The sequence below is a fragment of the Elephas maximus genome, chromosome 7, assembly GCF_024166365.1.
Source record: "Elephas maximus indicus isolate mEleMax1 chromosome 7, mEleMax1 primary haplotype, whole genome shotgun sequence".
In the NCBI taxonomy this organism is placed as follows: Eukaryota; Metazoa; Chordata; class Mammalia; order Proboscidea; family Elephantidae; genus Elephas; species Elephas maximus.
The window spans coordinates 111,010,600-111,154,778 of NC_064825.1; the positions used below are offsets into that span (position 1 = coordinate 111,010,600).

The window sequence follows — 144,179 nt, forward strand, 5'->3', positions numbered from 1 at the left end:
TTGGCCTCTGAGCACTGTTTTTGCTGTGTCCCAGAGGTTTTGATAGGAAGCGTTTTCATTCTTGTTGCATTCTATGAATTTCTTTATTCCCTCCTTAGTGTCTTCTATAACCCAGTCTTTTTTGAGCAGCGTATTGTTCAGTTTCCAAGTATTTGATTTCTTTTCCCTAATTTTTCTGTTATTGATTTCCACTTTTATGGCCTTGTGGTCTGAGAAGATGCTTTGTAATATTTCGATGTTTTGGATTCTGCAAAGGTTTGTTTTATGACCTAATATGTGGTCTATTCTAGAGAATGTTCCATGTGTGCTACCAAGAAAAGTATAATTTGCAGCTGTTTGGTGGAGTGTTCTGTATAAGTCCATGAGGTCAAGTTGATTGATTGTAGCAATTAGATCTTCCGTGTCTGTATCGAGCTTCTTAGTGGAAGTCCTGTCCATCTGCGAAAGTGGTGTGTTGAAGTCTCCCACTACAATTGTGGAGGTGTCTATCTCACTTTTCAGTTCTGTTAAAGTTTGTTTTATGTATCGTGCAGCACTGTCATTGGGTGCATAAATATTTAATATGGTTATATCTTCCTGTCAATTGTCCCTTTAATCATTATGTAGTGTCCTTCTTTATCCTTTGTGGTGGATTTAACTTTAAAGTCTATTTTGTCAGAAATTAAAATTGCTACTCCTGCTCTTTTTTGCTTATTGTTTGCTTGATATATCTTTTTCCATCTTTTGAGTTTTAGTTTGTTTGTGTCTCTAAGTCTAAGGTGTGTCTCTTGTAGGCAGCATATAGACGGATCGTGTTTCTTTATCCAGTCTGAGACTCTCTGTCTCTTTATTGGTGCGTTTAGTCCATTTACTTTCAGCTTAATTATAGATAAGTATGTGTTTAGTGCTGTCATTTTGATGCCTTTTTATGTGTGTTGTTGACAATTTCATTTTTCCACTTACTTTTTTGTGCTGAGAAGTTTTTCTTTGAAAATTGTGTGTTCCTCATTTTCATAGTATTTGACATTTTGTTTGCTGAGTCATTATGTTTTTCTTGGTTTTTATTTTGAGTTATGGAGTTCTTATATCTCTTTGTGGTTACCTTAATATTTACCCCTATTTTTCTAAGTAAAAACCTAACTTGTGTTGTCCTATATCGCCTTGTATCCCTCTCCATATGGCAGTTCTATGCCACCTTTATTTAGTCCCTCTTTTTGATTATTGTGATCTTTTACATATTGACTTCAATGATTCCCTGTTTTGTGCGTTTTTTCTTTTTAAAATTAATCTTAATTTTTTTGTGTGTGATTTCCCTATTTGAGTTGATATCAGGATGTTCTGTTCTGTAAACTTATGTTGTGCTGATATCTGATATTATTGGTTTTCTGACCAAACAATTTCCTTTAGTATTTCTTGTAGCTTTGGTTTGGTTTTTGCAAATTCTCTAAGCTTGTGTTTTTCTGTAAATGTTTTAATTTCACCTTCATATTTGAGAGAGAGTTTTGTTGGATATATGGTCCTTGGCTGGCAGTTTTTCTCTTTCAGTGCTCTATATATGTCATCCCATTGCCTTCTTGCCTGCATGGTTTCTGCTGAATAGTCTGAACTTATTGATTCTCCTTTGTAGGAGACCTTTCTTTTATCCCTGGCTGCTTTTAAAATTTTTTCTTTGTCTTTGGTTTTGGCAAGTTTGATGATAATATGTCTTGGTGATTTTCTTTTTGGATCAATCTTATATGGGGTTCGATGAGTATCTTGGATAGATATCCTTTTATCTTTCATGATGTCAAGGAAGTTTTCTGCTAACAGATCTTCAACTATTCTCTCTGTATTTTCTGTTATCCCTCCCTGTTCTGGGACTCCAATCACATGCAAGTTATCCTTCTTGATAGAGTCCCACATGATTCTTAGGGTTTCTTCATTTTTTTTTAATTCTTTTATCTGATTTTTCTTCAACTGTATTGGTGTCAGTTGCTTTATCCTCCACCTCCCCCACTCTGCATTCCAATTCCTCAGTTATACTCCTCTGAATTCCTGTTGAGCTGTCAAATTCTGTATGGTTACTGTTAATCTTTTGGATTTCTGAATGCTGTCTCTCTATGGATTCTTGCGGCTTAGTAATTTTTCCACTATGTTCTTGAATAATCTTTTTGATTTCTTCAACTGCTTTATCAGTGTGTTCCTTGGCTTTTTCTGCAGATTGCCTTATTTCATTTTTGAGGTCATCCCTGATGTCTTGAAGCATTCTGTAAATTAGTTTTTTATATTCTGCATCTGGCATTTCCAGGATTGTATCTTCATTTGGGAAAGATTTTGATTCTTTAGTTTGGGGAGTTGTAGAAGCAATCATGGTCTGCTTCTTTATGTGGTTTGATATCGACTGCTGTCTCTGAGCCATCTCTAAGATACTGTAATGATTTATTCTGTATTTGCTCACTGAGTCTTATTTTGTTTTGTTTTCTTTCAATGTACGTAGATGGGCTACTAGATTGTGCTGTCTCGATTGTTGTAGCCCTTGAATCACTTATGTCCTATTACCAGCTGGTTTGAGCTGTTACCAGATATATAAGCCTAAGAGTCCCTTCACTATTCTTGAGTAGAATCTGATTTTGGTTCACCAAGTGTGTGGTGCAGACTGTCACCTAACCTTCTAGAGAAGTAGTGGTGATAGTTCTGTGCACCAGATTCTAGTAGCAGCAGGGTTTCACACTCCAGGGAGGGCAGGATGGTGACAGGCTTCCCTCAAGTGCCAGTGAGGTGGGTGTGTCTCTATTCCTAAAGCACTTTGGTGGGTGGGCTGTGCAGCTGTACCTTAGGCCCCCAAGGCAAGTACCTCTACAGATTGGTAGGTGTCACCCTCCTTAGACCCCTAAGGCAGGAGGCTAGGTGGTCTGGGGGGAGCTTCAGCCCTCAGTTTCCTGTTGTGGGTCAGTGAGGGCTCTGGTGAATACGCAGATATCAGACCTGGGAAACTTGTCTTTCCAGTGATCAGCTAAAACAATTACAGTCAGATCCCTATCAGAATTGCCTGTGCATTATAGTAGCCACCTTGTTCCCTGTAGGGATGAAATCCCAAGCCTGTGGATCACATATGTTTGGCTGGAGCTGGTTCTGTGTTTTTAGTCCAATTAGGGAAGGATTTTTGTCCCTGTGTTTTTTGTAGCTGCTTCTCTCAGGGCAGGAGAATGGGATAGGAAAAGATGAAAAAAAAAAAAAAACTGCAGCGCACTTCACTCTCTGGCTCAGGAAATTCCAATATTAATGAAGCCACCTGGGAAGGGGAGGGAGGGTTCAGATAAATAGGAGAGAGTAGTACCCCAGAATATAGACAAAGTTACTTATATTCCTTGGGATGACTGTTTTATCTGAGATTCCCGAGGCCCAAGGGGCGTGTTGATTGTGTGCCCCGGCTGGGTAGAGATTGCACCCAAGGGTCAGGCCTGCGTCCTGTGCTTGTGCTGTCTCAGAAGCCGTGGTCAGTTCCTCCACTCCCAGTCCAAAGCCGAGCGCCAATGTTCCCAGCGTGAGACGCCACACTCCAGGCTCCCAAACCAGTTGCTGCCTCCCGTTGACTGGTCCTCCTGTCAGCCCCGTTGCTGTGCTGCCTGCGTGCACTAGCTGGGCTTCCCCCGAGGTCACTTCTGGGGGCTAGGGCTGCATCCCGTGTTTGCGCCGTCTCAGGATGCCGTGCTCAGCTCCCCTGCACCCAGTCCAAAGCCCGGCACCAAGGCTTCCTGATTGGGACGCTGGCTCCAGGCTCCCCCATGGTTGTTCATTCTCAGCCTCTGTCACTCAGGTCAACTCTTTAGTTTTGTGTTTGATGGTCGGGGTTTGTAGATTGTCATGTATGTGATTGATTCACTTGTTTTTCCTAGTCTTTGTTGCAAGTGGGACCTGAGGTAGCTTCTACCTAGTCAGCCATCTTGGCCCCGCCTCCCCCATTTACTTTTAATATGATCACTTTATCTCAGTTTTTCATCTATTCGGAAATAGAAAGGAGCCCTGGTAGACAAGTGATTAAAGGCTTGGCTCTTAACCAAAATGTCAGCATTTCAAATCCATCAGGTGCTCCATGGGAGAAAGATGTGGCAGTCTCCTTTCATGAAGATATACAGCCTTGGAAACCCTGTTTAGTTTATTTTAAGAGGCTCCAGATAAACAAATCACTATTGAATAAAAAGAATAAAGTAGGGGGCCTCACACTGCCTCATCTCAGATCCTACTGTACAGGCACAGTAGCCAGAACAGCCTGGTTAGTAATGGCACAGTGACTGACAATGGAACAGAATTGAAAACCCAGACATAAATCCATCCTCCTATTGTCAGCTGATCTTTGACAAAGGACTGAAATCCATTAAATGGGGAAAAGACAGTCTTCTTAACAAATGGTACTGACAAAACTGGATGTCTATTTGTAAAAAAAAAAAAAAAAAGAAAGAAAAAGAATGTATACCTTACATGTACACAAAAACTAATTCAAACTGGATGAAAAAAAAAAAAAAACCTAAATATAAAATGATAAATGTCATGGGAGAAAAAACAGGGACAATGCTAGGAGCCCTATTACATGGCATAAATACTACACAAATCATAACTAACAATGCAAAAACACCAGAAGATAAACAAGACAACTGGGAAAACCTAAAAATTAAACACTTAGGCTCATCAAAAGAGTAAAAAGAGAATCTACAGATTGTGAAATAAAAAAAAAAATGGCTATGATGTATCCAACAAGGTTCTTATCTCTAAAATGTATACAATATTTTAACACCTTAACAACAAAAAAGATGAATAACCTAATTAAAAAATCGGCAAAGGACGTGAACAGACACTTCAGTAAAGAAGACATTCAGGCGACTAACAGACACGTGAGGAAATGCTCGAGATCATCAGCCATTAGAGAAATGCAAATCAAAACTGCAATGAAATATCATCTCACCCGAACAATACTGGCACTAATCAAGAAAACAAAAAATAACAATTAATGAATTTCTTACAAAAAATGCATAAAAACTAAACATTAAAAACTTAAGTAATGATCATAAGTTCAAAACCACATGGCTCTTCCAAACAATTTCTTGAGCCATACAAAATTATTCCACGAATCAATTTTTTCTCCCTCACTAAAACACCTGTTTCTCCCACTATATTGCTGTTTTATTTGGAATTTTATCTAGACTTGTTGAATAGAGAAAGGAGAAGAATGTGCAAGTTAGCCAAGAAAAATTATTAAAAAAAAGATATACCTAATAATTTGAATTTGCTGAATTATATATGTCTAAGACTGCTGCTCTTTCATTTTATTTTGAATAAGTTTATGTAGGCAATTACTAAGAAACATGTTTCCCAACTTCAAATACTGTTTTTGATTTTTTTTTTTTTTTTTTTAATGATGGGTGAGATTTCTGTTGAGAAGGATTCAGTAATTAGGTCTGTGATCTAAAAACACATATAAAAATGAATAAATGAAGTATATATAATATTTGTGATGGCTGGGTGGCCAAAATAATTGCATGAAAAACAGATTGGGAAGGCATCCATTGTCCCTATCTTTTGCATATGCTGGTTTTCTGAGATCCATTTCTATGCCTCTGGAGCAGACTATCACACTTATTCTGTCTCACAGGAGCTCCTTTGAAAACAACTTCAGGATATAGACTATATTTACTGAACTTTGCATACATGCCAAAGTAACCTGTACATAATATATCACATACACACACACACACAGATAGACACACACACATTATACAGCATTCACTTTATAATTGATTGGCTTAATATTACATTCTCATTTCCTTGAGTTTGTTCTAGTCTCTCCTGAATAAAATGCCCTCTTCACTGATTCTTCACTGAAATATGCCTTCTAAAATCCTTCCTATTTCCGGCCAACTTCAAATAATACCTCTTTAATGAAGAGGTATTTCTAATGTTCTTGAATGGATTCAAACTATTCCTTGCCCCAAACTTTCCATGATACTTACCATAGTCTGCCATAGGCAATTTCTTTATTGCCCAATATCACCATGAGATTATGCATTCTATGAGGGCAAGGCCTAGGTCTTATCTTTACTATAATTTGTAGACTTCCAAGAAAAAAATAAATAACAACAACAACAAAATGTGTTTATTGAGAAACTACTATACTCCAGGTATCCTATAAGTAAGAAGGATGGAATTAATATTTATTCAATTAAGCAAAGCGTCTCAGACGATATCTATATTACCTTTTGGCCTTCACTATTAGATTATGAGTTACCTCATGTTATCACAATTTCATAGATTTAAAACTAAAGATGAGATAGATTGCTGGCCTTTGTCCTTAAGAGACAAAACCAAGTTTAACATCTTTAAACCAAAAATTCACTTCCTCACCACTGTACAATATTAACTATTAATTTTATTGGTATCTTTAAAAACCATCTTTATGGACACTCCTTACTTACAAGTTAAGGAAATATCCTACTAAAATAACATGCAATGAGAAAAGATTTTAGTGTCCATTAACTTTCTGACTGTATTCTTGACATCCTTATTCCTCAGGCTGTAGATCAAGGGATTCAACATGGAGATCACCACTGTGTAAAACACAGAGGCTACTTTGATGGTGTGCCTGGAGTTTTTGGAGTTGGACACACAATAGAGTAACAGGATGGTGCCATGGAAGATTGTGATACAGACTGATGAGAGCCACAGGTAGAGAACGCCTTACGACGACCACTGACTGAATGCATTTTTTTTTTATAATTAATTTTTATTAAGCTTCAAGTGAATATTTACCATGCCAATCAGTCTGTCACATGTAGGTTTACATACATCATACTCCCTTCTCCCACTTGCTCTCCCCCTATTGAGTCAGCCCTTTCACTCTCTCCTTTCATGACAATTTTGCCATCTTCCCTCTCGCTCTATCTTCCCATCCCCCCTCCAGTCAAGAGTTGCCAACACACTCTCCAGTGTCCAACTGATTTAATTAGCTCACTCTTCATCAGCATCTCTCTCCCCCCGACTGACCAGTCCTTTTCATGCCTGATGATTTGTCTTAGGAGATGGTTCCTGTCCTGTGCCATCAGAAGTTCTGGAGAGCATTGTCTCTGGGATTCCTCTAGTCGCAGTCATACCATTAGGTATGGTCTTTTCATGAGAATTTGGGGTCTGTATCCCATTGGACTCCTGCTCCCTCAGGAGTTGTCTGTTGTGCTCCCTGACAGGGCAGACATCGATTGTGGCCGGGCACCAACTAGTTCTTCTGGTCTCAGGATAATGTAGGTCTCTGGTTCATGTGGCCCTTTCTGTCTCTTGGGTTCTTAGTTGTCATGTGACCTTGGTGTTCTTCCTTTGCCTTTGCTCCAGGTGGGTTGAGACCAATTCATGTATCTTAGATGGCCGCTTGTTGGCATTTAGGACCCCAGGTGCCACAATTCAAAGTGGGATGCCGAATATTTTCATAATAGACTTATTTTGCCCATTGACTTAGAAGTCCCCTCAAACCATGTTCCCCAGACCCCAGCCCCTGCTCCGCTGACCTTTGAAGCTTTCATTTTATCCCGGAAACCTCTTTGCTTTTAGTCCAGTCCAATTAGGCTGACCTTCCTTGTATTGAGTGTTGTCTTTCCCTTCACCCAAAGCAGTTCTTATCTACAGATTGATCAAAAAAAGCCCTCTCCCTCCCTCCCTCCCTCCCCCCTTTGTAACCACAAAAGTATGTGTTCTCTGTTTTTTCTATTTCTCAAGATCTTATAATAGTGGTCTTATACAATATTTGTCCTTTTGCAACTGACTCATTTCGCTCAGCATAATGCCTTTCAGATTCCTCTATGTTATGAAATGTTTCAGAGATTTGTCACTGTTCTTTATCGATGCGTAGTATTCCATTGTGTGAATATACCACAATTTATTTACCCATTCATCCATTGATGGACATCTTGGTTGCTTCCAGCTTTTTGCTATTGTAAACAGAGCTGCAATAAACATGAGTGTGCATATATCTGTTTGTGTGAAGGCTCTTGTATCTCTAGGGTATATTCCAAGGAGTGGGATTTCTGGGTTGTATGGTAGTACTATTTCTAACTGTTTAAGAAAATGCCAGATGGATTTCCAAAGTGGTTGTACCATTTTACAATCCCACCAGCAGTGTATGAGAGTTCCAATCTCTCCGCAGCCTCTCCAACATTTATTATTTTGTGTTTTTTGGATTAATGCCATTCTAGTTGGTGTGAGATGGAATCTCATCGTAGTTTTAATTTGCATTTCTCTAATGGCTAATGATCGGGAGCATTTTCTCATGTATCTGTTGGCTGCCTGAATATCTTCTTTAGTGAAATATGTGTTCATATCCTTTGCCCACTTCTTGATTGGGTTGTTTGTCTTTTTGTGGTTGAGTTTTGACAGAATCATGTAGATTTTAGAGATCAGGCGCTGGTCTGAGATGTCATAGCTGAATATTCTTTCCCAGTCTGTAGGTGGTCTTTTTACTCTTTTGGTGAAGTCTTTAGATGAGCATAGGTGTTTGATTTTTAGGAGCTCCCAGTTATCTGGTTTCTCTTTGTCATTTTTAGTAATGTTTTGTATTCTGTTTATGCCCTGTATTAGGGCTCCTAGGGTTGATCCTATTTTTTCTTCCATGATCTTTATCGTTTTAGCCTTTATGTTTAGGTCTTTGATCCACTTGGAGTTAGTTTTTGTGCATGGTGTGAGGTATGGGTCCTGATTCATTCTTTTGCAAATGTATATATCCAGTTATGCCAGCACCATTTGTTAAAAAGACTATCATTTCCCCAATTGACTGACACTGGTCCTTTGTCAAATATCAACTGCTCATACGTGGATGGATTTATATCTGGGTTCTCAATTCTGTTCCATTGGTCTATGTGCCTGTTGTTGTACCAGTACCAGGCTGTTTTGAATACTGTGGCTGTATAATAGATTCTGAAATCAGGTAGAGTGAGGCCTCCCACTTTCTTCTTCATTTTCAGTAATGCTTTGCTTATCCGGGGGTTCTTTCCTTTCCATATGAAATTAGTGATTTGTTTCTCTATCCCCTTAAAATATGACATTGGTATTTGGATTGGAAGTGCGTTATATGTATAGATGGCTTTTGGTAGAATAGACATTTTTACTATGTTAAGTCTTCCTATCCATGAGCAGGGTATGTTTTTCCACTTAAGTATGTCCTTTTGAATTTCTTGTAGAAGAGTTTTATAGTTTCCTTTGTATAGGTCTTTTACATCCTTGGTAAGACTTATTCCTAGGTATTTTATCTTCTTGGGGGCTACTGTGAATGGTATTGATTTGGTTATTTCCTCTTCGGTGTTCTTTTTGTTGATGTAGAGGAATCCAAGTGATTTTTGTATGTTTATTTTAAAACCTGAGACTCTTCCAAACTCTTCTATTAGTTTCAGTAGTTTTCTGGAGGATTCCTTAGGGTTTTCCATGTACACAATCATGTCATCTGAAAATAGTGATAGCTTTACTTCCTCCTTGCCAATCTGGGTACCCTTTATTTCTTTGTCTAGCCTAATTGCCCTGGCTAGGACTTCAAGTACGATGTTGAATAAGAGCGGTGATAAAGGGCATCCTTGTCTGGTTCCCGTTCTCAAGGGAAATGCTTTCAGGTTCTCTCTATTTAGAGTGATATTGGCTGTTGGCTTTGAATAGATGCCCTTTATTATGTTGAGGAATTTTCCTTCAATTCCTATTTTGGTAAGAGTTTTCATCATAAATAGGTGAGGAACTTTGTCAAATGCCTTTTCTGCATCAATTGATAAGATCGTGTGGTTTTTATCTTTTGTTTTATTTATGTGATGGATTACATTAATGGTTTTTCTGATATTAAACCAGCCTTGCATACCTGGTATAAATCCCACTTGATCAGGGTGAATTATTTTTTTGATGTGTTGTTGGATTCTATTGGCTAGAATTTTGTTGCGGATTTTTGCATCAATGTTCATGAGGGATATAGGTCTATAATTTTCTTTTTTTGTAATGTCTTTACCTGGTTTTGGTATCAGGGAGATGGTAGCTTCATAGAATGAGTTGGGTATTATTCCGTCTTTTTCTATGCTTTGAAATACCTTCAATAGTAATGGTGTTAAGTCTTCTCTGAAGGTTTGGTAGAACTCTGCAGTGAAGCCGTCTGGGCCAGGACTTTTTTTTGTTGGGAGTTTTTTGATTACCGTTTCAATCTCTTTTTTTGTTATGGGTCTATTTAGTTGTTCTACTTCTGAATGTGTTAGTTCAGGTAGGTAGTATTGTTCCAAGAATTTATCCATTTCTTCTAGGTTTTTAAATTTGTTAGAGTACAATTTTTCGTAGTAATCTGAAATGATTCTTTTAATTTCATTTCGCTCTGTTGTGATGTGGTCCTTCTCGTTTCTTATTCGGGTTATTTGTTTCCTTTCCTGTTTTTCTTTAGTCAGTCTAGCCAATGGTTTATCAATTTTGTTAATTTTTTCAAAGAACCAAGTTTTGGCTTTGTTAATTCTTTCAATTGTTTTTCTGTTCTCTAATTCTTTTAGTTCAGCTCTAATTTTTATTATTTGTTTTCTTCTGGTGCCTGATGGGTTCTTTTGTTGCTCACTTTCTATTTGTTCAAGTTGTAGGGACAGTTCTCTGATTTTGGCTCTTTCTTCTTTTTGTATGTGTGCATTTATCGATATAAATTGGCCTCTGAGCACTGCTTTTGCTGTGTCCCAGAGGGTTTGATAGGAAGTATTTTCATTCTCGTTGCTTTCTAAGAATTTCCTTATTCCCTCCTTGATGTCTTCTATAACCCAGTCTTTTTTCAGGAGGGTATTGTTCATTTTCCAAGTATTTGATTTCTTTTCCCTAGTTTTTCTGTTATTGATTTCTAGCTTCATTGCCTTGTGGTCTGAGAAGATGCTTTGTAATATTTTGATGTTTTGGATTCTGCAAAGATTTGTTTTATGACCTAATATGTGGTCTATTCTAGAGAATGTTCCATGTGCACTAGAAAAAAAAGTATATTTTGCAGCAGTTGGGTGGAGAGTTCTGTATAAGTCTATGAGCTCAAGTTGGTTGATTGTTGTAAGTAGGTCTTCCGTGTCTCTATTGAGCTTCTTACTGGATGTCCTGTCCTTCTCCGAAAGTGGTGTGTTGAAGTCTCCTACTATAAATGTGGAGGTGTCTATCTCACTTTTCAATTCTGTTAAAATTTGATATATGTATCTTGCAGCCCTGTCATTGGGTGTGTAAATATTTAATATGGTTATATCTTCCTGATCAATTGTCCCTTTTATCATTATATAGTGTCCTTCTTTATCCTTTGTGGCGGATTTAAGTCTAAAGTCTATTTTGTCAGAAATTAATATTGCTACTCCTCTTCTTTTTTGCTTATTGTTTGCTTGATATATTTTTTCCATCCTTTGAGTTTTAGTTTGTCTGTGTCTCTAAGTCTAAGGTGTGTCTCTTGTAGGCAGCATATAGATGGATCGTGTTTCTTTATCCAGTCCGTGACTCTCTGTCTCTTTATTGGTGCATGTAGTCCATTTACATTCAGCGTAATTATAGATAAATAAGTTTTTAGTGCTGTCATTTTGATGCCTTTTTATGTGTGTTGATGGCCATTTCATTTTTCCACATGCTTTTTTGTGCTGAGACGTTTTTCTTAGTAGCTTGTGAGATTGTCATTTTCATAATGTTTAACTTTGTGTTTATTGAGTCGTTACGTTTTTCTTGGCTTTTTTCTTGAGTTACGGAGTTGATATTCCTTTTTGTGGTTACCTTATTATTTACCCCTATTTTTTTAAGTAAAAACCTAATTTGTATCCTTCTATATCGCCTTGTATCACTCTCCATCTGGCAGTTCAATGCCTCCTATATTTAGTCCCTCTTTTTGATTATTGTGATCGTTTATCTATTGATTTCCATGATTCCCTGTTATGTGTATTATTTTGTTTATTTATTTATTTATTAAAGTTAATCTTAATTTGTTTGTTTTTGTGCTTTCCCTATTTGAGTTGCGTTGATATCAGGGCGTTCTGTTTTGTGACCTTGTATTGTGCTGGTACCTGATATTATTGGTCATCAGGCCAAACAATCTCCTTTAGCATTTCTTGCAGTCTTGGTTTAGTTTTTGCAAATTCTCTAAACTTGTGTTTATCTGTAAATATCTTAATTTCTCCTTCATATTTCAGAGAGAGTTTTGCTGGATATATGATCCTTGGTTGGCAGTTTTTCTCCTTCAGTGCTCTGTATACATCGTCCCATTCCCTTCTTGCCTGCATGGTTTCTGCTGAGTAGCCTGAACTTATTCTTATTGATTCTCCCTTGAAGGAAACCTTTCTTTTCTCCCTGACTGCTTTTAAAATTTTCTGTTTGTCTTTGGTTTTGGCCAGTTTGATGATAATATGTCTTGGTGTTTTTCTTTTTGGATCAATCTTAAATGGGGTTCGATGAGCATCTTGGATAGATATCCTTTCGTCTTTCATGATGTCAGGGAAGTTTTGTGTCAGGAGTTCTTCAACTATTTTCTCTGTGTTTTCTGTCCCCCCTCCCTGTTCTGGGACTCCAATCACTCGCAAGTTATCCTTCTTGATAGTGTCCCACATGATTCTTAGGGTTTCTTCATTTTTTTTAATTCTTTTATCTGATTTTTTTTCAGCTATGTTGGTGTTGATTCCCTGGTCCTCCAGAAGTCCCAGTTTACATTCTAATTGCTCGAGTCTGCTCCTCTGACTTTCTCTTGCGTTGTCTAATTCTGTAATTTTATTGTTAATCTTTTGGATTTATACATGCTGTCTCTCTATGGATTCTTGCAACTTTTTAATTTTTCCACTATGTTCTTGAATAATCTTTTTGAGTTCTTCAACAGTTTTATCAGTGTGTTCCTTGGCTTATTCTGCATTTATCCTAATTTCATTTGTGATATCGTTAAGCATTCTGTAAATTAGTTTTTTATCTTGTGTATCTGATAATTCCAGGATTGTATCTTCATTTGGGAAAGATTTTGATTCTTTTGTTTGGGGGGTTGGAGAAGCTGTCATGGTCTGTTTCTTTATGTGGTTTGATATGGACTGCTGTCTCCGAGCCATCACTGGGAAACTAGATTTTGCAGGTAATCAGCTAAAAAAAATGCAGTCAAATCCCTATCTGAATTCTCCCTCTGGCTCCAGGTATTCGGATGTTAATGGGGCCGCCTGGGGAGGGTGCGGGAGGGATCAGAGAGCTAGGAGTGTAGCACCACAGAGTATAGAGCTGATCACCGCGTTCACGCTCCGCCCCCGTCCGCCAAAATCCGGGCGGGACGGCTCCCCGGTTGGGATGCTACTCTCCCCACTCCGAGACCAGTCACTTCCTCCTGGGGACTCCTCCCTCCAGTGCGCGACACTGCTCCCGCGAACTGGGTGGGCGCCACCTGCACGACCAGGTGGGCCCGCCCCCTGGGTCAATTCAGCGAAATATAATTGGACCCTGCGCTCACGCCCCGCCCGCTTCCACCAAAATCCCAGCGGGACGGCTCCCCAGCTAGGACGCTGCTCTCCCCACTCCAAGACCTGTCACTTCGTCCCGGGGACTTCTCCCTCCGGTGCGCCGCGCCACATGGGAGAACCGGGTGGGCGTCCCCCTGCACGAACTTGTGTGTCCTGCCCCGGGGTGGCTTTAGAGAAATATAGCTGACCCCCCCCGCTCGCGCCCCGCCCACTTCCTGCCAAACTCCCGGCGGGATGGCTCCCGGGACACTGCTCTCCCCGCTCCAAGATCAGTCACTGCCTCCCGGGTGCTTCTCCCTCTGGCTGCGCTGCTACGCTGCCCGCGCCAACCAGCTAGACTCTCTCCCGGGTTGGGTTCGGGGGGGGGTAGGGCTGGGCCCCTTGTCTGTGCCATCTGCACCCCTGGGCTCTGCCCCAGATCGGGCTCCGAAGGTCACCTGCCTGGTATGCTGGCTCCTAGTTCTGAAAAAGGTCGCTGTAGGCCTGTATTTGTTCATTTTCCGTCTCTAAGTCTGTGCTTGTTGTTCAGAGTTCGTAGATTGTTATGTATGTGATCGATTCACTTGTTTTTCCGAGTCTTTGTTGCAAGAGGGATCCGCGGTAGCGTCCACCTAGTCCGCCATCTTGGCCCCGCCTCCCTCTGAATGCATTTTTAAGATAGTGACAATGATGAACACATAAGAAGTAAGGATGATGAGTAATGTACTCACCTCATTAAAAGTAACAACGATGAAAAGCAGTAACTGGCTTAGAGAAGTATCAGAGCAAGAAAGAGACAGAAGTGAGGAGAACTCACAGAAGTGATTGTGTTGGGACCACAAAAAGATAATTTCAAAGCAGAGCATGTGAGTATCAAGGAACACCCTGCTCCCCATGCATATGATCCCACCACCAGCATAGCACAGAGTCCTTGGGACATGGCAACTGTGTAGAGCAGACGGTTGCAAATGGCCACAAAGCGGTCATAGGCCATTACAGCTAATAAAAAGATTTCAGTCACCACAAAGGTACAAAAGAAAAAGAATTAAACTACGCATCCTAATAATTAAATGGTTCTGTCTTCTACAACTAGGTTTCCCAGCATTTTAGGAGCAACGATGGAAGAACAGCAGAAATCCACAAATGAGAGGTGGCTGAGGAAAAAGTGCATGGGGGTGTGCAGTATGGGATTAATTTTAATGATTATAATCATTCCAAGATTCCCTACAACAGTGACACTGTAGATGGCCAGAAATACCAAGAAAAGAGGAACCTGCAGTTCTGGGTAATCTGAGAACCCTAAAAGGGTGAAAGTGGCCCCACTTTTATTTCTCTCCGACAATAACATGGCTTCTGTTTGTCAAAATCTGAAAGTCAGTCCTGGAAATGAAAATATACATATATATTAAAGAGAGTAAGGATATAGGAAGCTTAGTCAACTAACCCTTGGCAAAACTGGAGAAGATATCTTTTTCAGAATCTCTTTATTTGTTTATTAACCAAGGTATGTCAGTGGTTAAGCTTTTGACAGCTAACCAAAAGATTGGCAGTTCAAATCCACCATCTGCGCAGTGGAGATCCTAGGGACAGTTCTACTCTATCTTATAGGGCCGCTCTGGGTCAGAATGGACTAGACAGCAATGGGCTTTTTTTTTTTGTCCCATATTGTTTTCAAGTAGTGGATGATGGATTGGAACTGCTGACTTTTTTGGTTACCAGCCGTAGCATGCTGTAGCTCTTAACCACTGCACCAACAGGGCTCCAAGGTTTGATAAACTTCGAAAATTTTAAAACATGACAACCATTCTTTTTTAAAAATTTTCTTAAGTAAAACAAATAAAACCATTAAACTGAATTTTGCTTAAGTTCTCAACTTTAATTTTTAGTACTTACAAATACATAAAAATGAGATTTAAAGATTATATGATAATTTTAAATAAAATTTTCACATAACACTTCCAGTCCTCCTTCAATGCTTTAAGTGCATAAAAGACAAGCTTAGCTTGAGGCAGTGACAGGTTATGTCAGCTCTACAGTCAATAATAAAAGATAGGAAAGTCTAAATTATTTTATTTGTTATTTCACATTTATACACCATGCTTATAAACAATAGACAGCCTTAACACTTCCCATTTGTGTTTTTATTGTTAATTTTGTATAGTACTCTAAACTTTGCTTTTTGTTCTGACACAGTAAATCTGATATTGAAATAAATCTTGATTATTTTTTAATAGCCTGTGTGGTGCCAATGGTTAATGCATAGGGCAGGAAACCAAAAGTTTGGAGGTTCTAGTCCACCTAGGGGAACCACTGAGAAAACAACTGGTGATCTACTTTTGAAAAATCATCCATTGAAAACTTTTTGGAGCACACCTCTACTCTTACACACGGGGTCACCATGATTCCAAGTTGACCTGTTGACAATTTTTTTTTTTTAATGTTCCCCAAATCGAAGGAGTCCTAGTATTCAATTCTTCCTCATTTCTTGAGGAATAATAATAATAAAAAAATTAGAACAGATGATAAAGATTATCTAGTCTATATCCTTATTCTAGAGGCAACATAACAGAACCCAGAAGAAGCCTTGGCTTTCACAGTGACGTGCAGATAAAGACCAGTCTATGATCCCCAGCTATGTATATATTTCTCTACCCTAGACCCTGGTCCATCTTATATATCTACCTACTAATACATTTTCTTTGTTAACGCTCACCCCCTTTAATTTAGAGCAAACTAGAGACTGTGAAACTATGGAAAATATTCCAAAGACACTGTTATGTGCCACAGAGATATACTTGAGGGCAGCATCCAGATGAAACACAGAAGAATGGGACTTAGAAATGTTACACACCAGGAGGGGCCCTGGTGGCTGAGTGATTACGAGCTTGGCTACTAATCAAAAGGTCAGCAGATCGAATCCACCAGGGGCTCCTTGGAAATACTATGGGACAGTTCTACTCTGACCTATATGAGTTGGAATCAACTCGAAGGCAACAAGTTACACACCAGGAATAACTAAAGACTCTTTGACTTAGAAATTCCCTTTTCCAATGTCTTTCCTACTCATTCCTCTTCTTTCAGCATGCCTAGGATACTCATTCTCTCCATGTATGATGCATGTATAAGAATTTGAAAAATGGACTAAAAAAAAAATCTGTTGCCACTGATTCGATTCCAACTCACACCGACCCTATAGGACAGAGTAGAACTTCCCCATAGGGTTTCCAAAGAGGAGTTGGTGGACTTGATCTGTCAACATTTCAGTTAGCAGTTGAGCTCTTAATCACTGCACCACCAGGGCTTCATGGAATAGTAGTGCACAATTAAGTCATTTCATGAGGAAACATTAACTCAAAAGAATGATTGTATTTCTAGAATAGGTGCCCAGTACCTCTCAGAACCCAAGGTACTGGGAACCTCTTTCTCTGTCGTGATTTCTGGTAAGTTTATTTTTGATTCTGATACCCAGCAAATCATTTTCATATGACCCAGAAATAAAGATGTCAGGTCATGTGCTAGACTGAGACCCTCAATGGCCCTATCCTGTTCCTGTATAAATCTAAGTATTGAAGAGAACCTCAAAAGGCAACCTAACGCACAAATAGTCATTTTAATTATCACAGTTTTTTTTTTTTAACACCATGTTTCACATATCTAAGGCATTTAAAAATTGACTTTAATCAAGTATGTGTTTAATGTAATGGCTCTTCTCTGTCCCAAATGTTGATATTAAATTGATGATAAATTTATTCTCTCATTTAGTCCAAGAAATGGGATAGCTAATAATTTCCTCCCTTTTTATTGTTCTTTTAATCTCTAGGGGCTCATGTATTCCCTGCTTTTTGTTTTGTAACCTTAATTAAAGCTAAAGACTGGTAGATAGATTAATGTAGAGATAGATTTTTCTTTCTAAAGATTCTATGCAATCTTTTATTATTCCACTCTGCATAAATACTTGTTTATTCTACCTTCACATCTGCACCTAAAATTTACAAAAGTGAGAAAATACACATTCTGAAACTCAAGGCTCTCCTATTCCCCCACTTCAGGTACCTGTCATCCAGGTCACTATAATTAAGGAGCTCTGATGAACCAGATCCTCTATGCAAAGCTGGGCATAAAGGGTGTACATCTTGTTCTTTGCATTTTCAGATATGTACCTTTCACAAAATAGTACCTTTTGCAATGGCTCAGTGGTCCTCAAGAACTCTCTACATCTAAAGATTAAGTTTTCCCATTTTCAGGTTACTTTCTAGGTACCCTACATTGACGTTAAAGTCTTTGTCTTTAAAATCTTAAAAACAAACCTGCTAATGGCAAAGAGAAGGCCTCTCCTGCCTCTGGTAAACTTGGTTGGGAATCAAGTATATGCACCTTATATTTGTAGTCACAACCTTGGGACATGAACCCTAGAGACTCTCTGTTGCCCCATTCTCTAGAGGACGAAAGTCAAACAATTAAAATTAACTACCTTTCTCAGCTGTACTAGAAAACCTAGAGAAAAATTATAGTAAAATTAGGAACATTTTATATGAAACAATTTATATTTTAAAGTCATCTTCCCCAGTCTCCTGAACACTCCAATACTTTCCCATATTTATCAAGAATATGTATCTATTGGAGACACAATTATCAAATATTAATTGCCTTATTACTATGTGCCATTCTGATAGGTGAGATACGACATCTCATGGTAGTTTTCATTTGTGTTTCTATTATTACGAGTCTGATTGAACAACTCTTCATATCTTTTAGAGCTATTTGTATTCATTTAATGAGAACTTTTTAACCATAACTTATGTCCATTTTTCTACAGGACTAATTGTCGTTTCTCCTCCATTCTATGTGATATAAGTGGTAATTTTTTTACTCAGTTTATTTGTCATTTTAAGTTATGTTCTTTTGTTTTTGCTGTGAAGTTTCTGTATATTTATGTAATTTAAATTAAAAAAAAAAACTTTGTTTTCAGAACCTGTTTTGATGTGTGGGACAAGAAAGAGATCCAATGTTATCTCTTACTCATATGGCTACGGAAAGATGCCCATTTGGCTTTTTAACATCCGCGTGTCCCAATAATACACGATCTTAATAATAACACCAAAGAAATACAAACCCATTGTTGTTGAGTCAATTCTGACTCACAGTGACTCTAAAGACATTTTAAACTTTATTTTAAACTATGTAGGATTAGCCTGTTTACCCCATGCATCTGTCAGTTTGTTGTGCTTGCTGAAGATGAAGAGGACTTGAAGCACTTACTGATGAAGATCAAAGGTCACAGCCTTCAGTATGGATTGTACCTCAACATAAAGAAAAAAATCCTCACAAATGTACCAATAAGTAACAGCATGATAAATGGAGAAAAGATTGGAGTTGTCAAGGATTTCATTTTACTTGGATACACAATCAACACCCATGGAAGCAGCAGTCAAGAAATCAAAAGACACATTGCATTGGACGAATCTGCTGCACAGGACCTCTTTAAAGTGTTGAAAAGCAAAGATGTCAACTTGAAGACTAAGGTGGCCTGACCCAAGCCATGGTGTTTTCAATTGCCTCAATATGCATATAAAAGCTGAACAATGAATTAGGAAGACCAAAGAAGAATTGATGCTTTTGAATTGTGGTGTTGGCAAAGAAAATTGAATATACCATGGGCTGCCAAAAGAAGGAAAAAATCTGTCTTAGAAGAAGTACAACCAGAATACTCCTTAGAAGCAAAGATGGTGAGATTACGTCTCACATACTTTGGACATATTATCAGAAGGGATCAGTCCCTGAAGAAGGACATCATGCTTGGTAAAAGCACAGGGTCAGTGAAAAAAAGGAAGACCCTTAAGGAGATGGATTGACACAGTGGCTGCGACAATGGGCTCAAGCATAGCAACAATTGTGAGGATGGCACAGGACAGAGCAGTGTTTCATTCTGTTATGCATGGTGTCACTGTGAGTGGCAAATGACTCTATAGCATCCAATAACATCAACAGGATTAGCCACCTATTCTAATTTGATTTTTTTTTGTCTTTTTTTTCCTGAATATCTGTGATTGTTTATTCTTTTTGTATGAACATTAAAGCAGAAGTATTGTAGTATGACTCCTTGAGAATCCCAGATGAATTTTGTATTACACTTATCCTGGTCCTAATAAATGTGAACTAAATAGAGCAAAATCTTAAAAATATTTCCAGACCTGATACTACCAGTAATGATACTTTTGAGTAAGTAATATTTAAGTATAATCTAGGAATATTGAAATGGCCTCAGAGATTGTCTTTTCTGAAAGGCAATTTAATATTCATGACCTCTCAGACAGACAGCCTCAGAGATAACAGAGCCAAAGTACAGTAGAATTAGAGTCAGAAGAGCTAAGTTTCTGTCCTAAACCAGTCATTTCTGGTTATGTGAAATTTCTGTAAATCAGGAATTCCTTGGGCCTCTGTATCATCATCTATGCAATGATATGATTCTTTTCACCTCTGCTTTTCAACATGATCTGATTGTTTCAATTGCAAGGCTTCTCATTCATAGAATTCACAGAACCCGAGGAACAAAGTTGTCAAAAAGAATTATTCCCCTTTTCCCACACAGCACATCTTCTGTGTCTCCCAACAGAAACCCTCTCTCTCCTCCACATATTTGAAAACCACCAGTGACACACAACAGAAATAACTTTAAATGCAAGTCACTCAATGCCATATGAATTAAGAAATAAGAAAAAACTTTTTCTATAGTGTGTTGGCATCATCCTCTCAATATCTTTATTGCCCACATTTAATTGAGAGAGAAGACAATGCACTCAGTCATAAAATTCATTGATCTTCTGGGTGATAGTTTAAGCAGATCTATTTAAAAGCATCCTTAGATGAAATAGAATTCAGTGTATTTGTTCAGACAGGCAATAAAGAGACAAGGCATTGTGTCTCCTAGAATACACTAGCCTTCATGATACAGGTTTATTACAAGCCCGATGCCAAGGTTTTGGAATTAGTTCATTCCAAAATAATTATCAAAATCACTTTGGTTAGCAACAAAACACTACCAACTCATTGCTTTGTCAAATATACTATTAAGTTGAATAAAAATAAATTCAATAATTAAGCACACCACCACCAAAGGATGTGAATAGACATTTCACCAAACGGCCACCATACACATGAAAAGATGCTTGATGTCATCAGTCATCAGAGAGATACAAATCAAAAACAAAATGAGATATAATTTCATTCCCACTAAGATTGCTAATGGAGTCCTGTTGGTGAAGTGGTTAGCAGCTTGACCGCTAACCATGAGTTCAGCAGTTTGAATCCACCAGTCTATCCTTGGAAATGATGGTGCATTTGTACCTACCTTATAGGGTCACTTTGAGTCAGAACTGACTAGACAGCAACAGGTTTGGTTTTTGGTTTAAGATGGCTAATATAAAGAAAAGGCAAATATTGGCAAGGTTATGGGAAAATTGGAAACTTTATCCATTACTGGCGGAAATGTGAAATTGTACAGCCTTTGTAGATAATGGTGTGGTGGTTCCTCAAACAACTGAAACTAGAACTATCATATGACCTAGCAATTCCACTCCTAGGTGTATACCCAAAAGACTTGAAAGTAGAGACTTGTACAGCAGTATTCATTGCAGCAATATTCATAATAAGCAAGAGGTGGAAGCAAACTAAATGTCCATTAACAGACGAAGAGACAAAAAAAAAAGGTACATACATACAATAGAATACAAGTCAGAAAGAGATATAATGTCTTGATACATGCTACAATATGGGTGGAGCTGGAAGACATTAACCCAAGCTGTTTGAAATCAGTCAACCACAAAAGGACAAATACTGTATTACCTCTACTATGTAAAAAGACAAGAAAAGACAAATGCATAGAAAGCAAAGTTTATTAGTGATTATCAGGTGAGGGAGGGATGGGAAAAGGGTTAATGGTGATGGAAATATCTCTTGACGAATGGTAAATTTGTACAGCCGATTATTGTAATTGCTCTTGATAAGTTGTACACCTGTAAAAAATTGAATTGGCAAAAGTTCTGCAATAGATACATTTACAACAATGACAAAAAAAAAAAGAGTAGCTGCTGAGGCTGATTATATACAAATGAAAATTCATAGGATTTGATTCCTTTTTTTGGAGATTTAGGGTCATGGATACAAGGGAGATTTCAGTTAATTAGCCAAATGACATATTTAATGTTTCCATTCTACTCCCTGGCTTGGTGCACAGTGCCTATGATATAAAAAACAGGCAAGTGGCCTTCCAAGCCATGATTGGTCTCTTTTTATCTAGAATAATAGAAGAAAAAGGAGAAAGAAATGGAATCTGTGGCTAATTGCTTCCTTGAACAACTGCCTCCCTTGCCATGAGACTAGAAAAAAACTGGATGGTTTCTGGCTACTATTGCTGAACATTTTAATCAAAAATTCTTTAGAAAAATTCTGATCAAACGGGGGAAAATTTAGGACAGAATTTAAATTCTCATGGACTCCAGATTTTCTGAAGCCTTGTAGGTTGAATGAACACCAGCACTATAACCCTGAGATAATTTATAAACCTTAAGACCAAAATATCCCCTAAAGTCTTCTTAAAACCAAACAATAGTTTAGTTTAACTATTAAAAAAAAGTTTTCCTTGAGATTATGCTTTTTTTAAGAACTATCTATATTGAATCAAAGTGACAACAGCAACACAAAAGATTACATAGGAATCTTAGGGGGTGGTAAGTTTGTTAGTAAGGGAGGAAAAACAAAGAAAATGAGAATGGTTGCATATTTCAAAGAATGTAATCAATGTCTGTCTTAGTTACCTAGTGCTGTTATAGCAGAAACACCACAAGTGGATGGCTTTAACAAAAGAAATTTATTCTCTCACAGTTTAGGAGGCTAGAAGTTCAAATTCAAGGTGCTAGCTCCAGGGGAAGTCTTTCTCATTTTGTAGGCTTTCGTGGAAGATCCTTGTAATCAGTCTTCTGTTCTAGGAGAGCTTCAGCTCAGGATCTCCAGGTCCAAAGGATGTGCTCTGCTCATGGCACCGATTTCTTGATAGTTTTAAGTCTTTCTGTCTCCCTGCTTGCCTCTTTTATACCTCAAAAGCGATTGACTCAAGAAACAACCTAATCTGGTAGACTGAGTAATGCCTCATTAACGTAACTGCCTCTAATCTTGCCCCATTAATATCATAGAGGTAGGATTTACAACACATAGAAAAATCACATCAGATGACATAATGGTGGACCATCACATGAAACTGGCAATCATGGCCTAGCCAATTTGACACACATTTTTGGGGCACACTATTCAGTTCATGACATTCCACCATTTTGTTCCCACAAATTCATGTCCTTGCCACATGTAAAACATGTACTCCCCCTCAGATCATAGGAGAAGTCTTAAATCAATTCCAAGTCCAAAATCCAAAAATTCCTGTTCATCTGTAAAATCAAATACACAAGTTATCTACTTCCAAAGTACAGTGGCGGAACAGGCACAAGCTAGACATTTCCATTACAAATGGAAGAAATTGGACAGAAAAAGGAATAACAGGTACCACACAAGTCAGCAGAACACCTTACATTAGCTCCCAAGTCCTAAAAATTTTCCTCTATTCTCTGAGACCATTTAGGCAATCACCCTGCCCTCCAGACTCTTGGTGCTGGCCATACTGTCCAGATTCTGTGCGGAGGCCCCTTGGCTCTAGGTTTCAGCTCCACTTTCCAAGCCCACCAAAAAGACAAAGCTACCCCCTTGGCTACGGGCAGCTACATTTTCCTAGCACCTCTGAGTGGTAACCCTGCCAAGTCTGCCCCAGCAGGCCCTGCCATTCTTCTGCCCCTTGTGCATGGCAGCCTCATCCCCTCAGCTTTGAGCAGTAGACCTGGCCCTATCCCACTGACAGTCATGAACGGCACCAAGCTGATCAGGATCTGACTCTTTGATACCTAGAAAGCTGTGGCCCTATCCTTAGAAACTCCAGAAGTGGTGGACCTACTCTTTGAAACAGAGCCAGCTTTGCTTCCTATTTTCCTAGTCTTTTCAGCTTCCGCTTCCATGGTTCCTTGACCTCTCAGCCTCTCAGGCCTTGCCACCTGCATCTTCCCTGCTATGGCAGGTGTTCCAAAGCTCTTTAGCTCCACCAATAATTGCCATTAGGCACCTCACTCTGCCAATAACCTTGGGAAGGCTCTCAGCTTTCTTGCTCCATAGGTTAGTAAACTTAGCTTCACCAATAAGTGGCCAATGGCACCTCATTCTTCCAGAAAGCCTACAGTGCAAAGACACTCAGCTCTTTCACTCCTCGGGTCAGCTCCAATGCTGTCTCTCACCAGTCTCCTGGGTCTGCTACTGTTTCTCAACATCTGCACCATCTCCAGTGTAACAGCTCTCCTCATTTCCTTCTGAGTCCTCAGCAGAATTGTCTTGACTTCCATAATCCTAACAACAGTCCCTTTAAGGCAACCTAGACTTTTACTACTAGGGACTTCAAAAATCTTCCAGCCTCTACCCATTCACAGTTTCAAAATAGCTTCCACATTTTAGGTATCTGTTAGAGAAGCACCCTACTCTCAGTACCAAATTCTTAATTTTCTAGTGCTGCTATAACAAAAATACCACAAGTGGATGGCTTTAAGATAAATTTATTCTCTCATGGTTTAGGAGGCTAGAGTCAGAATTCATGGTGCCAGCTCCAGGGAAGGTATTCTCCCTCTGTTGGCTCTGTTGTCATCAATCTTCTTCTGGTCTAGTTGCTTTTCGGCTCAGTGACCCTCAGTCAAAAGAATGCATTCTGCTCCTGGCAATACTTTCTTGGTGATTTGAGGTCCTTCTGTCTCTCTGCTTGCTTCTCTCTTTTATATCTCAAAAAAGATTGACTCAAGGCACAATCTAATATTGGAGATTGAGTCCTGCCTCATTAACATAACTGCCTTTAAACTTGCTCATTAACATCATAAAGGTAGGACTTACAACACATAGGAAAATCACATCATATGACAAAATTTTGGACCCTCACACAATTGTGGCAATCATTGTCTAGCCAAGTTCACACACAATTTTGGGGGACACAATTCAATCCATGACAATGCCTGAACTGTACATATAGAAACTATCGAACTGTTGTATGTTCTCCTCTGTATATTTTCAATCACAACAAATCAAAATAAATAAGTTTTATTTTTAATTCCTAAAGTCAAACGAAAATAACACTCAAAATATCAAAACTTTTTGGTATGATCAGGGTAGATATAAATGAAATAGAAGAACAACAAAAAGAATTGACTAAACCAGAAGATGGTTTCTTAAGGGCATATGCCAAGAATTAATAAAATAGACAAACCACTAGATAGATTGAAAAAATAAAATAAAATGGTCAAATAACCAAATGAAGAAACTGATGACATTATAACTGACCCAACAGAGATAAAGAAGATCATAACTAACTACTATGAAAAAATGTACTCCAAGAGATTTGAAAATATAGATGAAAGAGACAAATTCCTAGAAAAGCACTACCTACCCAAACTAACACAGAGAGGTAGAAATTTTAAACAGACCCATTACAAAGAAGAGATAGAAGACACTACTAAAAAAGGGAAGAAAAAAAAAAAAAGCCCATGACCAGATGGAACACTACCAAACATTCAAAGAGTTGACATCAATCCTACTTAATCTTTTCAAAAATATAGAAGAGGAAAGAATACTACTAATTTCTCCAATTTCTTTCTGTGAAGCCAGCATAACTCTGATACCTAAGCCACTCAAAGACATCACACACACACACACACACACACACACACACGATACACACCAATATCCTTTATGTACATGTAACCAATTTTTTCTGTGAATTCTAGCCAAGAGACTAAAAATTACCATGATTAAGTGGGTTTCATACCAGGATTACAAGGGTGGTTCAACATTAGAAAATCAATCGGTACAATCTCCTGTGTAAGCAAAAGAAAGGAAAAGAATGACATGATCATACCAGTTAATGCAGAAGAGGCATTTGATAAAAATTCAACGTTTTCCTGATAAAAACTTTTGGCAAAATAGGAATAGAAGAAAAAATTCTCAACATGATTAAGCACATATGCAATATATGCAAAAACAGAAGTCAACCTTATAGTAAAAGGAGAAAGACTAAGAGTCTTCTGTTTAGAATGAGAATGAAACAAGGATGCCCATTATCACCACTCTTATTCATCATTGTACTGGAAGTTCTAGCCAGAGCAACAGGAAAAGAAAGAGAAATAATTGTATCCAAATCAGAAAGGAAGAAGTAAAATGATCTGTATTTGCAGATGACATGATCCTATACATACAAGACCCTAAAGATTCCATTAAAAAAAAAAAAAAAAAAAACCTGCCAGAATTAATAGAAAGATTTAGCAAAACTGCAGGGTACAGGATCAACGTGTAAAAATGACTTGGGTTCCTCTATACTAACAAAGACAACTCTGCAAAATAAAATAAGAAAACAAAACAATTTGCAATAGTATCAAGTCAATAAAATACCTGGGAATTAACCTAAAGAAAGCCATAAAAGACTTACACAATGATAATTATAAAACATTATTACAATAGATTGTAAAGACCTACAAAAATGGAAGAAATTCCATGCTCACGGATTGGAAAGCTTAAACTGAAAATGTCAATTCTACCTAAAGCGATCTATGGATACAAGGCAATCCCAACACAAATCCCAACAAAATTCTTCACTTAAATGGAATAACTAGTAACCAACTTGGTGTGGAAAGGAAAAAAAAAATAAGAAACCCCAAATAGCCAAAACAATGCAAAGAAAAAGAACAAAGCAGGAGGCCACACACTCTCTGATATCAAAAGATAGTATACAACCACTGTAATCAAAACAGCCTGGTACTGGTTCAATGATAGACACACAGACCCATAGAATAGAATTGTTGTTGTTGTTGTTAGGTGCCGTCGAGTCGATTCTGAATCATAGCGACCCTACGCAAAACAGAATGAAGCACTGCCCAGTCTTGCGCCATTCTTACAATGGTTCTTATACTTGAGCTCATTGTTGCAGCCACTGTGTCAATCCACCTCGTTGAGGGTCTTCCTCTTTTCTGCTGACCCTGTACTCTGCCAAGCATGATATCCTTCTCCAGGGACTGATCCCTCCTGACAACATATCCAAAGTATGTAAGATGCAGTCTCGCCATCCTTGTCTCTAAGGAGAATTCTGGCCGTGCTTCTTCCAAGACAGGTTTGTTCATTCTTTTGTCAGTCCATGGTATATTCAATATTCTTCACCAACACCACAATTCAAAGGCGTCAACTCTTGTTCGGTCTTCCTTATTCATTGTCCAGCTTTCACATGCATATGATGTGATTGAAAATACCATGGCTTGGGTCAGGTGCACCTTAGTCTTCAGGGTGACATCTTTGCTTTTCAACACTTTGAAGAGGTCCTTTGCAGCAGATTTGCCCAATGCAAGGCATCTTTTGATTTCTTGACTGCTGCTTCCATGGCTGTTGATTGTGGATCCAAGTAAAATGAAATCCTTGACAACTTCAATCTTTTCTCCATTTATCATCATGTTGCTCATTGGTCCAGTTGTGAGGATTTTTGTTTTCTTTATGTTGAAGCGTAATTCATACTGAAGGCTGTGGTCTTTGATGTGCATTAGTAAGTGCTTCAAGCCCTCTTCACTTTCACCAAGCAAGGTTGTGTCACCTGTATAATGCAGGTTGTTAATGAGTCTTCCTCCAATCCTGATGCCCCATTCTTCTTCATATAGTTCAGCTTCTCCTACTATTTGCTCAGCATACAGATTGAATAGGTATGGTGAAAAAGTACAACCCTGACGCACACCTTTGCTTACTTTAAACCAATCAGTATGCCCTTGTTCTGTTTGAACAGCTGCCTCTTGATCTATGTAAAGGTTCCTCATGAGCACAGTTAAGTGTTCTGGAGTTCCCCTTCTTTGCAGTATTATCCATAATTTATGATCCACACTGTCGAATGCCTTTGCATAGTCAGTAAAACACAGGTAAACATCCTTCTGGTATTCTCTGCTTTCAGCCAGGATCCATCTGACATCAGCAACGATATCTCTGGTTCCACGTCTTCTTCTGAAACCAGCCTGAATTTCTGGAAGTTCCCTGTTGATATACTGCTGCAGCCATTTCTGAAGGATCTGCATCAAAATTTTGCTTGCAGGTGATATTAATGATATTGTTCTATAATTTCCACATTCGGTTGGATCACCTTTCTTGGGAATAGGCATAAATATGGATCTCTTCTAGTCAGTTGGCCAGGAAGCTGTCTTCCATATTTCTTGGCACAGACAAGTGAGCACCTCCAGCGCTGCATTTGTTTGTTGAAACATCTCAATTAATATTCCATCAATTCCTGGAGCCTTGTTTTTTGCCAATGCCTTCAGAGCATCTTGGACGTCTTCCTTCAGTACCATAGGTTCCTGATCATATGCCACCTCTTGAAATTGTTGAATATCGACTAATTCTTTTTGGTATAACGACTCTGTGTATTCCTTCCCTCTTCTTTTGATGCTTCCTGCATCATTTAATATTTTCCCCATGGAATCCTTCACATTGCAACTCTAGGCTTGAATTTTTTCTTCAGTTCTTTCAGCTTGAGAAATGCCAGGAGTGTTCTTCCCTTTTGGTTTTCCATTTCTAGCTCTTTGCACATGTCATTAGAATACTTTGTCTTCTTGAGAGGCCCTTTGAAATCTTCTGTTTGGTTCTCTTACTTCATCAATTCTTCCTTTTCCTTTAGCTGCTAGACACTCAACAGCAAGTTTCAGAGTCTCCTCTGACATCCATCTTGGCCTTTTCTTTCTTTCCTGACTTTTCAGTGACCTCTTGCTTTCTTCATGGATAATGTCCTTGATGTCATTCCACAACTCATCTGGTCTTGGGTCACTAGTGTTCAATGCATCAAATCTATTCTTGAGATGGTCTCTAAATTCAGGTGGGATATACTCAAGGTCATATTTTGGCTCTTGTGGACTTGCTCTGATTTTCTTCAGTTTCAGCCTGAACTAGCATATGAGCACTTTATGGTCTGTTCCACAGTCGGCCCCTGGCCTTGTTCTGACTGATGATATTGAGCTTTTCCTTGTCTCTTTCCACATGTAGTCAACTTTATTTCTGTGTGTTCCATCTGGCGAGGTCCATGTGTATAGTCGCCATTTATGTTGGTGAAAGAAAGTATTTGCAGTGAAGAAGTTGTTGGTCTTGCAAAATTCTATCATTCAATCTCCAGCATTGTTTCTATCACCAAGGCCATATTTTCCAACTACTGATCCTTCTTCTTTGTTTCCAACTTTTGCATTCCAATCGCCAGTGATTTTCAATGAATCTTGATAGCATGTTGGATCAATTTCAGATTGCAGCAGCTGATAAACATCTTCTATTTCTTCATCTTTGGCCCTAGTGGTTGGTGTGTAAATTTGAATAATAGTCGCATGGGTATTATCCTGTTACTGACAGCGATGTACTTCAGGAGGGATCTCAAAACGTTCTTTTTTGGCAATGAATGCAACACCATTCCTCTTCGCGTTGTCATTCCCAGCATAGTAGACTATATGATTGTCAGATTCAAAATGGCCAATACCAGTCCATTTCAGCTCACTAAGGCCTAAGATATCAATGTTTATGAGTTCCATTTCATTTTTGATGATTTCCAATTTTCCTAGATTCATACTTCATACATTCCAGGTTCCGATTATTAATCGATGTTTGCAGCTATTTCTTCTCATTTTGAGTCTTGCCACATCAGCAAATGAAGGTCCCTAAAGCTTTACTCCATCTGTGTCATTAAGGAGGCAGCTTTTCCCTGGTTGTCTTTTGAGTGCCTTCCAACCTGGGGGGCACATCTTCCAGCACTATATCAGACAGCGTTCTGCTTCTATTCATAACGTTTTCACTGGCTAATGGTTTTCATAAGTAGACTGCCACATCCTTCTTCCTAGTCTGTCTTAGTCTGGAAGCTCAGCTGAAACCTGTCCTCCATGGGTGACCCTGCTGGTATCTGAATACCGGTGGCATAGCTTCCAGCATCACAGCAGCACACAAGCCCCCACAGTATGACAAACTGAGAGACACGTGGGGGAGAATAGAATTAAGAACTCAAATTTAAACCCAACTATCTATGGATAACTGGATTTTTACCAAGAGATCAAAGTCCACTCTATGGGGGTAAAAACAGTCTTTTTAGTAAATGGTGCTGCCAAAAATGAATATCCATCTGCAGAAAAATGAAACCGAACCCATACCTCACACCATACAAAAAACTACCTGAAAATTCATCAAAGATCTAAATGTTAAACTTAAAGCCATAGAATTCCTGGAAGACAGTATAGGAAGAAAACTATGGGACATAACCTTTTGTAATGATAGGATAACAAACATTACAACAAATGCACAAATAGAAGAAAACAAAATAGATGAAAGGGAGCTCATAAAAAATTAAAAACTTATGCTCTTTAAAAGACTTTATAAAGGAATAAATAAACCTACCCAGAAACCCAACCCAGCGCCGTCGAGTCGATTCTGACTCATAGCGACTCTATAGATGGGAAAAAATCTTCAGAAATGAATTATCTGATGAGGGTGGTGATGGATAAAGTTGTGTGTCAACTTGGCTAGGCCATGATTTTCAGTGGTTTGATAGTCATGTGATGGAGTGATCACTTCCATGATGAGATTTGATGTTATGTGACCACCTCCATGATGGGGTCTCCTTTAAGTAGCCAATCATTTGAAAGGGAGCTTCCTTGGGTGTGTGGCCTGCTTTGAATATAAGTGCATATATTCTGGCAGTGTTCGTGGGTTTTTGTTCATTCTGGATCCTGCAGCTGGCTCCTGTTCATCTGATCTCTGGTTCTTGGGACTTGAGCTAGCAGTTCACACGCAGTCTTGCCTGCTGATCTCTGGGATTCATTGATCTTCACAGCCCCAGTGGCTATGTGCATCAGGAGAAGCCTCTATTGTGGCCCATGGACTTGGGACGTTCCAGCCTCTACCACCACATGAGCCGTTTCCTTGATATAAATCTCTCTCTATACATATATTTATATGTTTTACTGTTTTTGCTTATCTAGAGAACCTAGTTTAAGGCAAGGGCCTAATGTCTAAAATCTATGGAAAAGTACAAAAACTCACCAAAACAAGACAAACAACCCAATTAAAATATGGGCAAAGGACATGAACAGAACCTTCACCAAAGAAATCATCCGAGCAGCCAACAAACATATAAAAATATGTTCACAATCATTAGCCTTTAAAGACAAAGAAATTAAAACTTAAAGAAATACCATCTTACCCTGGCCAAAATGGTACTGATAAAAAAAAGAAAAAAAAAAGAGAGCATAATAAATGTTGGCAAGGATGTGTGGAGACTGGACCACTTGGCCACTGCTGGTGAAACTACAAAATGCTACAACCACTGTAGAAAATTGTATGGTGCTTTCTCAAAAAAAAAAACTAGAACTAGAACTACCCTATGATCCAGCAATCCATGTAGATATACACCCTAGAGACTAAAAATAATGACAAGAACAGACATATGCACAACTATATTCACTGCTGCTTTATTCATAATAGCAAATAAATGAAAACAATGGAAGCGTGCATCAGGGATGAACGGATAATTAAATTGTGGCATATACTTACAACGGAATGCTATGTAACCATGAAGAACAATGATGAGTTGCAAAACATAGCATGGATTGACATGGAGGGAATACTACTAAATAAGTCAAGCATATAAGGACAAATATTGTATGATCCCTCTTTTACTATTATATATGTAGAGAGACCAATGTTCACAATGTTCATTTGTGGTTACCAGGGAAAGGTGGAATGAGGGGAATACTTTAGGTCTTAGAGACTTGATTTCTTTTTGGTGATGGGAAGTGTTGCACCAAATGTGGATGTAGTGAGCAGAGCAAAACCAAACGAAAAATGAATGTTTAAGGACATATGTATAATCATATTGGTAAACGTGTAGATAGAGATGTGCGCATAAATGAGAACAGAAATAAGTATCTATATGTATATGTAAATATACATATATGTGCCCAGGCACATATATTCATTGACAACACAAATACGGATACTCCACAGACATAATCAAACTCTTTCAAAGATTGGGTTTCTGGATTTAAAGCTTAGAACAATAGTCTCATGGAACAATTCAGTAAATTGACACAACATAGCTCACAAAAGTCATAATCTGGATCCGAGTGAAGTGAGTAGCATCTGGGGTCTTAAAAGCTTGTGAGCAGCCATCTAAGACAGAACTACAGGTTTCTACTTTCCAGGAGCAAAACAGTAAGAAGCCATCCAAAAACTGAAGAAAAAAACAAATCTATAGGAACCACAACATCATCTATCCTGAGACCAGAGAAGAAGATGGTGCCCAGCTACCAACATTGACCAGGGTAACAAAAGATGGTCCTGTAGAAAACTGGAGAAAAATGTGGAGCAGAACACAAATTCTCATTTTAAAAATCCAGACAAATTGGAACATTAGAGAACAAATGACTCCCTGAGACTGTCACCTCGGGGCTTTCTTTAAACATGTAACCAAGCCTCCCCCATGACGTCATCATATAACCAAATAGCAGAGAGGCACACAAAATAAAGCGTATTACCCATAAGATCAGTTCTCTACTGAAAAACCATCAGTACTGAGAGTACTTGAGAACTAATGGTCAACAATTACACAGAATCAAAGATGAGAAGATAAGGGGGCATGGAAACTAGTGTACTGGAATTGGAACAAACAGAACACAATTAAAGGGAATGTCTACACATTGTGATAAATATAACTAATGTCACTAAACAATTGGTGTGGAAATTGTCAAATGGGAACCTAACTTGCTGTCTAAACTATTACCAAAAACTTAATTACAAAAAAAAAGATACAAAAGAAGAAACAATTCCAGGATGGCGCCCCGATATCTAACTGCACCTCTTCCTTGGGTGGTCAGGCTGGCAAATCTTCAATTGTGCTTCTCACAGTGAATTGCTTAGCCCTTGGAGAATAAAATGGCTGCGTCAGGCATTCGAGGTCCTTTTACTACGGACGAACCTCTCAAAAATGTATTTATTAAAACAACAAACATTTGTTATTTGTCACAATTGCATGGATCAGGTGGATAGTTCTGCCCATCTTGTCTATGCTTGACTGACCTTGGCTCAGTTTATGGGATACACTGTCCGGTCAGCTGACTTCAGAGGATCTCATTCTCAAGTCTGGCGGCAGGCTAGATGTCAGCTGGTACGGCTGAAGGACTGGGCAGCTGCGCTGTGCTTCTCCCATTAGCCAATACTCTAAAAAAAAAAAAAAAAAAACTAGTGCCAAGTCTGTTTTTATTCATATGACAACTTCACCAGGTTACAAGAGAGTGTACAAAAACATCAAAGCCTCACAAAGTCTTGGAACTGGCCTTTTTGCCACCTCTGTTACCCAAAACAATTCTCAAGAGTGACTACATTCAAGGATTGGTCAAACGGATTCAATCACTTGATGTGTACAGCTGCAAAGGGTACTGGAAGGCTTTGGAAATTTGGACTATGTTTTCATTCTACTATAAAAAATAGTGAGTAACAAATCATTTTAAAGGAAAAGTCATTTCCAAAATATTAACTTCCAACAAAATTTGGAAGACAATCTACTTACATTTCAAGCATTTCAAAAAATAATTTTTGATGAAAGATGAACGTGAGAAATTGGCACATAACTTGGATGGAGTTGAAAGAGTTGAGTGCAATTGCTATTACAACATAATTTTCAACAGTTTTTATTTCCATTTGCTTTTAATATGACCAATTTATCACAACATTTTCAGCTATTAAAACATAGAAATAGAATTGATGCTGAAAGTACTGCCTTCTAACATTAAGTTTTGTTCTTCCATTAAAATATTAATACATCTAAATTAAAAATCCAAAACTATTCTTCTGACAAAAATATTTCCAATAATATTTTTTAAGCTTGATTGTATTTTTATCTAAATTTGCAATGCAAATACAGCTTTAATAGTGTAGTTATTATTGTATTGTTATAAAATAAACAATTTAAAAAGAACTTTCAATAACACTAAAAGCATTTTAAAATACCTAAACAAACCCGTTGCCATCAAGTCGATTCTGACTCATAGCAATCCTATAGGACAGAGTGGAACTGCCCCACAGGATTTCCAAGGAACCCCTGCTGGATTTAAACTGCCAAACTTCTGTAGCTCTTAATCACTAGGATCTATGGGGAAAGTTAAATTGAAATATGAGTTTAGGAGAAGAAAGAAAAACATAAATCTGATTGCTCAAAATGATCTGGTTCATACAGTTTGAATGAATTATGATGTGTAATGGAGATTACATTTTTTCTGATATTTATGCATATGATGAAATATTCTATATGTCAGATTGAATTCCCAGGGTGTATATACATTTACAAAACTAATTTAATAGTATGTGGACAAAAAAATTTGAAAACTCACAAATTATGTCCAACTTACAGGCAAATGGATCGACCATAATGAACCTGGAATGTCACAATTTGAAAATGAAAGAACATGAGATTGTATGAAAGTATTTACTAGAAAAGGTGTTTGCTGGTGCAGCTGGATTCTTAAATGATTGCTGTAATTCTGTCAACAGTTGCTTTTACAATTGCAGCCAAGTTAATTCAACTATATGAGTCTCAGTTTCATCAGAGTAAAAGCTAAGTTGGCTGTGTCACTTCAACCACAAAATGTGGTTATCATTCCCCAACACAGAAAGAAGTGAAAGTTCTCTGTAAAAGGGGACTGATTACATATCATTGATTCAATTTAAGGTTAATATTGATTATTCCCTAACATCAAAATAAATTAGGAATTATATGAGTGTCAGATATGTAATGAAAGATAAATTAGTAAATACCCAAAGAAAGAAAAGTTAAACAAATGAAAAACCATTATCTCAGCAGATATTCAATACATAAGACGATGTTTCTACAGTCTTTATATTTGCATGTACAATGACTGTTTAATTAATACCTTCTCAACTAACGCATAAGAAATCTATTGCCATCCAGTGGCACTATAGAACTGAACTATAAACTGAAAATTAAAAATTAGAATAATGATCATAAGTTTAAAGGCACTTGACTCTTCCAAATAATTTCTTGAGCTATATAAAATTGTCCTGCAAATTATTTTTTTCTCCCTCACTAAAACACCTGACAAACTAATGACTCCCACTATATTAGTGTTTTATTTGGAATTTAATCTAGATGTATTGAGTAAAGAGAAGGACATAAAAGTTAATAAAGCAAAATTGAGTTGTTAAAATGAGATAGATCTAACATTTTGAATTGACTGAATTGCAAATGTCTAAATGCAAATGACAGCCTGTCTTTTATTTTTTTTAGAGTAAAATTGTGTGGCAATTACTGTGCAACATGTTTGGCAAATCCAGATAATTAATTTGAATTCTTTATGGTGGATTGGAGTACTGTTGAGAAGGATTCAGTAATTATGCTCATATTTCAAAAAATATATAGATAAAAATAAATTAATAAAGTACATATAACATTTGTGATGGTTGAGTGGGCAAAATAATATCACAACACACAGATAGGGCAGGTATACATTGTCCCTATTTTTTGCATATAATTATTTTCTGAGATCCATTTCTAAGCCTCTGGTACAGCCTATCAAAATTATTATTCAGTCACGTTGGAGCTCTTTTGAAAACAAGTTCTGGTTATAGACCAGAATTATTCAACTTTGCATTCATGTATGTAAGATACCACACACACACACACTCACACACACATTATGCAATATTCACAAAACCAAAATTGGTGAACTCAATATTACATTCTCATTTCCTTGAGTTTGCTCATTCTAGTCTCTCCTGAATAAAAAGGCTTCTTCATTGAAATATGTCTCCTAAAATACTGCCCATTATCCAGGCCAATTTCAGATAACACCTCTTTTATGAAGACATATGTCTAATGTCCCTAAATTGATTTGAATTTTTTCTTCCCCCAAGCCTTCTAGGATAAATATTATAGTTGGGCTTATGCAAAAGCACTTTCTTTATGCTCCACCACCCCACTAGATTATACATTCCTTGAAGGCAAGGCTTATGTCTTATTTTTACTTTCATTTGTGTATACGTGTAAGCAATAAACACGTGTTTGTTGAGAACCTACTATACTCCAGGAATCTTATAAGAAAGAGGGGTGGAGTTAATGTTTTCTCAGATTATGAAAAGTTCCCCAAAAGATATCTAAATTATCTTTTGGTCTTGATTATCAGATTATGAGCTAGCTCATGGTATCACAGTTTTAGAGATTTAAAACTAAAGATGAGAGAGATTGCCGCTTTTTTCTTTCAATTAACAGACAAAACCAAGTTTGGTTTCTTTGAACCAAACCACATCCTTACTATTGTGCAATATTATCAATAATATTTAAAAGTATGTTTAAAGACAGTCTTTTATACACAGTTTACTTAAAAGTTAGGGACAAATTCTATTAAAATAGTATGCTCAATGAGAAAAGACTTTGGTGTCCATTATCTTGATGACTATATTCTTGACATCCTTATTCCTCAAACTGTAGATCAACGGATTCAACATGGGGATCACCACTGTGTAAAATACAGAGGCTACTTTGATGGTACTTCTGGAGTTTTTGGTGTTGGGCACACAGTAGAGGAACAGGATGGTGCCATGGAAGATAGTGATGGCAGTCAGATGAGAGGCACAGGTAGAGAACGCCTTACGACGACCACTGGCTGAACGCATTTTCAAGATGGTGACAACGATGGACACATAAGATGTGAGAATGATGAGTAATGTACTCACCTCATTAAAAGTGGCAAAGATGAAAAGCAACAACTGACTAAGAGAAGTTTCAGAGCAAGAAAGAGACAGAAGTGAGGAGAACTCACAGAAGAAGTGATTGATTGTGTTGAAACCATGAAAAGATAATTTCAAAGCAGAGCATGTCAGAACCAAGGAACATGCTATTCCCCATGCATATGATCCCACCACCAGCATAGCACAGCGGCTCTGGGACATGGCAACTGTGTAGAGCAGAGGGTTGCAAATGGCCACAAATCGATCATAGGCCATTACAGCTAATAGAAAGGATTCAGTCACCACAAAGGTACAAAAGAGAAAGAATTGCACTACACATCCTAAAAATGAAATGGTTCTGTCTTCTACAACTAGGTTCCCCAGCATTTTGGGAGCAACGATGGAAGAATAGCAGAAATCCACAAATGAGAGATGGCTGAGGAAAAAGTACATGGGGGTGTGCAGTATGGCGTTAATTCTGATGATTACAATCATCCCAAGATTCCCTACAACAGTGACACTGTAGATGGCCAGAAATACCAAGAAGAGGGGAACCATCAGTTCTGGGCAATCTGAGAAGCCCAAAAGGGTGAATGTGGCCACGCTTTTATTTCTGTCTGACAATAACATGGCTTCTGTTTGTCGAAATCTGAAAGTCAGTCCTAGAAATCAAAAAAATATATATATTAAACAGAGTGAGGGTATAGGATGCTTGGTCAAGCACCCCTTGCCAAGACTGGAAAAGATATTTCTTTCAGAATCTCTCTATATTTTTATTGAATAAAATATGGTAAATTTCTCAAATTTTAAAACATAATAAGCATTTATTTTTAAAATTTTCTCAAGGAATTTAGGGACTGTTTGGTAATTTTATGTCAAATTCTTACATAACACTTTCAATTCTCCTTGAATTTTACCAGTTCATAGAAGACAAGCCTGGCCTGATGCTAGATTATGTCAGCCACACAGTCAATAACAAAAATCTGAAAAATCTGAATTATATCAGTTAATTGGCTCATAACATGTAACAGTATGGACATAAAGAATGGACAGCCTTGACAATTCCCATTTGTGTTACTTCTGCATAGTATGTTGATCTTTGTCTTTCTTTCTGACACAGTAAATCTGATATCAAAATAAGTTTTTATTACTTTTTAACAGCTTGTGTGGTGCCATTGGTTAATGCCCTTGGCAACAAACCAAAATTGGAAGGCCTCCTTTCCAGAGGCACCTTGGGAAAAGGACCGGTGATATAATTCTGAAAAATCAGACATTGAAAAATTTGTGGAGCACAGTTCTAATCTTACACTCTCGGGGTCATCGTGATTCCAAGTTGACTTGTCGACAACATTTTTTTCATTTTTCAAATCTGGGAGTTCTAAATTCTAATTCTCCTTCATGGCTTGAGAAATTAAAAGACTAGAGCAGATGGTTAATATAATCTGGTATACATTCATATTCTAAAGATGGCATAACAGAAGTCAGAAGAATCCTTGACTTTTTCAATGACATGCAGATAAAATCCAGTCTATAACCCACAGCCATGTGTCCATTTCTCCACTCCATACAATGGTCCCTCTTTTATACTAATGTATTTCCTTTGTTAATGATCACCCCCTTAAATTTTGAGCAAACTAGAGACTCTAAAACTATGGGAAATATTCCAGAACATTGTTATGTGCCACAGAAATATAGTAGAGAGCAGCATCCAGATGAAACACAGGAGAATGGGATTTAGAGATGTTTTCACACAGGAATAACTAAAGACTCTTTGAGTTAGAAATTCCCATTCCCAAGGCTCTCTCATTCACTTCTCTTTCTTCAGTATACCTAGGATACTCATTCTGTCCCTGTATTACATATTATAAGAATTAAAAACATGGAGTGGTAGGGCACAATTAGGGCATTTTATGAGAAAACAGTAGCATGCACACACACACACACACACACACACACACACACAATCCTTGTTTTTCTTGAATTGGTGACGAGCACCTCTCAGGTCCCAACATACTGGGAAACTCTTTCTCCGTCTATGATTTGTGGTAAGTTCATCTCTGATTCTGAAACCCAACAAATCATTTTCAGATGGTCCAGAAATAAAGATATCAGGTCATGTGCTATACTGAGTTCCTCAATGGCCCCATCCTGTTCCTATATAATCCTGAGTGTTGAAGACAACATCAAAAGGTAACCCATCACAAAATTAGTCATTCTAATTCACATTTTTAAACAACATATTTCATTTATTTGTCATGTGTATTTTTATTTTAATCAAATACATGTCTTTAATGTAAAGACTATTTTCTTTCCCAAATGTTTATATTAAATTGATGATAAATTTATGCTCTCATTTAGTCCAGGAATAAATCCAGGTGCTCCTTGGAAACTCTATGGGGCAGTTCTACTCTGTCCTATAAGGTCGCTATGAGTCAGAATCGACTCGTCGGCCCTGGGTTTGGTTTTTGGTTTGGTTTTAGTTCAGGAATAGGGTAGCTAAAATCTCCTTCCCTATAGTTTCCTCCCATTTTATTGTTCTTTTGATGTCAGGGAACACATGCTTTCCCTCCTTTATGCTTTATGATCATTAAAGGTGCAAGTTTAGAGAGATAATAGCTAGATGGATAGATAGATAGATAGATAGATAGATAGATAGATAGATAGATAGATAGATAGATAGATAGATAGATAGATAGATAGATAGATAGATAGACAGATGATAGATAGATAGATAGATAGATGACAGATGATAGATTAGATAGATAGATAGATAGATGATAGATAGATAGATAGATAGATAGATGATAGATGATTGATGATAGATAGATGATAGATAGATGATTGATGATAGATAGATGATAGATAATAGATAGATATAGATAGATGATAGATAGATGATAGATAGATAGATAGATAGATGATAGATAGATAGATAGATAGATGATAGATAGATAGATAGATAGATAGATAGATAGATAGATAGATAGATAGATAGATAGATAGATAGATAGATAATAGATTATTTTCCCAAAAGATTCTATTAAATTTATTTCATTCGGTTTAAATACTTGTCTATTCTACCTTGACAACTGCTCTGAAATTTACAAGAGGGAGGAAATACACATTCCCAAACCTCTCACGGCTCCTCTATTCTCCTACCCCAGATACCTCTAATCCACAGCACTATTATTGAGGAGCTTTGTGAGTTAGATTCAACTCAACAGCAATAGATTAGTTTTTTTGTTTTGTTTTGTTTAATTAGCCAGGTCCTGTATGCAAAGCTTGGCATAAAGAGTGCATATCCTCTTCCTTGCATGTTCAGATATGTACCTTTTGTTTTGGCTCAATATTCCTCAAGTATTCTACTTCTAAAGGTTGTGTTTCCACCTTCATATTGTTTCCTAGATATCCTACATTGACATTAATAACGTTATGTCTTTAGAATTTTTAACAAACCTGCTAATGGCAAAGAGAAGGCCTCTCCTGCCTCTGGAAAACCTGAATGGGAGAGAAGTATATGCAACATTACATTTTCTACCCACAGCCTTGGGACATAAACCCTAGAGACTATATGTTGCCCCATTCTCTAGAGGACAAAAAATAAGCAATTAAAATTAACTACCTTTCTCAACTGTGTTGGAAAACCTGGAGAAAAATTACATTGTCGTTAGGAACATTTTATAAGAAGCAATTTATATTTTAAAGTCATATTCCCCAGCCTTCTGAACACTCCCCAAAAATCCAATAATTATCAAGTATATGTGACTATTAAAAAAAAAAAAATTGCCTTTGAGTCAATTCCAATTCATACTGAACGTATATGTAACTATAGGAGTATAATTATTAAATATTAATTGATTAGATACTAATTACCTTTCTGATAGGTGAGAAATGGTATATAAGAGCAGTTTTCACACGTGCTTCTAGCATTTTGACTCAGATTGAACAACTCTTCATATCTTTTGGAGCTATTTGTATTTCCTCAGTGAAGACTCTTTAATCATATGTTCTGTCCATTTTACTACAGGACTGACTGTCATTTTCTCCTCTACACTATGTGGCATAAGTGGTAATGTTTTCCACATTTTTTTCATTTGTGATTCTAATTTACATTTCTTTGTTTTTGGTACAAAGTGTCTGTATAGTCATGTTATCTAAATTTTAAACTTTGTTTTCAGAACCTAATTTCATGCGTGGAGTAAGAAAGAGATCCAATTTTATTCTTTACTTGTATGGCTAAGGAAAGATGCCCATATGGCTCTTGAAAATCTGTTTGCCACAATATGACACTATTTTATTAATAGATACTTTATAATTTTTTTTTAATATTTGGCAGGATTAGTCTTCCTACTCTAATTTGCTTTATTATCTTTTTCAGTCTTTTTTGTCTGAGTATCTTTGATTATTTATACTTTCATGTGAACATTAGGATGGAAATTTTAAAATATGATTCCTTGATATTACCAAATGAATCTTGTAGTACATTCTTCTCGGTCTTAATAAATGTGAACTTAACTAAACAAATCTGAGATTTCTAGACCTGATACTATTGGTCATGCACCTTTGAGTAAATAATATCCAGGCATAATCCAGGAATATTGAAGTGGCCCCAGTGATTGTCCTTTCTGAAGGGCAAATTAATATTCATGACCTCTCAGACTGACAGCCTTAGAGATAATAGAATGAAAGTGCTGTAGAATTGGAGACAAAAGAGCTAAGTTCCTGTCCTAAACCAGTCACTTCTGTTTATGTGAATTTAAGTGAATTAGAAGTTTATTAAACTTCTGTATTATCATCTTGCACTGGTACATAATGGTCCTTTTTCTCTCTCCTTCTCAGCATAAGCTGATCATTTGAACTTCAAATCTGCTCATTCATAGGATCAACAGGACCAAAGGAACAAAGGTATCAGACAAGAATGATTCGCCTTTATCACCACTGCTATTTGACATTGTGCTGGAAATCCTACCTAGAGCAATAAGGTAAGAGAAAGAAATAAATGGCATCCAACTTAGAAAGGAAGGGAGAAAACTATCCTTACTCACAGTTGATATGATGGTAATATTACCCAGCACGTGAAAACAGGAGAAATGCTAGGGACCCTTGTATATGGCATAAATTCAATACAAACCATAACTAACAAACACCAGAAGATAAACTAGATAACTGGGAACACCTAAGAACTAAACACTTAAGCCCAAAGATCCCACAGGATAGCTACTGGAACTAATAGAAAAATTCAGCAGTGTAGCAGGAAACAAGGTCAACATCGAAAAATCCATTGGATTCCTATCCACCTACAAAGAAAAGTTGGAAAAGGAAATTAGGAAAACAATACCATTTATAATAGCCCCTAAAAAGATAAAACACTTAGGAATAAATCTAACCTGGGACATAAAAGACCTGTATAAAGAAAACTACAAAACAGTACTGCAAGAAACCAAGAAAGACTTACATAAATGGAAAAATATACCATGCTCTTGAATAGGTAGACTTAACATTGCAAAAATGTCAATTCTACCCAAAGGGATCTACAGATATAATACAATTCCAATCCAAATACCAAGAGCATTCTTTAACAAAATGCTAAACTATTTGTCCATTTTACATGGAAAAGAATGATGTCCCAGAAAAGCAAAGCATTATTGCAGAAAACAAGCAGAATAGGAGGTCTCACACTACCTGATCTCAGAACCTACTATACAGCCATGGTAGTCAAAACAGCTTGGCACTGGTACAGTGACAGACAGATAGATCAATGGAACAAAATCAAGAACCCAGGCATAAATCTATCCAATTATGGTCAGCTGATCTTTGACAAAGGATCAAAATATGTTGAAGACGGAAAACTAGTCTTTTTAAAAAACAGTGCTGAGCAACCTGGATGTCCATCTGTAAAAACATGAAACAGGACCCATAATTCACACCATACTCAATGATTTAACTCAAAATGAACCAAAGGCCTAGATATAGAACCTACAATGATAAAGATCATGGAAGGAGAAGAAAAAAACAAAAAACAAAAAACAGTTGTAATGGTTAAGATTGTGTGTCAACTTTGCTGGGCCTTGATTGGCAGTATTTATATGTGATCACCCCCATGGTAGGATCTGCTGTGAGTAGCCAATCAATTGAAACGGAATTTACTTGGGCGCGTAGCCTGCATCCGAACATAAGTGGATGTTCTGGCTTTTGGCCTCTCTGGATTCTGCAGCTGTCTCCTGTTCACCTGACCTGCAGTTCTTAGGACTTCAACTAGCAGTTTAACTGCGACCTTGGGATTGACTGCTTTTCACAGCCTGTGACCAAGAGCAGTGTTCTCCAACCTGCCAATTGTGGGTTCATCAGCCCTTGTGGCTATGTGAATCAGGAGAAGCCTCTATTCTGACCCAGGGACTTGGGATGTTACAGCATCTACAATTGCATAAGACATTTCCTTTATATAAATCTCTTTCTCTCTCTCTCTTTACATATATATGTGTGTGTATATATATAAATATGTGTGTATTTTATATATATATATATATATATATATATATATATATATATATATATGTACACACTTTACTCATTTTGCTTCTCTAGAGAACCTAGCATCAGAAAACAGTGTTAATGTTAGGGGGCTTAGTATACGGCATAATTACATATATATATATATATATGTACACACTTTACTCATTTTGCTTCTCTAGAGAACCTAGCATCAGAAAACAGTGTTAATGTTAGGGGGCTTAGTATACGGCATAATTACAATACAAACCATAACTAACAAACACCGGGAGATAAACTAGATAACTGGGAGCTCCTAAAAACTAAACACTTAAGCTCATCAAAAGAGCAAAAAGTAAACCTACAGACTGTGGGGGAAAAAAAAAAAATTGGCTATGATATCTCTGACACAAGTCTAATCTCTAAAACCTGTAGAATACTAAACACCTTAACAACAAAAAAAGAATACTGCCATTACAAAACGAGCAAAAGATATGAATAGACACTTCACCAAAGAAGACATGCAAACAGGTAACAAACGCATAAGGAAATGTTTGCAACTATTGGAAATTAGAGAAATGAAAATCAAAACTACAATGAGGTATCATCTCACCTAGACATCACTGGCAAAATTCAAAAACAAAAAAAACAAATGTAGAGGAGTTTACAGGGAGATTGGAACTCTTATGCTGGTGCGAATCTAAATTGGTACAACTACTCTGGAAAAAAATATGGCACCTCCTTAAATAGCTAGAAAAAGAAACACCATAAGGTCCAGGAATCCCACTCCTATGAAAATATCCTAGAGAGATAAGAACCATCACACAAATAGACATATACACACCAGTGTTCATTGCAGCATTATTCACAATAGCAAAAAGATGGAAACAACCTAAGTTCCCATCAACAAGTGGATGGATAAACAAATTATGATGTACACACACAATGGAATACTATGCAATGATAAACAACAACGATGAAACTTTGAAACCTTTTAAACATCTTGCAACATGAATGAATCCAGAGGGAATTATGCTAGTGAAATAAATCAATCAAAAAGGACAAATATTGCATGAAGTCACTCTTATAAAAATGCAAGAAAAGGTTTACGTATAGAAAAAAAAACAACCTTTGATGGTTATGAGGGAACTGGGGGGTGGGGAGAGAAAATCACTTAATTGTTAACTTTGGTGAAAGGAAAGAAAACACACAATACAGGTGAAGGTAGTACATCTTGATGAAAGTAAAGTTGTAGACGCTTCCTAGACACATCCAAATACCTTGAGGGATCAAGTCACTGGGGCTTGGGGCTGGAGATATCTAGGTCAACTGAAATAACATATTTCATAAAGAAAATGTTCTACATTCCACTTTGATGAGTAGTGTCTACTATCTTAAAAACTTGCAAGTGGCCACCTAAGGTACACATATGGGTTTCATCCCATCTGGAAAAAAGGAAAATGAGGAAAACCAAAGACACTAGGAAAATATTAGTTCAAAGTACTAACGGTTCACATGAACCACAGCCTCCACCAGCCTGATCTCAGAAGAACTAGATGGTGCCTGACTACAGCCATCAACCCCTCTGACAGGGATCGCAATAGAAGGTCCCTGACAGAAAAAAAAAAAAAATTTTTTTTTTTTTTTTTTGTAAGAGAAAAATGTAGAACAAAATTCAAATTCACAAAAAAACCAGAGTTGCTGGTCTGGCAGAGACTGGAGGAAGCCCCGATTCTATGGCCCACTGACACCATCCTATCTCAGAACTGAAGTTATTACTGAAGTTGAACTTTCAGCCAAAGATTTGACAGGCCTATAAAACAAACAATAACACATGTGAGGAACATACTTCTTAGTTCAATCAAGAATGGAAACCAAATGGGCAACATCTGTCAAAAGCAAAGACACGAAGGCAGGAAGGCACAGGAAACTGGATGAATGGACACCAGGAACCTGGGGTGAAAAGGGAAAGTGGAAAAGAGATGACGCAATGCTGGGTTTATGAATAATGTCACAAAAACGATTAGTCTATGAATTTTTGTATGAGAAATTAATCTGTGCTGCAAATTTTTACCTAAATCACTATAAAATAAAACTTAATAATAATTAATTCACCAAAAGGCTTTACCAAAATAATGAAAAGTTGAGCTAAAAAAATGGGAGAATATCTTTGGGAATCATATATTGGATAAGAAGCTAGTAACCAAAATATATTTTAAACTTCAATAACTCAACAACGAAAACACAAATAACCCAATCATAAAATGACAAAGGACTTGAGTAGACATTTCCCCAAATAGCCACAACACATGAAAAGATCCTCAATGTCATTAGCCATTAGAGAGATACAATTGAAAACCAAAATAAGATATAGTTTCATTCCCACTAAGATGGCTAACGGAGTCCTGTTCCTGAAGTGGTTAACAGCTTCCCTGCCAACTAGAGTTCGGCAGTTTGAATCCACCAGCCTATGTTTGGAAACCCTATGGGGCAGTTCTACTCTATCCTATAGGGTCACTATGAGTCAGAGTGGACTCAGCAGCCACAGGTTTGGTTTCATTTTTAAGATAGATATTATTCAAAAAAAAAAGAAAATAACTAGTGCTGGCAAGGATGTGGGGAAATTGGAATCCTTATCCATTGCTGGTAAGAATGTAAAATTGTACAGCCTTTGTGAGAAATAGGGTGGCATTTCCTCAAAAAATTGAAAATACAACTATCGTATGACCTAGCAATTCCACTCCTATGTAAATACCCAACACACTTGAAAGCAGAGTCTCGTACACCAGTGTTTACTGTATCACTCTTCACAGTAGCCAAAAGGTGGAAAGATCTTAAATGCTCATTAAAAGAGGAATGGATAAACAAAATGTGGTACATACATACAGTGGAATACTACGCCGCCAGAAGGAGAAATGTAGTCTTGATACATGCTGAAATATGGATGGAGCTGGAAGAAGACATTATGCTGAGTGAATTCAGTCAATCACAAAAGGACAACCACTGTATTACCTCTATTATATAAAAAAGATAGGAAAAGACAAATGTACAGAAAACAAAGTTTATTAGTGTTTACTGGGGGAGGGAGGGAGGAAGAAAATGTGTTAATGGTGACGGAAATATCGCTTGATGAAGGGTAGAGTTGCATTGCAATTATTCTAATTGCCTCAATAAGTTGAACACCTGTAAAAAATTTAGTTGGCAGAAGCTGCCTGATAGATATATTTACAAAGACAAACAAAAACAAAACCAAAAGAGGGTAGTTGCTGAGGTTGATTGTGTACCAACAAAAACCTCATGGGATTTAATTCCATTGTTTGGAGGTTTAGGGTCATGGTTACAAAGGAGATTTCAGTTAATTGGAATAATAAGGTATTTAGTGCTTCCTTTCTACCTAGTGGCTCAGGGCACAGTGCCTGGGCTATAAAAAACTTTCACGTGGCCTTCCAAGTCATGATTGGTCTCTATTTGTCTGGAACAATTGAGGAAGAAAGAGTAAGGAAAAGAAGGAAGAAATGTAATCCATGGCTAATTGACTCCTTCAACAACTGCCTCCTTTTCTATGATATCGGAATAGCTCAATGGTTCCTGGCTACTGTTACTGAATATGCTGATCAAAGATTGTATGGAAGAATGATGATAAAAAAGATGAAAGTTCAGGACAGAATTTTAAAATCTCACAGACTCCAGACTTTCTGAAGCCATGGAGGCTGAATGAATCCCTGGAACTATAGCCCTGAGATAGTTTATAAACCTTAAACCCAAATTATCCCTCAAAGTCTTCTTATAAACCAAAGGACAGTTTAGCTTAACTAGTAAAAACATGTCTTCCTTGAGCATTATTCTCTTTTTAAGAACCATCTATATGGAATCAAAGTGAAAACAGCAACTCAAAAGATGAGCTAGGAACCTCAGGGAGCAGTGTGTTTATGTTAAGGGGGGAGGAACAAAAAAGAAAGGGAAAGTGACAATGGTTGCACAATTCAAAGAACATAATCAATGTCTGTCTTAGTTACCTAGTGTTGCTATAGCAGAAATACCACATGAGGGTGGCTTTAACAAAAGAAACTTATTCTCTCACAGTTTAGGAGGCTAGAAGTCCGAATTCAGGGTGCCAGCTTCAGGGGGAGGCTTTTGCTCCCTGTCAGCTCTGGAGGAAGGTCCTTGTAATCAATCTTTTCAGCACAGGGGTTCCAGGTCCATAGGACGCACTCTGCTCAGAGCACTATATTCTTGGTAGTTGGAAGTCCTTCTGTCTCTTTGCTCACTTCTCTCTTTTATATCTCAAAAGTAATTGACTCAAGACACAGTCAAATCTTGCAGACTGAGTCCCACTTCATTAACATAACTGCCTTTATTTTGCCTCATTAACATCATAGACATAGGATTTACAACACATATGAAAATAACATCAGATGACAAAATGGTGAAACATCACGTAATACTAGCAATCATGGCCTAGCCAAGTTGACACACATTTTTGGGGCGTACTATTTAATACATGACATTTCATCATTTGGTCCCCCCAAATTCTTGTTTTTGCCACATGTGAAACACATACACTCCATCACATCATAGCAAAAGTGTTAAATCAACTCCAAGTCCAAAGTTCCAAAATTCTTCTTCATCTGTAAAATTGAATATACATGTTATCTGCTTCCAAAGTACAGTGGTGGAATAGGCACAAGCTAGACATTTCCATTACAAATGAGAGAATTTGAAGGAAAAGTGATAACACTTACCAAGAAAGTCAACATAACACATTATATTAGTTCTCAATGCTTAAAAATTATCCTCTGTTTCTGAGACCATTTAGGCAATCGCCCTGCCCTCCAAACTCTTGGTCACACTCTCTGGAATTCTGGGTGGAAGCCCTTTGGCCCTAGCCTTTAGCTCCACCTTCCAGGCCCACTGAAAAGACAGAGCTGTTCCCTCAGATTTGAGTAGTCACATTCTCCTAGACCACCTGAGTGGTGAACCTGCTGCCTTGGCCCCAGCAGACCCCACCATTTTTCTACCCCTTGGGCATGGCAGACCAATCACCTCAGCTTTGGTCAGCGAATCTGGCCCCATGCCTCTGGCACTCGTGAAAGGCAGCCCCACACACTGGAACTGGATTGGTAAACCTAGCTCCACCAATAAATGCCAAATGTAACATCACTCCTCCAGAAAGCCTCCTGTGCAAAGCCACACAGCTCTTTCCCTACTTGGGTCTGTTGCAGACCTGTCTTGCACCAGTCTTCTGGTTTGTTGCTGCTTTTTGCCTTCTGAGCCATCTCCAGCGTAACAGCTCTCCTTATTTCTTTCTGAGTCCTCACCAGAATTGTCTTTGATGTGCACAATCCCACCAACAGTCTCTTCAAGACAATCTATGCTTTTATTATTAGGCACTTCAAACTCTTCCAGCCTCTATCCATTCAGTTGCAAAATAGCTTCCACATTTTAAGTATCTGTTAGAGCAGCACCCCACTCTTGATACCAAATTCTATCTTAGTTATCTAGTGCTGCTATAACAGGAATACCACAAGTGGATGGCTTTAACAAAGAAAAATTTATTCTCTCACAATTTAGGACACTAAAAGTCCCAATTCAGGGTGTCAGCTTCAAGAGAAGCTTTTACTTTCTGTTGGCTCTGGGGGAAAGTCTTTGTCATCAGTCTTCCACTGGTCTAAGAGCTTCTTAGTATAGTGAGCCTGAGCCCAAAGGAAAGGATCTGTTCCTGACACTACTTTACTGGTGGTTTGAGACCCTTCTGTCTCTCTGCTTACTTCTCTAGTTTATATCTCAAAAGAAACTGACTCAAGACACATCCTAATGTTGTGGATTGAGTCCTGCCTCTTTAACATCACTGAGGTAGAATTTATAAGGCAGTGAAAAAGGATGTCAGATGACAAAATGGTGGACAATCACACAATATTGGCAATCATGTCCTAAACAAATAGTAGACAATTTGGGGGAAAACAATTCAATCCATAAAATATCTGAACTATACATATAGAAACTGTTGGACTGATATATGTTTTGCCACGTACATTCTCAAAAAGAACAAAACAAAATAGATTTTTTTTCAAAAAAAAATTCCTAAAATCAAATGAAAATGACAACACAAAGTACTAAACCTTTGGGGCATAGCAAAAATGGTACTCAAGGAAATTTATAGCAATAAGTACCTACATTGCAAAAGAAGAAAGACCTACAATTAACTTAAACTGACAACTTGAACAAATAGAAAAGAAAACACAAAAGATGTCAAAAGCTACCAGAAAAAAAAAGGAAAGAATTAATATCAGGGTAGAAATAAACAAAATAGAAAAACGATAGAAAGAATTAACTATATTAGAAGCTTGTTCTTTAAAGACATGTGCAAAGGATCAATAAAATAGACAAACCACTAGATAGGCTGACAAAATGAAATAAAACAGAAGAGTCAACTAACCAAATGAAGAAATAAAATTGATGATATTACAACCGATTCAACAGACATAAAGAAGATTATAACTGATTACTATGAAAAAAATGTGCTCCAAAAGATTTGGAAACATAGATAAAATAGAGAAATTCCTAAAAAAAATACATACCCAAACTAACACAAAAAGAGTGAGAAAATTTAAACAGACCCATTACAAAGAAGGGACAGATATCATTAAAAAAAAAAAAAAAAAAGCCCATGACCAGATGGAATACTATCAAACATTCAGAGAAGAACCCAACACTACTTAATCTTTTAAAGAACGTAGAAGAGGAAGGAAAACTACCAAACTCTTTCTAGGAAGCCAGCATAACTCTGATACCCAAGCCAGTCAAAGACATTAAGAAAAAAAAAAAAATTACAGAAGAATATTCTTCATGTACAGATACAATTTTTTTTCAAGAAATGCTAACCAACAGACTAAAAAATAAACAAAAAAGCCATACTCCATCATAATATGGGTTTCATACAGGATTACAAAGGTGGTTCAATATTAGAAAATCAATGAGTGCAATCCACCACGTAAATAAAACAAAGGAAAAGAATCATATGGTTACATCAGTTGATGCAGAAAAGCCATTTGATAAAAATTCAACAATTCTTTCCTGGTAAAAACTTTCACCAAAATAGGAATAGAAGGGAAATTTCTCAACATAGTTAAGGACATATGCAATATATGCAAAAACAAAGTCAACCTTATACTTGAAGGAGAAAGGCTGAGAATCTTCTGTTTAGAATAAGACAAGAAATCCCATTATCACCACTCTGATTCACCATTGTACTGGAAATCCTAGCCAGAGCAATAAGAAAAGAAAGAGAAATAAAATGTATTCAAATTAGAAAGAAAAAAGTAAAATGATCTCTATTTGCAGATGACATGAACTATACATACAAGACCCTAAAGATTCCATAAGAAAAGTGCTGGAACTAATAGAATTTAGCAATGTCACAGGGTACAAGATCAACACATAAAAATCAGTTGGGTTCCTTTACACTAACAAAGACTACTACCCAGTACCCAGTGCCATCGAGTCGATTTCGACTCATAGCGACCTTATAGGACAGAGTAGAACTGCCCCATAGAGTTTCCAAGGAGCGCCTGGCAGATTCAAACTGCCGACCCTTTGCTTAGCAGCCGTAGCACTTAACCACTACTATGAAAAATAAATCAAGACCATTTACAATAGCCACAACTCAATAAAATACCTAGGAACCAACCTAACTAAAGACATAAAAGACTTATAAAATGATATCATAAAACATTATTACAGTGGAACTTAAAGACCTACAAAAATTGAAAGAAATTCCATGCTTATGTCTGCGAAGACTTAATAAAATGAAAATGTCAATTCTACCTAAAATGATTGATGGATACAATGCAATCCTGATACAAATCCCAACAACATTTTTCACTTAAATGAAATAACTACTAGCCAACTTCACATGGAAAGGAAATAAACTGCCAATAGTCAAAGCAATAGTGAAGAAAAAGAACAAAGTAGGAGAGCTCACACTCCCTGATATCCAAAGATACTGTACAGACAGTAAACAAAACAGCCTTGTATTGGTTCAACAATATACACATAGACCAGTAAAGTAGAATTAAGAACTCAGATTTAAACTCAGCCATCTATGGATAACCGATTTTCAACAAGAGGTCAAAGACCATTCAGTGAGGTGGAAACAGTCTAATAAATTGAGCTGTCACAACTGGATATTCACCTGCAGAAAAATGAAACAGGATCCATACCTCACACCATACATAAAATTAACTCAAAATGCATTAAAGATCTAAATGCTAAACCTAAAACCGTAGAATTTCTGGACGACATCAAAGGAAGAAAACTATGGGACGTAACCTTTTGTAATAATAGGATGACAAACATTACAACAATTGCACTAATACAAGAAAACAAAATAGATGATTGGGAGTTCATAAAAATAATAATTAAAAAAAATGTATGCTCTTCAAAAGGCTTTATAAAGAGTAAATAGACAACCTACTGGAGGGAAAAAAAAATCTTTGGAAACCAGAAACCTGATCAGGGTCCAATGTATAAAATATATGGGAAACTACAAAAACTCACCAACAGATACAAAAACAACCAAATTACAAAAAGGGCAAAGGACACCGACAGAACTTTCACCAAAGAGGTGATCCAAGCAGACAACAAACATATGAAAAGATATCTGCAATCATTAGGCCTTAGAGACATGACAAACATAACTATAATTAGATACCATCTTTCCCTGGGCAAAATGGAACTGATAAAAAAAGAGAATAATATTTGTTGGAGAGGATGTGGGGAGGTTGGAACCCTTGGCCATTGCTGGTAGGACTGTAAAATGCTACAATCACTATGGAAAATGGTATGGTACTTTCTCAAAAAACTAGAAACAGAACTACCCTATGATCCAGCCATCCAACTCCTAGATGCATACCCTAGAGACCTAAAAATAAAGACAAGAACAGACATATGCACAACTATATTCATTGCTGCTTTATTCACAGTATCAAATAAATGGAAACAATTAAAGTGTCCATCAAGGAATGAACAGATAAGCAAACTGTGGTACATACTTACACAGGAATACTATGTAACCATAAAGAACAGTGATGAGTTGCAAAACATGTTACAGGATGGATGGACATGGAGGGAATAATGCTAATTGAAATAACTCAAACATATAAGGAGAAATATTGTATGATTGCTGTTTTAGAAGAAGAGAAGGTGGGGTGAGAGGAATGTACACTTTAGATTGTAGAGACTTGATACATTTATTTTTGGTGATAGGAAGTGTGGCACCGAATGTGGATGTAGTGAGCACAGCACAACCAATGTAAAAATGAGTAATTGAGCACATGTGGGTGGGTATAAACATATCGGCATTTGGGTAGATAGAGATGTGTGCATAGATGAGAACAGAAAGAAATATCTATAGGTACGTGTAAATACAGGTGCTGTCACACACATTCATTGAAGACTAAAATACAGGTACCTCATGGACACAACCAAACTCTTTCCAAACTTGGTTTTCTGGATTTAAAGCTCAGGACAACAGTCTCATAAGACGGTTCAATAAATTGGCATAACACAATTTACAAAAATCATAATCTGCATCCTAGTGAAGTGAGTATCATCTGAGGTCTTAAAAGCTTGTGAGCAGCCATCTAAGGCAGTACTACAGGTTTCCACTCTGCAGGAACAATAAAGTAAGAAGCCATCCAAAAACTCAGGGAGAAACAAGTCTATAGGAACTATAACTTCATTTACCCTGAGGCCAGAAGAACTAGATGGTGCCCAGCTACCAACATTGAACAGGGTCAAAAAAGATGATTCTAGAGAGAGTTGGAAAAAAATGTGGAGCAGAACACAAATTCTTATTTAAAAATCCAGGCAAATTGGAACATGAGAGTTCAAAGTTCCCCCTGAGACTGTCACCCCCAGACACTCTTTAAACATATAACCAAGACTGCCCCTTGACATCACATTATAAGGAAATAGCAGAGAGGCACACAAAATAAAGGTTATTACCCATAAGATCAGTGCTCTACCAAGAAACTACCAGTATGATAACTAAAGGTCAACAATTACTCAAAAGCAAAGATGAGAAGATAAGGGGACAGGGAAACTAGAGTACTGGTATTGGAAAAAACAGAACACAATTAAAGGGAATGTCTACACATCATGATAATGTAACTAATGTCACTAAAAAATTTGTATGGAAATTGCCAAATAGGAACCTAACTTGCTGTATAAACTATTATCAAAAACTAAATAAAAAAAAAAAAGAAAGATACAATTCCAGGATGGCACCCAGATGTCTAACTTTGTCTCTTGTTTGGGTGGTCAGGCTGGCAACTCTTGCCAAATCTTCAATTGTGCTTCTCACAGTGAATTGTATAGCCTGGGAATGGCTGTATCAGGTATTTGGGATCCCTTGACCATGGACAACCCTCTCAAAACTGTATTTATTAAAACAACAACCATTTGTTATTCCTCAGTTGGGCAGTTTTGCTGATCTTATGTATGCTTCGCTGATCTTGCCTCACCTTATGGGAAAAGCTGTCAGGTCAGTTGATTTAAGAGGGTCTCATTCTCAGGTCTGGCCATGGACTAGACATCAGCTGGTATGATTGAAGAACTGGGCAATTGGGCTATGTTTTTCCCATTAGCCAATGTTCTAGACTCTTTATTCATTTATCTTTTCATATGGCAGTTTCACAGGGTTCCGAGAGAGTGTGCAAAAGCATCAAAGCCTCTCAAAGTCCTGGAACTGGACTTAATGTCACTTTTGTCACCTCTGTTAGCCAAAACAATTCTCAAGGGTAGACTACATTCAAGGATTGGTCAAATTGATTCAACCACTAGATGTGTACAGCCGCAAAGAGTGATGGAAGGCTTGGGGAATTTGGACTATGTTTTCATTTCACCATAATGAGTAACAAATCTTTGTGAAGGAAAATTTGTTTCCAAAATATTAGCTTCCAACAAAATTTGGAAGGCAATCTACTTATGTTTCATGTGTTTTTAAAAATAATTTTTGATGAAAGATGGACATGAGAAATTGGCACATAACGGGGATGGAACTGAAAGAGTTGAGTGCAATTGCTATTACAACACAATTTTCAACAGTTTCTATTCCAGTTTACATTTAATATGACCAAATAATCTCAGCATTTTCAACTATTAAAAAATAGGATTAGAAGTGATACTGAATTTGTGAACTTCTAGCATTGTTTTATTCTTCTATGGACACACTAATAAATCTAAATTAAAAATCCAAAACTCTTCTCCTGATAAAAACAAATATTTCCAATGACGTTTTCTTTTATTTTGATTAATTATATTTTTATCTAAATTTACAATTCAAGTACAACTCAATAGTGTAATTGTTATTGTATTGTTATAAAGTAAACTTACTCTGAAAAAAACTTTCAATAACACTGAAAGCATTATAAGAAATTAAAAATAAGAATGTGATTCATAATATACCAATATCTATGAGGAACGTTAAATTGAAATATGACTTTAGGAGAGGAAGGAAAAAGGTAAATCTGATTCCTCAAAATGATCTTTTTCACATACTTGAATGAATTAAGATGTGTAATGGAGATAACAGTTTTTTCTGATATTTAAGCTTATGATGAAATATTTCATATGTCAGATTGAATTCCTGGGGTATATATACATTTCCAAAACTAATTTAATAGTATGAGGACAACAATTTTGAAAACTACTCATATATTAAGATCAATTTACAGGCAAAGGGATCTGCCATAAAGAACCCAGAATGTCATAATTTGAGAATGAAAGAACATGAGAATGTATGAAAGTATTTCCTAGAAAAGGTGTTTGCCAGTGTGTCTGGATTCTTAAATGATGCCAAGTTAATTCAACTGTATAAGTCTCAATTTCCTCAGAGTAAAAGCTAAATTGGCTCTCTCACTCAACCACAAAATGAGGTTATCATTCCCCATAACAGGAGTGAAGTGAAAGATCTCTGTAAGATGGAATTGATTACCCACCACTGTTTCAATTTAGGATAAATACCAATTATTTCCTAACCTCATATAATTATAAATTGTATGTGTCAGATATGTAGTGAAAGATAAATACCCAGAGAAACAGAAGTTAAATAAATGAAAAACCATTATCTTATCAGGCACTCAGTTATTAAGACAATGTTTCTATTGTCTTTATGTTTGCATTTACTTTAATTTATTTAATTCATACTTTATCAACTAATGCATTAAAAAAAAAAAAAAACTACTGCCATTCAATAGATTCCACCTGGCAATGACACTATAGAATTGAAAATTAAAAATTAGAAAAATGATCATAATTTTAAAGTCATATGACCCTTCCAAGTAATTTCTTAGGCCAATTTGCAACACATTGGCAAATTCAAATGATTTTTTTTGGATTTTTTTATGGTGGATGGGAGTCCCATTGAGAAGGACTCAGTAATTACACTCATGTTCCAAAAATATATGTGAAAATAAAAATAAATTAATAAAGCATATGTAACATCTATGATGATTGAGTGGGCAAAATAATAGCATGAAACACAGACAGGGCAGGTACCCATTTTTGTTATTTTTTGCATATACTTGTTTTCTGAGATCCATTGCTAAGCCTCTGGTACAACCTATAAAATTTATCACTCAGTCACACTGGAGCTCTTTTGAAAACATGCCCAGGTTATAGACCAGATTTACTCAACTTGGGATTCATATATGTAAGATACCACATATATACACACATACAGTATTCACTCAATAAAAATTGGTGGACTCAATATTACATTCCCATTCTCTTGAGTTTGTTCATTCTAGTCTGTCCTGAATAGAATGCCTTCTTCACTGAAATATGTCTCCTAAAATCCTGCCCATTCTTCACGGCAACTTCAAATAAGAACTCTTTTATCTAGACATAATTCTAATGTTCCTAAATTGATTCCAATAATTCTATGCCCCAAAACTTCTAGGGTGATTATTACAGTTGGCTTTATGCAACAACCACTTTCTTTATAGCTCCAGTATTACCATTAGATTATACATTCCTTGAAGTCATGTCTTATCTTTAATTCCATTTGTGTGTGTGTATATATATGTGCAAAAAAGATGTATTTATTGAGAAACTACTATACTCCACATGTCTTACATGAAAGAGGGATGGAATTAATGTTTATTCAGATAGTGCAAGGCACCTCACATGATATCTATATTTTCTTTTGGTCTTCACTACCAGACTATGAGCTACCTCATGGTATCAGAGTTTCATAAATATAGAACTAAAAATGAAAGAGATTGTGGTCTTTACTTAAAATTACAAGACAAAGCCAAGTTTAGTTTCTTTGAACCAAAATCCACATCCTTTCTGTTGTGCAATGTTACTTATAATTTCTAAAGATATCTTTAGAAATGACCTTTGTGGACACACTTTGTTTACAAGTGGGGAATATTTTACTGAAATAATATGTTCAATGAAAAAGGAATTTAATATCCTTTATCTTGCTGACTGTATTCTTGATATTCTTGTTCCTCAAACTGTAGATCAAGGGATTCAACATGGGGATCACAACTGTGTAAAACACATAGGCTACTTTGACTGTGTGCCTGGAGCTTTTGGAGTTGGGCACACAGTAGAAGAAGAGGATGGTGCCATGGAAGACAATAATGGCAGTCAGATGAGAGGCACAGGTAGAAAACGTCTTACGACGACCACTGGCTGAACGCATTTTCAAAATGGTGACAACGATAAACACATAAGAAGTGAGAATTATGAGTAAGGTACTCACCTCATTAAAAATGGTGAAGACGAAAAGCAACAACTGGCTGAGAGAAGTATCAGAGCAAGAAAGAGAGAGAAGCAAGGAAAACTCACAGAAGAAGTGATTGATTATGTTGAAACTTAGAGAGATAATTTGAAAGTAGAGCATGTGATCACCAAGGTACACATTACTCCCCATGCATTTGATCCCAACACCAGCATAGCACAGAGTCCCGGGACATGGCAACTGTGTAGAGCAGAGGATTGCAAATGGCCACAAAGTGGTCATAGGCCATTACAGCCAATAGAAATCATTCAGTCACCACAAAGGTACCAAAGAGAAAGAATTGCACTACACATCCTAAAAGTGAAATGGTTCTGTCTTCTACAACTAGGTTCATCAGCATCTTGGGAACAAAATAGAAGAACAGCAAAAATCCACAAATGAGAGGTAGCTGAGGAAAAAGTACATGAGTGTGTGCAGTATGGAGTTAATTCTGATGATTACAATCATCCCAACATTCCCTACAACAGTGACACTGTAGATGGCCAGAAATATCAAGAAGAGGGGAACCATCAGTTCTCGGCAATCTGAGAAGCCCAAAAGGGTGAATGTGACACCACTTTTATTTCTCTCTGCAAATAACATGGCTTCTGTTTGTCAAAATATGAAAGTCAGTCCTAGAAGTTAAAAAATAAAATAAAGATAGTGGGGACATATGAAGCTTGGATCAACTTCCCCTTGCCAGGACTGAAAAGCATATCTTTTTCAGAATTTATGTTTTTATTAGCCAAAATATGGTAAATTTCTAAAATTTTAAAAAGTGTTTACCACTTTTAAAAATTTTCTTAAAGAATTTAGGGATTGTATGGTAAATTTAAATCAAATTCTCACATAACAGTTTCAGTTCTCCTTGAATGTTATCAGGTCATAGAAGACAAGCCTGGCTTGATGCTGGATTATGTCAGCCTCACAGTCAATAACAAAAATCAGAAAAATCTAAATTATATCATTTAATTGGTTCGTAACATGTATACACAATGGACATAAAGAATGGACAGCCTTAACACTTCCCATTTGTGTTTTTATTATTACCGTGTAGAGCAGAGGGTTGCAAATGGCCACAAAGTGGTCATAGGCCATTACAGCCAATAGAAATGATTCAGTCAACACAAAGGTACCAAAGAGAAAGAATTGCAGTACATATCTTAAAAGCGAAATGGTTCTGTCTTCTACAACTAGGTTCATCAGCATCTTGGGAGCAATGACGGAAGAATAGCAGAAATCTACCAATGAGAGGTGGCTGAGGAAAAAGTACATGGGTATTTAATCATTTTTCTTTCTGACACAGATATTAATCCTATATCAAAATAAATCTCGATTACTTTTTAACAGTCTGTGTGGTACCACTGTATAATGCCCTTGGCTATAAACACAAAATTGGAAGTTCCTGTCTACCCATAGGTACATTTGAAAAAAAGGACTGGTGATCTAACTCTGAAAAATCAGACGTTGAGAAATTTTTGCTTCACACTTCTTCTCATACTCATGAGGTCCCCGTGATTCCAAGTTGACTTGTCGACAACATTTTTACATTCTTCAAATCTGGGAGTTCTAAATTCCAATTCTCCCTCATTGTTTGATGACTATAAAGACTAGAGTACATGCTAGATATAATCTAGTCTACATTCTTATTCTAAAAATGGCACAATAGCAGCCAAAAGAAGTCTTGATTTTTACGACATGCAAATAAAATCCAGTCTCTGATCCACAGCCGTGTATCCATTTCTCTACCCCATACAATGGTCCTTTTAATAAGTCTATCTACTAATGCATTTCCTTTGTTAACGATCACCCCTTAAATTTTGAGCAAACTATAGACTCTGAAACTATAGGAAATATTCCAGTGACACTGTTATGTGCCACAGAGATATAGTAGAGAGCAGCCTCCAGATAAAACACTGGTGAATGGGATTTAGAGATGTTGTCTCACAGGAATAACTATAGACTCTTTGACTTAGAAACCCCCATTCCGACAGTTTCTCCCATTCACTTCTCTTCCTTCTACACACCGTGGGTACTCATTCTCACCCTGTATTGCATGTGTATAAGAATTAAAAACATGGAATAGTAGGGTATAATTAAATCATTTTAGAGAAAAGACTAACAGAAACACACATAACACACACACACACAAAATTATATCTCTTGAATTGGTGACCAGCACCTTTCAGATCCCAACATACTGGGAAACTCTTTCTCCATCTATGATTTGTGTTAAGTTCCTCTCTGATTCTGAAACCCAACAAATCATTTTCAGATGGTCCAGAAGTAAAGATGTCATGTCATGTGCTATACTGAGTCCCTCAATGGCCCCATCCTGTTTCTATAAAATCTGAGTGTTGAAGACAACCTCAAAAGGCAACCCATCGCACAACTAGTCATTCTAATTATCACATTTTTAACAACAAATTGCATTTATTTAAGGCCTTTAATACATAATTTTAATCAAATATATATCTTTAAAGACTATTTTCTGTTCTAAATGTTGATATTAAACTGATGATAAATTTATTCTGTCATTTAGTCCAGGAAATAGGATAGCTAAAATTTCCTTCCCTATAATTTCCTCCCATTTTATTTTTCTTTTGATGTCAGGGAACACATGATTTCCCTGATTTATGCTTGGTAACCATTAAAGCTGGAAGTTTGGATAGAAAGATAGGCGTTATATAGGTAGATAGATGATAGATTAAATAGACAGATGATAGATAAATAGATGATAGATACATAGATGACAGATAGATAGATGATAGATAGATTAGATAGATAGGTAGGTAGGTAGATGATAGATAGGTAGATAGATGATAGATTAGATAGATGATAGATAGGTAGATAGATGATAGATGATAGATGATAGAGAGAGAGAGAGAGAGAGAGAGAGATAGATAGATAGATAGATAGATAGATAGATAGATAGATAGATAGATAGATAGATAGATGATAGATAGATAGATAGATGATAGATAGATAGATAGATAGATAGATAGATAGATAGATAGATAGATAGATAGATAGATAGATAGATAGATATAGACAGACAGACAGACAGACAGACAGATAGACAGGTAGACAGATAGACAGACAGACAGACAGACAGATAGATAGATAGATATAGATAGATTCTTTTTCAAAAGGCTTTGGTCAATTTCTGATTATTGCATTCTGCTTAAATACTTCTCCGCTCTACCTTGAAATCTGCTCTGAAAATTTACAAGACGAAGAAAATACACGTTCCAAAACCTTTCATGGCTCCTCTATTCCCCTACCCAAGGTACCTGGCACCCAGGGAACTATTATTGAGGAGTTTGGTGAATTAGGTTCAACTCAACAGCAAGAGGTTAGTTTTTTTTTTTTTTTTAAATGAGGGAGTTTCTCTATGCAAAGCTTGGCATAAAGAGTGCACCTCCTCTTCCTTGCATGTTCAGATATGTACCTTTTGTTCTGGCTCAATATTCCTAAAAAATTCCACTTCTAAAGGTTATGTTTCCACCTTCATATTATATCCTAGATATCTTACATTGACGTTAATAACGTTGTGTCTTTAGAATTTTTAACAAACCTACTAATGCAAAGAGAAGGCCTCTCCTGCCACTGGGAAACTTCAGTGGGAGAGAAGTATATGCAACATTACATTTGTACTCACAACCTTGGGACATAAACCCTAGAGGCTATATGTTGCCCCATTCTCTAGAGGACAAAAAATACCCAATTAACTACCTTTTTAGCTGTACTGGAAAACCTGGAGGAAAATTACATTATTATTAGGAACATTTTATAAGAAGTAATTTATATTTTAAAGTCATCTTCCCCAGCCTTCTGAACACTTCCATAATGTCCAATAGTTGTCAAGTATATGTGACTATTAAAAAAAAAAAAATGCCATTTAAAAAAAATTTAGTTGATTCTAATTCATACTGATCTTATATGTAACGAGGAGACATAATTATCAAATATTAATTGACTAATTACTAAACACCCTACTGATAGGTGAGAAATGATATCTAAGAGTGGTTTTCACACATGCTTCTACTATTTTGACTCTGATTGAACAACTCTTCATACCTTCTGGAGCTATTTGTATTTTCTAAGTGAGGACTCTAATCATATCTTATGTCCATTTTTCCACAGGAGTGTTATTTTCTCCTCTATTCTATGTGACATAACTGGTAATTGTTTTTCCGGATTTTTTCATTTGTGATTTTAATTTATGTTCTTTTGTTTTTGCTGCAAAATTTCTGTATATTCATGTAATCTAAATTTTACACTTTGTTTTCATAGTGTAATTTGATGTGAGAAGTAAGAAAGAGGTCCAATTTCATCCTTTCCTTGTATAGCTAAGGAAAGAGGCCATACGGCTCTTGGACATCTTTTGGCCCCAATATTACACTATTTTAATAATAGATACTTTAAATTTTTTTTTAATACTTTGCAGGATTAGCCTTCCTACTCTAATTTGCTTCATTATCTTTTTCAGTCTTTTTTTCTTCCTGAGTATCTTTGATTGTTCATTCTTTCATATAGACATTAGAAAAGAAATTTTAAAATATGATTCCTTGATATTACCAGATGAATCTTGCAGTACATTCTTTTTAGTCTTAATAAAGTTAAACTTAAGCAAACAAATCTTAGAAAGAATTCTAGACCTGATACTACTAGTCCTGCAACCTTTGAGTAAATAATATCCAGACATAATCTAAGAATATTGAAATGGCCCCAATGATTCTTCGTTTTGAAGGGCAAATTAATATTCATGAATTCTCAGACTGACAGCTTTAGAGATAATAGAAAGAAAGCACAGTAGAATTGGAGACAAAAGAGCTAAATTCCTGTCCTAAACCAGTCACTTCTATTTATATGAATTCGAGTGAATTAGAAATTTCTGGAAATTCTGTATTATCTTCTATGCACTGGTGTAGAATGGTCCTTTTCCTCTCTCCTTGTCAACATAAGCTGATCATTTAAACTGCAAGACTGCTCATTCACAGGATTCACAGAACCAAAGGAACAAAAGTGTCAGACAAGAATTGTTCCCCTTTATTACTACTGTGATTTAACGTTGTGCTGGAAATCCTACCGAGAGCAATAAGGCAAGAGAAAGAAAAAAAGGGCCTCCAACTTAGAAAGGAAGAAAGAAAACTATCCTTACTCACAGATGATATGATCCAAAACATAAGCCAGCATAAGAAAACAGGTGAAATGCTAGGGGCTCTTGTATATGGCATAAGTACAACACAAACCATAACTAACAAACACCAGGAGATAAACTAGATAACTGGGAGCTCCTAAAAACTCAACACTTACGCCCAAAGATCTCACAGGAAAACTCCTGGAACTAATAGAAAAATTAATAGCAAGAAACAAAGTCAACAGCGAAAAATCTGTTGGATTCAACAAAGAAAACTTGGAAAAGGAAATTAGGAAAACAATACCATTTATAATAGCCCCTAAAGAGTTAAAACACTTAAGAATAAATCTAACCTGGGACGTAAAAGACCCATATAAAGAAAACTACAAAACACTACTGGAAGATACTAAAAGAGACTTACATAAATGGAGAAACATACCATGCTTTTGGATTGTGAAAATGTCAGTTCTACCCAAAGGGATCTACCGATATAATACAATTTCAATCCAAATACCAACAGCATTCTTTAACAAGATGCTAAATTATTCACCCACTTTACATGGAAAAGAATGAAGTCCTGGATAAGCAAAACATTATTGAAGAAAAGAAGTAAAATAGGAGGTCTCACAGTGCCTGATCTCAGCACCTACTATACAGCCATGGTAGTTAAAACAGCCTGAAACTGGTACAGATAGATCAGTGGAACAAAATCAAGTACACAGTCATAAATCTATCCAACTACAGTCAGCTGATTTTTGACAAAGCACCAATGTACATTGAATGAGGAAAACTAGTCTTTTTAAAAAACGATGCTGACCAAACTGGATGTCCTTGTGCAAAAAAATGAAACAGGACCCATAACTCACACCATACAGAATGATTAACTCAAAAGGAACCAAAGGCCTAAATACAGAACCTACAATGATAGAGATCATGGGGAAAAAAAAAAGAAAAGTGTAGTTGTTCAGATTGTGTGTCAACTTGGCTGGGTCATATTTCGCAATGTTTATAAGGGATCACCCCTGTGATGGGATCTGCTGTGAGTAGCCAGTCAGTTGAAAGACTGTTTCCCTGGGCATGTAGCCTACATCCAAAAATAAGAGGGTGTCTTGGGTTTTGCTTTCTCTAGATCCTGCAGCTCTCTCCTGTTCATCTGACCTTCAGTTATTGTGAGTTCAGCTAGCAGCTTACCTGCAATATTTGGATTCGTTGATCTTCACACCTGTGAGCAAAAGCCCTTCTCTCTGACCTGCTGATCTTGGGTTCATTATTCCTTATGGCTGTGTGAATCAGGAGAAGCATCTATTCTGATCCACTGACTTGGGAGGTACCAGCCTCCACAATCACTTAACTCATTTCCTTTATATAAATCTTTCTCTCTCTGTCTTTATTTTTCTATATATATACACTTTACTGCTTTTGCTTCTGTAGAGAACCCCGCATAAGAAAACAGGTGAAATGCTAGGGGCCCTAGTTTTTGGCATAATTACAGTATAAACCATAACTAACAAACACCAGAAGATAAACTAGATAACTGTGAGCTACTAAAAACTAAACCCTTAAGCTCATCAAAAGGCTCTGCCAAAAGAGCAAAAAGTGAACCTATAGACTGTGGAAAAAAAAAAAATTGGCAATGACATACCTGACACAGGTCTAATCTCTAAAATCTGTAGAATTCTAAACACCTCAACAACGAAAAGACCAATAATGCCATTATAAAATGGGTGAAGGATATGAATAGACACTTCACCAAAGAAGACTTGCAGGCAGGTAACAAACACATATGGAAATGTTCACAATTATTGGAAATTAGAGAAATGAAAATCAAAACTACAACGAGGTATCGTCTCACTCAGACATCACTGGCAGTAAAAAAAAAAAAAAAAGTTGGAGAGGTTTCAGGGAGATTGGCACTCTAGTGCACTGCTGGTAGGAATGTAAATTGGCACAACCACTATGGAATACAATATGACACCTCCTTAAATAGCTAGAAAAAGAAATATCTTAAGATCCAGCAATCCCACTCCTAGGAAAATATTCTAAAGAAATAAGATCCGTCACAGAAATACACATATGCACAGTGGTGTTCATTGCAGCATTATTCACAATAGCAAAAAGATGGTGTGTACACACAATGGAATATTATGCAATGATAAACAACAATGATGAAACATTGAACCCTTTTAAACATCTTGCAATGTAAATGAATCCAGAGGGCATTATGGTGAGTGAAATAAGTCAATCACAAAGGACAAATATTGCATGAGACCACTAGTATACAAATGCAGGAAAAGATTTACATATAGAAAAAAAGAACCTTTGACCGTTATGAGGGAATTGAGGGGTGGGAAGAGAAAGTCACTTAACAGTTAAGTCAGTAAAAGGAAAGACAACATACAATATAGATGAAGGTAGTACCTCTTGATGAAAGTAAAGTTATAGAAGCTTCCTGTTGTTGTTGTTGTTGTTAGGTGCCCTCAAGTCAGTTCTGACTCATAGCGATCCTATGCATGACAGAACAAAACACTGCCCAGTCCTGTGCCATCCTTACAATCACTGTTATGCTTCAGCTCATTGCAGCAACCACTGTGTCAATCCACCTCGTTGAGGGTCTTCCTCTTTTCCACTGACCCTGTACTCTGCCAGGCATGATGTCCTTCTCCAGGGACTGATCCCTCCTGACAACATGGCCAAAGTATGTAAGATGCAGTCTCGCCATTCTTGCTTCTAAGGACCATTCTGGTTTTACTTCTTCTAAGACAGATTTGTTCATTCATTCTTTTGGAAGTCAATGGTATAGTCAATATTCCTCTCCAATACAACAATTCAAAGCCATCAGTACTTCTTTAGTCTTCCTTATTCATTGCCCAGCTCTCACATGCATGTGATGCAATTGAAAATACCATGGCTTGGGTCTGTCGGTGCACCTTAGTCTTCGAACTGACATCTTTGCCCTTAAACACTTTATAGAGGTCCTTTGCAGCAGATTTACCCAATGCGATGCGTCTTTTGATTTCCTTACGACTGCTTCCATGACTGTTGATTGTGGGTCCAAGTAAAATGAAATCCTTGACAACTTCAATGTTTTCTCCATTTATCATGATGTTGCTCATTGGTCCAGTTGTGAGGATTTTTGTTTTCTTTATGTTGAGCCCCAATCCACACTGAAGGCTGTGGTCTTTGATCTTTATTAGTAAGTGCTTCAAGCCCTCTTCACTTTCAGCAAGCAAGGTTGTGTCATCTGCATAACGCAGGTTGTTAATGAGTCTTCCTCCAATCTTGATGCCCCGTTCTTCTTCATATAGTCCAGCTTCTCATATTATTTGCTCAGCATACAGATCGAATAGGTATGGTGAAAGAGTACAACCCTGACACACACCTTTCCTGAATTTAAACCATTCAGTATCTCCTTGTTCTGTCTGAATACTGCCTCCTGATCTATGTAAAGGTTCCTCATGAGCACAATTAAGTGTTCTGGAATTCCCATTCTTTGCAATGTTATCCATAATTTGTTATGATCCACACAGTCGAATGCCTTTGCGTAACCAATAAAACACAGGTGAACATCCTTCTGGTATTCTCTGCTTTCAGCCAGGATCCGACTGACATCAGCAATGATATCCCTGGTTCCACATCCTGTTCTGAAACTGGCCTGAATTTCTGGCAGTTCCCTGTCAATATACTGCTGCAGCCACTTTTGAATGATCTTCAGCAAAATATGGCTTTCATGTGATATTCATGATATTGTTCTATAATTTCCACATTCAGCTGGATCACCTTTCTTGGGAATAGGCATAAATATGGGTCTCTTCCAGTCAGTTGGCCAAGAAGCTTTCTTTCATATTTCTTGGCATAGAAAAGTGAGCATCTCCAGCACTGCATCTGTTTATTGAAACATCTCAATTGATAATTCCATCAATTCCTGGAGCCTTGTTTTTCACCAATGCCTTCAGAGATCTCCTATTTCTTCATCTTTGGCCCTAGTGGTTGTTGCATAAATTTGAATAATAGTCATATTAACTGGTCTTCCTTGTAGGCGTATGGATATTACCCTATCACTGATGGCGTTGTACTTCAGGATAGATCTTGAAATGTTCTTTTTAATGATGAATGCAACACCATTCCTCTTCAAGCTGTCATTCCCAGCATAGTAGACTATATGATTGTCTGATTCAAAAAGCCCAATACCAGTCCATTTCAGCTCACTAATGCCTAAGATATTGATGTTTATGTGTTCCATTTCATTTTTGACGATTTCCAATTTTCCTAGATTGATATTCGTACATTCCAGGTTCTGATTATTAATAGATGTTTGCAGCTGTTTCTCTTTTTTTGAGTAGTGCTACATTAGCAAATGAAGGTCCTGAAAGCTTACTCCATCCACATCGTTAAGGTCGACTCTACTTTGAGGAGGCAGCTCTTTCCCAGTCACCTTTTGAGTGCCTTCCAACCTGGGGGGCTCATCTTCCAGCATTATATCAGACAATGTTCCACTGCTATTCATAAGGTTTTCACTGGCTAGTGCTTTTCAGAAGTAGACTGCCAGGTCCTTCTTCCTAGTCTGTCTTAGTTTAGAAGCTCAGCTGAAACCTGTCTTCCATGGGTGACCCTGCTGGTATCTGAATACTGGTGTCATAGCATCTAGCATCACAGCAACAGGCAAGCCGACACAGTACGACAAACTGACAGACACATGGGGGTCAGAAGCTTCCTAGACACATCCAAATACCTTGAGGGATCAAGTCACTGGGGCTGAGGGTTGAGAACTATGTTTCTGGAGACATCTAGTACAATCGGAATAACATAGCTCATAAAGAAAATGTTCTACATTCTACTTTGGTGAGTAGTGTCTAGGGTCTTAAAATCTTGCAAGTGGCCATCTAGGATACACATATTGGTATCCAGAACAAAGGAAAATGAAGAAAACCAAAGACACAAGGAAAATATTAGTGCAAAGTACTAATGGATCACATGAACCACAGCCTCCACCAGCCTGATCTCAGAAGAATTAGATGGTGCCTGACTACAGCCATCAACCCCTCTGACAGGGATCACAATAGAAGGTCCCTGACAGAGTGGGAGAAAAATGTAGAACAAAATTCAAATTCACAAAAAATACCAGACTTCCTGGTCTGGCAGAGACTGGAGAAACCCCAAATAGTATGGCCCACTGACACTCTCCTATCTCAGAACTGAAGTTACTCCTGAAGTTGACACTTCTGCCAAAGATTTGTCAGGCATATAAAACAAACAATAAGACATGTGAGGAACGTGCTTCTTAGTTCAGGCAAGAACGCAAACCAAATAGGCAACACCTGTCAAAAGCAAAGATGCAAATGCAGAAAGGGACAGGAAACTGGATAAATGGACACTGGGAGCCTGGGGTGAAAAGAGAAATGGAAAAAGAGATGATGCAATGCTGGGTTTTCAAAAAACAATTAAAAAAAAAAAAAAAAAACAATGCCATTGAGTCATTTCCAACTCATCCCCCCCATTAGTATATAAATTTTTGAATGAGAAATTTATCTGTGCCGCGAATTTTTTGCCTAATCACTATAAAATGAAACATAATAATAATTAAAAACTTTTCTTTACCAGAAGACTTTACCAAAAAAGTGAAAAGATGAGCTAAAAAACTGAGAGAATATCTTTGGAAATCGTATGTTTGTTAAGACCTTAAAACCAAAAGATATATTAAACTTCAATAACTCAACAACAAAAAGACAAATAATCCAGTCATAAAATGGGCAAAGGACTTAAATAGACATTTCAACTAATGGCCACCAAACACATGAAAAGATGTTCAATGTCGTTAGCCATCAGAGAGATCCCAATCAAAACCAAAATGAGATGTAATTTCATACCTGCTAAGATGGCTAACAGACCCCTGTTGGTGAAGTGGTTGACAGCTTCCTTGCCAACTAGAGTTCGGCAGTTTGAATCCAAATAGGCATTTCACCTAATGGCCATGAAACACATGAAAAGATGCTCAATGTCATTAGCCATCAGAGAGATCCCAATCAAAACCAAAATGAGATATAATTTCATACCTGCTAAGATGGCTAACAGAGCCCTGTTGGTGAAGTGGTTAACAGCTTCCCTGTCAACTGGAGTTCGGCAGTTTGAATCCACCAGCCTATGTTTGGAAACCCTATGGGGCAGTTCTACTCTACCTTATAGGGTCGCTATGAATCAGAATGAACTTGACAGCCACAGGTTTGCTTTCGGTTTTGAGATAGATAATATTCAAAAAAAGAAAATAAGAAATGTTGGCAAGGATGTGGGAAAATTGGAATCCTTATCCATTGCTGGTGAGAATGTAAAATTGTACAGCCTTTGTGGGAAATAGTGTGGCAGTTCCTCAAAAGACTGAAAATAGAGCTACTGTATAACCCAGCAATTCCACTCTATGTACATACTTAAAACACTTGAAAGCAGAGGCTTGTACACCACTGTTTACTACATTACTGTTCACAATAGCCAAATGTTGGAAACATCTTAAATGATCATTAACAGATGAATGGATAAACTAAATGTGGGACATACATGTAATGGAATACTACTTAGAAGGAGAAATGAAGTCTTGATACATGCTGCAATACGGATGGAGTTGGAAGAAGTTATGCTGAGTGAAATCAGTCAATCACAAAAGGACAACTATTGTATTACTTCTATTATATAAAAAGACAAGAAAAGACAAAAGTACAGAATACAAAGTTTATTAGTAGTTAACAGGGGAGGAAGGAAAGGGGAAAAATGGATAAATGGTGATGGAAATATTACTTGATGAAGGATAGAGTTGCACTGCAATTATTGTAATTTCCTCAGCAAGTTGAACACCTGTAAAAATTGAGTTGGCTTAAGTTGCCTGATAGATATATATACAATGACAAATAAACAAAAACAAAAGAGGGTAGTTACTGAGGTTGATTGTGTTCAAAGGAAAACCTCATGGGATTTAATTCCGTTGTTTGGAGGTTTAGGATCATGGTTACAAAGGAGATTTCAGTTAATTGGCCTAATAATGTATTTTGTGCTTCCTTTTTTTTTTTTTTTCTACCTACTGGCTCAATGCACAGTGCCTAGGCTATAAAAAAACTTGCATGTGGCCTTCCAAGTCATGACTGATCTCTATTTTTCTAGATCAATTGAGGAAGAAAGAGTAAGGAAAAGGAGAGAGAAACAAAATCTGTGGCTGGCTGCCTCCTTGAACAAATGCCTCCATTGCTATGAGATCAGAAAAACTCAATGGTTCTTGGCTACTATTACTGAATATGCTGATCAAAGGTTGTATAGAAGAATCCTGATTAAAAAAAGACAGAAAGTTCAGGACAGAATTTTAAATTCTCATGGACTCCAGACTCTCTGAAGCCATACAGGCTGGGTGAACCCCTGGACCTATGGCCCAGAGTTAATTTAGAAACCTTAAACCCAAATTATCACTCAAAGTCTTCTTAAAACCAATGGACAGTTTAGCTTAACTAGTAAAAAATGTCCTCCTTGAGCATTAATCTCTTTTTAAGGACCATCTATTTGGAATCAAAGTGAAAACAGCAACTCAAAAGATTAGATAGGAATCTTAGGGAGTAGTGTGTTTATGTAATGGGGGAGGAACAACAAAGAAAAGGAGAGTGAAAATGGTTGCACAATTCAAAAAATATAATCAATGTCTGTCTTACTTATCTAGTGTTACTATAGCAGAAATACCACATGTGGATGCCTTTAACAATAGAAATTTATTCTCTTACAGGTTAGGATAGAAGTCTGAATTCAGGGCGCCAACTTCAGGGGAAGGCTTTTGCTCTCTGTTGGCTCTGGAAGACGGTCCTTGTCAACAATCTTTCCCTGGTCTAGGAGATTTTCAGCACAGGAATTCCAAGGGAAGCACTTTGCTCAGGGCACTATATTCTTGGTAGTCGGAGGTCCTTCTGTCTCTCTGCTCACATCTCTGTTTTATAGCTCAAAAGTGATTGACTCAAGACACAACCAAATCTTGCAGACTGTGTCCTACTTTATTAACATAATTGCCTTTATCTTGCCTTATTAACATCATAGAGGTAGGATTCACAACACATGACAATAACATCAGACGACAAAATGGTGGAACATCACACAATACTGGCAATCATGGCCTAGCCAAGGTGACACACATTTTGGGGGCATAGTGTTTAGTCCATGACATTCCACTATTTGATCCCCCAAAATTCATATTCTTGCCACATGTAAAACACATACACCCCATCTTACCATAGCAAAAGTCTTAAAACAACTCCAAGTCCAAAATTCAAAAATTCCACTTCATCTGTAAAATGGAATACACATGTTATCTGCTTCCAGATTACGTGGTGGAACAGGCACAAGCTAGACATTTCCATTATTAATGAGAGAATTCCAAGGGAAAAAGTAGTAACAGACACCAGCAAGTCAATGTAACACTTTACATTAGCTCTCAATGCTTAAAAACTATCCTCTGTTTCTGAGACCATTTTGGCAATCGCCCTGCCCTCCAAACTCTTGGTGTTGGTCACACTCTCTGGGATTCTGGGTGGAAGCCCCTTGGTCCTGGACTTCAGCTCTGCCTTCCAGGCCCACTGAAAAAACAATGCTGTTCCTTCATATTTGGGTAGCCACATTCTCTAAGTGCATCTGAGTGTTGAACCTCCTGCCTTAGCCCCAGCAGGCACCACCTTTTTACTACCCCTTGCGCATTATAACCATTATAACAAATATTAAAAGCATTATAAGAAATTAAAAATAAGAAAATGTTTCATAAAATGCCGGTATCTATGAGGAAAGTTAAATTGAAATAAGATTTTAGGAGAAGGGAAAATGTATATCTGATTGTTCAAAATGATCTTATTCATAGTTTGAATGAATTACAATGTGCAATGGAGATTACACTTTTTTCTGGTGTTTAAACTTATGATGAAGTATTTTATATGTCAAATTGAAATCCTGGGGTTTTTTGGGGGTATATACATTTACAAAACTAATTTAATGGTATATGGACAAAAATTTTGGGAACTAGGCAAAGGACTCTGCTGTAAAGAGCCTGGAATGTCACAATTTGAGAATGAAAAAACATGAGATCGTATAAAAGTATTTACTAGCAAAGGTGTTTGCCAGTGTGGCTGGATTCTGACATGATTGGTCCAATTCTGTCAACAGTTGCTTTTACAACTGTAGCCGAGTTAATTCAACTGTATGAGCCTCAGTTTCATCATAGTAAAAGCAAAGTCGGCTGTGTCACTTCAAACACAAAATGAGATTATCATTTCCCACAACTGGAGAGAAGTGAAAGCTCTCTGTAAAAAGGGATTGATTACCCATTATCGATTCAATTTAAGATAAGTACCAAAAATTTCCTAAGACCAAAGTAAATTATAAATTATATGTGTCAGATATGTAGTGAATGATCAATTTATAAATACCCAGAGAAACAAGTTAAATAAATGAAAAACCATTATCTCATCAGACACTTAATTACTAAGAGAACATTTCTACAGTCTTTATATCTGCATGTACAATGACTGCTCAACTCATTCTTCATCAACTAATGCACAAAAAAAAACCCATTGCCATTCAATGGATTCCACCTGACAGTGACACTATAGAACTGAAAATTAAAAATTAGAATAATGATCGTAAGTTTAAAGTCATATGACTCTTCCAAGTAATTTCTCGGGCCATATAAAATTGTTCTGCAAATTATTTTTTTTTTCTGTCACTAAAACACTCGGCAAATTATTTCTCCCACTATATTTTTCTTTTATTTGGAATTTAATCTAGACATATTGAGCAGAGAAAAGAGAAGGATGTACAAGTTTGTCAAGCAAAACAGAGTTAAGAGGATAGTACTGATATATCTAGTTGCAAACGACAACCTGGATTTCATTTTATTTTAAATAAGTTTAGGTGAATATTACCATGCAACACTTTGGCAAATTCAAATAATTTTTTAGAATTTTTCTATGGTGGATGGAAGTCCTGTTGATAAGAATTTACTAATTATGCTCTAGTTCCAAATATATATACATATAAATAAAAATAAATTAATAAAGTGCATGTAACAATTGTGATGGTTAACTGGGCAAATTAATAGCATGAAACACAGATAGGGTAGGTACTTATTTTCTCTATTTTTTGCATATTCTTGTTTTCTGAAATCCATTTCTAAGCCTCTGGTACAGCCTATCGAAACTATTATTCAGTCATGTTGGAGCTCTTTTGAAGACGTGTTCAGGTTATGGATCTAATTTATTCAACTTAGCATTCATGTATATAAGATACAACGTACACACACACACAGATACACACAGTGTTCACTTAATAAAAACTGATGGACTCAATATTACATTCCCATTTCCTTGAGTTTGTTCATTCTAGTCTGTCCTGAATAAAATGCCTTCTTCACTGAAATGTGTCTCCTAAAATTCTGCCCATTCTCTAGGACGACTTCAAATAATATCTTTTTTATGAGGACTTATTTCTAATGTCCCTAAATTGATTCTAATCCTTCCTTGCCCCAAAACTTCTAGGGTAATTATTATAGTTGGTCTTATGCAATAGCCACTTTCTTTATTAGTCCAGCATCACCACTAGATTATGCGTTCCTTGAAGGCATGCCTTATCTTTAATTCCATCTGTATACATATAAAAAACTCAAACCCGCTGTCTTTGAGTCGATGTCTACTCATAACAACCCTATAGTAAGTGTAGAATTGCCCCATAGAGTTTCCAAGAAGTGCCTGGTAGATTCAAACTGCTGACATTTTGGTTAGCAACCATAGCACTTAGCCACTTCGGCACCAGGGTTTCCTTGTGTACACATATATATGTGTGTATATATAGACATATATGTGTAAAAAAAAAAAATTTTTGTATACACACATATATTACACATATCTATATATATACACACACACACACACATATATATATATAATGCAAAAAACATGTGTTTCTGTAGAACCCAGTATGCTCCAGGTATCTTATAAGACAGGGATGGAATTAATTTTATTCAGATAATGCAAGGTGCCCCAAATGATATATATATATTATCTTCTGGACTTCACACTCAGATAATGAGCTATCTCATGGTATCACATTTTCATAGATTTTAAACTAAGAATGAAAGAAATTGTGGTCTTTTCTGTAAAGTGCGAGACAAAGCCAAGTTTATTCTCTTTGAACCAAAATCTACATTCTTTCTATTGTGCAATATTAATTATAATTTTTAAAGATATCTTTAGAAAAAGCTTTGTGGACAAACATTATTTAAAAGTAAGGGACAAATACTACTGAAATAATACATGCAATGAAAAAAGAATTTAATGTCCTTTATCTTGCTGATTGTATTCTTGACATCCTTATTCCTCAGGCTGTAGATTAAGGGATTCAACACGGGGATCACCACAGTGTAAAACACAGAGGCTACTTTGGCAGTGTGCCTGGAGTTTTTGGAGTTGGGCACACAGCAGAGGAAGAGGATGGTGCCATGGAAGATAGTGATGGCAGTCAGATGAGAGGCATAGGTAGAGAACGCCTTATGACGACCACTGGCTGAATGCATTTTCGAGATGGTGACAACAATAAACACACAAAAGGTGAGAATAATAAGTAATACACTCACCTCATTAAAAGTGATAGAGGTGAATAGCAGTAACTGGCTGAGAGAAGTATCAGAGCAAGACAGAGAACTGAGGAGAGCTCGCAGTAGAAGTGATTGATTGTGTTGAAACCATGAAAAGGTAATTGGAAAATGAAGCATGTGATCACCAAGGAACCTACTACTCCCCATGCATATGACCCCCCCACCAGCATAGCTCAGAGTCTCCGGGACATGGCAACTGTGTAGAGCAGAAGATTGCAAATGGCCACGAAGCGGTCATAGGCCATTACAGCTAGTAAAAAGGCCTCAGTCACCACAAAGGTACCGAAGAGAAAGCATTGCACTACACATCCTAAAAGTGAAATGGTTCTGTCTTCTACAACTAGGTTCACCAGCATGTTGGGAGCAACGATGGAGGAATAGCAGAAATCCACAAATGAGAGGTGGCTGAGGAAAAAGTACATGGGGGTGTGCAGTCTGGGGTTAATTTTGATGATTACAATCATCCCAATATTCCCTACAACAGTGAGACTGTAGATGGCCAGAAATACCAAAAAGAGGGGAACCGGCAGTTCTGGGTAATCTGAGAAGCCCAAAAGAGCAACTGTAACACAACCTTTATTACACTCTGATAATAACATGGCTTCTGTTTGTCGAAATCTGAAAGTCAGTCCTAGAAGTTGAGAAAAAAAAAAAAATTAAACACAGTGGGGATATAAGAAACTTGGATCAACTTCCCCTCCCCAACAATGAAGGCATATCTCTTTCAGAATCTATGTTTTTATTAATCAAAAGGTGGTAAATTTCTAAAATTTTAAAATATGATTATTCCTTAAAGAATTTAGAGATCGTATGGTAATTTTAAGCCAAGTTCTCACATAACAACTTCAGTTCTCCTTGAATGTTATCAGTTCAGAGAAGACAAGCCCAGCCTGATGTTGGATTATGTCAGCCTCACCGTCAATAACAAAAATCAGAAAACCTAAATTATATCATTTAATCAGTTCATAACATCTACACACTATGGACATGAAGAATGGACAGGCTTAACACTTCACATCTATGTTTTTTATTAAGTCTGCATTGTACTTTCATCTACATTTTTCTTCTGACACAGTATCACTCATATCAACATAAATTTCAATTACTTTTTAGCAGCATGTGTGACACCTTTGGTTAATGCCCTTGGCTAGAAACCAAAAATTTGAAGGTTCCTGTCCACCCACAGGCACCTTTGAAAAAAGGGCTTGTGGACTACCTCTGAAAAATCAGACATTAAAATTTTATGGAGCAGAGTTCTATTCTTATATGTTCCTCATGATTCAAAGTCAACTTGTTGGCAACATTTTTTCATTCTTCAAACCTGGTAGTTCTGAGTTCCAATTCTCCCTCATTGTTTGAGGAATAAAAAGACTAGAGCAGATGATAAATATAATCCAGTCTACATTCTTATTCTAAAGATGGCAGAACAGTAGTCAGAAGATGCCTTGAATTTCACAACGACATGCAGATAAAATCCAGCCTATGATCCCCAGCCATGTATTCATTTCTCCACCCCGTACAAGAGACCATCTTATAAGTCTACCTACTAATATATTTCCTTTGTTAATGATCACTGCCTTAAATTTTGAGCAAACTAGAGACTCTAAAATTATGGGAAATAGTCCAATGACACTGATACGTGTCACCGAGATATAGTAAAGAGCAGCATCCAGATGAAATATAGGAGAATAGGATTTAGAGATATTTTCACACAGGAATAACTAAAGACTCTTGAACTTAGAAATTCACATTCCCACAGCCTCTCTCATTCACTTCTCTTCCTTTGACACATCTAGAATACTCATTCTTTCCCTCTATTATGTATGTAGAAGAATTAAAAACATGGAATAGTAGTGCACAATTAAGTCATTTCATGAGAAAACAGTAATACAAAAGAATCATTATATTTCTAGAATTAGTGCAAAGCGGCTCTCAGATCCCAACATAACGGGAAACTACTTCTCTGTCTATGATTTGTGCTAAGTTTGTCTCTGAATCTGCAACCAAACATATTTTCAAATGGTTCTGAAACCATTTTGATGTCAGGTCATGTGCTGTATTGACTCCCTCAATGGCCCTATCCTGTTCCTATATAAAGCTGAGTGTTGAAGACAACCTCGCACAATTAGTCATTTTAATTATCACATTTTTTCTTTAACAACATATTTCATTTATCTAAGGCATTTAAATCTTAATTTTAACCAGATATATGCCTTTAATGTAATGGGTCTTTTCTGTTCCAAATGTTGATATTAATTTGATGATAAATATATTTTCCCATTCAGTCAAGGAAATAGGATAGCTAAAATTTCTTCCTTTAATTTTCTCCCATTTTATTGTTCTTTTACTGTCAGGGGATACATGTGTTCTTTGCTTTATGCTTTTTAATTTTAGCAAAAGCAGAAAAGACAGATAGGTAGGTAGTTTTTTTGTTGTTGTTGTTGTTTTACTAAAGATTCTATCCAATCTCTGATTATTCCACTCTGCTTAAATACTTTTCTACTCTACTTTGACAACTGCTCCAAAAATTTACAAAAGTAAGAAAATATACATTCTCAAATCTTTCAAGGCTCCCCTACTGCCCTACCTGAGGTACCTATCATTCAGAGCACTATTACTGAAGGGCCAAGTCCTCTATGCAAAGCTCTACATAAGGGGCGCACATCGTGTTCCTTGCATGTTCAGATATGTACCTTTTGTGATGGCTTGGTATTCCTCAAGAACCCTGTACCTCTAACGTTTATGTTTTCCCCCTTTCAAGTTGTTTCCTAGATACCCTACTTTGTCGTTAATATGATTATGTCTTTAAATCTTAAAACATACCTGGTAATGGCAAAGAGAAGGCCTCCCCTGCCTCTGGGAAACTTGGTTGGGAGTAAAGTATATGCATCTTATATCTGTGTCACAACTTTGGGACATGAACCCTAGAGACTATCTGTTGCTCCAACCTCTAGAGAACAAAAACCAAACAATTATAATTAACTACCTTTCTCAGCTGTATTAGTAAACCTGGAAGAAAATTATATTATCCTAAGGAACATTTTATAAGAAACACTTTGTATTTTAAATTTGTTTGGCCAAGTCTCCTGAACACACCCATACTCTCCAATAGTTATCAAGTGTATGAATCCATGGAACTCATAACTATCAAATAATTATTGACTGATGATTATGTGCCATTCTGATAGGTGACAATGATATCTAAAGGCAGTTGCCGTTTGTCCTTCTATTAATATGAGCCTGATTACACAACTCTTCAAACAGTTTAGAACTATTCGTATTCCTTTAATTTGGACTCTTTAATGTTTTCTTCTATCCATTTTTTCTATAGGACTAATTGTCATTTTCTCCTCTGTGTGATATAAGTAGAGATTATTTCCTCAATTTTTCTTTCATCGATTTAATTTATTTTCTTTTGTTTTTCCTATGAAGCATCTGTATATTCATGTCATCTAAATTTTCAGCTTTGTTTTCAGAACCTGTTTTGATGTGTGGAGTAAGCAAGAGATACAATTTTATCTTCTGACTATAGCTAAAGAAAGATGTTCACATGGCTCTTAAGCATGTTTGTCCCAACATAACAACATTTTAATAATAAGTCAAAACAAACAAACAAACAAAAAACCCTGTTGTCTTCAGGTTGTTTCTGACTCACGGCGACCCTACAGGACAGAGTAGAATTGCCCCACAGGACTTCCAAGGAGTGACTGGTGAATTTGAAATGCTGACCTTTTGGTTAACAGCCGCACTCTTGTCCACTGAGCCAACAGCATTCCATTTTGATAATAGAAACACTGTAATTTATTTTAAATTTTGTAGGATGAGCCTTCCTTCTCTAATTTGGTTTATTTTACTTTTTTATTCATTTATTTTTTTTTTTTTCTGAATTTCTGTGACTGTTTTTTCATTCATAGGAACACCAGGACAGAAATTTATAGTATGATTCCTTGATATTACCACGGGAATTTTGTATTACATTCATCCTCATCCAAAAAAATTGTCAATTGACTAAACATATCTTAGAACAATTTCCAGGCCTGATAATACTGCTAAGGTAGCTTTCAAATAAGTAATATTCAGGCATAAACTATTGAGTCAATTCCAGCTCATAGTGACCCTAAAGGACAGAGTAGAACTGCCTCATAGAGTTTCTAAGGAGCACCTGGTGAATTTGAACTGCCGACCTTTTGGTTAGCAGCCCTAGGACTTAACCACTGCGCCACCAAGGTTTCCAGGCATAAGCTAGGGATATTGAAATGACCACAACAATTGTTTTTTTCTGTAGGGCAGATTATTTTGCATGATCTCTTAGACTGACAGAGTGAAATAATAGGATGAAAGTGCACTGGAATTGGGGTCAAAGAGCAGAATTTCTGTCGTCAACCAATCATTTCTGGTTATATGAACTTCTGTGAATCTCAAATTCCTTGAACCTCTGTGTCACCATATATGCAGTGGAATAATCATCCTTTTCCTCTCTCCTTCTCAGCCTAAGCTGATTGTTTCCAGTGTAAGGCTGCTCATCCACGCTGTTGTTGTAGGTGCCGTCCAGTCTGTTCTGACTCATAGTGACCTCATGTACAACAGAACAAAACACAGCCTGATCCTGTGCCAGCCTCGTGATTGTTGTTATGCTTGAGCCCATTGTTACAGCCACTGTGTCAGTCCATCTTGTTGAGGGTCTTTCCCTTTTTGCTGACCTTCAAAAAGATGGGGAGTTTTTACCAAGCTTGATGTCCTTCTGCAAGATTGGTCCCTCCTGGTAACATGTCCAAAGTATGAGATACGAAGTCTCGCCATCATCACTTATAAGTAGCATTCTGGCTGTACTTCTTCCAAGACAGATTTGTTCATTCTTTTAGCAGTCCATGGTATATACAATTTTTTTCCCAAACATCATACTTCAAAAGTGTCAGATCTTGTCCTTATTCCTTGCCCAGCTCTCCCATGTATATCAAGCGATTGAAAACACTGTGGCTTGGGTCAAGCACACCTTAGTCCTTAGAGTGACATATTTGTTTTTAACATATTAAAGAGGTCTTTTGAAGCAGATTTGACAATTCAATGTGTCCTTTGATTTCTTGTCTGCTGCTTCCAAGGGCATTAATTGTGGATCCAAGTAAAATGAAATCCTTGACAGCTTCAATAATTTCTCTGTTTATCATGATGATGCTTATTGGTCAGTTGTGAGGATTTTTGTTTTTTAATGTTGAGGCATAACCCAGACTGCAAGCTGTGGTCTTGGAGCATTATCAGTAAGTGCCTCAAGTCCTCTTCACTTTCAGCAAGCAAGGTTGTGTCATCTGCATAACACAGATTGTTAATGAGTCTTCCTCAAATCCTGAGGCTGCATTCTTCTTCATTTATTTTAGCTTCTCAGATTATTAACCCAGCATGCAGATTGAATTACTATGGTGAAAGTATACAAGCTTGAAACACACTTTTCTTGACTTTAAACCATGCAGTATCCACTTGTTCTGTTCAACAACTGCCTCTTGGTCTAAGTACAGGTTCCTCATCAGCACAATTAAGTGTTCTGGAATTCACATTGGTCACAATGCTGTTCTTAATTGGTTATGATCCACAGAGTCAAATGTCTTTGCATAGTCACTAAAACACAGGTAAACACCTTTCTGGTATTCTCAGTTTTCAGCCAGGATCCATCTGACATGAGTAATGATATCCCTGGTTCCCTGTCATCTTCTGAATCCAACTTGAACTTCTGCCAGTTCCCTGTTAATATACTGTTGCAGCCACTTTTGAATGATCTTCAGCAAAATTTTTCTTGTGTGTGATATTAATGATACTGTTCGATAATTTCCACATTCTGTTGGATCACCTTTCTTGGGAATACACATAAATATAGATCTTTTCCAGTCAGTTGACCAGGTAGTTGTCTTCCAAATTTCTTGGCTTACACGAGTGAGTACTTACAGCATTGCATCCATTTGTTGAAACATCTCAATTGGTATTCCAACAATTCCTGGAGCCTTGTTTTTCTCCAATGCATCAGTGTAGCTTGGATTTCTTCCTTCGGTACCACTAGTTCCTGCACATTGGTACCTCCTGAAATGGTTGATTATTGACCAATTGATTTTGGTATAGTGGCTCTGTGTATTCCTTCCATCTTCTTTTTGGTGGTTCCTGAGCCGTTTAACATTTTCTTCATAGGATACTTCAATATTGCAACTCGAAGCTTGAATTTTTTTCTTCAGTTCTTTCAGCTTGAGAAATGCAAAGCATGTCCTTCCTTTTTGGTTTTCCATCCCCAGACCTTTGCATATGTCATTATAATACTTTACTTTGTTTTCTCAAGCCACCCTTTTAAATCTTCTTTTCAACTCTTTTACTTCATCATTTCTTCCTTTTGCTTTAGCTACTCGACATTCTAGAACAACTTTCAGAGTCTCTTCTGACATAGTCTTTGGTCTTTTTTAATCCCCTTTTTAATGACCTCTTGTTTTCTTCATGTATGATGTCCTTGATATCATTAAACAACTCACCCAGTCTTCAGTCGTTAGTGCTCAACCTGTCAAATCTATTTTTGAGATGGTCTCTAAATTCATGTGGGATATACTCAAGGTCTCACTTTGGCTCTTGCCCACTTGTTCTAATTTTCATGAGTTTCAACTTGAACTTGCTTATGAGCAACTGATATTTTCCACAGTCGGCCCCTGGTCTTTTTGTTACTGATGATATTGAGTTTTTCCATCCTCTCTTCCCATAAAAAAAAAAAAAAAAATGTAGTCAATTTAGTTCCTGTGTATTCCTTCTGGCAAGGTCCACGTGTATGTTGGTGGAAAAAGGTATTTGCAATAAACAAGTCATTGTTCTCAAAAAATTCTGTCATTGTTTCTATCACCAAGCCCATATTTTCCAACTACTGATCCTTCTTCTTTGTTTCCAACTTTCATATTCGAATCTCCGTTAATTATCAATGTGTCCAGATTGCATGTTCGATCAATTCTAGACTGCAGAAATTGGTAAAAATCTTCATCTTTGGCCCTAATGGTTGATAAATTAATTTGAATAATCATATTAACTAGCCTTCAGTGTAGGTTTATGGATCTTATCCTATGACTGATAGTGCTGTACTTCAGGATAGATCTAAATATTCTTTTTGACAATGAATGCAACGCCATTCCTCTTCAAGTTGTCATTCCTGGCATAGTGGACTATATGATGGTCTGATTCAAAATGGCCAATACCAGTCCCTTTCAGCTCACTAATGCTTTGGATGTCAATGTTTATGTGTTCCACTTCATTTTTGATGATTTCCAATTTTCCTAGATTCATACTTCATACATTCTATGTTCCAATTATTAATGGATATTTGTAGCTGTTTCTTCTCATTTTGAGTCATCCCACATCAGCAAATGAAGGTCCTGAAAGCTCGACTCCATCCATGTCATTAAGGTTGGTTCTATTTTGAGGAGGCAACTCTTCCCCAGTTGTCTTTGAGTGCCTTCCAACCTGAGCAGCTCATCTTGTGGCACTATATTAAACAATATTCTGCTGCTACTTATAAGGATTTACTGGCTAATTCTTTTCATAAGACGACTGCCAGGTCCTTCTTCCTAGTCTGTCTTAGTTTGGAAGGTCAGCTGAAACTTATCTACCATAAGTGACCAGTGCTGGTATCTGAATACTGATGAAATAGCTTCCAGCGTCCCAGCAACATGCAAGCCCCATGTACTGTGGTGTATGTCCTAGATACCTAAAATTAATGACTCAAACATACTATGTACACTTTTGTTTGTTGCTGCTTTATTCACATAAAAAAAATGAATGGAAACAACCTAAGTTTACAGTAACAGATGAGTGAATAAGCAAATTGTGGTACATACATACAATGGAATACTTGCTGTTGTTAAATGCCATTGAGTCAGTTCTAACTCATAGAGACCTCACAGACAACAGAACAAAACACTGCCTGTTCCTGGACCATCCTCACAATAGTAGAATAGTCATTGTGCTTGAGTCCATCATTGCAGCCACTGTGTCAAGCCATCTCATGAGGGTTTTCCTCTTTTCCACTGACCCTCTACATCACTAAGCATGATTTTCTTCTCCAAGGAACAATGATGATTCCACAAAACATGGTATCATATGGATGGATCTAAAGGGCATACTGCTAAGTGAAATAAGTCAAGCATACAAAGGCAAATATTGAATGATCCTTTTTTTTAAGATGACAAGAATAGATAAATATAGAGAGACCAATGTTCAGTGGTGGTTACCAAGGAGGTAAGTGGTAGAAAAATTATGATTTATAGAGACTAGTTGTTCCTGGTGAAGAGAAAAGTGACAGTGAACATGGAGGTAGTAAGCACAGCACAACCAAAGTAAAAATGTCTCTCTGAGCACATAGGGATGGATATATGCAAATTGGTGTATGTGTAGGCACATATTAGTATATACGTGAGAACAGACAGAAGTATCTATAGATGCGTGTAAACACAAACATTTGGCTGTAGGCACATATAATCATTGAAGTAACAAATACAGAGACTCCATATACATAACCAGACATGTTCCAGCTTTGGTTTTCTGGATTTGAAGTTTTAGGACCGTAATCTCATGGGCAATTCAGTCAATTTGCTTAACATAGTTCACAATAATAATGACCTAAATCCTAGAGAAGTGAAATCTTCTGTGGTCTTAAAAGCTTGTAAGTAGCCATCTAAGCCACAAATTTATAGGTCTCTATGGACCAGGAGCAAAACAGTCAGAAGGCAACTAAAAGAGCAGAGAAGAAACAAATATACACGAGCCACAACCACATCTACCCTGAGACCGGAAGAACTAGGTAGTGCCAGGATACCACCATTAACCATTCTGACTGGGATCACAATAGATGGTAACAGATAGAATGAGAGAAAAATGTAGAGCCAAACTCAATTTCTATTAAGAAAAAAAAAAAGTAAGACAACCTAGAACAATAGAAAACAGAGGATTCTCTAAGACTGTCATCCTGAGACAGTCTTTAAACCTAGAACTGAATCTATCCCCTGAGATCAACTTTTGGCTAAACAGCAGAGCGTCATACAAAAAGGATATTACCCATAAGATCATTGATCTACTGAAAAAAACAAACATTAGTATGAGACCAAAAGGTCAATAATTATTCAAAAGCAAAAATAAGAAGATAAGGGGGACAGGAAACTAGAATACTGGAAATGGAACAATCAGAACACAATGAAAGAGAACGTCAACATATTGTGATAAAGGTACCTAATGTTACTGAATAATTTGTGAGAAAATTTAAAGCAGGAACCTAAGTTGCTGTGTAAATTTTCGCCAAAAAACTCAAAAATAATAATAATCAGAAGAATGGATACAATTCTGGAATATTGCCCAGATGCCTAACTGTATCTTCTCCTTCAGCAAATAGGCTATAAATCTACAATTGTGCCTTTCACAGTGAATCACATAGCCCATGGAGTATAGAATGACTAAGGTAGGGACTTCGGGGTCCATTTGCCATGGTGTATTATGGGGAATATTAGAGATATTTTCATTCATTTGAACTTTGTCTAAATTAAAACAAAAAAAAATTGTGTATGGGTGTAGGACACAAATGTGTATCATTCCCTGGACAAAAAGAGAAGTAAATTATTTAAAAATTATTAGAAGTATTAATGGTGTTGAAAAGTTAAGTGTCTTTATGTATTTTGTTCGAAAATCACAAAACAACAAATTAAGGATTAATACAATCACACAGACCGAGTCAAAACACTTAACAATTAGAGAAAGTGAGGAAACAGCAGATGCATTTGAATTAGGTTCTATATGATACAGGAAATTTTTAGATAAGTCTTAAAGGTGAAGAGACAACAAAGAAGCATGCATAGCACCCTAGAGCCTTCTCCCTTTTCCATTCCATCCATTTCCATCCAAACGCAAACCCCTTCTCGAAGGCCCCTTTTGAAGCCCTAAGTCCAGTGAAGAAAATGGAACCTCAGAAAGTAAGTTGATTTCCACGACTTTCCTGACAGCTTTTTTCACATCCTTGTTTCTCGGGCTATAGACAGGGATTCAGCATGGCTATCACTACAGTGTAGTACACCATGGTCTCCTTGTCAGTGTCCAGACTGCTAGCAGGCATGGCCTGAAATTAATGAAAAGCATTGTTCCATGGAAGACAAGGGTGGCTGTAAGGTGGGAGGCACAGGTGGAAAAGGTTTTAAGGCTTCCCTTTTCAGCCCACATTCTGGAGATGGTGATGAGAATAAACAAGTAGGAGGTAAGGATGGTGATGTTGGTGATGATCTCATTGACAGTGACCACAATGTACTGCAGCAGTTCATTCACAGAGACATCAGATCAAGCAAGTGATAAGAAAAGGGATTGATTGCAGAAGTAGTGTTTAATCATGTTTGGGAACTAGGATAAGATATAAAGAGCTGAACGCATGCGATTCAGAGAACATGGCTCCTTACACGTATCAGCCAGACACCAGCTCCTCACAGAGTATCTGGGACATGATGACCATGTACAGCAGTGTGTTGAAGAGGGCCTCAAAGCAGTTATAGGCCATCACGGCCAGCAGGATGACCTTAGTGATTGCATAATTTCAAAGCACGTAGAACTGCACATTGCATTCTAGAAAGAAAATGGCATCATCCTTGTTTATGCATATTTATTTCCATTGAAAGCTTGGTATTAGCCACCCCAGTGCCTTCGAGTCAATTTCGACTCATAGCATGTGTTTTAACCCATATGATTATATATTGAACTCTGATATATGGTAGTGGTGACAATATTTGTTTACTAGATTATTTTTTAAAAATTCAACCCAAACTACTGTTACTGAATACATGTCTCCTGAGAAAGACAGTCTAATGAGAGCATCATTCTAAAACAATGAGGAAAAAAACCATAACTGGTAGTGATTACTTACATCATGTAGGCAAAACCATCACAAGACAGTTATGTTGTTTATTCATCTTAGATTTAAAGAGATGGGAAGGGTGCTTAAAGGTTGATTAAATTTATCATATCAAATGGGATTCATGTCATGATCAGAATCCATGAATTGAATGATCTCAATGTGAATCTCCAAGCTGTTGATGAAAATGAATTTAAAGCACACAGGATAATTCCATTTTATAAAATATTATAATAGCAATTGTCAATGCAATTACAATATTTTGATATTTCTGAACTTTTTAATTTCATTGTTTTAAACAAGGAGTCTCTAAGTGGAAGAATAACCAATAGCCTAAACTGTCATATAATAAGCCTTGGGAATATGTTTTTGGTGACCTTGCCAGAACCTGAGAAAGTGAGTGACTCTACCGACTATACAACAAAAACATGTAAAAATGTATTTATTAAAACTACAATGATTATTACTGCTCACTATTATACAGGTCAGGTGGGCAGTTCTGCTGGTTTGGTCTGTGTTTGGCTGATCTGGGCTCAGCTTACTTAGGTCTATGACATCAACTGGCAGTTCAGTTGACATAAGAGTTTCTCATTCTTGAATCTGGTGGTGGGCTAAATGTTAGATAGTATAATGGAAGGAATGGGCAACTGGGTTATTTTTCTCTCATTACTCAATATTCTAATCTGTGTTTGTTCATACGGCAGCTTCCCAGGTTTCAAGAGTGGGTGTAAAATCCTGAAATCTCTCAAAGGTTTGGAATTTGCTTCAATGTCATTTTTGCGACCTCTGTTAGCCAAAATAACTCACAAACACAGGCTGTGTTGGAGGATTGGTCAAATTGAGAGTTCTGTTGAGATGGAGTCAGTAATTATGCCCATGTTCCAAAAATAGATAAATAAATTATACATAACATATGCGATGGCTGGGTGGGCAAACTAATTGTATGACGAACAAATACGGCAGGCACTTGATGTTGCTACTTTTTGCATATATTGGTTTTCTGAGATCCATTCTTAAGCCTGTGGTGCAGTCTATCAAACTTATCATTCTGTCACACCGGAGGTCTTTTGAAAACACGTTCAGGATACAGACAATATTTATTCAACTTTGCAGTCATGTCAAAATAACCTGAATATAACATACTACACATGCAGACACAGGTGCAAGCACACACACACACTACACAGTATTCACTCAATATTAATTGATTTACTCAATATTATATTCTTATCTTCTTGGGTTTGTTTATTCCATTCTCTCCTGAATAAAATGCCTTCTTCACTGAAATATGTCTCTGAAAATCCTGCCCATTCTCCAGGCCAACTTTAAATAATACCTCTTTTATGAAGATTATTTCTAATATCCTAAATGCATTTGGTCTATTCCTTGCTTCAAACATTTTAAAATATTTATTCTAGCCTGTCTTTTAAAACAGCCCTGTTCTTTATTGCCCCAGCGTTACCACCAAATTATGCATTCCTTGAAGGCAAAGCCTGTGTCTTACCTTTACTGCCGTTTGTAGATATGTCATTAAACAATGTGTGTTTACTGAGAAACTACTATATCCCAAGTATTTAATAAGAACAAGTAATGGAATTAATGTTTATTCAGATTATGCAAGGTGCCCCACATATCTATATTATCTTTTGGTCTTCGCTATCATATTATGAACCAGTTAATGTTCTCACAATTTGCATAGGTTTAAAACTAAAAACGAGAGAGATGCTGAACTTTTCCTGCAATGAAGAGACAAAGCCAAATTTAGTCTTTTTGAAACAATATCCATGCCCTTGCAATTGTGCAAAATTAAGTATTAATTTTAAATGTATCTTTTAAAATGGCCTTTTGGACTCACTCTATTTAAAAGTTAGGGACAAATTCTACTAAAATGATATGTTGAGAAAAGACTCTAGTGTCTATTAACTTGCTGACTGTATTCTTGACATCCTTATTCCTCAGACTGTAGATCAAGGGATTCAACATGGGGATCAGCACTGTGTAAAACACACAGGCTACTTTGACTGTGTTCCTGGAATTTTTGAGGTTGGGCAGACAGTAGAGGAAGAGGATGGTGCCATGGATGATGGTGATGGCAGTCAGATGAGATGCACAGGAAGAGAATGCCTTACGACGTCCACTGGCTGAACTCATTTTCAAGATGGTGACAACAATAAATACATAAGAAGGGAGAATGATGAGTAATGTACTCACCACATTAAATGTAGCAAAGATGAAAACCAACAACTGGCTGAGAGAAGTATGAGAGCAAGAAAGGGAGAGAAGTGAGGATAACTCGCAGAAGAAGTGATTGATTGTGTTGGAACCATGAAAAGATAATTTCAAAGCAGAGCATGTGAGTATCAAGGAACACCCTACTCCCCATGTATATGCTCCCGCCACCAGCATAGCACAGAGTCTCTGGGACATGGCAACTGTGTAAAGCAGAGGGTTGCAAATGGCCACAAAACAGTTATAGGCCATTACAGGTAATAAAAAGATTTCAGTCACCACAAAGGTAGAAAAGAAAAAGAATTGAACTACACATCCTAAAAATGAAATGCTTCTGTCTTCTGCAACTGGGTTCACAAGCATTTTGGGAGCAATGATGGAGGAATAGCAGAAATCCACAAATGAGAGGTGGCTGAAGAAAAAGTACATGGGGATGTGAAGTTTGGGGTTAATTTTGATGATTACAATCATCCCAAGATTCCCTGCAACAATGATACTTTAGATGGCCAGAAATACCAAGAAGAGGGGAACCTGCAGTTCTGGGCAATCTGAGAAGCCCAAAAGGATGAACTTGGCCTTGCTTCTATTTCTCTCTGACAGTAACATGGCCTCAGTTTATTGAAATCTGAAAGTCAGTCCTGGAAATGAAAAAATAAATAAATAAGCATAGCAACAATACAGGAAGCTTAGTCACCTATCCTCTGCTATGACTGGAAATGATGTCTTTTTCAGAATCTATGTGTTTATTAATCAACAAATGATAAACTTCTAAAATTTTAAAAACATGATAACTATTTTTTTTTTAATTTTCTTAAGAAACATCATTGAACTGAATTTTGTTTAAGGTCTTGAGTCTAATTTTTAGTATTTATGAATATATGAATGAGATTTAAGGATTTTATAAGAATTCATTGCCACCAACTCAATTTTGACTGATAGCAACTCTATAGGACAGATTGAACTGCCCCATAGGGCTTCCAAGGAGCAGCTGGATTCAAACTGCCCGCCTTTTGGTTAGCAGTCAATCTCTTAATGACTACACCACCAGGGCACCTGGGATTATATGGTAATTTTAAATCAAATTCTCACTTGACACTTTCAGTTCTCCTTGAATATTATCAGCTCATAAAAGACAAGCCCCACCTGATGCAGTGACAAATTATGTCAGCTCCACAGTCAATAACAAAAATCAGAATTGTCTAAATTATTTTATTAACTAACACATTATAGGTACACGCTATGGACATAAAGAATGTACAACCATAACACTTCCCATTTGTGTTTTTATTGTTAATGCTGCACAGTATGTTAACCTTCGTTTTTTCTTTCTGACACAGTAAACCTGATACCAAAATAAGTCTTAATTAATTTGTTTTATCAGCCTAAGTGGTGCCAGTGGTTAATGCCCTTGGCTGCCTATCCAAAAGTTCAGAGGTTCCAGTCCACCCAGTGGAGCCTTTGAATAAAGGGCTAGTGACCTACTTCAGAAAAATCAGCCATTGAAAACATTGTGGAGGATAGTTCTACTCTTACACATATGGGATCATCATGATTCCAAGTTGGCTTTTTTTTTTTTTTTTTAATGTTTTTCAAATTAGGAAATCCTAAATTCCACTCAGGACCCCTGGCAGCTCAGCGATTAAAAGTACTCCACTCATATCCAAAGTCTCAGGGGTTTGAACCAAGCAGCTGCCCTGCAGGAGAAAGCTGTGGCACTCTGTTCTGGAAAGATTTACAGCCTTGGAAACCCAATGGGGCACTTCTATTCTGTCCAGTAGGGTATTTTTTTTTTTAAGTTAAAATTCTTTCTCATTGCTTCAGGAATAAAAAGAAATTAGAACAGATGATAAAATAAAAATATTCTGGCCTACATCCTTTCTCTAGAGGTGGCACAATACAAACCAGAAGAAGCCTTGACTTTCCCAGTGACCTGCAGATAAAGACCAGCCAATGACCCCCAACCATGTTGCGTTTCACTACCCAAACACTGGTCCATTTTATAGACACACCTACTAATATATTTCCTTTATTAATGATCACTCCCTTTAATTTGTGAGCGAACTAGTGACTGTAAATATGGGAAGTGTTCCACTTACATTGTTATGTGCCACAACGATATACCTGAGGGCAGCATCCAGATGACACACAGGAGAATGGGATTTAGAGAAGTTTATACACCAGGAATAAATACTCTTTGAGAAACTCCCATTCCCAAAGTATCTCCAACTTACTTCTCTTCCTTCAACACACCTAGAATACTCATTCTGTCCCTATATTATGTCTGTAGAAGATAAAAGCATGGAGTAGTAGTGTACATTTAAGTCATTTCATGTAAAAACAGTGATATAAAGGGATCACTGTATTTTTAGAATTGGTGGCCAGCGCCTCTCAGATCCCAGCATACTGGGAACTTCTTTCTCTGTCTATGATTTCTCATAAGTTTATCTCTTACTCTGAAACCTAACATATCATTATCAAATGGCCAAGAAATAAAGGTACCAGGTCTTGTGCTAGACTGAGATCCTCAATGACCCTATCATGTTCCTGTACAAATCTGAGTGCTCAAAAGCCAAAGCATCACACATACAGTAATTTTAATCATAACATTTTTAACACCATATTTTATTTATGTAAGGCATTTAAACCGTAATTTTGATAAAATACATGCCTTTAATGTCGTTGTCCTTTTTTCTACCAAATGTGGATGTTAAATTGATAATAAATGTATTCTCTCATTTAGTCCAGGAAATAAGAGAACTAAAATCTTCTTCCATATAATTTCCTCCCATTTCATTGTTCTTTTGGTCTCCGTAGACACATGTGTTTCCCGAGACATGCTTTATGATCTTAATTAAACCTTGAAAGATAGATGGATAGATGATAGATAGATAGATAGATAGATAGATAGATAGATAGATAGATAGATAGATAGATAGATAGATAGATAGATAGATAGATAGATAGATAGATAGATAGAGACAGATGATGGATAGATAGCTAGCTAGATATAGCTAGCTAGATAGATAGACAGCTAGATAGCTAGAGAGCTAGCTAGAGAGCTAGCTAGATAGCTAGCTAGAGAGCTAGACAGATAGCTAGACAGGTAGCTAGACACAGAGCTAGACAGATAAACAGACAGACAGATAGACAGATGATAGATGATGGATAGATGATGGATGGGTGGATGATGGATGGATGGATGGATGGATGGATGGATGGATGGATGGATGGATGGATGGATGGATGGATGGATGGATGGATGGATGGATGGATGGATGGATGGATGGATGGATGGATGGATGGATGGATGGATGGATGGATGGATGGATGGATGGATGGATGGATGGATGGATGGATGGATCGATAGATCGATGGATAGATAGATGATAGACAGATTGATATATTCTTTTTTAGTAAAGATTCTGTCTAATCACTGATTATTCCGTTCTGCTTAAATGCCTGTCTATTCTACCTTGACAACGGCTGCAAAAATTTACAAAAGTAAGAAAATACACATTCCCAAAACTGTCAGGGCATATCTATTCCCCTACCTCAGGTATCTGTCATCCAGGGCACTATTATTGAGAGGTCAAGTCCTCTGTGCACACTGTGCATAAAGGGTGCACATTCTGTTCCTTGTATGATCAGGTATGTACCTTTTGCTATGGCTCTATATTCCTCATGAACTCTCTACATCTAAAGGTTACATATTACCCATTAGTTTTTTCCCTAGATAACCTACATTGAAGTTAATATCACTATGTCTTTAGAATTTTTAAACAAACCTGCTAATGGCTAAGGGAAGGCTTCTCCTGCATCTGGGAAACTTGGATGGGAGTGAAGTGTATGCTGTATTACATCTGTACCCATAACCTTGGGTCATGAACCCTAGAGACAATTTCTTGCCCCATTCTCTAGAGGACAAAAAATAAACAATTAAAATTAACTACCTTTCTCACCTTTACTAGAAAACCTCGAGAAAAATTATAGTATCATTAGGGACATTTTATAAGAAACAATTTATATTTCAAAGTCACCTTCCCCAGTCTCCTGAACATTCCCATACTCTCCCATAGTTATCAAGTATATCTATCAACAGGAGACATAACTATTAAATATGAGTTGACTGAATCCTATGTGCTATTCTAATAGGTGAGAAAGGATGTCTAAGTGCAGTTTTCATTTCTATTATTGAGTACAATCAAACAACTCTTGGTACATTTTAGAGCTATTTATATTTCTTTAACGTGGGCTCTTTCATCATATCTTATGTCCATTTTCCTATAGGACTAATTTTCATTTTCTACTCAACTCTGTGATAGAGGCAATGATTTCTCATTTATTTCTTTTGTCATTTTAATTTATTTTCTCTTGTTTTTGATATGAAGCTTCTCTATATTCATGTAATCTAAATTTTAAACTTTATTTTCATAACTTGTTTTGATGTGTGGAGTAAGAAAGTGATCCAATTTCATCTTTTCCTCCTATGGATAAGGAAACATCCCCATATGGCTCTTGAACATCTGTTTGTCAAAATACAACACTATTTTAATAATACGCACTTTATAAGATGTCGGAAGCCCTGGTGGCTTAGTGGTGAAGTGTTATGGCTGCTAACCCAAGGGTCGGCAATTCAAATCCACCAGGCTCTCCTTGGAAATTCTATGGGGCATTTGTACTCTGTCTTATAGGGTCTCTATTAGTCAGAATTGACTCAGTGGCAATGGATTTTGTTTTTTGGTTTGGTTTATAAGATGTCTTTTGCAGCAGATTGCCCAGTGCAATTTGTCATTTGATTTTTTGACTACTGTTTCCATGGTTGTTTATTGTGGATTCAAGTAAAATGAAATCCTTGGCAACTTCAGTCTTTTCTCCATTTATCATGATGTTGCTTATTGTTCACACAGTGGTATAATGGTCCTTTTCCTCACTCCTTCTGAACATTTTCATTTGTTTCAAGTGCAAAGGTGCTCAATCATAAGATCTGCAGAATCTAAAGACAAAACCTTGAGAGAAGAAATATTTCCCTTTTTCACACAGCACATCCACATGCATCTCCGAACAGAGACTCAATGCTTCCTCCATATGTTTGGAAATCACCAGTGACACACAACAGAAATAACTTTAAAGTCAAGTTAACAAATCATAAAGACCTTTTCTAAGATGAGTTGACATCATTCCTCACATTGAATTGAGAGAGAAAAAAATCACACTATCATGCAATTTATTGATTCTGAAAGTGACAGTGTAAACAGATTCATTACAAGCATCCTCAGATGAAACAGAATTAAGTGGTTTTGTTAAGGCAGAAAAAAAAGAGACAAGGCATTGTGTCTCATAAAATAAACTAGCCTTCATGATACAGGTTCATTACAAGCCCAATGCCAACATTTTGGGATTTCACTCATTCCAAAATAATTTTTTTCAAAATAACTTTGCCTAGAACAAAGCACTGCCAACTTCTTGCTTTGTCCAGTATACTATCCGAACACAATAAAAATAAATTCACTAATTAAATGCACCCACACTCATAAACAAACAAAACTACCATCTACTGATATAATTATTCCAAGCCAGAGCAAATATTTCTGGAGCTGGATCAAGAGGTATAGAAGAGTCAGAGTAAGTCTAGACATGGGGGAGAGGAGGTTCAGGGAAACCACAGAAGCTGGGAGAAGCTACACACTAACATTGGGAATGCTCACTCATCACAGTCATTTTGGGATAGGGCTGGGAAACATCCCCAACAGGAATCACAGAAAAGGGACTAATATGAGGAAGCTATAGCCTAATTTTTTAAAAGGCCCACAAAGTGCCTTTGGGCATTCTCAGGCCAAGCAGTTGGAAGGAGGCAAAGGAAGACTGGTGATATGAGAAAGTGCTGTTGAATATCTCTGAGCCCCAACATGGACAGGTACTATAACCAGAAGGAACAGCAAGGGCAGTAGGGCTAGAGGAATTCTTCAGACTGACAGGGCAAAACAGAAAGATAACTGTTCCACTACGGGCAGGTGCACTCATGGGGGAAATACACAGAAAGCCCAACTTTGCCAAAGGGAAGTCAAGCTCCACCACTTACATCAGCATCTGAGAACAGCTAAACCACTCCTTCCCACACATGATTATTGAATTCCAGAGTTCAAGCATTCAGAATTACTGGATCAAGAATGAAAAAAGCCTGAGGATAAGAGTGCTGCCTAGTAGATTTCAGAACACAATACCAAGCCCACTGCTGATGAGTCGATTCTGACTTATAGCAACATTGTGAGGCTGAGTGGAGCTGTCCCATGTAGTCCCCAGGGCTGTAAGTCTTTGTAGAGGTGGGCTGCTGCATCTTTGTCCCATGGAGCAGCTGGTGGGTAAGGGTCCTGGTCTTTTGGTTGGGAGGTGTGTGCTTGGCCCTGTGACACCAGAGAGTACAATCAAAAAGTTTTCCCATGAAACAAAAATAAAAGACTTAAAGTAAAATAACAAAGATAACAAAATGGTGAAAGTTCAACAAAAAATAGTAAAACATACAAAATCATAAGAGAAGAAAGACCAGTCAAAAGCAAAACAAGAAGAAAAGGAAATTTCTACGATGGAGTTCAGACTAAGACAAAGAATTGATATTTATCAGACTATGGTGAAAAACATGTTTAAAGAAAGCAAAAAGCACACAAAAGACAAATTAGCAGAGACAGGGAAACAAATGGAACAACAAAGTAAAAGACGTAACACGGAAATTGAAAACATCGAAAAAAGAAAACTACTGGAACTGAAGAATAAAACAAATGAATCACAAAAAGCTAGAGAAACCCTCAACAATAGAGTTCAACATATGGAAGATAGAATAAATGAATTAGAAGACAAATTAACTGAACTTACCAAGTCTCAAGAGAAAAAACCAAAGTGAACAAACACTAAAGGAAATATGAGATTCAATTAAGAAATCTAATATTAGAATTATTTGAATCCCAGAGCACCCTGACAATACATAGAAATGATTTTCCAAGATATAATTTGAGAGAATTTTCCAGATCTGAGGAAAGAACCAAGTCTCCAAATACAGAAAGCTACACAAACCCTAATTAAAAGAGGTAAAAGAAGAACAATTCCACGCTGTAACCTAATAAAATTCTTGAAAACCAAGTACAAGAAGAGAATTCTGAAAGCAGCAAGAGAAAAGCATAATATAACATACCAAGGAGCTTTCATGACAATTATTGCAGATTTCTCCTCAGCAACTCTAGAGGCCAGAAGATAATGGAGAGACAGACATACACAAAACACTGAAAGAAAACAATTGCCAACCAGGAATTCTTTTTTTTTTTTTCAATTTTGTTTTAAGTGAAAGTTTAGGGATCACATCAGTTTCTCATACAAAAACTTATAAACACATAGTTACGTGACCCTAGTTGCTCTCCCTGTAATGCGACAGCACAATCCTCCTCTCCACCCTGTATTTGCTGTGTCCATTCAATCAGCTTGTTTACCCCTCTGCCTTCTTATCTTGCCTTGGGACAGGAGCAGCCCACTTAGTCTCGTGTCTACTTGAGCTAAGAAGTACACTCTTCACCAGTAGCATTTTATGTCTTATATCTTATAGTCCAGTGTAATCTATATCTGAAGAGCTGACTTCAGGAATGGTTTTAGTTTTAGGCTAACAGAGAGTACAGGGGCCATGTCCTCTGGGGTCCCTCCAGTCTCAGTCAGACCATTAAGTTTGGTCTTTGTACTAGAAGCTGAATTTGAGTTCTGCACCTCAATTTCTCCTTCTCCATCAGGGACTGTCTGTTGTGTTTCCTGTCAGGGAGGCAATTGGTGGTAGCCAGGCACCATCTAGTTCCATCCCCAGGCTGCTGGAGTCTCTGGTTTATGTGGCCCTTTCTGTCTCTTGGACTCATATTTTCCTTGTGGTTTTAGTGTTCTTCATTCTTCAATGCTCCAGGTGGGTTGGGACTAATTAATGTACCTTAGATGGCCACTTGCTAGCTTTTAAGACCCCAGATGCCACTCCCAAAGTGGGACGTATAACATTTTCTTAATAAACTTTGTTATGCCAATTGACCTAGATGTCCCCTCACACCATGGTCCCCACCCTGCTACTCTATTCTTCAAACTGTTTCTTGTATTCAGGAAAGTTCTTAGCTTTTGGTTTAGTCCAGTTGTACTGACTTCCCCTATGTTGTGTGCTGTCCTTCCCTTCACCTAAGATAATTCTTGTGTACTATCCAGTGACTGAATACCCCTGTCCCTCCCTCTCCACACTTGTAACCATAAAAGGATATTTTCTTCTGTGTTTAAACCTTTTTTTGAATAGGGGTCTCATACAGTATTTGTCCTTTTGCAACTGGCTAATTTCACTCAGTGTAATGCCTTCCAGATTCTTCCATGTTATGAGATGTTTCACAGATTCATTGTTGTTCTTTATTGCTATGTAGTATTCTGTATGTAGTATGGTATATTGTGTGAATATACCATAATTTGTTTATCCATTCATTGGTTGATGGGCAGCTTGGTTGTTTCCATCTTTTTGCTATTGTAAACAGTATTGCAATGAACATGGGTATGCATATATCTATTTGTGTGAGGGCTCTTATTTCTTTAGGATATATTCCAAGGAGTGGTATTGCTGGATCGTATGGTACTTCTATTTCTAGCTTTTTAAAGAAGCTCCAAATCAATTTCCAAAGTGGTTGTACCATTTTACATTAACACCAGCAGTGTATAACTGTTCCAATCTCCCCACAGCCTCTCCAGCATTTATTATTTTGTGTTTTTTGGATTAATGACAGCCTTGTTGGAGTTAGATGTTATCTTATTGCAGTTTTGATTTCCATTTCTCTAATGGCTAATGATCGTGAGTGCTTCCTTGTATCCGTTACCTGCCTGAATGTCTTCCTTGGTGAAGTGCTTGTTCATATCCTTCAATCGTTTTTAACTGGGTTATTTGTCTTCCTGTTTTTGAGGTTTTGCAGCATCATGTAGATTTTAGAGATTAGACACAGATTGGATTTGTCATAGCCAAAACTCTTTTCCCAGTCTGCAGATTGTCTTTTACTCTTTTGGGGAAGCCTTTGTATGAGATAAGTGTTTGATTTTTAGGAGCTCCCAGTTATCTAGTTTCTCTTCAGTTTTTGTGCATTGTTAGTAGGGTTTTGAATACTCTTTTTGTCGTGTATTAGGGTTCTTAACATTGATCCTATTTTTTTTCTTCCATAATCTTTATCATTTTGGATTTTATATTTAGGTCTTCGATCTATTTTGAGTTTGTTTTTTGGGCATGGTGTGAGTTATGGATCTTGTTCTTTTTTTTGTGGATGGATATGCAGTTATGCCAGCACCATTTGCTAAAGACTACCTTTTCCCAGTCAACAGACTTCGGGCGTTTTTCAAATATCAGCTGCTCATAAGTGGGTGAATTTACACCTAGATTCTCAATTCTATTCCATTGATTTATGCATCTGCTGTAGTACCGGTACCAGGCTGTTCTGACTACAGTGGCGGTACAATAGTTTCTAAAATCAGGTAAGGTGGCCTCCCACTTTCAAACTAGGAATTCTTTACCCAACAAAGCTGTCATTCAAAGATGAGGGAGCAATGAAGAAATTCTCATATAAGCAGAAGCTCTGGAAATTTGACACCACAAGACTAGCTTTCTGTCTTCTTGAGCTGCCTTTTGAAATTTCTGTTTAGCTCTTCTGCTTGATCATTTCTTTGCTTTAGCTAGTGTACATTCAAGGACAAGTCAGAGTCCTTTCTGACATCTGTTTTGGTCTTTCTTTTCTTTCCTATCTTTTCAATGACCTTCTACTTTTTTTCATGTATGATGTCCTTAATGTGATCCCACAACATATCTGGTCTTCAGGCAGTGAGATTGAATGGTCTCTAAATTCAGGTGGGATATACTCAAGGTGGTACTTTGGCTCTCTGTACTTATTTTAGTTGCCTTCAACTTCAACCAGAACTTGCATATTATCAATTGGTGATCTGTTACACAGTTGGCCACTGGCCTTGTTCTGACTGATGACATTGAGCTTCTCCTCATCTCTTCCTAAATGCAGTAGAGTTGATTCTTGTGTATTTCACCTGGCAAGTTCCACGTACATAGTTGCCACTTATGTTGGTGAAAAAAAGCTATTTGCGGTGAAGGATTTATTGCTTTTACAAACTTCTATAATTTCTGGCTTTGTTTCTACCACCAAGGCCATATTTTCTAACTACCAATCTTTCTTTGTTTCCAACTGTCACATTCCAATCTCCAGTAATTATCAATGCATCTTGATTGCATGTTTAATCAATTTCAGACTGCAAATGTTGGTAAAATCTTCATTTTCTTCATCAGTGGCACTAGTGGTTGGTGCATAAATTTCAATAATATTTGTTTTAACTGGCTTCCATATTGTTGTTTGGAAACTCTGGTGGCATAGAGGTTAAGTGCTACGGCTGCTAACCAAAAGGTTGGCAGCTCAAATCTGCCAGGTGCTCCTAAGAAACCCTGTGGGGCAGTTTTACTCTGTCCTGTAGGGTCACTATGAGTAAGAATTAACTCGATGGCAATGGGTTTGGTTTTTGGTGTTTCATGCTGTTGTTAGGTGCCTTCGAGTCAGTTCTGACTCATAGCAATCCTAGAGGACAGAGTAGAACTGCCTCATAGTGCTTTCAAGGAGTGGCTGGTGGGTTTGAACTGCCTACCTTTTGGTCAGTAGCTGAGCTCTTAACCACTGTTCTACCAGGGCACCTTGTAGGCTTATGGATATTATTCTATCACTGACACCATTGTACTTCAGGGTATATCTTGAAATGTTCTTTTTGATGATGAATGTAAAGCCATTCCTCTTAAGTTTGTCATTCCAAACATAGTAGAGTACATGATTGTCCAATTCAAAATGGCCAATTCCAGTCCATTTCAGCTCACTAATCCCTAGGATATCAATGTTTATGCTTTCCATTTCACTTTCGATGGCTTCCAATTTTCCTGGATTCATACTTTGTACATTCCACATTCTGATTATTAATGAATCTTTACAGCTGTTTTTTCCCATTTTGAGTTTTCCCACATCAGCAAATGAAGATCCGGAAAGATTTATTCCATCCATGTCATTAAGGTCTACTCTACTTTGAGAAGGCAGCTTTTCCACAGTCTTATTCCCAATAGCTCCTAACCTGAGGTTCTCATCTTCTGGTACCATATCAGCAAATGTTCGTTTTTCACTGGCCAGTTTTTAGAAATTTGACTGCCAGGTCCTTCTGCCTAGTCTGTCTTACTCTGGAATACTCCACTGAATCCTGTCAACCATGGATAATCCTGCCGGTATTTGAAATACTGATGGCATATCTTGCAGGATCACAGCAACTAATGCAGTAGGAAAAATTGACAGATGAGTAACGGAGAAACAAAAGGGAACAACGTGCTTGGCATTTCTCAAGATGAAGGAACTGAAGAAAAAATTCAAGGCTCAAGTTGCAATAAGGAAGAAGTTTGTGGACAAAATACTGAACTATGCAGGAAGCATCAAAAGAAGACTGAAGAAGTACACAGAATCACTGCACCAAAAAGAATTGGCCAATATTCAACCATTTCAGGAGGTAGGATATGATCAAGAACCAATGAAGGAAGAAGTCTACGCTACACTAAACAGATTGGCAAAAGACAAAGCTCAAGGAATTGACCGGATACCACTTTAGAGGTTTCAAGGAAAAGTTGCAACTATAGAAGTACTGATTTTTCTGTGCCAAGAAATTCAGAACATAGATAATTGGCCATCCAAGTGGAAGAGATTCATATTTGTGCACATTCCAAAGAAAGGTGATCCAGTTAAACATGGAAATTATTTAAAAAAATCATTAATATCACACAGAAGTAAAATTTTGCTGATAATCATTCAAAAATACTTGCAGGGGGCCACGGGCAGGGAAATTTAGCAGGCAACACACCTGTCAAAAGCAAAGACACAAGGGCCGGAAGGGACAAGAAACTGATTGAATGGACACTGGGAACCTGGGGTAAAAGAGAAAGGGGAAAAGAGAATACACAATGCTGGGTTTGCAACCAATGTCACAAAAACTATTAGTGTATAAATTTTTGAATGAGAAATTAATCTGTGCTGAAAATTTTTGCCTAAATCAATACAAAATTAAACATAATAAAAATTAAAAACTTTTCTTCACCAAACAGCTTTACCAAAAAAGTGAAAAGATGAGCTAAAAACCTGGGAGAATGTCTTTGGAAATCATATATTAGATAAGAATCTAGTAACCAAAATTTATTTTAAAATTCAATAATTCAACAACAAAGAAACAAATAATCCAATCATAAAACGGGCCAAGAACCTGAATAAACATTTCACCAAATGGCCACCAAACACATGAAAAGATGCTCAATGTCATTAGCCATCAGAGAGATCCCAATCAAATCCAAAATGAGATGTAATTTCATTCCCTATAAGATGGCTAATGGAGCCCTGTTGGTGAAGTGGTTATCAGATTCCCTGCCAACTAGAGTTCGGCAGTTTGAATCCACCAGCCTATGTTTGGAAACCCTTTTAGGCAGTTCTACTGTATCGTATAGGATCTCTATGAGTCAGAATGGACTCGACAACCACAGGTTTGGTTTTGGTTTTAAGATAGATAATACTCAAAAAAAGAAAGTAACAAGTGTTGGCAAGGACGTGGGGAAACTGGAATCCTTATCCATTGCTGGAGAGAATGTAAAATTGTACAGCCTTTGTGGGAAATAAATAGATAGATAGACAAATAAGTAAATAAATGAACAAATGAATGAATGAATAAATGTGTAATAAATGAATAAAAAAGAGAGAGAATAGTATATGTTGGCGAGGATGTGAGAAGATTGGAACTCTTGGCCATTGCTGGTGTAAAATATTACATCCAGGATGTAAAATTGTATGGCACTTTCTCTAAAAACTAGAAATAGAACTACTCTATGATCTGGCAATCCAACTTCTAGATACATACCCTAGAGATCTAAAGATAATGACACGAACAGACATATACACATTTTTATTCATTGCTGCTATATTAACAATAGCAAATACGTGGAAAATTTGAGACCAAGAGACAGAACAGACCACATAAACCAGAAACTACATCAGCCTGAGACTGGAAGAACTAGATGGTACCAAGCTACCACTGATGACTTCCCCTGACAGGAATACAACAGAGAATCCCTGATGGAGCAGGAGAACAGTGGTATGCAGACCTTAAACTCTTCTAAAAGATCAGACTTAATGGTCCTACTGAGACTGGAGGGACCCTGGACCTCATGGTTCCCAGACCTTCTGTTAGGCCAAGACTAGAACCATTCCTGAAGCCATCTCTTCAGACAGGGATTGGACTGGACTATAAGACAGAAGATGATAGTGGTGAGGAGTGAGCTTCTTGGCTCGGGTAGACCCATGAGACCCTGTGGACAGCTTCTGTCTAGAAGCAAGATGAAAAGCTAGAGGGAGACAGGAGCTGGTTGAAAGGACATGGGAAATACATGGTAGAGGAGTTGTGTTCTGTGTTATTAGGGGGATAACAGCTAGGAATACATAGCAAGGTGTGTATAAGTTTTTGAATGAAAGACTGACTTGATTTGTAAACTTTCACTTAAAGCACTATAAATAAAAATAAAATAAATAAACAGTGAAACCAAACTGGAATAGAAAACAGGGTTCTCTGAGACTGTGTCTCTGAGACACTCTTTAAACCTAGAACTGAATCAATCAATCCCCTGAGATCAACTTTTAGCTAAATAGCAGAGTTTCACACAAAATAAAGGGTATTTCCCATAAGATCAGTGATCTACTGAAAAACCATCAGTATGAAACCAAAAGGTCAACAATCATTCAAAAGCAAAAATGAAAAGATAACAGATAAGGGCAAATAGAGTACTGGAAATGGGAAAATCAGAACACAATTAAAGACAATGTTGACACATTGTAATAAATGTACCTAAAGTCGCTGAACTATTGGTGAGGAAACTGTAAAACAGGGTCTAAACTTGGTGTGTAAATTTTCACAAAAAAAGAAAAGAAAAGAATAATGGAAAAAAAAAGATATAATTCTGGAATGTTCCTTAGATGTTTAACAACCTCCCCCTTCCATGAACAGGTGGGCAAATCTACAATTGTGCCTCTCACAGTGAATCACATAGCCCAAGAAGTATAAAATGACTGCAACAGAGACTTTGGGGTGCCTTTATTATGGTGCATTTTGGAGAAAGTTAGAAATATTTTCATTCTTTTGAACTTCCTCCAAATTAAAAAAAAATAATTACACCGTGTATGAGAGTATGAAACAAATGTACATCATTCCCTGGAAGAAAAAAAAGTATACTCATTAAAAATTATTAGAAGTTTTAATGATGTTGGAAAGCCATGTGTCTTTATGGGCATTTTGTTAGAAAATCACAAAACAAAAAAATTAAGGATGAATACAATCCCACAAACTCAGTCAAAACACTCAGTGATTGAAGAAAACGGGAGGCAGCAGATGCATTCGAATTATTATCTGGACTGTGCTTCAAATTTTAAGATAAGCCTAAAAGATGAAGAGATAATAAAGAAGCAACCATAGCACGCTAGGTCATTCTCCCGTTTCCATTTCATCCTTTTCCATCCAAACTCAAATCCCTACTTAAAAGTCCCCTTTAAAACCCTAAGTCCAGTGAAGAAAATGGTACCTCAGAAAGTGCGTTGAATTCCACCATTTTCCTGACAGCTTTTTTCTCATACTTGCTTCTCAGGCTATAGTCAGGGGGTTCAGTGTGGCTATCAGTACAATAACGTACACCATGGCCTCCTTGTCAGTGCCTGGACTCCTGCGAGAGTTGGGCCGGAAATGAATGAAAAGTATTGTTCCATGGAAGACAAGGATGGCTGCAAGGTGGGAGGTGCAGGTGGAAAAGCCTTTTTGTCTTCCATTTGCAGACCACATTCTAGAGATGCTGATGAGAAAAAACAAGTAGGAGGTAAGGGCGGCAACGATGGTGATAGTCTCATTGACAGTGACCACAATGCAGTGTAGCAGTTCATTCACAGAGACATCAGTTCAAGCAAGTGATAAGAAAAGGGATCGATTGTAGAAGTAGGGTTTAATCATGTTGGGAACTAGGACAGGATCTCAAGAGCTGAACACATGCAAATCAGAGAACACATGGCTCCTCACAGGTATCAGCCAGACACCAGCTGGGACATGATGACCATGTACACCAGTGTGTTGAAGAGGGCCTCAAAGTAGTTGTAGGCCATCACGGCCAGCATGATGACCTTAGTTATTGCATAATTACAAAGCACATAGAACTACACGATGCATTCTAGGAAGACAATGACTTTGTCCTTGTTTATGCATATTTTTTTTCCATTGAAAGATTGGTATTAGACATGCGTTTTAACCCATATGATGATATATTGAACTCTGATATACAGTAGTGATGACAGAGTTTGCTTACTAGATTATTTTTTCAAAATTCAACCCCAAACTATTGTTACTGAATGCACGTCTCCTGAGAAAGAGAGTCTAATGATAGCAAAATTCTAAAACAATGATGAAAAAAAAATATATAACTGGTGGTGATTACTTGCATCATGTAGGCAAAACACTCGCAAGACAGTTATCTTGTTTATTTATTTATCTCAGATGTAAAGAGATGGGAAGGGTGCTTAAAGGTTCATTAAATTTATAATATCAAATGGGATTCCTGTCATGAATGCAATCCATGAATTGAATAATATTAATGTGAATCTCCAAGCTATTGATAAAAATGAGTTTAAGGCACACAAGATAATTCCATTTTATAAAATATTATATTAGCAACATTCAATGAAATTACAATATTTAAATATTTCTAAACTTTTTTCTTCAATTTTTATTGTTCTTTAAATGAAAGTTTACAAATCAAGTCAGTCTCTCACACAAAAACTTAATACACCTTGCTACATACTCCCAATTGGTCTCCCCCTAGGGAGACAGCCCGCTCTCTCCCTCCACTCTCTCTTTTTGTGTCCATTTCGCCAGCTTCTAACCACCTCTACCCTCTCATCTACCCTCCAGGGAGGAGATGCCAACAAAGTCTCAGAGTCCACCTGATTCAAGAAGCTCACTCCTTACCAGCATCCCTCTCCAACCCCTTATCCAGTCCTATTCCTGTCTGAAGAGTTGTCATTGGGAACGGTTCCTGTCCTGTGCCAAAAGAAGGCCTGGGGCCATGACCCACCGGGGTCCTTCTAGTCTCTGTCAGACCATTAAGGCTTGTCTTTTTATGAGAATTTGGGATCTGCATACCACTTCTATCCTGCTCCCTCAGGGGTTCTCTGTTTTGTTCCCTGTCAGGGTAGTCATCGGTTGTAGCCGGGCAGCATCTAGTTCTTCTGGTCTCGGGATGATGTAGTCTCTGGTTTATGTGGCCCTTTCTGTCTCTTGGGCTCGAAATCGCCTTGTGTCCTTGGTGTTCTCCATTCTCCTTTGATTCAGGTGGGTTGAGACCAATTGATGCATCTTGGATGGCTGCATGCTAGCATTTAAGACCCCAGATGTCACTCTTCAAAGTGGGATGCAGAATGCTTTTTTAATAGATTTTATTATGCCAGTTGACTTAGATGTCCCCTGAAACCATGGTCCCCAAACCCCCACCTCTGCTACACTGGCCTTCAAACATTCAGTTTATTCCAAAAACTTCTTTGCCTTTTGTTTAGTCCAGTTGTGCTGACTGTCACCTAAAGTAGTTCTTATCTACTAAGTAGTGAATACCCCTCTCCCACCCTGCCTACTCCCACCTCTTGTAACCACCAAAAAATATTTTCTTCTGTGTGTAAAGTATTTCTTGAGTTCTTATAATAGCAGTCTTATACAATATTTGTCGTTTTGCAACTGACTAATTTCACTCAGCATAATGCCTTCCAGATTCCTCCATGTTTGAAATGTTTCGCAGATTCTTCACTGTTCTTTATCGATGCATAGTATTCCATTGAGTGAGCATACCAGAATTTGTTTATCCGTTCATCCATTGATGGGCACCTTGGTTGCTTCCAGCTCTTTCCTATTGTAAACAGTGCTGCGATGAACATGGGTGTGCATGTATCTGTTCGTATAAAGGCTCTTATTTCTCTAGGATATTCTCCAAGGAGTGGGATTGCTGGATCCTATGATAGTTCTATTTCTAGCTTTTTAAGGAAGTGCCAAATTGATTTCCAAAGCAATTGTACTATTTCACATTCCCACCAGCAGTGTATAAGTGTTCCAGTTTCTCCACGGTCTCCCCAACATTTCTTGTTTTGTGTTCTTTGGATTAATGCCAGCCTTGTTGGAGTGAGATGGAATCTCATTGTAGTTTCGATTTGCATTTCTCTAATGGCTAATGATCGTGAGCATTTCCCCATATATCTGTTAGCTACCTGAATGTCTTCTTAATGAAGTGTCTATTCATATCTTTTGCCAATTTTTTAATTGGGTTATTTGTCATTTTGCAGTAACATGTAGATTTTAGTGATCCGGTGCTGATCAGAAATGTCATAGCTAAACACTTTTTCCCAATCTGTAGGTAATGTTTTTACTCTTTTGGTGAAGTCTTTGGATGAGCGTAGGTGTTTGCTTTTAAGAGCTCCCAGTTATCTAGTTTTTCTTCTGCATTATTATAATGTTTTGTAAGCTGTTTGTGCCATGTATTAGGGCTCCTAACATTTTCCCTATTTTTTCTACCAGGATCTTTATCGTTTTAGATTTTATATTTAGGTGTTTGATCCATTTTGAGCTTGTTTTTGTCTATGGGTCTTCTTTCATTTTTTTGCCAATGGTTATCCAGTTATGCCAGCACTATTTGTTAAAAAGACTGTCTTTTCCCCATTTAACTCTTTTGGGGCCTTTGTTAAATATCAACTACTCATATGTGGATGGATTAATGCCTGGATTCTCAATTCTGTTCCATTGGACTATGTGTCTGTTGTTGTACCAGTACCATGCTGTTTTGACTGCTGTGGCGGTATAATAGTTTCTAAAATCAGGTAGAGTAAGGCCTCCCACCTTGTTCTTCTTTTTCAGTAATGCTTTCCTTCTGCAGGGCCTCTTTCCCTTCCATATGAGGTTGGTGATTTGGTTTTCCATCTCATTAAGAATGTCATTGGAAGTTGGGTCAGAATTGCATTAAATGTATAGATCGCTTTTGGTAGAATAAATATTTTTAGAATGTAAAGTCTTCCTATCCAATGGCAAAGTATGTTTTTCCACTTACGTAGGTCTCTCTTGTTTTCTTGCAGAAAAGTATTTCAGTTTTCTTTGTATAAGTCTTTTCCATCTCTGGTGAGATTTATTCCTAAGCATTTTATCTTCTTGAGGACGACTATAAATGGTATTGATTTGGTGATTTCCTCTTCGATGTTCTTTTTGTTGGTGTAGAGTAATCCAGCTGATTTTTGTATGTTTATTGTGTATCCCGATACTCTGCTGAACACTTCTATTAGTTTTAGTAGTTTTACAGAGGATTCCTTAGTGTTTTTTGTGTATGAGATCATGCTATCTGCAAATGCAGATAATTTTTCTTCTTCCTTGTCAGTCTGGATGCCCTTTATTTCTTTATCTTACCTAATTACTCTGGCTAAGACTTCCAGCACAATGTTGAATAAGACCGGTTATAAATGGCATTCTTCTGTGGTTCCTGATGTCAAGGGGAATGCTTTCAGGCTTTCTCCCTTTAGGACGATGTTGGCTGTTTGCTTTGTATAAATGTCCTTTATTATGTTGAGGAATTTTCCTTTTATTCCTATTTTGCTGAGTGTTTTTATCATGAATGGGTGTTGAACTTTGTCAAATGCCTTTTCTTCATCAATTGATAAAATCGTGTGATTCTTGTCTTTTATATATGTGATGGATTACAGTAATTGTTTTTTTAATGTTGAATTATCCCTGTATACCTGGAACGAATCCCACTTGATCATGGTGAATTATTTTTTTAATATGTTATTGAATTCTTTCAGCTAGAATTTTGTTGAGGTTTTTTGCATCTCAGTTCATGAGGGATATAGGTCTATAATTTTCTTTTCTTGTGGTGTCTTTACCTGGTTTTGGTATCAGGGATATAGTGGCTTCATAGAATGAATTTGGTAGTATTCCGTCCTTTTCTATGCTCTGAAATACCTTTAGTAGTAGTGGTGTTAACTCTTCTGTGAAAGTTTGGTAGAACTCTGCAGTGAAGCTGTCAGGGCCAGGGCTTTTTTTTTGTTGGGGGGGGGAAGTTTTTTGATTATCTTTCAGTCTCTTCTTTTGTTATGGATCTATTTAGTTGTTCTACCTCTGTTTGTGTTAGTTTAGGTAGGTAGCGTGTTTCTAGGCATTCATCCGTTTCTTCTAGGTTTTCAAATTTGTTAGAGTACAAGTTTTCATAGTAATCTGATATGATTCTTTTAATTTCAGTTGGATCTATTGTAATATTGCCCATCTCATTTCTTATTTGCATTATTTGCTTCCTCTCCTGTTTTTTTTTGGCAGTTTGGCCAGCGGTTTATCAATTTTGTTGACTTTTTCAGAAAACTAGCTTTTGGCCTTGTTAATTCTTTCAATTGTTTTTCTGTTTTCTATTTCGTTTAGTTCAGCTTTAATTTTCATTATTTGCTTTCGTCTGGCGCCCGTGGATTGCCTTTGTTGCTCTCTTTCTATTTGTTCAAGTTGTAGGGATAATTCTTTGATTCTGACCCTTTCTACTTTTTGTATGTGTGCATTTATTGAAAGAAATTGGCCTCTGAGCACTGCTTTTGCTGTGTCCCAAAGTTTCTGATCGGAAGTGTTTTCATTCTCATTGGATTCTATGAATTTTTTTTTATTTCATCCTCAATGTCTTCTATAACCCACTCTTTTTTGAGCAGTGTATTGTTCAGTTTCCAAGTGTTTGATTTCTTTTTCCTGCTTTTCCTGTTATTGATTTCCACTTTTATGTCCTTATGGTCAGAGAAGATGCTTTGTAATATTTCAATGTTTTGGATTCTGCTAAGGCTTGCTTTATGACCTAATATGTGGTCTATTCTAGAGAATGTTCCATGTGCGCTAGAGAAGAAAGTATAGTTGGTTGCTGTTGGGTGGAGTGTTCTGTATATGTTAATGAGGTCAAGTTGGTTGACTGTGGTATTTAGATCTTCCGTGTCTTTATTCAGCTTCTTTGTGGATGTCCTGTCCTTCATTGAAAGTGGTGTGTTGAAGTCTCCTACTGTTATTGTGGAGCTGTCTATCTCACTTTTCAATGCTGATAGAGTTTGCTTTATGTATCTTGCAGCCCTGTCATTGGGTGCATAAATATTTCATATAGTTATACCTTCTTGGTGTATTGTCCCTTTAATCATTATGTAGTGTCCTTCCTTATCCTTTGTGATAGACTTAACATTAAAGCCTATTTTGTCAGAAATTAATATTGCCACTCCTGCTCTTTTTTGATTGTTGTTTGCTTGATATATTTTTTTCCATGGTTTGAGTTTTAGTTTGTTTAGCTCTGAATCTAAGGTGTGTCTCTCGTAGGCAGCATATTGACGGATCTTGTTTTTTAATCCATTCTCCCACTCTGTCTCTTAATTGGTGCATTTAGTGCATTTACAGTCAGGGCAATTATGGATAGGTATGAATTTAGTGCTATTATTTTAATGCCTTTTTTGTGTGTGTTGACAGTTTCTTTTTCCCACTTAATTTTATGTGCTGAGTTGATTATCTTTATATATTGTCCTTTCCTGATATTTGTTGTTAATTTTGTTTCTGCTCAGTCTCTATTTTTTTCCTGTATTTTATTTTGATGTGTAGGATAGTTTGTCTCCTTTGTGATTACCTTATTATTTACTCCTATTTTTCTAAATTTAAGCCCAAATTTTATTTCTTTGTATGGCCTTGTCTTCCTGTCTATATGGAAGATCTATGACTGTATTTCTAAGCCCTCTTTATTGTTTTAATGTTGTCTTCTTTTACATAATAACATCTGTTTCCCTGTTTTTAGTGTTCTTTTAATCTTGATTTATTATTTGTGATTACCCTGTCTGGGTTGACTCTGTTTGCTCTGCCCAGTGTTCTTCTGGTCTTGGGTTGATACCCGATATTATTGATTTTCTAACCAAAGAACTCCCTTTAGTATTTCTTATAGTTTTTGTTTGTTTTTTACGATTTCCCTAAACTTATGTTTATCGGAAATGTCTTAATTTCACCTTCATATTTAAGAGACAGTTTCACTGGATATACAATTCTTGGCAGGCAACTCCTTTCCTTCAATTTTTTAAATAAGTCATCCCATTGCCTTCTTGCCTGAATGGTTTTTGCCAAGGAGTCCAAACTTATTTTTATTGGCTCTCCTCTGTAGCTGACTTTTCGTTTATCCCTCGCTGCTCTTATAATTTTCTCTTTATTCTTGGTTCTGGCAAGTTTGGTTATAACATGTCTTCATGACTTTCTTTTAAGATCTACCTTAGGTGGAGTTTGATGAACATCTTGGATAGATATCTTCTCATCTTTCACGATATTAGGGAAGATTGCTGCCAACAAATCTTCAACAATTCTCTCTGTATTTTCTGTTATCCCTTCCTGTTCTGGTATTCCAATCACTCGTAGGTTATTTTTCTTGATAGAGTCCCTTCTGATTCTTAAGGTTTCTTCACTTTTTTCATTCTTTTATCTGATTTTTCTTCAAATATTTTAGTTCCAAGTGATTTATCTTTGAGTTTGAAAATGCTAGCTTCTACTTCCTCAATTCTGCCCCTCTGACTTTCTATTGAGTTGTCTACCTTTGTAATTTTATTGTTAATCTTCAGAATTTCTGATTGCTGTCTGTTTATGGATTTTTTCAGCTCATTAAACTTTCATTATGCTCCTGAATAATCTTTCTAATTTCTTCAATTGCTTTATCTGTGTGTTCCCTGACTTGTTCTGTGTATTGCCTCATTTCCTTCCGAAGTCTTGAAGGCTTCTGTATATTAAGCTTCTGTATTCTGCATCTGGTAATTCCAGGAATGCACTTTCACCTAGAAGATCCCTGGTTTCTTTGTTTTGAGAGCCTGATGAGTTGATCATGGTCTATTTCTTTATGTGACTTGATATTGACTGTTGTCTTCGAGCCATCTATAAGTTATTGTATTAGTTTATGCTTGCTTACTGTGTCATAGCTTCTTGCTTTGTTTTGTTTTGGTATATTCCTATGGGTTGCTTGAGTGAGCTAGCTTGTTTTTTTTTTACCTTTGGAGCTCTGATATCCTGTCCTCAGATGGCTAGAGCTGTTATCAGGTATATCAATCTAGGAGTCCATTCAGTTTTCTTGTATGAATTCAGCTCAGGTTTCCAGGTAGCTGATCATCAAGTGTATGGTACAGGCTCTGTCCTACAGTCTCAGAGGGGCAGGGGTGATTGGCATATATACTGGTGTCTGATTGCAGCAGGGTGTCACGCTCTGAACAAGGCATGGGGCTGAGAACCAACCCACAAGTGTGTCTGGGGAAAACGTGTCCCTGTCCCCTAGAGTGGGCAGCTGGCTGGGTTCTGCAGATGGACCATGGGCACCCAAAGTTTTTGGTTGTAAGGACTGGGAGGTAGCAGTTATCTTTGAAGCCCTGTCTTGGGTGGCTGGGTTTCCTAAGTGGAGTTACCAGTCCTTAGGTCCCTGATGTGGGTAGGTGAGGAGCTTGTTCAACAGGCAAAGCAATGTCAAATATCAAACACCCACCTCTCCACCACCCAGCTGAAATGGTTAAAGTCTTCCAAAAAGGGCCTATTCTCCAGAAATAGGCCCACACAGGTCCATGTAGAAGGGAAAGGTGCTCAAAATCCACGAACCATTTATGCCCGGTCAGGAGCTTCTTCTGTCCTGAGCTCCCCCCATTAATGGAGGAAGCAAATTATCTTTTCCCCCAATTGCAAATTTTTTCCTTCTCCAAGGCTGGGAGGATGGCTCTAGGTGCTCAACAGGGCCTGTCTCAGGCCCAGGGAATTCAGCTGCTGAAGGCACCTTGGGGGTGGGACACAGTCAAATATACGCAAGTGCTTAGTTTTGCTGAGGTCACCATTTGCCTCTGGCTTCAGAGATGTGAGTAGGCAGTGTGGCTGGCTGCTTCTCCCTGAGGAAACTGTGGCCAAATGCTAGTACCAGCCCACTGCCACTGCCACTCCGGGAATGGTGCCTGAGGGCTCCTTGCGATTCAGGTCTGGTAACTCCAGTCTTCTTCTAAACGGTCTCTTCTTCCCCCTGCCTCTCAGTTCATTTTCTAACCTTAACTTTGAAGCTCAGGGATCCCAGATTGTCACAAATGTACACGTTTCACTTGTTTTTTCAGGTCATTGTTGTAAAGAGGCTCACCAGAAGCATCTGTCCATTCCGCCATCTTGGCTCCACCTACTCTAGTTTACTTTTAATATCACCAAATAATCTCAGCATTTTCAAGTCTTAAAAAATAGAAATAGAATTGACATTGAATTTATGGGCTTCTGCACTGTATTATTCTTCCATGGATACACTAATAAATCTAAATTAAAATCCCAAAGTATTCTCCTGATAAAAACAATTTTTCCGAGCGGGGCCAAGATGGCGGACTAGGTGGACGCTACCGCGGATCCCTCCTGCAACAAAGACTCGGAAAAACAAGGGAATCGATCACATACATAACAATCTACGAACTCTGAACAACAAGCACAGACTTAGAGATGGAAAACGAACAAATACAGGCAGACAGCGACTGTTTTCAGAACCAGGAGCCAGCGTACCAGGCAGGTGACCTTCGGAGCCCAATCTGGGACAGAGCCCAGGGGGGCAGATGGCACAGAAAGGGGGCCCACCCCTTCCCCCCCGAACCCATCCCGGGAGGAAGTCTAGCAGGTTGGCACGGGCGGCGTAGAGGCGCAGCCGGAGGGAGAAGCACCCGGGAGGCAGTGACTGATCTGGGAGGGGGGAGAACAGCGTCCCAGCTGGGGTGCCATCCCGCCGGGAGTTAGGCGAGAAGCCGACGGGGCGCGAGTGGGGGGGGTCAACTATATTTCCCAAAAGTGACCCCAGGGCGGGGCCCACACGTTCGTGCGGGAGGACACACACCAGAGGGAGAAATCCCCGGAAGTGTCCGGTCTTAAAGCAGGGAAAGCAGCATCCCAGACAGGGAGCCATTCCGCTGGGATCTGGGCGCACGCGCATGTGCGCGCGCGCGGGCGGGGCGTGAGTGCGGGGTCCATTTTTATTACCCTGAATTGACCCAGGGGGCGGGCCCACCTGGCCGTGCAGGTGACGCCAACCCAGTTCACGCGAGAGGTGTGGCGCACCGGAAGGAGAAGTCCCCGGGAGGAAGTGACTGGTTCCGCAACGGGGAAAGCAGCGTCTCAACCCAGACGTCATCCCGCTGGGATTTGGGCGCGTGCACGGGCGGGGCATGACCGCGGGACCCAATTATAATCGCCTGAATAGACCCTGGGGGCGGGCCCACCCGATCGTGCGGGAAACGCCCACCCAGTGCCCACGAGCGGTGCCGCGCACCGGAGGAAGACCCCAGGAGGAAGTGACTGGTTTCCGAGCAAGGAAAGCAGTGTCCTAGCCAGGGACCCGTCCAGCCCGGATTTTGGCGAACGGGGGCGGAGCGTGAACGTGGTGTTCAGCTCTATATTCTGTGGTGCTACACTCCTAGCTCTCAGATCCCTCCCCCACCCTCCCCAGGCGGCCCCATTAACATCCGAATACCCGGAGCCAGAGGGAGAATTCAGATAGGGATCTGACTGCATTTTTTTTTAGCCGACTACTTGGAAAATCTAGTTTCCCAGTGATGGCTCGGAGACAGCAGTCCATATCAAACCACATAAAGAAACAGACCATGACAGCTTCTCCAACCCCCCAAACAAAAGAATCAAAATCTTTCCCAAATGAAGATACAATCCTGGAATTATCGGATACAGAATATAAAAAACTAATTTACAGAATGCTGAAAGATATCACAAATGAAATTAGGATAAATGCAGAAAAAGCCAAGGAACACACTGATAAAACTGTTGAAGAACTCAAAAAGATTATTCAAGAACATAGTGGAAAAATTAACAAGTTGCAAGAATCCATAGAGAGACAGCATGTAGAAATCCAAAAGATTAACAATAAAATTACAGAATTCGACAACGCAATAGAAAGTCAGAAGAGCAGACTCGAGCAATTAGAATGTAGACTGGGACTTCTGGAGGACCAGGGAAACAACACCAACATAGCTGAAAAAAAATCAGATAAAAGAATTAAAAAAAATGAAGAAACCCTAAGAATCATGTGGGACTCTATCAAGAAGGATAACTTGCGAGTGATTGGAGTCCCAGAACAGGGAGGGGGGACAGAAAACACAGAGAAAATAGTTGAAGAAATCCTGACACAAAACTTCCCTGACATCATGAAAGACGAAAGGATATCTATCCAAGATGCTCATCGAACCCCATTTAAGATTGATCCAAAAAGAAAAACACCAAGACATATTATCCTCAAACTTGCCAAAACCAAAGACAAACAGAAAATTTTAAAAGCAGCCAGGGAGAAAAGAAAGGTTTCCTTCAAGGGAGAATCAATAAGAATAAGTTCAGACTACTCAGCAGAAACCATGCAGGCAAGAAGGGAATGGGACGACGTATACAGAGCACTGAAGGAGAAAAACTGCCAACCAAGGATCATATATCCAGCAAAACTCTCTCTGAAATATGAAAGAGAAATTAAGATATTTACAGATAAACACAAGTTTAGAGAATTTGCAAAAACTAAACCAAGACTGCAAGAAATGCTAAAGGAGATTGTTTGGCCGGATGACCAATAATATCAGATACCAGCACAATACAAGGTCACAAAACAGAACGTCCTGATATCAACGCAACTCAAATAGGGAAAGCACAAAAACAAACAAATTAAGACTAATTCTAAAAAATAAATAAATAAACAAAATAATACACATAACAGGAAATCATGGAAATCAATAGATAAATGATCAAAATAATCAAAAAGAGGGACTAAATATAGGAGGTATTGAACTGCCAGATGGAGAGTGATACAAGGCGAAATAGAAGGATACAAGTTAGGTTTTTACTTAGAAAAATAGGGGTAAATAAAAAGGTAACCACAAAAAGGAATATCAATCCCATAACTCAAGAAAAAAGCCAAGAAAAACGTAACGACTCAATAAACACAAAGTTAAACATTATGAAAATGAGGATCTCACAAGCTACTAAGAAAAACGTCTCAGCACAAAAAAGCATGTGGAAAAATGAAATGGCCAACAACACACATGAAAAGGCATCAAAATGACAGCACTAAAAACTTATTTATCTATAATTACGCTGAATGTAAATGGACTAAATGCACCAATAAAGAGACAGAGAGTCACGGACTGGATAAAAAAACACGATCCATCTATATGCTGCCTACAAGAGACACACATTAGCCTTAGAGACACAAACAAACTAAAACTCAAAGGATGGAAAAAAATATATCAAGCAAACAATAAGCAAAAAAGAAGAGGAGTAGCAATATTAATTTCTGACAAAATAGACTTTAGACTTAAATCTGCCACAAAGGATAAAGAAGGACACTATATAATGATAAAAGGGACAATTGATCAGGAAGACATAACCATATTAAATATTTACGCACCTAATGACAGGGCTGCAAGATACATAAATCAAATTTTAACAGAATTGAAAAGTGAGATAGACACCTCCACATATATAGTAGGAGACTTCAACACACCACTTTCGGAGAAGGACAGGACATCCAGTAAGAAGCTCAATAGAGACACGGAAGACCTACTTACAGCAATCAACCAACTTGACCTCATTGACTTATACAGAACTCTTCACCCAACTGCTGCAAAATATACTTTTTTTTTCTAGCACACATGGAACATTCTCTAGAATAGACCACATATTAGGTCATAAAACAAATCTTTCCAGAATCCAAAACATCGAAATATTACAAAGCATCTTCTCAGACCACAAGGCAATGAAGCTAGAAATCAATAACAGAAAAACTAGGGAAAAGAAATCAAATACTTGGAAAATGAACAATACCCTCCTGAAAAAAGACTGGGTTATAGAAGACATCAAGGAGGGAATAAGGAAATTCTTAGAAAGCAACGAGAATGAAAATACTTCCTATCAAAACCTCTGGGACACAGCAAAAGCAGTGCTCAGAGGCCAATTTATATCGATAAATGCACACATACAAAAAGAAGAAAGAGCCCAAATCAGAGAACTGACCCTACAACTTGCACAAATAGAAAGTGAGCAACAAAAGAATCCATCAGGCACCCGAAGAAAACAAATAATAAAAATTAGAGCTGAACTAAATGAATTAGAGAACAGAAAAACAATTGAAAGAATTAACAAAGCCAAAAGCTGGTTCTTTGAAAAAATTAACAAAATTGATAAACCACTGGCTAGACTGACTAAAGAAAAACAGGAAAGGAAACTAATAACCCGAATAAGAAACGAGAAGGACCACATCACAACAGAACCAAATGAAATCAAAAGAATCATATCAGATTACTACATAAAATTGTACTCTAACAAATTTGAAAACCTAGAAGAAATGGATAAATTCTTGGAACAATACTACTTACCTAAACTAACACATTCAGAAGTATGTCAGAAGTAGAACAACTAAATAGACCCATAACAAAAAAAGAGATTGAAACGGTAATCAAAAGACTCCCAAAAAGAAAAAGTCCTGGCCCAGATGGCTTCACTGCAGAGTTCTACCAAACCTTCAGAGAAGACTTAACACCATTACTATTGAAGGTATTTCAAAGTATAGAAAAAGACGGAATACTACCCAACTCATTCTATGAAGCTACCATCTCCCTGATACCAAAACCAGGTAAAGCCATTACAAAAAAAGAAAACTACAGACCTATATCCCTCATGAACATAGATGCAAAAATCCTCAACAAAATTCTAGCCAATAGAATCCAACAACACATCAAAAAAATAATACACCCTGATCAAGTGGGATTTATACCAGGTATGCAAGGCTGGTTTAATATCAGAAAAACCATTAATGTAATCCATCGCATAAATAAAACTAAAGATAAAAACCACATGATCTTATCAATAGATGCAGAAAAGGCATTTGACAAAGTTCAACACCCATTTATGATAAAAACTCTAACCAAAATAGGAATTGAAGGAAAATTCCTCAACATAATAAAGGGCATCTATGCAAAGCCAACGGCCAATATCACTCTAAATGGAGAGAACCTGAAAGCATTTCCCTTGAGAACGGGAACCAGACAAGGATGCCCTTTATCACCGCTCTTATTCAACATCGTACTTGAAGTCCTAGCCAGGGCAATTAGGCTAGACAAAGAAATAAAGGGTATCCAGATTGGTAAGGAGGAAGTAAAGCTATCACTATTTGCAGAAGACATGATCGTATACATGGAAAACCCTAAGAAATCCTCCAGAAAACTACTGAAACTAATAGAAGAGTTTGGAAGAGTCTCAGGATATAAAATAAACATACAAAAATCACTTGGATTCCTCTACATCAACAAAAAGAACACCGAAGAGGAAATAACCAAATCAATACCATTCACAGTAGCCCCCAAGAAGATAAAATACTTAGGAATAAATCTTACCAAGGATGTAAAAGACCTATACAAAGAAAACTATAAAACTCTGCTACAAGAAATTCAAAAGGACACACTTAAGTGGAAAAACATACCCTGCTCATGGATAGGAAGACTTAACATAGTAAAAATGTCTATTCTACCAAAAGCCATTTATACATATAACGCACTTCCAATCCAAATACCAATGTCATACTTTAAGGGAATAGAGAAACAAATCACTAATTTCATATGGAAAGGAAAGAACCCCCGGATAAGCAAAACATTACTGAAAAAGAAGAAGAAAGTGGGAGGCCTCACCCTACCTGATTTCAGAACCTATTATATAGCTACAGTAGTCAAAACAGCCTGGTACTGGTACAACAACAGGCACATAGACCAATGGAACAGAATTGAGAATCCAGATATAAATCCATCCACGTATGAGCAGCTGATATTTGACAAAGGACCAGTGTCAGTCAATTGGGGAAATAATAGTCTTTTTAACAAATGGTGCTGGCATACCTGGATATCCATTTGCAAAAGAATGAAACAGGACCCATACCTCACACCATGCACAAAAACTAACTCCAAGTGGATCAAAGACCTAAACATAAAGACTAAAACGATAAAAATCATGGAAGAAAAAATAGGATCTACTCTAGGAGCCCTAATACAAGGCATAAACAGAATACAAAACATTACCAGAAATGCTGAAGAGAAACCAGATAACTGGGAGCTCCTAAAAATCAAACACCTATGCTCATCTAAAGACTTCACCAAAAGAGTAAAAAGACCACCTACAGACTGGGAAAGAATATTCAGCTATGACATCTCAGACCAGCGCCTGATCTCTAAAATCTACATGACTCTGTCAAAACTCAACCACAAAAAGACAACAACCCAATCAAGAAGTGGGCAAAGGATATGAACACACATTTCACTAAAGAAGATATTCAGGCAGCTAACAGATACATGAGAAAATGCTCTCGATCATTAGCCATTAGAGAAATGCAAATTAAAACTACGATGAGATTCCATCTCACACCAGCAAGGCTGGCATTAATCCAAAAAACACAAAAGAATAAATGTTGGAGAGGCTGTGGAGAGATTGGAACTCTCATACACTGCTGGTGGGATTGTAAAATGGTACAACCACTTTGGAAATCCATCTGGCGTTATCTTAAACAGTTTGAAATAGAACTACCATACAACCCAGAAATCCCACTCCTCGGAATATACCCTAGAGATACAAGAGCCTTCACACAAACAGATATATGCACACCCATGTTTATTGCAGCTCTGTTTACAATAGCAAAAAGCTGGAAGCAACCAAGATGTCCATCAATGGACGAATGGGTAAATAAATTGTGGTATATTCACACAATGGAATACTACGCATTGATAAAGAATAGTGTCGAATCTCTGAAACATTTCATAACATGGAGGAATCTGGAAGGCATTATGCTGAGCGAAATGAGTCAGTTGCAAAAGGACAAATATTGTATAAGACCACTATTATAAGATCTTGAGAAATAGAAAAAACGGAGAAGAACACATACTTATTTGGTTACAAAGGGGGGAGGGAGGGAGGGAGGGAGAGGGCTTTTTATTGATCAATCTGTAGATGGGAACTGCTTTAGGTGAAGGGAAAGACAACACTCAAAACAAGGAAGGTCAGCCTAATTGGACTGGATTAAAAGTAAAGAGGTTTCCGAGATAAAATGAAAGCTTCAAAGGTCAACGAAGCAGGGGCTGGGGTCTGGGGAACTTGGTTTGAGGGGACTTCTAAGTCAATGGGCAAAACAATTCTATTATGAAAACACTCTGCATCCCACTTTGAATTGTGGCGCCTGGGGTCCTAAATGCCAACAAGCGGCCATCTAAAATACATTAATTGGTCTCAACCCACCGGGAGCAAAGGCAAAGGAAGAACACCAAGGTCACACGACAACTAAGAACCCAAGAGACAGAAAGGGCCACATGAACCAGAGACCTACATTATCCTGAGACCAGAAGAACGAGTTGGTGCCCGGCCACAATCGATGTCTGCCCTGTCAGGGAGCACAACAGACAACTCCTGAGGGAGCAGGAGACCAATGGGATACAGACCCCAAATTCTCATTAAAAGACCACACCTAATGGTATGATTGCGACTAGAGGAATCCCAGAGACAATGCTCCCCAGAACTTCTGATGGCACAGGACAGGAACCATCCCCAAAGACAAATCATCAGGCATGAAAAGGACTGGTCGGGGGGGGAGAGAGATGCTGATGAAGAGTGAGCTAATTAAATCAGGTGGACACGGGAAAGTGTGATGGCAACTCTTGACTGGAGGGGGGATGGGAAGATAGAGAGAGAGGGAAGATGGCAAAATTGGCACATAACGAGAGACTGAAAGGGCTGACTCAATAGGGGGAGAGCAAGTGGGAGAAGGGAGTAAGATGTATGTAAACCTACATGTGACATACTGATTGGAATGGTAAATGTTCACTTGAAGCTTAATAAAAATTTAAAAAAAAAAAACAAAACAATTTTTCCAATGACTATTTTTTCAATTTTGAAATACTTTTTTCTAAATCTGAAATTCAATTACAACTCAATAGTGTAATTATTGTATTGTTATCAAATAAACTTACTCAAAAGAGAACTTTCAGTAACACTAAAAACATTTTAAGAAATTAAATATAAGAGTATGATTCATAACATACCAGTATCTATGAGGAAAGTTAAATTGAAATATGACTTCAGGAAATGAAGGAAAAACATAAATATGATTGTTCAAATGATCTTGTTCATATAGTTTGAATGAAGTACGATGTATAATGGAGGTAACACTTTTCTCTGATATTTAAGCTTATGATGAAATATTTTATATGTCAGGTTGAATTCCTGGGCTATGTATAGAGTTCCAAAACTAATTCAATGGTATATGGACAAAAATTTTGGGGACACGACTCTTATACATTAAGTTCTACTTACAGGCAAAGGCCCGGAATGTCACAATTTGAGAATAAGAACATGAGATTGTATGAAAGGGTGTTTGCCAGTGTGGCTGGGTTCTTAAATGAAGCCAAGTTTAATTCAACTGTATGACTCTCAATTTAATCAGAGTAAAAGCTAAATTGGCTGTGTCACTTCAACCACAATATAAGATTATTATTTCCCGCAACAGGAGAAAAGTGAATGTTCTCTGTAAAATGGGATTGATTACCCATCATTGATTCAATTTAAGATTAATACCAATTATTCCTAACACCAAAGATAATTATAAATTATATTTGTCAGATATGTAGTGAAGGATAAATTTGTAAATACCCAGAGAAATAGAAGTTAAATAAATGAAAATCCATTATCTCATTAAATACTCAATTACTAAGACAATGCTTCTACAGTCTTTATATTTGCTTTTACAATGTTTAATTCATTCTTTATCCACTAATGCATTAAAAAACCCATTGCCTTTCAATGGATTCTGCCTGACAGTGACACTATAGAAATGAAAATTAAAAATTAGAAAAATGGTCAAGATTTTAAAGTCATATGACTCTTGCAAGTAATTTCTTAGGCCATATAAAATTTTTCAGCAAAGTATTTTTTTTTTCTCCATCATTAAAACATCTGACAAACCATTTCTCCCAGTATGTTTTTATTTTCTTTGGAATTTAATCTAGACATATTGAGAAAGAAAAGAGAAGGAAATACAAGTTATTCAAGCAAAACTGAGTTAATAAGATAGAACCGATATGCCTAATTACAAATGACAGGCTGCATTTCATTTTATTTTGAATAAGTTTAAGTGAATATTGCTGTGGAACACATTGGCAAATTCAAATGATTTTTTTAGATTTTCTTATGGTGGATGGGAGTCCTATTGAGGAGGACTCAGTAATTGCACCGAATTCCAAAAAATATATAAAAGTAAATTAATAAAGTATATATAATATTTATGATGATTGAGCAGGCAAAATAATAGCATGTAACACAGATACAGCAGGGACTCATTGCTATACTTTGCATATTCTTATTTTCTGAGATCCATTTCTAAGCCTCCAGTACAGCCTATCAAAATTATCATTCAGTCACATTGGAGCTCTTTGGAAAACATGTTCAGGTTACAGACCAAATTTACTCAATTTTGCATTCATGTATATAAGATTACCACAAATATACACACACAGATGCACACACAAATACATACACTATTCACTCAATAAAACTTGGTGGACTCAAGATTACACTCCCATTTCCTTGAGGTTGTTCATTCTAGTCTGTCCTGAACTAAATGCCTTCTTCACTGAAATGTGTCTCCTAAAATCCTGCACATTCTCCACGCCAACTTCAAATAATAACTCTTTTATGAGGATGTATTTCTAATGTCTCTAAATTCATTCCAATTATTCCTTGCCCCAAGCCTTCTAGGGTAATTGTTATAGTTGGCTTTATGCAACAGCCACTTTCTTTATTGCTCCAATACTATCATTAAATTATGCATTCCTTGAAGGCATGTCTTATCTTTAGTTCCATTTGTTCGTGTGTGTGTATAAACATGCAAAAAAGGAGTACTTATTGAGAACTTACTTTACATGTCTTATGGGAAAGAGGAATGTTTATTCAGATAATGCCAGGTGTCCCACATGATATCCATATTATCCTTTGGTCTTCACTACCAGATTATGAGCTATCTCATGGTATCACAGTTTCAAAAATTTGAAACTAAAAATTAAAGGCTGTGGTTTTTTCTTACAATTAAAAGACAAAGCCAAGTTTAGTTTCTTGGAACCAAGATCCACATCCTTTCTACTGTGCATTGTTATTTGTAATTTTTAAAGATATCTTTAGAAACAAGCTTTTTGGACACACTTTATTTAAAAGTTAGGGAAAATTCTACTGAAATAATATGTTCAATGGAAAAAGAATTTAATGTCCTTTATCTTGCTAACTGTATTCTTGACATCCTTATTCCTCAAACTGTAGATCAAGGGATTCAACATGGGGATCACCACTGTGTAAAACACAGAGGCTACTTTGATGGAGTGTCTGGAGTTTTTGGAGTTGGGCACACAGTAGAGGAAGAGGATGGTGCCATGGAAGATGGTAATGGCTGTCAGATGAGATGCACAGGTAGAAAACGCCTTATGATGACCACTGGCTGAATGCATTTTCAAGATGGTGACAATGATAAACACATAGGAAGTGAGAATTATGAGTAAGGTACTCACCTCATTAAAAGTGGCAAAGATGAAAAGCAGTAACTGGCTGAGAGAAGTATCAGAGCAAGAAAGTGAGAGAAGCGAGGAGAACTCACAGAAAAAGTGATTGATTGTGTTGAAACCATGGAAAGATAACTGGAAAGTAGAGCATGTGATCACCAAGGAACATACTATTCCCCATGCATATGATCCCACCACCAGCATAGCACAGAGTCTCCGGGACATGGCAACTGTGTACAGCAGAGGGTTGCAAATGGCCACAAAACGGTCATAGGCCATTACAGCCAATAGAAATGATTCGGTCACCACAAAGGCACAAAAGAGAAAGAATTGCACTACACATCCTAAAAATGAAATGGTTCTGTCTTCTACAACTAGGTTCACCAGCATCTTGGGAGCAACGATGGAGGAATAGCAGAAATCCACAAATGAGAGGTGGCTGAGGAAAAAGTACATGGGGGTGTGCAGCTTGGGGTTAATTTTGATGATTACGATCATCCCAAGATTCCCTACAACAGTGACACTGTAGATGGCCATAAATACCAAGAAGAGGGGAACCTGCAGTTCTGGGCGATCTGAGAAGCCCAAAAGGGTGAACGTGACACCACTTTTATTTCTCTCTGAAAATGACATGGCTTCTGTTTGTCAAAATCTGAAAGTCAGTCCTAGAAGTTAAAAAACAAAAAAATTAAAGATAGTGGACATATAGGAAGCTTCATCAATTTCTGCTAGTCAAGACTGAAAAGCATATCTCATTCAGAATTTATGTTTTTATTAACCAAAATGCAGTAAATTTCTAAAATTTTAAAAAATGATTGCCTCTCTGTAAAATTTTCTTCAAAATTTAAGGATTGTATGGTAATTTGCAAACCCTGGTGGCTTAGTGTTTAAGTGCTATGGCTGCTAACCAACGTGTCGGCAGTTTGAATTCGCCAGGTGCTCCTTGGCAACTCTATGGGGCAGTTCTACTCTGTCCTATAGGTTCGTTACGAGTGGGAATCGACTCGATGGCACTGGGTTATTTTTTGGGTTATGGTAATTTTAAATCAAATTCTCACATAACACTTTCAGTTTTCCTTGAATGTTATCAGTTCATAGAAGAAAAGCCTGGCCTGATGCTGGATTATGTCAGTCTCATTGTAAATAACGAAAATCAGAAAAATCTAAATTATATCATTTAATTGGTTCATAACATGTACATGTTATGGACTTAAAGAATGGACAGCCTTAACACTTCCCATTTGTGTTTTTATTGTTAATCCTATGTAATACTTTAATCTGTGTTTTTCTTTCTGACACACTGTCAATCTGATATCAAAATAAACCTCAATTACTTTTTAACTGTCTGTGTGCTACCACTGTGTAGTGCCCTTGGCTAGAAATTAAAAACTGAAGGTTCCTGTCCACCCACAGGCACCCTTGGAAAAAGCATCAGTGATCTAATTCTCAAAAATCAGGCATTGAAAAATTTGTGGACCACAGCTCTACACTTCAACTCATGAGATTCCAAGTGGACTTGTTGACAACATTTCTTTGTTCCTCAAATCTGGGAGCTCTGAATTCCAATTCTCCCTCATTGTTTGAGGAATATAAAGACTAAAGCAGAGGATGGACATAATCTAGCCCACATTCTTATTCTAAAGATGGCATAACAGCAGTCAGAAGAAGCCTTGATTTTTAAAATGACATGCAAATAAAATCCAGTCTCTGATCCACAGCCTTGCACCCATTTCTCCACCCCATACAATGGTCCATTTAATAAGTCTATCTACTAATATATTTCCTTTGTTAATGATCACCCCCTTAAATTTGAACAAACTAGAGACTCTAAAATTATAGGAAATATTCTATTGACACTGTTATGTGCCACAGAGACAAAGAAGAGAGCCTCATCCAGATGAAATGCAAGAGAAAAGGATTTAGAGTTGTTTTCACACAGGAATAGCTAAAGACTCTGACTTAGAAATTCCCATTCCCATAGTCTCTCCCATTCACTTCTCTTCCATCAAAACACCTAGGATACTCATTTTTATACTCATTACTTTTTACATGTGTATAAGAATTAAAAACACTCAGTAGTAGGGCACAGTTAAGGTATTTTATGAGAAAACAGTAACACACACACACACAATTATTGTATTTCTTGAATTGGTGACCAGCACCTTTCAGGTCGCAACATACTGGGAAACACTTTCTCTGTCTATGATTTGTGGTAAGTTCCTCTCTGATTCTGAAACCCAACAAATCATTTTCAGATGGCCCAGAAATAAAAATGTCAGATCATGTGTTATACTGAGTCCCTCAATGGCCCCATGCTGTTCCTATAAAAACCTGAGCGTTGAAGACAACCTCAAAATGCAACCCATCGCACAACTGGTCATTCTAGTTATCACATTTTTAACAACATATTTCATTTTTAAGGTGTTTAAAACTTAATTTTAATCAAATGTATGTCTTTAATGTAATGATGATTTTCTGTCTCATATGTTGATATTAAACTGATGACAAATTTATTCTCTCATTTAGCCCAGGAAATAAGATAGCTAAAATCTCCTTCCCTGTAATTTCCTCCCATTTTATTGTTCTTTTGATCTCAGGGAACACTTGATTTCCCTGCTTTATGCTTTGTAATCATTAAAGCTGGAAGTTTGCATAGAAAGATAGGTGATAGATAGATGACAGATAGATAGATAGATAGATGATAGATAGACAGACAGACAGACAGACAGATAGATAGATAGATAGATGATAGATGAAAGATAGGTAGATAGATGATAGATAGATAGATAATAGATAGATAGAGAGATGATAGATGATAGATGGTAGATGATAGATGAAAAATAGGTAGATAGATAGATGAAAGATAGATGATAGATAGATAGATAGATAGATAGATAGATAGATAGATAGATAGATAGATGAAAGATAGGTACATAGATAGATGATAGATAGATAATAGATAGATAGAGAGATGATAGATGGTAGATGATAGATGAAAAATAGGTAGATAGATAGATGAAAGATAGATGATAGATAGATAGATAGATAGATAGATAGATAGATAGATAGATAGATAGATAGATAGATAGATGATAGATAGAAAGATGATAGATAGATAGATGGTAGATGATAAATGAAAGATAGGTAGACAGATGATAGATAGCTGAAAGATAGATGGTAGATAGATAGATGAAAGATAGATAGATAGATAGATGATAGATAGATAGATGGATAGACGACTCATAGATTATTTTTTCCAAAAGATTCTATTCAATTTCAGTTTATTTCATTCTGCTTAAATACTTGTCTACTCTACCTTGACAACTGCTCCAAAAATTTACAAGAGGAAGAAAATAAACATTTCCAAATCTCTCACGATTCCTCTATTCCCCTGCCCCAGGTACCTGTCATCCAGGGCGCTGTTACTGAGGAGTTTTGTGAATGAGATTCATCTCAACAAAAATAGGTTAGGTTTTTTTTTTTTTTTTAATGAGCCAGGTTCTCTACACAAAGCTTGGCATAAAGAGTGCACATCCTGTTCCTTGCATGTTCAGATATGTACCTTTTGTTTTGGGTCAATATTCCTCAAGAATTCTACTTCTGAAAATTATGTTTTCCCCCTTCATAATGTTTCCTAGATATCCTACATTGACGTTAAAATCACTCCTTCTTTAGAATTGTTAACAAACCTGCTAATGGCAAAGAGAAGGCCTCTCCTGCCTCTGGGAAACCTGAATGGGAGTGAAGTACATGCAACATTACATTTGTACTAACAAACTTGGGACATAAACCCTAGGGACCATATGTTGCCTGATTCTCTAGAGGACAAAAGATAAAGAATTAACTACCTTTCTTAGCTGTATTTGAAAACCTGGAGGAAATTTGCATTACCATAGGAACATTTTATAAGAAGCGATTTATATTTTAAAGTCATCTTCCCCAGCCTTCTGAACACTTCCACAGTATCCAATAGTTATCCAGTATGTGACTACAAAAAAAAAAGTTGCCATTTAGTCGATTCCAATTCATACCGATCTTATATGTAACTATAAGAGACATAATTATCAAATATTAATTGACTAATTACTAAGAACCCTTCTGATAGGTGAGAAATGATATCTAAGAGCAGTTTTCACATGTGCTTCTACTACTTTGACTCAGACTGAACAACTTTTCATCTTTTGGAGCTATTCGTATTTCTTAGTGAGGACTCTTTAACCTTATGTCCATTTTTTTACAGAACTGTCATTTCCTCCTCTACTCTATGTGACATGTGGTAATTTTTTCCACTTTTTTTCATTTGTGATTTTAATTTATGTTCTTTTGTTTTTTTCCACAAAGTTTCTGTATATTCATGTAATCTAAATTTTAAGCTTTGTTTTCAGAACCTAATTTCGTGAGTGGAGTAAGAAAGAGATTCAATTTTATCCTTTCCTTGTATGGCTAAGGAAAGATGCCCTTAAGGCTCTGAACATCTGTTTGCCCCAACAGTACACTATTTTAATAATAGTTACTTTATAATTTTTTTAATACTTTGCAGGATTAACTTTCCTAGTCTAATTTGGTTTATTATCTTTTTTCCTGAATAACTTATTTTTTATTCTTTCATATGCATATTAGAACAGAAATTTTAAAATATGATTTCTTGATATTACCAGATGAATCTTGTAGTACACTCTTGGTCTTAATAAATGTCAACATAAATAAAAAAAGTCTTAGGAAGATTTCTAGACCTGATATTACTGGTCATGGAACATTTCAGTAAATTATATCCAGGCTTAATCTAGGAATATTGAAATGGCTCAAATGATTGTCCCTCTTGCAAGGCCAAATTAATATTCATGACCTCTTAGACTGACAACTTTAGAGATAATAGAATGAAAGTGCAGTAGAATTGGAGACAACAGTTAAGTTCCTGTTCTAAACCAGTCACTTCTGTTTATACAAATTTGTGTGAATTACATATTCCTTCAACTTCTGTATTATCATCTATGCACTGGTGTATAATTGTCCTTTCCCTCTCTCCTTCTCAACATAAGCTGATCATTTACACTGCAAGGTTGCTCATTCATAGGATCCACAGGACCAAAGGAACAAAGGTGTCAGACAAGAATGATTCGCCTTTATCACCACTGTTTTTCAACAATGTGCTGGAGAACCTACCTAGAGCAATAAGGCAAGAGAAAGAAAACTATCCTTACTCACCGATGATACGATTCTAAACATAACCCAGCATAAGAAAACAGGAGAAATGCTAGGGGCCCTAGTATATGACATAAATACGATACAAACCATAACTAACAAACACCAGAAGACAAACTGGATAACTGGGAGCTCCTAAAAACTCAACACTTAAGCCCAAAGATCTCACAGGAAAACTACTGGAACTAATAGAGAAATTCAGCAGTGTAGCAGGAAACAAGGTCAACATCGAAAAATCAGATGGATTCCTATGTGCCAACAAAGAAAACTTGGAAAAGGGAATTAGGAAAACAATACCATTTATAATAGCCCCTAAAAAGATAAAACATTTAGGAATAGATCTAACCAGGGGTGTAAAAGACCTATATAAAGAAAACTAAAAAAAAACTACTACAAGAAACCAAAAGAGACCTACATAAATGAAAAAACTTACCATGTTCTTGGATAGGTAGACTTAACATTGTGAAAATATCATTTCTACCCAAAGCGATCTACAGATATAATACAATTTCAATCCAAATACCAACAGCATTCTTTAACAAGATGCTAAATTATTCACTCACTTTATATGGAAAAGAAAGACATTCTAGATAAGCAAAGGATTAATGAAGAAAACAAGCAAAATAGGAGGTCTCGCACTACCTGATCTCAGCACCTACTATACAGCCATGGTAGTCAAAACATCCTGTCACTGGTACAGTGGCAGACAGATCAATGGGACTAAATTAAGAACCCAGGCTTAAATCTATCCAACTGTGGTCAGTTGACTATGACAAAGTACCAAAGTACACTGAATGTGAAAAACTAGTGTTTTTAACAAACAGTGCTGAGCAACCTGGATGTCCATCTGAGAAAAAATGAAACAGGACCTATAACTCACACCATACACAATGATTAACTCAAAATGAACCAAAGACCTAAATATAGAACCTACAATGTTAAAGATCATGGAAGAAAAAAAACTAGTGTAATAGTTAAGATTGTGTGTCAACTTGGCTAGACCATGATTCCCAGTGTTTATATGTGATCACCCCCATGATGGGATCTGCCGCGAGTAGCCAATCAGTTGAAAGACAATGTCCTTGGGCATGTAGCCTGCCTCCGAATATAAGGGGATGTTTTGGCTTTTGCTCTTTCTGGATCCTGCAGTTGTCTCCTGTTTATCTGACTTTCAGTTCTTGGGACTTCAGCTAGCAGTTTACCTGCAATATTCAGATTCATTGATCTTCACAGCCTGTGAGCAAGAGCCCTTCTCTCTGACCTGCCAATCTTGGGTTCATCAACCCTTGTGGCTATGTGAATCAGGAGAAACCTCTATTCTGATCCACGGACTTGGGACGTTTCAGCCTCTACAATCATGTAAACTGTTTCCTTTATATAAATCTCTCCCTATATATATATGTGTGTGTGTATATATATACATTTACATGTATATATACTTTACTGGTTTTGCTTCTGTAGATAACCCAGAATAAGAAAACCGGAGAAATGCTAGGGGCCCTAGCTGATGGCATAATTATAGTACAAACCAACTAACAAACACCAGAAGATAAACTAGACAACTGGGAGCTCTTAAAAAGTAAACACTTAAGCTCATCAAAAGACTTTGCCAAAAGAGCAAAAAGTGAACCTACAGACTGTGAAAAAAAAAAAAAAATTGGCTATGACATACCTTACAGAGGTCTAATCTCTAAAATCTGTAGAATACTAAACACCTCAGCAATGCAAAAACAAATAATGCCATTATAAAACTGGCAAAGGATGTGAATAGACGCTTAACCAAAGAAGACATAACAGGCAGGTGTCAAACACATACGGAAATGTTCGTGATTATTGGAAATTAGAGATGAAAACCAAAACTACAATGAGGTATCATCTCACCCAGACATCACTGGCAGTAATCGAAAAAAAAATATTGGAGAAGTTGTTGGGAGATTGGCACTCTTATGCACTGCTGGTAGGAATGTAAATTGCCACAACAAGTGTGGAATACAATATGGCACCTCCTTAAATAGCTAGAAAAAGAAATATCATAAGATCCAGCAATCCTACTCCTAGGAAAATATCCTAGAGAAGTAAGAACCATCACACAATAGACATATACACACCAGTGTTCACTGCAGCATTATTCACAATAGCAAAAAGATAATGTGTACACACAATGGATTACTACATGATGATAAACAACAATGATGAGACATTGAAACCTTTTAAACATCTTGCAACATGAATGAATCCAGATGGCATTATGCTGAGTGAAATAAGTGTACCACAAAGGAAATATATTATATGAGACCACTATTATAAAAATGCAAGAAAGCATTACATACAGAAAAAAACAACAATTAGTGGTTACGAGGGAACTGGTGGATGGGGAGAAAAAATTAATTATTAACTTTGGAGAAAGGAAAGACAACACACAATATAGGTGAAGGTAGTACACCTTGATGAAAGCAAAATCATAGATGCATCCTAGACACATCCAAACACCTCGAGGGACTGAGTCACTGGGGCTGAGGGCTGAGGACTATGATCTTGGAGACACCTAGGTAAACTGGAATAACATAGTTCATAAAGAAAATCTTCTATATTCTACTTTGGAGAGTAGTCTAGTGTCTTAAAATCTTGCAAGTGGCCATCTAAGATACACATATTCGTTTCCCCAATCCAGAGCAACGGAAAATGAAGAAAACCAAAGACACTAGGAAAATATTAGTCTAAAGTACTAATGGATCACATGAATCACAGCCTCCACCCGCCTGATCTCAGAAGAACTAGATGGTGCCTGACTACAGCCATCAACCCCTCTGACAGGAATGACAATAGAAGGTCCCTGACAGAGTGGGAGAAAAATGTAGAACAAAATTCAAATTCACAAAAAAGGCCAGACGTGCTGGTCTGGCAGAGCCTGGAGACGCCCCCAATCTTTGGCCCACTGACACCCTTCTATCTCAGAACTGAAACTACTCCTGAAGTCAACCTTTCAGCTAAAGATTTGACAGGAGTATAAAACAAACAATAACACATGTGAGGAACGTACTTCTTAGTTCAGTCAAGAATGCAAACAAAATGTGCCAAAAAAAAAAAAAAAAAAACCCAGTGCCCTCCAGTCGATTCTGACTCATAGCGACCCTATAGGCAACACCTGTCAAAAGCAAAGACACGAAGGCAGTAAGGGACAGGAAACTGGATGAACTGACCCTGGGAACCTGGGGTGAAAAGAGAAAGGGGAAAACAGAATGCACAATGCTGGGTTTGCAACTAATGTCACAAAAACAATTAGTGTATAAATTTTTGAAGGAGAAATTAATCTGTGCTGCAAATTTTTGTCTCAATCACTATAAAATGAAACATAATTATTAAAAACTTTTCTTCACTAAACGACTTAACCAAAAAAAGTGAAAATATGAAAAAACTGGGAGAATATCTTTGGAAAACATATATTGGATAAGAACCTAGGTACCAGAATAAATTTTAAACTTTAATAATTCAACAAGAACGAGACAAATAATCCAATCATAAAATTGGCAAAGGGCTTGAATAAACTTTTCACCAAATGGCCACCAAACACATGAAAAAATGTTCAGTGTCATTAGCCATCAGAGAGGTACAACTCAAAACCAAAATGAGATATAATTTCATACCCACTAAGATGGCTAACGGAACCCTGTTGGTGAAATAATTAACAGCTTCCCTGCCAAGTAGAGTTTGGCAGTTTGAATCCACCAGTCTATGTTTGGAAACCTTTTGGGGCAGTTCAACTCTATTCTATAGGGTCTCTATGAGTCAGAATGGACTCGACAGCCACAGGTTTGGTTTCGGTTTTAAGACAGAAAATATTCAAAAAATAAAATAACAAATATTGGCAAGGATGTGGGGAAACTGGAATCCATATCCATTGCTGATGAGAATGTAAAATTGTACAACTTTTGTGGGAAATAGTGTGGCAGTTCCACAAAACACTAAAAATAGAACTATCATATAATCCAGCAACATGTAATACCCAAAACACCTAAAAGCAGAGACTTGTACACCTGTTTACTGCATCACTATTCACAATAGCCAAAAGTTGGAAACATCCTAAATGCTCATTAACAGATGAATAGATAAACTAAATGTGGTACATACATACAATGGAGCACTAGTCAGCCAGAAGGAGAAATGAAGTCTTGATACATGCTGCAATATAGATGGAGCTGGAAGACATTATGCTGAGAGAAATCAGACACTCACAAAAGGACAACTATTGTATTACCTCTATTATATAAAAAGACAGGAAAAGACAAATGTAGAGAAAACAAAGTTTATTAGTGGTTACTGGGGGAGGGAGGAAAGAGGAAAAATGGGTGAATGGTGATGGAAATATCACTGGATGAAGGGTAGAGTTGCACTGCAAGTATTGTAATTGCATCAGTAAGTTGAACACCTATAAGAATTGAGTTGGCAGAAGTTGCCTGATAGATATATTTACAACAATAAACAAACAAACAAAAAAGAGGGTATTTGCTGAGGCTGATTATGTACAAAAGAAAACCTCATGAGATTTAATTCTGTTGTTTGGAGGTTTAGTTTGTGGTTACAAAGGAGACTTCAGTTAATTGGCCTAATAAGGTATTTAGTGCCTCCTCTCTATCTATTGGCTCAGTGCACAGTGCCCGGGCTATAAAAAACTTGCACATGGCCTTCCAAGTCATGATTGGTCTCTGTCTGGAGCAATTGAGAAAGAAAGAGTAAGGAAAAGGAGGAAGAAACAGAATCCTTGGCTGATTTTTCCTTGAACAATTACCATGTTTGCTATGAGATCAGAAAAACTCAATGGTTCTTGGCTACTATTACTGAATATGCTGATCGAAGAGTGTATAGAATAATCCTAATAAAAAAAGAGGGAAAGTTCAGAACAGAATTTTAAATTCTCATGGACTCCAGACTTTCTGAAGCTATGCAGACTGGATGAACTCTTGAAACTACAGCCCAGAGTTAATTTATAAACCTTAAACCTAAATTATCCCTTGAAGTCTTCTTAAAACCAAAGGACAGTTTAGCTTAATTAGTAAAAAAAATGTCTTCCTTGAGCGTTAATCTCTTTTTAAGAACCATTTATATGGAATCAAAGTGATAACAGCAACTTAAAAGACTAGATAAGAAGAGCAGTGTGTTTATATTGATGGGAGAGGAACAATAAAGAAAAAGAGAGTGTCAATGGTTGCACAATTCAAAGAATATAATCAATGTCTGTCTTAGTTATTTAGTGTTGCTATAGCAGAAATACCACATGTGGATGCCTTTAACAAAAGAAACTTAATCTCTCACAGTTTAGGAGGCTAGAATTCTGAATTCAGGGTGCTAGTTTCAGGAGAAGGTTTTGCTCTCTGTCAGCTCTGGAAGAAGGTCCTTGTCATCAATATTTTCGGCACAGGGGTTCCAAAGAACACACTCTGCTCAGGGCACTACTTTCCTGGAGGTTTGAGGTCCTTCTGTCTCTCTGCTCACTTCTCTCTTTTATAGCTCAAAAGTGATTGACTCAAGACACAACCAAATCTTGCAGACTGTGTCCTGCTCCATTAACATAATTGCCTCTATGTTGCCTCATTAACATCATAGAGGTAGGATTCACAATACATGACAATAACATCAGATGAGAAAATGGTGGAACATAACACAATACTGGCAATCATGGCCTAGACAAGGTGACACATATTTGGGGGGCATAGTATTTAATCCATAACATTCCACCATTTGGTCTCCCAATATTCATGGCCTTTCCACATGTAAAAGACATACACTCCATCATACCATAGCAAAAGTCTTAAATAAACTCCAAATCCAAAATTCAAAAATTCCACTTCATCTGTAAAATTGAATATACATGTTATCTGCTTCCAAATTACAGCAGTAGTACAGGCACAAGCTAGACATTTCCATGCTAATGAGAGAATTTGAAGGGAAAAAGTAATAACAGGCACCAAGCAAGTCAATGTACCACATTACATGAGCTCTCATTGCTTAAAAATTATCCTCTCTTCTCTGAGACCATGTAGGCAAACGTCCTGCCCTCCTGACTCTTGATGTTTGTCACACTCTCTGGGATTCTGGGTAGAAGCCCCTGAGCCCTGGACTTCTGCTCCACCTTCCAGGCTCACTGAAAAGGCAATGCTGCTCCCTCAGATTTGGGTAGACACATTCTCGTAGTCCACCTGAGTGGTGAACCTGCAGCCTTGGCCCCAGCAGGCCCCACCATTTTTCTACCCTTGCTCATGGCAGCCCAATCACTTCAGCTTTTGGCAGCAGATATAAGCCCATGCGTCCAGCACTCATGAAAGGCAGCTCCCACACTGAAACTGGATTGGTGAAACTAGCTCCACCAAATGCCAAATGGCACACCACTCCTCCAGAAAGCCTGCTGTGCAAAGGCACTCAGCTCTTTCCCTACTTGGGGCTCTTCCAGACCTGTCTTGCACCAGTCTCCTGGTTCTGTTGCTGCTTTTCGCCTTCTGAGCCCTCTCCAGTGTAAGAGCTCCCCCCATTTCCTTCTGAGTTCACACCAGAATTGTCTTTGATGTCCATAATTCTGCCAACAGTCTCTTCAAGGAAACCTAGGCTTTTACTATTAGGGACTTTGAACTCTGCCTGCCTCTAACCATTCAGTTTCAAAATAGCTTCCACATTTTAGGTATCTCTTAGAGCAGCACCCCACTCTTGGTACCAAATTTTGTCTTAGTTATCTAGTGCTGCTATAGCAGAAATACCACAAGTGGATGGCTTTAACAAAGAGAAATTTATTCTCACACAGTATGGGAGGCTAGAAGTCTGAATTCAGTGTGCCAGGTTCAGGGGAAGGCTTTCACTCTCCATTGGCCCTAAGGGAAGGTCCTTGTCATTAATCTTCCACTGGTCTAAGAGCTTCTTACTATGGTGACCCTGATTCCAAAGGACATGTTCTGTTCCTGGCACTACTTTCTTGGTGGTTTGAGACCCTTCTGTCTCTCTGCTCACTTCTCTCTTTTATATCTCAGAAGAAATTGACTCAAGGCACATCCTAATCTTGTAGATTGAGTTCTGCCTCATTAACATCATTTCCTCTAATCTTGCCTCATTAACATCATTTCCTCTAATCTTGCCTCATTAACATCATAGAAGTGGGATTTACAAGGCAGTGAAAAGGATGTCAGATGGCAAAAAGGTAGACAATCACACAAAATTGGCAATCATGGCCTAGCCAAGTTGATACACAGTTTTGGGGGAAACAATTCAATCCGTGACAATGTCTGAATTGTGCATATGGAAACTGTTGAACCTATGTATGTTTTGCCATGTATATTCTCAATAACAACAAAACAAAATAAATATATTTTTTTTTTAATTCCTAAAATCAAATGAAGATGACAACACAAAATATGAAAAACTTTGGGGAAGACCAAAAGCAGTACTCACAGGGAAATTTATAGCAATGAATACCAACATTGAAAAAGAAGAAATATCTACAGTTATTAACTGAAAATGACAACTTAAACAAATAGATATCAAAAAATAGGCAAATAGACATAAAAAAAAATTACAGAGCAGTATTCTTCATGTATATAGATACATTTTTTTTTCAACAAATTCTAGCCAACAGACTGAAAAATAAACAAACAAAAACGCCATACTCCATGATCATGTGGGTTTCATACAGGACTACAAGAGTGGTTCAATATAAGAAAATCAATCATTGCAATCCAACATGTAGATAAAACAAACGAAAAGCATCATATTGTCATACCAATTGATGCAGAAAAGCCATTTGATAAAAATTCAACAACCCTCTCCTGATAAAAACTTTTGGTAAAATAGGAATAGAAGGGAAATTTCTCAATATACTTAAGGACCTATGCAATATATGCAAAAACTACAGTTAAACTTGTACTCGAAGGAGAAAGGCTGAGAGTCTTCCATTTAGAATGAGAATGAGACAAGAATTCCCATTATCACCATTCTGATTCACCATTGTACTGGAAACCTTAGCCAGAGCAATAAGAAACGAAAGAGAAATAAAAGGTATTTGAATCAGAAAGAAAAAAGGAAAATGCTCTCTATTTGGAGATCGCACAATCTATACATACAAGGCCTTAAAGATTCCACAAGAAAAGTGCCGGAACTAATAGAAGAATTTAACAATGTTGCAGGGTACAATATTAACACACACAAAAAATCAGCTGGATTCCTTTACATTAACAAAGACTACTCTAAAAATTAAATTAAAAGAATAATACCATTTACACTACCCCCAACTCGTTAAAATACCTGGGAACTAACCTAACTAAAAACATAAAAGACTTATACAATGATAATTACAAAACACTATTACAATGGACTGCAAAGTCCTATAAAAATGGAAAGAAATCTCATGCTCATGTATTGGAAGACTTAATAAAATGAAAATGTCAATCCTACCTAAAATGACCTATGGATACAATGCAATCCTGATACAAATCCCAACACCATTCTTCACTTAAATGGAATAACTAATAGCTAACTTCTATGGAAAGGGAATAAACTGCAAATAGTCAAAGCAATAGTGAAGAAAAAGAACAAAGTAGGAGGCCTCACACTCCCTAATATCAAAAGATGCTGTACAGCACTGTAATGGAAACAGCCTGGTATTGGTTCAATACACATAGATCAATAGAGTAGAATTAAGAACTCAGATTTAAACCCAGCCATTTATGGATAACTGATTTTCAACAACAGGTCAAACTCCATTCAATGGGGGTAGAAACAGTCTCTTTAATAAATGGAGTTGTCAAAACTGGATATTCACCTTCAGAAAAATGGGACAGAATCCATACCTCACACCATACGTAAAATTAATTCAAAATGCACTAAAGATCTAAATATTAAACCTAAAACCACGAATCTCTGGAAGTCATCAAAAGAAGAAAATTATGGGACATAACTGATTATAATAATAGGATTACAAACATTACAACAAATGCACTAATAGAAGAAAAAATAGAAGATTGAGAGCACATAAAAATAAAAAATAAAAATGTATGCTCTTCAAAAGGTTTTATAAGAGTACATAGACAGCCTACTGACTGGAAAAAATCTTTGAAAACCAATAATCTGATAAAGGTCTCAAGTCTAAAACATATTGAAAACTGCAAAAACTCACCCACAGATGCAAAAACTCACCCACAAATACAAAAACAACCCAGTCACAAAATGGGAAAAGGACACGGAGAGAATCTTCACCAAAGAAGTCATCCAAGCAGACAACAAACATGAAAAGTTGTCTACAATCATTAGATCTTAAAAACATGAAATTCAAAACTAGAATGAGATACTGTCTTACCCTGTCCAAAATGGAACTGATTCAGTTAATCATTCAATCAACCAATGGATAAATAAATGAATGAATAAATAAATACATAAATAAATAAATGAATGATTAAAGAAATGAATGAATAAATAAATACATAAACAGAGACAGAAGACTTGTACAAGGTTGTAGGGAGATTGGAACTGTTGGCCATTGCTGGTGTAAAATGCTACATCCAGGAGGTAAAATGGTTTGACACTTTCTCTAAAAACTAGAAATAGAACTACTCTCTGATCCAGCAATCCAACTTCTATATATATACCCTAGAGACCTAAAGATAATGACATGAACAGACATATACACACTTATATTCATTGCTGCTTTATTAGAATAGCAAACACGTGGAAACAACTGAAGTGCCCATCGAAGGCTGAATGGATAAGTGAATTGTGGCACATATAGATAATGGAATACTATGCAACCGCAAAGAACAATGATGACTTGCAAAACATATTATAGCGTGGATGGCCATGGAGGGAATGATGCTAACTGAAATAAGTCAAGCACATAAGGACAAATATTTTATGATCCCTACTTTACAAGAGGACAAGAATATATACAGAGAGAAAGACCTATGTTCATTGGTGGTTACCAGGGAAAGGTGGGGGGAGGGGAATGTACACTTTAGATCATAGAGACCTGACACGTTTTTTTTGGTGATAGGAAGTGTGGCACCAAATGTGGATGCAGTAAGCACAGCACAACCAAAGTAAAAATCAGTGTTTGAGCACATGTGGGTGCATATAATCATATCGGCATTTGGGTTGATAGGGCTGTGTGTAGACGAGAACAGAAAGAAGTACATGTAAATACAGATATGTGGGTAGTTGTTAAATACATTCATTGAATACTAAAGTACAGATACCTCGCAGACATAAGCAAACTCCTTCTAAGACTGGTTTTCTGGATTTAAAGCTTAGGACAATAGTCTCATGGGACAATTCAGTAAACTGGCATAACATAGTTTCCAAAAATCATAATCTTCATCCTAGTAAAGTGAGTAGCATCTGAGTGAGGCCTTGAAAGGCTGTGAGCAGCCATCTAAGACAGAACTACGGGTTTCTACTCTGCAGGAGCAAAACAGTAAGAAGCCATTCAAAACCTCAGGGAAGAAACAAGTCTACAGGAACTATAACTTCATTTACCACTGAGACTGGAAGAACCAGATGGTGCCCAGCTACCAACATCAAACAGGGTTGAAAAAGATGATTCTGCACAGAGTTGGATAAAAATGTGGAGCAGAGCACAAATTCTTATTTAAAAATCCAGATAAATTGGAACATTTGAGAACAAAGGACTCCCTGAGTTTGTCACCCCGAGACACTCTTTAAACATATAAGCAAGCCTGCCCCTTGATATCACCATATAAGGAAATAGCAGAGAGGCACACAAAATAAAGGTTATTACCCATAAGATCAGTGCTCTACAGAAAAACCATCAGTATGGTAACTATTGGTCAACAATTACTCAAAAGCAAAGATGAGAAGACAAACGAGCAGGGAAACTAGAGTACTGGATTTGTAACAAACATAACACAATTAAAGGGAATGTCAACACATTGTGATAAGTGTAACTAATGTCACTAAAAAAAATTTGTGTGGAAGTTGTCAAATGGGAACCTGACTTGCTGTGTAAACTATCAACAAAACTTAAATTAAAAAAAAAAAAGAAAGATACAACTCTGGGATGGCGCCCAGATGTCTAACTTTATCTCTTCCTTGGGTGGTGAGGCTGGCAAATCTTTGCAAATTTTCAATTGTGCTTCTCACAGTGAATTGTGTAGCCCTGCCAATGGCTGTGTCAGGTATTTTGGGTCCCCTTACCATGGAAAAACCTCTCAAAAATGTATTTATTTAAACAACAACCGTTTGTATTTTCTCACAATTTCATTGTTCAGGAGGCAATTCTGCTGATGTCATCTATGCTTGGCTGATTTTGGCTTACCTTATGGGAAAAGCTGTCAGGTCAGTTGATTTAAGAGGGTCTCATTCTCAAGTCTGGTGGTGAGCTAGACATTAGCTGGTGTGATTGAAGAACAGTATAACTGGGCTATATTTCTCCCATTAGCCAATATGCTAATCTCTTTTTTTTTTTTTTTCTCATATGGCTGTTTCACATTGTTCCAAGAGAGTGTGCAAAAGCATCAAAGCCTCTCAAAGTCTTGGAACTGGACTCAATGTCACTTTTGTCACCTCTGTTAGCCAAAACAATTCTCAAGGGTAGACTACATTCAAGGATTGGACAAATTGATTTAACCACTAGATGTGTACAGCTGCAAAGGGTACTGGAAGGCTTGGAGATTTGGGACTATGTTTTTGGTCCACCATAATACATAGTAAATCTTTGTGAAGGAAAAGTTGTTACCAAAATACTAGCTTCCAATAAAATTTGGAAGGCAATCTACTTATGTTATATACATTTCAAAAAATATTTTTTGATGAAAGATGAATGTGAGAAATTGGCACGTAACTTGGATAGAATTAAAAGAATTGAGTGTAATTGCTCAATTCAATTACAACACAATTTTCAACAATTTCTATTCCCGTTTACTTTTAAAGTGACCAAATTGTCGTAGCATTTTCAGCTATTAAAAAATAGAAACAGAATTGAGGCTGAATTTATTGACTTCTAGGTCAGTTTTATTCTTCCATAGATATATTACTAAAACTAAATTAAAAATCAAAAGTATTCTCCTGTTAAAAACAAATATTTCCAATGATTTTTTTTCAATTTTGATTAATTATTTTTCTCTAAATTTGCGATTCAATTACAAATCTATAGTGTAATTATTATTGTATCGTTATAAAGTAAACTTAATCAAAAGAGAACTTTCAATAACCATGAAAGCATTTTAAGAAATTAAAAATAAGAATGTGATTCATAAAATACCAGTAACTATGAGGAAAGTTAAATTGAAATATGACTTTAGGAGAAGAAGTAAAAATGTAAATCTGATTGTTCAAAATGATCTTGTTCGTGTTTGAATGAATTACAAAATATAATGGAGATTGCTCTTCTTTCTTATATTCAAGCTTATGATGAAATATTTTATATGTCAAATTGAATTCCTGGTGTGTATATACCTTTCCAAAACTAATTTAATGATATATGGACAAAAATTTTGAAAACTACTCATATATTAAGTTCAGCTTACAGGCAAAGGGATCTGCCATAAGGAAACTGGAATGTTGCAATTTGAGAATGAAAGAACTTGAGGTTGTATGAAAGTATTTAGTAGAAACGGTGTTTGCCAGTGAGACTGGATTCTTAAATGACTGCTCCAGTTCTGACACGAGTTTCTTTTACTACTGTAGCCAAGTTAATTCAGCTGAATGAGCCTCAGTTTCATCATAGTAAAAGCTAAGCTGGCCCGTCACTTCAACCACAAAATGAGATTATCATTTCCCACAACAGGAGAGAAGTGAATGTTCTCTGTAAAAAGGGATTGATTACCCATCATTGATTCAATTTAAAATAAATACCAATTATTTCATAACATCAAAGAAAATTATAAATTATATGTCATATATGTAGTGAAAGATAAATTTGTAAATACCCAGAGAAACAGAAGTTAAATAAATGAAAAACCATTATGTCATCAGACACTAGTTACTAAGACAGGTTTCTACAGTCTTTATATTTGCACGTACAATGACTGTTTAATTCATTCTTTATCATCTCATGCATAAGAAAACCCATCGCCATTCAATGAATTCCACCTGACAGTGACACTATAGAACTGAAAATTAAAAATTAGAATAATGATCATAAGTTTAAAGTCATATGACTCTTCCAAGTAATTTCTTGGGTCATATAAAATTATTCTGCAAATTATTTTTTCTCCATCACTAAAACACCTGGCAAATTATTTTTCCCACTATATTTTTCTTTTATTTGGAATTTAATGTAGACATATTGAGTACAGAAGGGTGTACAAGTTTGTCAAGTAAAACTGAGTTAAGGAGATAGAACTGTTACGCATAGTCCCAAATGACAGCCTGCATTTCATTTTACTTTGAATAAGTTTAGGTGAATATTTCTGTGTAACACATTTGGCAAATTCAAATAAGTTTTTGAATTTTTCTATGGTGGATGGGAGTCCTGTTGATAAACATTCACAAATTATGTTCATGTTCCAAACATATATACATATAAATATATATATAAGTAACCAAAATAAATTAATAAAATGGTTAAGTGGGCAAAACAATAGCATGAAACACAGATAGGGCGGGCACTCGTTGTCTCTATTTTTTGTATATTCTTGTTTTCTGAGATCCATTTCTAAGCCTCTAGTACAGCCTATCGAAACTATCATTCAGTCATGTTGGAGATCTTCTGAAAACATGTTCATGTTATAGACCTAACTTATTCAGCTTAGCATTCATGTATATAGGATACCATATACACACACACACACACACACAGATGCACACACAGACACACACATACAGTATTCACTCAATAAAAACTGGTGGATTCAAAGTGGGAGTATGGAGCAAGGTGTATATAAGCTTAATATGTGACTGACTTGATTTGTAAACATTCACTTAAAGCTCAATAAAAATTATTTAAAAAAAAATCAATCCTGTAGTCAAGGCTTAAACACACACACACACACATACTTTTGCACTAACAAAACCTAATCAGTACTAAAGGGATTTTTTTAAAACTTAGGTTTTTTTTTTTTCCTTCCTTCTGAAAATTATAAAAATCCTGTGATGTAGTAGAAAGAGGAGGGAATTTGAAGTCTGATTTGAGTTTGAGTGCCAACTCTGCCAACTATTAGCTATTTGAACTTCAACAAGTTACCTTATATCTCTGGGCCCGTTTTCTCATATGTACAATAAAATAAATAAATAACTCCTATCCCTGAGAGGTCTCGATTTAAACTGAATGATACATATACAAGTACCCAGCAAGGGCCTGCAGAAAGTGAGGGTTTTATATATATTATTATGTATTAGCACGCACATTGCAAGTCCAAAGCCACTGTCAAACATACATACACATATACGACAATGTATGTTATCAATGTTTGATGCTGCCACTTTAGAGGAAGAAATTATAATAAAAAAACTTAAAAAAAAATCCGGTGGATTCAATATTACATTCCCATTTCCTTGTGTTTGTTCATTCTAGTCTGTCCTGAATAAAATGCCTTCTTCACTGAAATGTGTTTCCCAAAATCCTGCACATTCTCCACACCAACTTCAAATAATAACTCTTTTATGAGGACATATTTTTAATGTCCCTAAACTGAGTTGTATTATTGCTCGCCCCAAACATTCTAGGGTAATTATTAGAGTTGGTCTTATTCAATAGCCACTTTTTTTATTGCTCCAGCAACACCACTAGATTATGCATTCCTTGAAGGCATGTCTTATCTTTAATTCCATTTGTATATATATAAAAAACCAAACCCACTGCCTTCGAGTCGATTTTGACTCAAATCGACCCTATAGGACCGTGTAGAACTGTCGCATAGAGTTTCCAAGGAGCGCCTGGTAGATTCAAACTGCTGACATTTTGGTTAACAGCCAAGCACTTAACCACCTCACCAACAGGGTTTCCTTGTATATACATATATATGTGTGTGTGTGTGTATATATATATACACATGTATATATATACACACACATCTATATATACACACACACAGGCACATATATATATGTATGCAAAAAACGTGTGTTTCTGGAGAACCCAGTATGCTCCAGGTATCTTATAAGACAGGGTTGGAATTAATGTTTATTCGGGTAATGCAAGGTGCCCCACATGATATATATATTATCTTTTGGACTTCACTCCCAGATAATGAGCTATCTCATGGTATCACATTTTCGTAGATTTTAAACTAAGAATGAAAGAAATTGTGGTCTTTTCTTTAAGTACGAGACAAAGCCAAGTTTATTCTCTTTGACGCAAAATCTACATTCTTTCTATTTTGCAATATTAATTATAATTTTAAAAGATATCTTTAGAAACAAGCTTTGTGGACAAACATTATTTAAAAGTGAGGAACAAATACTACTGAAATAATAAGTTCAATGAAAAAAGAGTTTAATGTCCTTTATCCTGCTGACTGTATTCTTGACATCCTTATTCCTCTGGCTGTAGATCACGGGACTGAACATGGGGATCACCACAGTGTAAAACACAGAGGCTACTTTGACGGTGTGCCTGGAGTTTTTGGAGTTGGGCACACAGTAGAGGAAGAGAATGGTGCCATGGAAGATGGTGATGGCAGTCAGATGAGAGGCACAAGTAGAGAATGCCTTACGACGACCACTGGCTGAACGCATTTTCAAGATGGTGACAACGATAAACACATGAGGTGAGAATGATGAGTAATACACTTACCTCATTAAAAGTGATAGAGATGAATAGCAGTAACTGGCTGAGAGAAGTATCAGAGCAAGAAAGGGAGAGAAGCAAGGAGAACTCACAGAAGAAGTGACTGTGTTGGAACCATGAAAAGATAATTTCAAAGCAGAGCATGTGAGTATCAAGGAACACCCTACTCCCCATGCATATGATCCCACCACCAGCATAGCACAGAGTCTCTGGGACATGGCAACTGTGTAGAGCAGAGGGTTGCAAATGGCCACAAAATGGTCATAGCCCATTATAGCTAATAGAAAGACTTCAGTAACCACAACGGTACAAAAGAGAAAGAATTGCGCCACACATCCTAAAAATGAAATGCTTCGGTCTTCTGCAACTAGGTTTCCCAGCATTTTGGGAGCAATGATAGAGGAATAGCAGAAATCCACAAATGAGAGGTGGCTGAGGAAAAAGTACATGGGGGTGTGCAGCTTGGGGTTAATTTTGATGATTACAATCATCCCAAGATTCCCCACAACAGTGACACTGTAGATGGCAAGAAATACCAGGAAGAGGGGAACCTGCAGTTCTGGGCAATCTGAGAAGCCCAAAAGGGTGAATGTGACACCACATTTATTTCTCTCTGACAATGACATGACTTCTGTTGAAATCTGAAAGTCAGTCCTAGAAGTTAAAAAAAAATAATTAAATAATTAAACGTAGCTGGGACAGAGGAAGTTTGGATCGACTTCCACTTGCCAAGACTGGAAAGCATTTCTCTTTCAGAATCTATGCTTTTATTACCAAAATGTGATAAATTTCTAAAATTTTAAAACATGATTACGACTTAAAGAATATAGAGATCATAATGTTAATTTTAAGTCAATTTCTCACACAACACCTTCAGTTCTCCTTGAATGTTATCAATTCATAGAAGACAAACCTGACCTGATGTTGGATTATGTCAGCCTCACAGTCAATAACAAAAATCAGAAAACCTAAATTATATCATTTAATCAGTTTATAACATGTACACACTAAGGACATAAAGAATGGACAACCCTAACACTTCCCATTTGTGCTTTTATTCTTAATTCTGCATAGTACTTTAATCTATATATTTTTTTTCTGACACTGTATCACTCATATCAAAATAAATCTCAATTACTTTTTACCAGCATGTGTGACACCTTTGGTTAATGCCCTTGTCTAGAAACTAAAAATTTGAAGGTTCCTGTCAACCCACAGGCACCATTGAAAAAAGGGTTGGTGATCTAATTCTGAAAAATCAGACACTGAAAAATTTATGGAGCACAGTTTTACTCTTATACTGATGAGGTCTACCCAAGATTCCAAGTCGACTTGTCAACAACATCTTTTTGTTCTTCAAATCTGGTAGTTCTTAGTTCCAATTCTCCCCCATTATTTGAGGGATAAAAAGACTAGAGCAGATGATAAATATAATCCAGTCTACATTCTTATTCTAAAAATGGCAGAACAGCAGTCAGAAGATGCCTTAACTTTCACAACAACACGCAGATAATATCCAGCCTATGAATGTATTCATTTCTCCACCCCATACAGTGGTCCATCTTATAAGTCTACCTACTAATGTATTTCCTTTGTTAATGATCACCCCCTTAAATTTTGAGCAGACTAAACCCCAAATTATGGAAAATAGTCCAATGACACTGTTATGTGCCACAGAGATATAGTAGAGAGCGGAATTCAAATAAAACACAGGAGAATAGGATTTAGAGATGTTTTCACACAGGAATAACTAAAGACTCTTGGACTTAGAATTTTCAAATTCCACAGCCTCTCGCATTCACTTCTCTTTCTTCAACACATCTAGGATTCTATTATGTATCTATAAGAATTAAAAGCATGGAATCGTAGTGCACAATTAAGTCATTTCATGAGAAAACAGTAATAAAAAATAATCTTTGTATTTCTAGAATTGGCGCCCAGCACCTCTTAGATCCCAACATAATGGGAAACTCCTTCTCTGTCTATGATTTGTGCTAAGTTTGTCTCTGATTCTGAAACTCAACACATCATTGTCAGATGGTCCTGAAATAAAGCTGTCAGGTCATGTGCTGTATTGAGCCTTTCAATGGCCCTAGGCTATTCCTATGTAAACCTAAATGTTGAAGACAACCTCAAAAGGCAATGCCATCGCAGAACTACTCGTTTTAATTATCACATTTTTTTCCTTAACACTACATTACATTTATCTAAGGCATTTAAATCTTAATTTTAATCAAATATATGTCTTTAATGTAATGGATCTTTTCTGTCTCAAATGTTGATATTACATTGATGATAAATGTATTTTCTCATTCAGTCAAGTAAATAGGAAAGCTAAATTTTCTTCCTTTAATTTTCTCCCATTTTATTGTTCTTTTCCTCTCAGGGATACATGTATTCTCTGCTTTATGCTTGTAATTTTAGTTAAAGCTGGAAAGGTAGATAGATGTTAGATAGATAGATAGATGATGGATAGATAGATAGACAGACAGACAGACAGACAGACACAGACAGACAGACAGGCAGGCAGACAGACAGACAGACAGATAGACAGGTAGATAGGTGATAGATAGATAGATGATAGATATATAGATAGATGATAGATTTTTTTTACTAAAGATCCTATCCAATATCTGATTATTCTACTCTGCTTTAAATACTTTTCTACTCTACCTTGACAACTGCTCCAAAAATTTACAAAACTATGAAAATATACATTCTCAAATCTCTCAAGGCTCCTCTATTGCCCCCACCTGAGGTACTTGCCATTCAGGGCACTATTATTGAGGGGCCAAGTCCTCTACACAAAGCCGTGCATAAGGAGTGCACATCCCCTTCCTTGCATGTTCAGACAAGTACCTTTTGTGGTGGCTTGGTGTCCCTCAAGAACTCTCTACATCTAACCTTTATGTTTACACCCTTTCACATTGTTTCCTAGATACACTACTTTGTAGTTAATATCATTATGTTTTTAAATCTTAAAACAAACCTGCTAATGGCAAAGAGAAGGGCTTTCCTGGCTCTGGGAAACTTGGTTGGGAGTAAAGTACATG

General features: G+C 37.1%; 3 protein-coding genes and 4 pseudogenes across 3 annotated transcripts; all 7 read right to left on the reverse strand.

Annotated features, from left to right (window-relative positions):
• Positions 1–6,444: 6,444 nt before the first annotated feature.
• Positions 6,445–14,757, reverse strand: LOC126080352 (olfactory receptor 5D18-like; annotated as a pseudogene).
• A 21,194-nt stretch (positions 14,758–35,951) lies between these two features.
• Positions 35,952–36,893, reverse strand: LOC126079893 (olfactory receptor 5D18-like). Its single transcript, XM_049891251.1, has one exon. It carries the CDS (start codon positions 36,891–36,893, stop codon positions 35,952–35,954), a length of 942 nt encoding a protein of 313 aa, XP_049747208.1.
• A 19,315-nt stretch (positions 36,894–56,208) lies between these two features.
• Positions 56,209–57,147, reverse strand: LOC126080353 (olfactory receptor 5D18-like; annotated as a pseudogene).
• A 15,788-nt stretch (positions 57,148–72,935) lies between these two features.
• On the reverse strand, positions 72,936–73,939 carry LOC126080354 (olfactory receptor 5D18-like; annotated as a pseudogene).
• A 12,152-nt stretch (positions 73,940–86,091) lies between these two features.
• Positions 86,092–87,066, reverse strand: LOC126080355 (olfactory receptor 5D18-like; annotated as a pseudogene).
• A 32,834-nt stretch (positions 87,067–119,900) lies between these two features.
• LOC126079892 (olfactory receptor 5D18-like) lies at positions 119,901–120,842 on the reverse strand. The gene has a single exon (XM_049891250.1). The coding sequence runs from the start codon at positions 120,840–120,842 to the stop codon at positions 119,901–119,903; it is 942 nt and encodes a 313-aa protein (XP_049747207.1).
• A 19,974-nt stretch (positions 120,843–140,816) lies between these two features.
• On the reverse strand, positions 140,817–141,752 carry LOC126080356 (olfactory receptor 5D16-like). The gene is made up of 2 exons (XM_049891600.1): positions 141,329–141,752; positions 140,817–141,064 (listed from the first exon to the last, which is right to left on the reverse strand). The coding sequence occupies exons 1-2, from the start codon at positions 141,750–141,752 to the stop codon at positions 140,817–140,819; spliced, it is 672 nt and encodes a 223-aa protein (XP_049747557.1).
• Positions 141,753–144,179: the final 2,427 nt, after the last annotated feature.

Bases quoted from the DNA above. Each gene is read 5' to 3' on its own strand.
- LOC126079893 (XM_049891251.1), bottom strand. From the start codon at position 36,893: ATGTTATTGTCAGACAGAAATAAAAGCGTGGCCACATTCACCCTTTTG.
- LOC126080356 (XM_049891600.1), bottom strand. From the start codon at position 141,752: ATGTCATTGTCAGAGAGAAATAAATGTGGTGTCACATTCACCCTTTTG. The intron at 141,065-141,328 runs GTGCTATGCTGG...AAATGCGTTCAG, and splicing joins TGCCATGTCCCAGAGACTCT to CCAGTGGTCGTCGTAAGGCA.
- LOC126079892 (XM_049891250.1), bottom strand. From the start codon at position 120,842: ATGTCATTTTCAGAGAGAAATAAAAGTGGTGTCACGTTCACCCTTTTG.